At 46.5% G+C, this 129279-nt stretch overlaps 1 protein-coding gene across 21 annotated transcripts; it reads left to right on the top strand.

The window, feature by feature from the left end:
* The first annotated feature begins 11032 nt into the window (after nucleotides 1-11032).
* KTN1 (kinectin 1) lies at nucleotides 11033-88484 on the top strand. Of its 21 annotated transcripts, none has more exons than XM_031504899.3 (44): nucleotides 11033-11204; nucleotides 33962-34515; nucleotides 36124-36261; nucleotides 38609-38776; nucleotides 41040-41170; nucleotides 43527-43643; nucleotides 46713-46853; nucleotides 48728-48834; nucleotides 50529-50661; nucleotides 51679-51766; nucleotides 52069-52235; nucleotides 52831-52899; nucleotides 54555-54592; nucleotides 55177-55258; nucleotides 55524-55592; nucleotides 56318-56355; nucleotides 56471-56561; nucleotides 58821-58889; nucleotides 59949-59983; nucleotides 60111-60201; nucleotides 61540-61608; nucleotides 62906-62943; nucleotides 63591-63681; nucleotides 63843-63911; nucleotides 65432-65469; nucleotides 65934-66024; nucleotides 66128-66205; nucleotides 67057-67094; nucleotides 67784-67874; nucleotides 67965-68033; nucleotides 68384-68421; nucleotides 69345-69435; nucleotides 71330-71416; nucleotides 73225-73314; nucleotides 74323-74403; nucleotides 75006-75095; nucleotides 75179-75271; nucleotides 76734-76805; nucleotides 77243-77326; nucleotides 77527-77610; nucleotides 79880-79963; nucleotides 81301-81393; nucleotides 86792-86911; nucleotides 87977-88484. In XM_031504899.3, exons 2-43 carry the CDS (start codon nucleotides 33996-33998, stop codon nucleotides 86894-86896), a joined length of 4056 nt encoding a protein of 1351 aa, XP_031360759.2. In that variant the 5' UTR covers nucleotides 11033-11204; nucleotides 33962-33995; the 3' UTR covers nucleotides 86897-86911; nucleotides 87977-88484. The 21 variants fall into 21 exon arrangements, with proteins under 21 accessions (XP_031360759.2, XP_077640026.2, XP_077640025.2 ...); XM_085580995.1 differs by having other exon boundaries at nucleotides 11062-11204; nucleotides 33962-34410; nucleotides 38675-38776; XM_077783901.2 differs by having other exon boundaries at nucleotides 11062-11204; nucleotides 33962-34410.
* Nucleotides 88485-129279: the final 40795 nt, after the last annotated feature.

Raw genomic sequence — 129279 nt, 5'->3', positions numbered from 1 at the left:
CCTGAAGCCCCTGGGAATTGATTTGTCTGCATTTTGTGAACCTGAGATACAGATGGTCAAATTATGGCGTTCAAGTGAGTGAGGCTACATCAGAGAGGAACATAAAATACAAATCTCTTGATACTGGTGGTGTTTCTTGCCTCGAATAAGGACAAATGGCAGGGGCACAAGGAAGTGTTGAGATTTTGGGTGAGTCATGGAGTTTGGTGTCTCAGGTTAAATGGGTGAAAGATTGTTTACCCATTTGAAGAAGGGAAGATGTTTAGAAAGCTGAGAGAACCTCTGAGGATCCAAGAGTCAAATTGTGTGTGCAATTCCAACTTTCAGGGTTGCTTTGCTGTAGGGAAGGGTCTTCTGGGCACTGCCCAAAGGAGGGCAGGTATGGCTGTACCTCAGGAGGGCTCTGTGCTTGCAGCCTCCTCTTCCAAGCTGGGCAACTGCAGTGGGGGAGGCTCCACGACGGGGGTGTGCAGTGCTGGGCATCCCCAGGGAGTGAAGGCCCAGGGGGTGGGAGGTCCAGAGAGCAGTGTTCCAGTGAGCTGAATCCCTGGGCTGCTCCCTTCAGCCTCCCAACTTTTGTGTTTCTCCTTCTTAGTCGGCAGTGTGAGACTCCCACAGCATCCATCAGCCATGAGTTCCTTCCTGGGAATGTTCTGCCTCACACTCCATAGTCAGCAGAGGCATCATTCCCTCTCTGCTCCTTCCTTCTTCAGCAGGAGACTGAGCCCTGCCATGGGCTGGACAGATGTTAATGCAAAACGTACCAATTAGAACTCATGAGACCTACCTGCCTAATTTCTGATCATCCAAGTCAAATAATGTTAGAAAAGGCAGCTATTTTTCCCGTGCCACTTTTTAAAAAGACTATTTCTTTCTCAAACTGCCGGGGGTTCCACCCACCTACTTTTTTTTTTTTTTCCTCTCTCTCTTCTTTTCCTCCTATGCTCTTTCCCCCCACCTTTTAAATTCCTTTGGGAAGCAGCAGCCATCGAGATCCCAGCCTGAGTGAGTCTTGGCAGAGCTGCTCAGAGCAGGGAAGGAGCAGCTAGAGGAGCCCTTCCCCAGTTCAGTGACCAGCTGATGAATCACTGCAGTGCAGAGTTACTGTCATGACGAATTGTCATGAACCTTAATTAGCAAATTGGTTAATTTTACATAGAAAGTTGATGATGAGCTCAACAATAAGTACTTTGTGTGTCCTTTGTAAGAGTCATTCAATATCACTCTTCCTTGGGTAACCAATTGGGGAGGGCTGTTCCACAGAGCTCCTGCTAACACCCTCAATCAGCCTCTTAAACATTTCTGTAGCAGGCCCTGCTGCATCACCTGGGTGCTGAAATCTCGTTAGGGGATGGGACTAATCACAGGAGACTTCCAAAAACCTGGAAGGGACAAGGAGCAAGTCATTAAGAAACCTCTACCTGTTTAATTCATCAGTGCTCTGCACAGCTGCATTCTATTCTAGCATGCCCTAAATGCCTTGCTGCTTGCTTTGAAGTTGGTTAATCTGGTTTGGCTTTATCTTATCTTTTTTAGGAGCTAGTTTCAGAATGAAAAGCTTGTGACTGACAGTGTTCTGCTTTCTGCTCTCCTGAGCTTTATGCTAAACCTTTATAGCTGTAATTGTCTCAGAAGAGTGGAGCTTGCCTCAGGTGTAGCTTCCATCTCCTGATGCCCTCACTGCCTGCAGCGTTAAAGCTCTGCCTCTGGAGCACGTAGAAGAACAACTGATAGCTGGACCATGTTCCAAGGAAAAAATCAATATAATATGCACAAGATGTCTCCAAATTCAGCACTTTGTAATTAGTCCAGGAGCCAGCACTCCTCTGTCAACAGCAGGATCCAAATCTTGCTGTGGAGGTTGTTCCTTCCAGGTGGTTTAGCCTTGTTTTGGTCCCTGTGCCTTGATTGCCATCATGGCAGGGGTGTAAATAGAGTGAGGTGCTGAGGGGGAGCTTGGAGAGGGTCAAGGAGGGGAGCAGGTGAGCTGCAGTCAAGTCAGTGGGAACAAAGGATCTGCATGGAGCTGGAAAAGCTCTTGAGAGGTACCTGCAGCCCAAAAGGCAACTCAGAAAGGGATGCTGAAGTACCTTTGGTCTGACAAGGTGACCATCACCCTCATACTTACCTGTCCCATAATTCTCCATTCCAGACCTCATCAATGCCTGGCAGTATCAGCAGATACTGGATTTATTGCTGGAGAAGGAAAGAAGTTGCCATGACTACTAACCGAGTAATAGTGAGTAATTTGACTTTTAACTGTGTATTATTTAACAACATCATCAGGTTGTGCTGGTGTAAACATGAACAGAATCAGGTCCATTAGAGTTGATATCTGGGTCTAACTTTACCTGTGTAAATCAGGAGTAACCCTCTGGCAGAAGTGAGGTTACAATGGCTGGGAGTTGAGCCAGAATCAGGCTCAATTTCCCAGTTTGTTCATTTATCAGAATATAATTTCCCAGGTTTGCTGGGTGATGGGAAGGGCTGTAATTTCCCATTTACCCCCTAGTGCTGTGTGCCCCTCCCTGGATCAGATGATGCAGCCCAAATCACACAATGGTAAGGCTGCCTCTTTACCCTGCTTCAACTGTGGCTCTCTTATTCCCTGAGAAGGGCAATAATGGGGGAATTTGATCTTTTTTGCAAACATTTTGGACTCTGAGCATTTGTGTGCTGTGCCTGCCATACTCACTGGAGGAGACCAGGGTGTGTTGGCTTTTGGATCAGGGAAGAAAATCACTTCTGTAAGATGGGAAAGGGGTAGACTGGCTTGAAAAGAGCCAATTTTTTTTTCTGGCTTCTACAGCTCTATTATGTGCAATGGAGACACTAACTGTCCCCATGTCAGAGAATTGCTGAGAACCAGACCCAGAGAGGATTGCCAAATTTTCCACTGAATGCCAGAGGAAGAAGCACTGTAAGTAGAAGTCATCTGTCTCAACTGAAAGGCTGAATGGTGACTTGAAAGCTGTACAGTTAACTTCATTTAATTTTCCTATCTGTGTCAGGCAACAAACTGATTAAAAGAAGGCATTCTGTGTGTTTGCATAGAAATCCACTCATCCTGGCCCAGCCTCATGTGGGGCAGGACACAGTAGTCTATTTTTATTTTTTATTCTGTGTTGTATTTAAAATGTGGCTAGAAAAGGAGGTAATGGGATGAGGAGGGTTTGTTTTAAACATTGGCTGCCACCTTAATTGCAGCCTAGCAATGAATGGCTGCAGGCTTTCTTGGACAGCTCCTCCGTGAATGTCACACACAAATCCATCTGACACCTGGGGTCAGAAGTATTCTTCTGTGCTTTTTGTTAAGTCATCTTTCCCACTTTTGTGCCAAAGGGTCTGGCTAAATTGAATTGCATTTAAATGAGGTGAGTGTGTGATGGATCATCTGAATGCTGTTGTTTCCCTCCAAGTTTTGTGACAAATCTCTCTAATGCAAACACCGTGTCTCATACCTTGAACACACTGCTGCAATTAAATACTCATCCTTTAAGCCTTATCTGGAAAATATAGTAATAGCAGCCCTGTGTGTTTGCACAGAAAAGGAGAGGTGTGCACGCAGCAGATACTGGCAGAGCTCTGGTAATTCAGTTTGCAGGGGTCATAGTCACATTGGAGACACCAGCAGTGACATTAGCATGTGAAAAATTAGCACAAAATTCAGTTTGCAGGGGTCACAGTCACATTGGAGACACCAGCAGTGACATTAGCACGTCCAGACCTTCGGTGCAAGCTCTCCAGGAATTAGAGCATGTACTGTGATGCCTTCACTGCTGTGTCAGCTGAGCTGTGACACCACCACAGTTTTTATCAGCTTATTGTACAACTAAATGCAAATACAATGAGTCAAAGAAGGGTGCTGACCAATCCCTGAAATCCCCCTAAAACTGACTTTTGGCTGAGTGATCAGCAAGATATAATGTCTGACACTGGAATGAGTCTGCAGGGCACACAGCTCGGTGATTAGTCAGTTCTCATTACCTCTTCCTCCAATTTACCTCAGCAAATCAGTGCTCCTGAATCAATGAGGACCTCAGGAGAAGCTAAGCTTCCCCAAAACGCTGCCAGATGTCAGCAGAAGCTGCAATCCCCTCGCCTTGATGGCTCTGTACTTTTAACACACATAATGAACTGTTAGCACCGTCCTGTTTCTGTCACTCCAGACCTTCACCCGTGCTCTGCTGATAAATGCTGTTGGTTTAGCCGTGATGGAGGAGTCTGTGCCCAGCTCTGCTGCCTCATGCTCCTGCACTTCATCTCTTCATTTCCATGCTCATCCCAGCCAAGCCGAGCCCAGCCTGAAATCCCTTTTGTTACAGCTTCATCACTGCATTTGGCTCTTCCTCCCCCCTCCTTGCTGTCTTTGCAGTTTCCCTCCAACAGTATTTGGCTTTTATGGTCAATCTCTGGAAGTGGAATATGAGTTAATTTTCCCCATACTTTCCAAGATGCTATAGGGAATATTTTTATATCTTTTTGGTATCTACAGGCTGTGGAGGAAGCTCACTTGTCCCAGTGCCCTTCATTATAAAGGTGTTGTTTTTTCCTCTTTTATTTTTTCCCTGTGACTTGTCAGGAATAATTAAATGCTGTGATTGCTTTGGCCTCCCTTCAATGGGCATTTACCCAACTCATAAATACAAGAGTAGCTCCCCTGAAATCTGCTTCCACTCAGGCAGAATTGTGCAGGTTTGCTCCGTGATGCTCTGAGGAAAATGAGGAACCCAGATGGGCTTAAGTTTGGGAGTTGGTTGTTCTCTAAAACCCAAATAGTGTTGCTCAGATCAACTAAGATTTGCTTATTAGAATTAAAAATACATTAATCCCCAAGTATTTTCAAGTTCCCTTTGCTCCCAAATTAACATGGACAGTACTGCTGTCCAAAATAAATGAAGTGTGTGAAGACAGTTTAAAGGCATTGAGGAATTTCAGACCTTTTACATCTCACTCAGCTTTCACCTAATTTGTTAATGGGTATGTTTTTCCCTGTGGGAAAATAAAGCTTTTCTCTCTGACATTTTATAAACTTTCTTCTGTCTCTTTGGGTAAAATCAGTTGAATTGACTTTTCTGGTGCCTTTCTGTTTTCCCTAGAGAATCTGAGTTGGTTCTTAACCCTTTCTGCCCCCCAGGCCTTATGAACAGTGTGACAGAAACCCTTAGATACCTTAGAAGTCTAGGCACAATATGGGCAGCTGTAGGTTCACTAGGGAAAGGCTTATTGCTATACAAAAAAATTAGATATATAGGTGAAGAGAAGAACATTTGCTCATTTTAGTTGTGAGATAAAATAGAAGGTTGCAGAGGGATGCACGGTGAGTTTGTGACATTGCTGGGAATTTCTGGATGTCCTGAGGCACCAGAGAACAGGATGTGTCCTCAGACCTAAGGGTTTGTGAACATTTCCAAGTCTCCACACACCCTTGGGACACGGGTGTGTGTCACCACCAGGGATGGCAAACTGGGGACCTTGGTGTGACACTCATTGCTCCGGGGAGGTGGACGCATCCCTTGTGAAACCTCAGACAAAATACTTCCATATTAACCTACTCTGTGGTGGCAAGAGCAGCTGGGATGGCTCCTGGGTTGTTTGATTTATCCAGACAGGCTAGCAGGGTGTTTGCTCCACGCTTGCTTAGAAGTTTGTCACAGCCTGACACACGCTGTTCCCGTGATGCCTCGCAGAGCTCAATCAATGTCCTTCCCTGGCTGCAGAGGAAAACGTGCTGAGCCAGCCCTGCAGGCTGCTCCAGCCTGGGATACCTGATCCTCAGGCTGCAAGAGCCCTTGGAGCACCAGGTCTGTCTGACTCTCCATTTCTTGCTTTTCTCCCCATCTCTGACTTCATTTTCTGTTTGTTGTCCATCCTGTGATGTTTCAGGTTCTGAGGAGGGACACGTTGTGTTGGTGTTGCCAAGGTTTGTCTTTGCAAAGGAAAACATCTTCATTGCATAAGTATTGATGAAGAAGAGTATTAATTTAAAACCTGCCCTAGATTAATGTAGAACAGCATAAATAACAAGCTGGTGCTGTGAATGATGAATGGGAGAAAAGGATTTGGACTGTCACTGTTCTACCACACAGGGAGTGTTTTACAGGAGATAAGCTGTTTTCTGTGACATTTCTGCATTTGCTTTACTTAACAATAACCATTAACTGTCCACTCCCAAAAAATCATCCTCTGCTAGGATGCCACCAAGGAAGAAGAAGAAAATTTGGAACTTGCTTTGAAATAGCACTTTCATGGGAATTCAAAGCATGGTTATTCTTGTGCTGCTTGGAAAGCTGATTTTCTGTCCAGCTTCCCTGTGATCCCTTTAGCTCTATCTGATACCAAAGGCTTGAGATCTCTAGATTAGGAATTAAATTCCACCTCTGTGGCCCAGACCTGATGACCTGCTGCAGTCACAGCAAATAGGTTTTCCTTCCAGCTAAAACTGTTGCTTTTTGGCAAAAAAAAAAAAAAAAAAAAAAAGAAAGATAATTAAAGCCATGTGATGCAGGTGTAGGAATAATAATTGACTTGAAATTGAGTAGGGATTATTCAGAGTGATGGCAGGCCCTGATCTTGCAGGGATTTAGGTGCTTGTTTTGTTCTGCTGGCATGTGTGAGTACACAGGATGGTCCTGTCCTGGGGGATTTAGGGGAGGCTGTGACATGGCCAGGAGCAGCTGGGACAGCTGGGTGGGATTCACCACTTGCAGCATCAGGCAGCAATTCCTGCTGCTAAATTGGGTGTAAACCACAGCATTTCAGGGGTGGACAGGTCGGGTTTGGGCGTCTGGTACAGGAACAGCAGCCTGGGAGGGCAGGAGAGGAATTTTCCCATTGCAATTTCTGTTTTACTTTGCAAATGTGAAAACTGGGAGTGACTGGTGTCAGGCCTGTGCTGGGAGGTGGGGACCGAAGAGCCTCAAGGGAAACTGGCAGAAATCATGATTTAAGTGTCAACACCCTGAAGATGTCAGTCATTGGGTTGGGCACTCAGCTGTCTGTGTGTCTCTAATTGTGCTGCTCATATTTTGAATGTGGTAAAATTGAACAGTACAGTTTAAAACCCAATTTTGGGCTTTTCAGTGCTCTGTTACAATGATGAAATCCAGAAATGCAAGGTGACTAGTTTATAAATAAATATTTTTTTCCAGTGAACTCTGAAACAGTTTTGAACAATTCACTTGATTAGCTGGATTTCCAGCAGTACAAAATGTGACCATCTCAATTTAATTAACAGCATATCTACATTTTTTTAGTGTGGGGATTATGTGGAGACTGGTAGTAGCCCGATGGATTTTCATCCTGCACACATACGATGTCATGGTTTAGATTGTTATTCTCTTATTATGAGCTTTTACTCTTGCAAGAATTTCCAGTGTCATTTCTGCTGGCAGTATTTGCTTAGGACAGATTTATTTTTATTCCCTTAGAGACGAATTGGATCAAACATCTTTTTCCATATAGCTCAAGTTTCCACAATGGAGTTACTCCTAGTTGACTACTCTGAAAAGAAAATTGTAGTAATTTTTGTGATTAGCAGCAGTTGAAATGTTTTTTTTTGGCATGTGTGCATATAATCTATTAATTTCCACTTCCTGTCAATTGCAGTGATTCATGATTATAAATAGTATAAAATTTTTTAATGCAAATAGAGAGAGAAAATCTAGCATTGGTCTTTTTTTTTTTCCTAGCTGGATTCAGTGAGGTGTTGAAACATGCAGGGCGTTTGTTTCAGGCTTTGATAAGGATCTCTCACATTCTTATATAAAATGCTAAATTAACAATAATCAGCCCCCATGACTTACAGCCCTGCTCAGCACATAGCTTGCCTTTCTCTCGGGCTTCCTCTCAACCTGCAGATCTGAGGGCCTTTTCCCTGTGATCTGAGAAAGCAAAATTCCTGACAAAACTAACGACTTGGGGCTCCTGTAGAATTTAAAAACCTTTTCTTTTTCCCCATGAGTGGCTGCCTAATGTGAGTGGGATTTCAGTGGCTTTTTAAAAATCTGCATTATTTCCTCCCTGCGGTCAGGACATTCAGCACTGGCTGCTTGGCACAGTGGTGGCTCTCCGGTGAGGTTTTCCACCAGGTTTCTCAATCCACACAACTGAGATAATTTATTGCCTTACATTTTGGGTAATGGTATCTGACATGGGATTTTAAAGCATTTGCAGGTCCTTTATGCTGTGGTGTTGTGGCAAATCTGTAAGACGTGAAGGACCAGAGACATCTGAGCTGGTAGGAAGTGGAATATTCTCAGCTGAAATCCTTCAGAGCAAGCAGTGACCACCCAGCAAGGAAATCAACTCTGAATCCTGGAAGGAGGAAGAAGAGAAAATTCTCAGTCATAGAATCAGAGAGTATCCTGTGTTGGAAGGGACACACGAAGATCATGAGTCTGACTGCTGGTCCTGCACAGACACCCCAACAATTCCACTCTGTGCCTTAGAGTGTGTTCCAAACCTCCTGGAGCTCTGGCAGCCTTGGGGCTGTGCCCATTCCCTGGGGAGCCTGGGCAGTGCCCAGCACCTCTGGGGGAAGAACCTTCCCCTGATATCCAACCTAAACCTCACCTGGCACAGCTTCAGCTGTTCCCTCGGGTCCTGTCACTGGTCACAGAGAGCAGAGATCGGTGCCTGTCCCTTCTCTAGCTGTAGCAGCTGGATTTCCTCTCTGCTCTTCCATTGCAGCTCCACTCCTGGCAGGAGGGACAGCTCTCTCCCTCCAAAGCCCTTCCCAGGCTTGTGGCTCCCATCTTTATCTATTGGCAGGACCCTCACCCACTGTGAGGCAGCAAATCCCATTCCTGGGAGGTCATGGTTTGCTTCTGATGCCAGCTGGAACACTACTGTGGACAAAAGCAGTTAAACATCTGCAGAATCTGCTGCTGCTGAGCCCTGCCACCACTGCTGGAATGAATATTAATATTAGGAAGATTTGGCCTTACATTTCCACCTTGGAAGTGCAGGGTGGGGATGCTGCTTTTGCCTGGATCATGTGCTGCTCTCAGCAGCGGAGTGACCGGCCAGGATGTGCTGAGCCAGGGAAGCTCCGGGATGAAGCAGCAGAACGCTCCTGGCCACCTGATGACCGGTCACACATTCCAAGTGTCCGGCCACACACACCCCCGTGGCCACCCCTCCGGGCTCTCACCTCCCAGGCAAGGGCACAGCTTCCATCAATCAGCATCCACCTCATGCCGCTGCCTTTGTTTGCTCCGGAGAGTTTGGGAATGCGGCGGGATTGCAGCTGAGTGCCACGCGTGGCTGGCCAGGAGGGGATGCTGAGCTCTCCCGGCAGCTCCACGCAAATCCGGCTTTGATACCGAGTGCTGCGGAACAAACAAACAAATGGCTTGCTCTGAGCAACAGGGCCTGGAAGTCAAACCAGGCTCCTCATTGCCAGAGGTGAGAAGAAATGATGGGAGGGTGTGTGCAAAGCCCCGGGGTGATGCCAGCCTCCCTGCTGGGATAACTCCCTTCTGCCGGCTGCAGCCGGACCCTGGGGATACCCGAGCAGCACCAGAACTTCCCCACAACCACCGCTGGCTCAGCCGTCCTGCTGAGCCCAAAACTCTGCATTTTCTTGTGTTTTCCCCCAGTGTGTTTGGGATTCCGGGAAGCTGAGAGTTAATGTCAGTCCCCCAGCGCTGGAGCTGGACGGGTGCCCTCGATGGCTTCTTGGGCTGTTTCGCTGTCCCCAAGTAACCGACAGAGCAACATTTTCCATCCCCGTGGGTACCCACAGAGCCGTGGCCAGCTGCTGAGCTCCGGCAGGGGAAAGAAATCCGCCCTGTGAGCACTTTGAGAAGGATCCACGTCAGAGGGAAGAAGCATTTGGGGCTCTAAGAACTCAGAGCTGAAAAAAATCCAGTTAATCTCCCTCCCTGCAGACTCCACAGCTTGCTGGGATGTCACTGAATAAGCCCCTGGTATGTCTGTGCTGCAGGCAGGGCTGCCGGGCAGTTTAAAGACATTTAAGGGAAATTGAAGGACAAGCCCTATTCCTGGTCGTGAGGTGTCTGGTCTCTTTCATGTCCTGGAGGAGGCTTTGGGGTGTGCTCTGTCTGCTTGCCTTGGGCCCCTGGAATCCCACACATGTGCCAGCTCCGGGAAAGGGGGTGGTGGGAACTGGCTGGAACTGGGGGGCCGGATGGGCGATCCCTGTGCCCGGTGAGTCCGGGCAGTGGGATCCCTGCCTGGGGAGAATGGTCCCCACACATCCCTGGGGAGATCTGCGTGCGGGAGGTGATTCCCACGCTTGGGTGGGGTTTGCGTGGGTGGACCTGTGTTCCCTGCGAGTGGGAAACCTGGATGGGAGGATCCCTACCTCGGGGAGGTCTGGGTGGGGGATCCCTGTCCGTGGGTGAGGTATGGTGGGGAGATCCCTGGGCATCCCTGTCTGGGGGAACTGGGGGTGGGTGATCCCTGGGAATCCCTGTCTGGTGGAAATCTAGGTAGGTGATCCTCAGGAACAGGTGAGGGATTGCAGCATGGGGGAGCTGGGGGGTGCTGGGATCCCTGCGTGGGGAGAGCCTGGGTGGGGGATCCCTGGGAATCCTCGTGTGGGGAGAGTCTTGGTGAAGGATCCCTGGGAATCCTCGTGTGGGGAGAGTCTTGGTGAAGGATCCCTGGGAATCCTCATGTGGGGGGAGTCTCGGTGAGGGTTCCTGGGGATCTCTGTGTGAGGGAGTCTGGGTGGGTGATCCCCGGGGATCCCCACGTGGGGAGAATCTCGGTGGGTGATCCCCATGGATCTCCGTGTGAGGGAGCCTGGGTGGGTGCTCCCTGCGTGGGGAGAGTCTCGGTGGGTGATCCCCGGGGATCTCCGTGTGAGGGAGCCTGGGTGGGTGCTCCCTGCGTGGGGAGAGCCTGGTTGGGTGATTCCCGGGGATCCCCGCGTGGTGTGGGCGAACCTCAGGACGAGGTGAGGGATCCCCGCGTGGGGAGCTCGGGGGGCGATCCCCGAGCGCACGGGCGATGCACCCACACCCGCGGCACAGCCGGGCGGGCGCTCCCCGTGCCGGGCCGGGCCGGGCCGGGCGGTGCCGGTGCCTTTAACGCGCGGGGGGGCGGCCGCAGGCGCGGCGGACGTGCGGGGCCGCCTCCTCCCCTTCCTGCCGCCCGCGCCGCGCAGCACCGGCCGCTCCCGCTCCGTCCCCGCAGCCCCGGCCCGGCACGGCCCTGCCCTGCCCGCCGTCTCGGTGAGTCCCGCCCGGGCAGCGCCGCGGGCCGCCGCGGGGCCGGGCCCTCCGGCGAGGGGCGGCGGGCCCAGGCCGCGGCGGGCCCGGGGCTGCGGCCCGGCCGGGAGGTGGTCCGGGCGCGGCCCCGCGGCGGGAGAGGCCGCTGCCGTGGGGCCGGTGGGGTCTGGGGGCTCCGGTGCTTGCCGAGCGCATCTCCCCCGAGCCGGGTGGAGCGGGGCAAGCACGCCGCGTCCGCGGTGCTCCCGGAGCTGCCGCGTTAAGCCGCCCGCCGAGGGGCGGCTGGGCGAGAGCTGACGGCCGAAATGGGATCTCGGCGCGTTCCCCGCGGCTGTCCGAGCCCCGGGTGAGGTTTGGCGAGCGGCGGCTGCTGCAGCGCCCGGGTGGCCGTAGGAGCTTTAATGAGCATTGCGCTTCGTGACCGCGGTCTGGGCCGCCTTGGGTGCCCGTGCTGGGGTCCGATGCTCGCAAATGCTGCTTCCCCACCCTCGTAGGTGATGTTCTCGGTGCTGTTTCATTTGTACAGCACCGGTACCGGTTGTGTGCAGCTCTGTTAACCCTGGAATTGTTCATGCCCCTATCACCTCTACTCACGGCTGACTCCCTTCCTCCAGCCTGCAAGTTATGGAGAAGGAATGAGGGGTTAAGGTGGGAAAGCTACACCTTTTGTACCCGGCTGCCTTCAGTTGATGAAGTATTTTAATTGAGTAGGTGGTTATTAAGAATAACGTAGCTTCGCTTCTTTTCTGCATTAGACATGACAAGTTCTGCTCTCCAGTGATGTGCATCCACCCGTGTGCTTTAGATTTGTCATTTTATGACCTTTTTTCCCCCCACATCCTCGCTAAGACAGTGCTGTGTATTTTGAGGTCACTGATTGAAAACCTCAAACATATTTCTCACTTTGTGGAAGAGGGAGCTCACAGGAACTGAGCTGATACCCTGCTGTAGCTCTTTTCTGTTTAAAATTCTCCCCTTTTTCCCCCGAGTTCCTTTAATGTTTGTGTTACTGCCTCTGCCCACCAACACAAATGACATTTAGTTGACATGATTATTCTATTTAACATGTCTTTACCTATGACAAGGCAAAAATCTCTCGCTGGGCAGTCTGAACTGGTTGCTGCAAAAGTTGAGAAGGAATTCAGTTCTTATGTACCATCTCCTTTCAGATGTTTTTCCTTGCCTTTTCTCTCTGTGGATCACTATCATCCTCCTGTTTGGCTTGGGCTGGAAGTGTTTCTCTGCCTCGTGGACCTCTTGCCTGTAACTGTGCTGTAATTTCTGCCCTGGAACAGGCCATGCAACTCGCTTTACCACATATTTTTTCTCTTGCCTCATATGCTGATGCTGCTTTCTGCATACTGTGATTAAAATAACTTTTGTGTGTAACTGCAGCAGTGAAAGGTTGGGGATTGGAAAGAAACACTAATTCCCTGGTAGAGTTATTACCAAATACCTTTTTTGGTAGGTTTTTTTCTTACCACCCCCTTTTCTAGCTGCTCTCGGGAAGATGCTTTCTGCTCTCCGAAATAGCAGGATCTGAAGGGCACAGTGAGATTTTGATTTTATCCTTTATCCCCTGTCACAGACCTGATGACTACTTTGTTTCTGAAACTCCTTGAAGAAAAGGGAAGGACTTACTCAAGCCTGTGTAAAGCTGTGGCGTTGCTTGGTTAGCTCTGTAACAGCTTTCATTTGCGTCATCTGCTTTTGCTGTTGGAGATTTGGTGGTTATGGCTTGAAAATGTCTAATCATTCTTGACCCTGGGTGCTGTTAACCTAGGGCTAAAAAAAAAATCCCTTAGGAACTGGAATTCCCTGTGAATTTCAGAGGTGATGGCCAGGTCTGTGTGCCAGGCTACACCCGAGACCCTAAAGTGTGAGGACACAGGAGACAGGACATGTGTTTTATTTTAAGCATCGAACTTGGTTGCTCCTAATCCCTTCCTGTGCTGCTGCCAAGGCACCCACCTCTCACCATTGACTTTGTGAGCCTTCAGCTCCCAAGTTTAGTTCCCTGGTCATACCCCAATTATGTGCCTGAGTAAATAGTGTGAGTGCCCCCTGTGCTGTCCTGCAGGGATGGGGAGGAAGCGGAAGGCAGAGTGGCAGGAGGCAATAATTCTTCATCCTGCTCTTCACTCCAAAACTGTGCCAGCAACCCAAATCAAGTTTAGTTTCCCTGTTTTTAGCACCCATCCATGCTGTGAATGCCTTTCATAACACAAACGCTTCCAAGGTGAAACTTGATTGGTTTATTCTTTCTCCATCTCCACAGGAGAGCTGTTGGAGAACCTCCTTGAAGTCTCAAGCAGTTGCTGAGTTTCCATCCTCACAGTGCTCGTGGCCTGTTTGTGTAATTTGGTTTTGGTTCTAGTGTTTCCACTTGGTTTAAATGACTGTTTTACCTCCCTGATGTAATTAGAGCAGTCGGGTCCCCTCTTGACCCCTTGTTTCCATAGGTTAAACAAGTCGAAGTCTTTAAGTCTCCTTGAGTTGTTGTCTTATTGATGTTCTCAGGATTTCCTTGTCAGCGACAACCTTTTGCCTTTACCCATCAGAGCCTTTTTAATATAAAGGGAATTTTATGCGTGTGTGTTTAGCTCTTAAACTTCCTGCTCTGCACTGGCAAAGCAGCAGGATTGGGTTATTTTTAAAAATAGGAATATTTTGGAGGGGACTGATTGCTGCATGAAGCTCACAAACTTTTTGACATTCCTGGGGTGATTGTTTCAGGCTAATGAGACAAGGAGTTGCTGGGCTAAATCTGTCCCAGACAAATCACTTCTTGTTAATGACTGTGCATAAACTGTGGAGATGATAAATTGGAGAATTACCAGCCCATGACTCCTAGGAATCTGCTTCTCCTCTCATCGTTATACAAGATGTCCAAGCAAATAAAACACATGGGGACTTAAAAAAAAAAGTATTTATTTATGTTTTCAGAAATGTAAAAGCTTCTTCCTGTTCGCATGCCTGAACTACAGCTGGTGGCAGGAGAGAGGGTACTTGGGAGCTTTGAAAACCTCCTATTTCTTGCCAGAATGGAACCTTTAAAGCATTTTCTTACAGTGTGGACTCTGGCACTTTTTCCAGGCTGATGTCTGTGGTCTGCAGTTTGGGAATGCATCTGTGCCTGCTAGCATGGGCACTGCCTCAGAGTCTGATTCCTGCTTTTTTTTTTTTTTTTTGCCCCCATTTCCAGTGATTTCGGAGCAGGAGCAGCAGCCCTTTCATGGATAAGCACCATGCATTGATCTGTACTCTGCTGCTTCCAGCTGAGGAATTGTTTTTTACCTGGTGGACAGAAGAAGCAGAGTGGATCCAGGTGCTGCTCTGAGATAATGCCCAGGCATCTGTAATTCCTGCCATTCCTCTGCAAAGGGGTCTTTTTCCCCTCTTTGTGGGAGAGCACCTGGGATGGATTCCCTGTGTGTGAACTCGTCCTCTTCTGGTCACTGCCATGCCTGTGTACAGGACTGCTGCATCTAATTAGATTATATTAGAATGAATAAGTGAATCTCAATAAATGAGCTTACAGGGGCACTGTCGGGTCAGCTCAGTCCCTAAATATAGGTCCTGGGCAGAGGGCAGGCTTGGTGCAGGATATCTCCATAAAGCAAAATTAAGCAGAGATCTCCTGGGAGTGCATAAATTCTGCTGCCTTGGCCATCTTGTCAGCCTGGATTCTCCAGTGTCTCAGTATAAGAAATACCAAAGTCCACCCAAATACGAAGATTCTTTAATTGAAACTTGGGTGTGGAGTTGGAAGGGGAAGTCATAGCAGTGGAAACTCTAATAATCTGAGGTGCTAAAGAATGCAAATCTCATGATCCTTTTTAATGCTTCCAATTTAACTAGAGGTGAGGGGTTTTTTAAAAGTCTCTTAGATAGTGTAAAAAACAGGGAAAAAGAGGAATGGTGTCCAATACATGAAAACTCTGGAAACAATCTCTAGCTGTGCTAACACAAATAAAGAACATTATCTCCTTGTCACTCTGTGGTGCAGAGAAGTAGTTTGGGTGCTTCAAGCCTTGAGTTTTGCTGTGGAATGAGTGTGGGGTGGGAGGGAGAGGGACAGGAGCTGTAAGGTTTGTGGGGCAGTCAAGAGTTACTTCTTTGCAGCTCTCCTTCTCTGCAATGATCTGTTTTTGTCTGTGACCACCCTGCTTACCAAAATCCACAGCTGTAAATTGCTGTTACTGAAGAGAAGTAAAAGTAGTTTCTTCCCCTTTACTTCCCATGAAGGTTTATTTAGAGGAATAGCATTTTTTCTGTTTCAGATGAAAGCTCATCTTTGCTTGTGCATCACTGGGGCTGCATTGTGACTCGGAGAAAGTGTCTGTAAATCAGTCATGTAGACAAGCTACTCCTTTTGTTTTACTAATAATCCTTATTATAAATAGTGTTGACCTCTGTTTGCATTTACAGCTCTTTGCTCTCAGGTGTGCAGGATTTTCAGCGGTAATGAAACACAGGGAACAGCTCTTCTTGCAGATTTTTTTTTCCTCTTTTTCCATTGGACACTCCTCCTTCTGGCTGATCCCTCTGTCTGGCTTCCTTGTCTGGATCTGCTCACAGTGAGGCAATCCTGCAAATCACTGCTCTGTTGGAGCTGCTGCATCACAGCTCCCCTGCTGCAGGAAGCATCTTTAAACCCTTTTATGCTGTGAAATTGAGGAAATAAAGCAAAACTCCTGTTTTCCTTCAAGTTGCGGTTGAATGACTAATGGAGGAGCATCAGGGAAGGCTCTTTTTCTCTCAGAAGAGGTGTGTTGATGTTATCCAGCAAAACACAAACGTTGTGATTTTGGGATTGCACCTATTAGTTGAATAGGTGACCTTTTCAGCCCGCCTGTCTTGTGTCCAGCTCACCGAGCATGTGTTGAATGACCCAGGGAAAATCAAGCTGGAGTTCAGAATTACGTGGGTGTCAAAGGCTCTTAAAGCCTGGTATATTTATGCCTGTGATTCATGGTGCTTCCAAAAACAATCCAACTCTCATTCCTGCAGAGGGGAAGTACCTCCGTCCAGCGTTATCAACTTTTGCTTAGCTGCCAGGGCAATATAAACTCAGCCCGAGTTATTTTGGGCTCCTTATTCTTTGGCTTCCAAATCCCACCCTGCAAGTTCCTTGTAGAAGGAATGTTGGCTTAATTCTGTTTTACACTCTCCCTTATGGACTGAAATCAGTAAGCAGGGTATTTTATTTCAGGGTTTATATTTATTTCAGGGTTGAGACAAATTTTAGTACATCTCGTTCCTTTCTGTGGTGTGAAAAGGTGTCTTTTGTCCACTTGCTACTACACAGGAAGGAAGTTGTTGAGTCTGGGAGATAAAAGCTTTATCTCCTCCCTGCAAGGGACAAGCTGCCCACTTCTAGTCTGGTACCACTCTACTCTGTCCTGCCTGTAGTAGGGCAGAGAGGAAATTTTTCATGGGAAAATGTGAGTGGACTCAGAATCTGTAAGTGCGTAGCTGTCAAGGAAGATGATGACTAAGCTATTGCACAAGGTGCAGCTCTTCAGGGAACTTGCCAGGATTGGGCTGGGTCATGACTGACTCATAAAAGAGCCCATAATATCAGTCTGCTCCTAATTTCATTATTACTGGTTTGATCTGACCACTGAGCATGACTGCTTTTCTTTCCCAGCCAGTTTGCTGTGGGGTTTTAAGTTGGAAAGTCTACGCTTGATGACAACAAATTAAAAAGTCCAATTTCTTGGAGGAAGTGAATGGTTCCCAGGCCTTGGGTGAGAAGTGCTGTGTGGCAGGAGTGTTTAAGCTGATGTCTGGCATTTGGCTCACATGGGTGTTTCTCCATCAAGCACCTGCCCTGTGCCCTAGTTGCCAGGCTCTGGCATGACACTTACCTGCCCATTTTACAGAAGGGAAAGCACAAGCCAAGCAGCTGCAGCTGAAGATGCCAGGAGGTCACCAGCAGAGCTGCTGGTGGTGCCTTTTTCTTGGTCCCATCTGTGACTTGAACCCCTGGCAGTCAGCTGGTGGGTGAGCTGCATTGTCAGATAGTGACAGGACAAGGGGGAATGGATTTCAGCAAAGAGAGGAGATATTTAGGTTAGATATTAGGAAGGAATTGTTCCCTTTGAGGGTGGTGAAGCACTGGCATAGGTTCCCCAGAGCAGCTATGGCTGTCCCTGGATCCCTGGAAGTGTTCCAGGACAGGTTGGACAGAGCTTGGAGGAACCTGGGAGGGTTGCTCCATGGCAGGGGGTTGGAATGTGATGATCTTCAAGTTCCCTTCCAATCCAAACTATTCTGTGATAGGATATGAAAATGCTTTCCTGCAGTAACCAGGACTGTTCCCATGTGCCCCTTTCTTTAGGGTCTCTTCTCTGGTGTGGGTGGGAGGCCAGGGTTAGTGATGTTGCTTCTTGCCTCCCAAACTGGTTTGAAAGGCTGCCTTGGTGTTTAGTGCTGTTTTGCCCTCTAAGTCATCACCTAATGTTGCTAGTGGACATCCCAGCTTGGCATTGCCTTTAATTCTGTGTGAGGACCTAAAAACAGGTACATGGAACCAGTTGTGGCATCTCTGCTGCTCCTCTCTGCTTCAGCTCCAGGTGTACCTGAGAGCATCACCATGGCTACAGCAGCTCATAGCCACTGGAGCTTTTCCAGGGCATTTTCAGATCTGGAAAGTGAGGTTTAGGGTGCTGTGCCAGGAAGGGCCCCTTCCACCAAGACTGGGTGGGAACTCTTGCCTCCTTTGGCTTGCTGTTCTCTAGGGAGACTCTGTGTCCTGTCCTTGGAGCAGGCAGTGTCTGCACTTCTCAGGGGCTGTGGTGCTGGGAACTGGCAGAAAATGGACTTTACAAGTCAATTTTGTATCTCCTGTCACACCTGCTGACCTTTGCTTGGTTCAACACCTGTTGGCAGCACGTGTGGCTCCAGCTGTGATGGGAGGACAAAGGACTGAGCTGCTTTTTCTCTTCATGCTCCCTGGTTTTGTGTGGTGGAGCTCCATCAAGCTTTACTTTTCCAAGCTCATGGAGAATTGTGCTGTAAAGGTTCCTCCCAACCCTGTCCCCATCGTGGACAATGAGCAGCATGGTCCAGAAGAGAGGTGGAGGTGGTATCTCAAAGCCTTGGAAACCACCAAGCTGCCTGGAGGATTTATGGAGGTGTTGTTAGGATTTTATTGGGTTCTCTGGGCTTTCCCACAGCAGCTTAATGGGAGTACTGACAGTTTTTCCTTGTTACCTTCCAGCTAAGGTCACTTCCATATCTTCAGTGTGTGCTACACCACCACTAGGATTGGGTTGCATGCTAAATTTAGTGAACCTTTTTACAGCTTGGTTTGTGTGTGTAAAGCCAGAAGGTTTTTAGCAACTTTTAAGAGGTTTAGAGCCTTGTTCAAGATGCCCAGCAAGGCCAAGCTTTTTTTGCACAGGTGGCAGCACCCCAGGCCAGGTGTAGGAGGGTTCTTCTCTGCCTCAGTGTACTTCCACACAGGGATTTGCTGAGGTGCAGAGCCCGTGGGTGGGAGGGAGGGCTGTGGAGGCACAATTAGAACTTGCATAACATGGTATGCAGTCTGAGGCATGTGAGAAGTGCTGGCGAAGGGGTTGAGTTTCAGAAGTTTTAAAGGCTTGTGAAAATTCTTGATCAGTTGTTTCCATTACAATCCTGCCTTTTTTTGGCCCCCCACCCTCCACCTCCAAGTTTCTACCTCTCTTCCTATGATGTTTGTGTGCCAAAAGAAGAATTTTTTGGCTTCAGGTCTGGTGTACGTATTTCTCAGTAGATTTTTTAATCCCTGCTTGGCATTGCAGGCTACTGGAGTGATAGTTTGAGATGCAACTTAAGTTTGAGGCACATAGGTTTAGATCTGTGTGGTTGCAATGAAGTGTTTATTCAATTCTTGCACACCAAAGGAGGAGCAGATTGTGGGGCAGCAAAGCAAAGGGAGTGAGAACCCAGAGAAGCGTGAGAGAAATGACCTCAATTACTCTGCATTTCTCTTGCTGAGCATTTTTAGGCCTTTTTAACAACCTGGCATGTTCTTGAGTTCAGCTCCATGCTGGGCACATTGGGGCGGGTGTGTGTGCTTGTGTTAGGAGGCTGTTTTGGGGGCAGGACTCTGGGGTGTTGGCTTCTTGAACTCAAAAACTCTTCAAATATACATTTCACTGTTTCCAGTTTCTTTAGGAGACTCCTGCAGTTTTGGTCCTTGTGGTCACAAGTGGAAAGAAGCAGGAAAACTTTAGAGATGTACTTTGAACACGCCTTTTGCAGGGTTCTCATGTGGTGTTGCCCAGCTCTCAAAAACTGCACTGTGTGTGGAGTTATGCAGTGAACTGAACTGTGGAACTGGGACCAGTAAGGAGGGTTGCAGCATCCCCCGGGCTGCTGCTGCTCAGAGGAACATCAGCAATCCTCAGCATCACTCACCTGGGGGACCAACAGCTGCATGAGGAAGGTGGTAAAAGAAAGCTCCTTCACTATGTGGCTCAGGTGTGATTCAAGTGTTAAGCAAGTCTGTGGAGGAGCTTGAGCCTTTTCGCTGCTGCTGGAGGGAAGTTTAGTCCCCTCCTCTGGGTGTTTTAAGAGACAAATATTGCCTGGAGGTCTGCTGAAACACTGCACTGATTCGTGAGAACATGTGACCTTCTTAAGCTGCCTGCAGGAGCCTAAAGGATGTGGGTGATGACACTATGGGGTGACACCAGCTGTGTATCATTTCAGCTGTGAATGCCTTCAGCAGACTGGTCCATGAAGCACAGGGAGGTTAACAAGGTGAAAAGAAGCCTTGTACTGTTCAAAAACACATCTCCTTGTTGTGGAAGCTGTAAGGATGGCATCTCAACGGAGCTGTGGCCAGTGAAATTCTTGTAGTGCAGGAGGTGTTTTGGGTGGATGATGAGGTGAGCTCTTAGTGCTGCCCTTGATAAATGAGATATGTGCAGTTTCTCAAAGGAGAGCAGAGAAAGGCCTTAACCCTTCACCTGCCTCAGCAGGGAAATGACCACAGTTCAGCAGCAATTTAAAACTTCATGTTGTGCTTTTAAATAGAGCTAGAAGTTCCAGCTCATGATGCAGTTTATGCTTTGAAATGCACTGGTGTAACTTGTATGGTGACAGTGCTGCAGGGATTGCTTCTGAAGCCTCTTTTGTACCCTAAGCATTTTGAAACTTTGCTTCTAACAATATTAACAGCACCATATTCTACAATGTCAGGGATCCATCTTGGATATAGAAGTCCTGTCTTTATGCTTGCATGATACTGTGCTTTAGGATAAATGTTGAAGGACAGCTTTGCTATGGAGCAGCCAAACTAAGTCATATCTGCTGTGGAAGTTTGTTCAGCCTTCAGCTGGTGCAAAATTCTGGAGTAGAAAGTCAAAATATCAGTGCTGTAGGAAGCCCCATCACCAGCAGGACCTTCTGTGGTCCAAGTTCAGTCCTGAGCATACCTCTAAACATTCTCTGTGTTCAGGGGGTTTGTAAGTAGAGTGTGAGCAATGCTTTAATCTGGCAAATGATTTTAAATTTAATGCACGATTGAAATAAAATCTCACCCTCTTTGGAGGTGTCATTACTAATGTGACTATGGATTAAAACTCATTGATTGCTACCAGCAAAAGAATGAAATAAAACACAGTGCCCCTGCTCCATGCAGAGACTGCAGATTGACCATTACAGCACTGAGCACCTTCTTGGATTGAGGATTGAGAGCATTTTCCCAATGTGCAGCCAAAATGCAGCCATGGCCCATTGCTGCCCATTTGTTCCCACACCAGCATTGTCCTCTGGCTTCAGCCCCTCCCTCAAGGTGGGAGCAGAGGAAACTGGGCAGGGTCCTGTTCCTTGGGTGCAGCTCAGGGCAGCAGAGCTGTTCCTGCACAGAGGAAGGGAGGGTAGCAAGTAATGCCTGCTCAAGCCTGGCTGTTCAGATTTTCCAGTGTTTTTGTGTCTTTCTGACCCCGACTGTGGTATAGAGTATTAAAAGTAAAAATAGACCTGCTGATACAGTGCTTAGCAGGCTGCGTGGGCTGAAGAGGAGGCAATTCCAGCCTCGTAGTACTCCCTAAATTCTAGTTTGATAGTTGTGCATGTTGGTGATAATTTCATTTATGATGCCTCTGTCAGCTTACAGGAACTTTGACTTCTCTGTGTTTAGTCTCTGTTCCTCCAGTCACCCAACCTAAACTGAAGCTGCCCTTTTAAAATCTTGGGGTTGAGAAACTTACTGCATACCCCTGACTTCTAAACTCTTGGCACATTTGAAAATATATTATCACTCTGTGAACTTTGGTTGTTTAACTGGTGGATACTCCCCCCCCCCCCATTCTTTTATTGTACTGTGTGTGGTGACAAAGAAAGATCTTCCCTGTTGATTCTTTTCTGTTTGCAGCTGAAGAATTACCAAGGCTCAGTCTGATGATGGGTGCAGCAATCTTGTTTCACTTGCTGCCTTCTGATGCTCTCATTTAGCTACATCTGTGCCATATTGACAGTAGTTTTCTCTTTAGAGACAACTGAAATCACTCAACTGCTTAGACATAATGTGTGCAATAAATAATATCTTGAGACTCCAGGTAGTTAGAAGAAACCACATGAAAACATCTAGATCTGATATAATTCACAATCACTGAAATTTTGATTTCCCTCTGAGCTAACAACTCTCCTCTGCCTTGCAGCCTGTTCCCAGCACAGCTCAATTTCATTTTCCTCTAGGAATTCGGATAGATGAGAGCATCCATGTGCTGCTGGCTTCTCCTTTTGTCCATTGCTATTTGACAATAGGATTGTCGAGTCACTGAGAGGTTAACGAAGCTTTTTTTTTGTCAGTGGTCCAAGCTATTTGTATAGCTGTGTGGAACAGCACACTGAACAGAAATAATGGGAAAATCTTGTTGCTGGAATGACTGGGGCTGTCATTTTGTGATACCAGGGTAAAGACCTGCTTAAGCTTCAGGCTTGTGGCTGTGTTATGGGGTGGCTGAGCACAAATCTCTCTGTAAGAACATTAAATATTAGTTTCTCTTGCATCCAGCAGTGTTGGAGCAAGGGGAGGGAATCTGAACAATTACAGTTGCTTCCCATTTAGTATTTAGAATGGTTTTGTTAGGAGCCTTTTGGGGTTTGGCATTGGAAAAAGGGTGAATTGTAGCCCTTAATTATGAAGTGTGGGAACAATTGGAGCTGGACAGACAGGCAGCAGTCCAGCTCCTCTTCCTGAGTGAGCAAAGCTTTTGTGCTGTGCCATCCCACTGCACAAATGACCGTGCCGGGCTGTGGATTGATTGGTTTTGATCCCATTAGGGAAGGGGTTTGGAAGCTCTAATTTTGGGTTTATCACAGTAGTCAGGCTCCTGCCCTGTTGCTCTGAGCAAGCCTGTTACCTACCCCAAAGAACTTCCCATGGAGGGGGGAGCGTGGGGTTAAAACCCAGTTGTTAAATCCAGTTGAACTGGGACATCAGTGGCTTGGCTCGTGTGGGTTCAGTGACAAAATAATTGCAAGGAAAGATGTGCATGAAGGTGCTGTGCTTTGCTCCTGCAGGGAATGGAGAACTTTGAGGGGAAATAAGCTTGGGATGGTGTGGGATGGGTGGAGCTGTGGCTTGCTGGATGTCACCTGGGACACTTTCCTTGCCCTATCTCTTGCCAGCTTGTGGATGAGGGCACCCAGCAGAGCAGGCTGGCAATGGGATTTACAGGAGTGTTTGCTGGTGGCAGTGCTCCAAGAAACTCTCACCTTTTCCCTCCAGAGCACCTCCCCAGTCTGGGCTTTCCCTACATCAGGCAAAGTGCACCTGTTATCACTCAGCCCTTGCTGCTGACCCCAGCTGTGCCTCCTGTCCAGGCTCTTGTTCCAGCAGAGATCATGCTGAAAAATGAAAAATACAGACCTCCTCTTTAGGACACAACTTCACTTTTTTTATCTTTTATTTTATTTTATTTTCCCCTCCTGGGAGCTGCTGAGCCTCTGTGGCTGCTGGTGTATGCATGGCCCTGCATTCTCCTGTTGAGAATGTTAAAAATACCAGCTACAATTTTCCCTTTCCACATACCAAAATATATTAATGTGCTGCTGCTTTGATTAGTCATTTCCTCTTCTTTTGTTCCTTTCGCAACAGGGTAAAGGACAGCGTGTGCACACTTGAGTAAAATCTTGTCTGGTTAAGAAGTCTGAAGCTAAATAGATTCTCTTAGGTTAATACCTGTCTTTGTTGGCAGAAAAATTCTGTTCTTATCCCTTCAATATGCATTCAAAAATTAGTCTGGATAAAGTCACTTTTATAATGTACAGACTAAGAATATCTTTGTGTGATTTATTTTTGTAGTGGAAAGAAACTCTAATATGAACAAGATTAATATTCTTAGATGAGTTTAATATGTTCTTGCAGGAAGACCTTTGGTGATACATTTGCTATAGGAAATTTTCCAAATTCATTTATTTTGAGGTTTCTTGTCTCCCTCCTGTGCCATCACCTCGGTGCACACATCCCTCCTTCCCTGAGCTCCTGTGAGACCTCATTCAGTGTGGGTGGAAACGTGGTGAAAGCAGCAGTGTGACACTGTTGGGCTGTGCCTGTTTGGGGTAGTTCTGGCAGCCTCTGCACCCTCGGGGTGTGGGGGTACAAAGGTTAATAAATTCAACTTCCAGGGACCTGCTAAAGTTACTCTGAGCTACTTGCTTGCCCTTGAAGGCTGGATATTTTTTCCTTCTCTGTTGCCGTGACTGCCTTAGTCAGAAATTGGGGAGAAAAGCTTTAGCACCAGGTGGTGTGGAGAGCTGCAGAACAAGTGGTAGGTTTAAAACTTCCTTGGTGTGTGGAGGAATTCCAGTGAATAAGCTAAAAAGTTGCCTGGTGAGTATACTTAAAGGCAAAGTTGAGTAGAAATCTGGAGAACGGAGCAATAAATTAAGCCTGATCTCTTCTCAGTTATGTCCAAACTTTAGAAACACAACCCATAAACAACATGCCATCCTCTTTAGCAATCTGTCGTGGTTTTCCTGTCGCTGTGGCGCCGAGGGCGGCTGCTCTGCCCTGAATTCAGAGGCAGCACAGCTTGTGCCTGCCTGGGGAGGGAAAATTCTGCTGCTGGGGATGTGCAGGAAGAGGATTTTACCTCTCCTGGGATGCACAGCCAAGTAATGCAGTCGAGTTTTCTCCTTGACTCTTTGCAGCTCTGGTGTATAAAAATCTGGGTTGTTTTTTTGAATGAGCATTAGCCTCCCAGTACTCAGATGCCATTCATACTTTCACAGAATCTGCTAAGGGGAAAAAAAAAAAAAAGCTGGATCAAAGGCCTTTGCTTCTTTTGTTTCTGTCTCCTCTTCTTTTGCATTTATTTTTAAAAATATTAACAATAATTCATAATAGAGGAATGTATATTAATATAGTTATATTTGCTGTATACAGTGGGAAGGGGAAGATGTTTCATTCCAGCTGCTTTCTTTTTGCTGATTGCTGTGAAGGTATGAGAGGAATTTGAGTACTGAGAAGCTACTGCTCATACCTGCTTTCCTCTGTTACAGAATCATGGAGTGACTTGGGTTTGGAAGGGACTTTAAAAACCATCTGATTTCCACCCCATGCCGTGGGCAGGGACACCTTGCACTAGATCAGGCTGCTCTAAGCTCCATCCAAACTGTATTTGAACACTTCAGGAATGGGGCAGCCACAGCTTCTCTGGGTAACCTGTGCCAGGGCCTCACCACCCTCACAGCCAGGAATTTCCTTCCACACTTGGAGTTGGATGTAAGGAGATGAAAGGGATGTAGCAGCCCTAAATTTCTCAGGAGATGACCTTCATTTTTTTTTTGTTGTTTTACTTGGAATTTGGGGTTCTACCTCATTTATGACCAGGGGGTGGTCAAGTGCATCATTCCCAAGGGTGCTTCAGACCTTGTTTTAATTGAGTTAAAGTAATAAAGCATGGCAGGGGTAGGTGCAGAATGAACACACTTAGAGTAATGCAACTTCTTCCTGCGTCAGAAAGGGATTAAGCTGTGTTAGAGTGAGCAAACCCAGCTGGGCTCAGACTTGGATTGTACTTGCCCTGGCTTTTAAGGGACTGGTAGCTGCTCCCTGAGGCTTTCTGTGGGTCCAAGGTGAAGATTAACTTGTGAATGTCTGTTTATACACTCGACCACAACAGCTGTCTTAAGGCCTTTGTTGAGGTGCACAGCACTTTAAAGCTGTGTAAGTGGCTTTTGTATGTGGTAAAGCTGAGCTGCTGTGGAGTGTCACAGCAGCCTGGATTGTACAACCCCCTGAGAACTTCCCAGACAGCTAATTAGAATAAAAACAGGTGTGGCCTGGTCCCTCCCTTCTATCCAGGTGCTGGGCAGAAGCAGATTTCAGGTGTGGTTGTGTGTGTTTAATGGTTTTGCCTGTCTGACCCAAGAGTCCTGGCTCAAATCTGTACCAGCTTTGTGCTTTTGGATGGGCTCATGTTGCAGGAGATCCCTTGATGCTCAAATACTACATGACAGATGGAATTGCTGCTCAGACAGGGAACCTAAGCTCAGCTTTGGCCATAAGTCTGCTAGATTTGGCTCTTATTTGTAGTATTATTTTGAGAAAATTTTGTGATCTTTTTTTTGTGCCTTCCTATTTTGAGAAGTATCACTTCCCAGTTCCCTGTGCATGGAGGCGGGTGGTGATTGAAGAGCCAATGTCTGATCTGCTCCCTGCCTGCGTGGAGAGCAGGGAAAGGGGAAATGCTTACCCAAAAGCCTGAGCTGGCTGCTTGGGTGTTTAAAATGCCTCTCAAATAGTTCATGGTGGTGTGGGCAGAGCATGTCTGTACATGAATGTGTGAAGGAAGGAGCTGGGGGAGCCTCAGGGACTCCTTGGAAGTAGCAATGGGAAGATGCAGACTTGCTGAGTAATTCCTGCTGGAAGAAAGAAACCTTTGATTCTTTACAAGCACTTTGGAAAAAGGTAGTGTAAAGATAATTTGTTATCTTCTGACTCTGGAGATAATAGGGGTGTGTTGGCTGCTAGTGATTTAAAGGGGAAACTTGCAGTTTCTGGAGTCTGGTGGAGCCAAGGACATTTTTTGCTGGTCCTGACGCACGCTGGCTTTTATCCCAAGTGACATCCCCTCACAAATACTGCAAGAAATGTTTTGGTTTCCAAAGACTTTCCTGTGCTGAGCAATATAGACTCATTTAGGTTGGAAGAGCCCTGTAAGATCAAGTCTAACCATTCCCTTAGCACTGCCACCACTAACCCATGTCCCCACGTGCCACATCCACATGATTTTTAAATCTCTCCAGAGATGGGGACTCCACTCCTGCCCTTGGCAGCCTGTGCCAGTACCTGATCACCCTTTCAATGAAGAAATTTCCCCTAATATCCAATCTAAACTTTCTCTGGTGCAATGTGAGGCTGTTTCCTCTTGTCCTGTTCCTTGTTCTGTTGGAGCAGAGCCTGAGGACCCCTGGCTGCACCCTCCTGTCAGCAGGGACTTGTGGAGAGTGAGAAGGTTCCCACTGAGCTTCCTTTCTCCCTCAGCTGTCCCTGGTGCTCCAAACCTTTCCCTAGCTCTCTTCCCTTTTCTGGACAAGCTCCATCTCCTCAACATCTTTATTTTCACGAGAGACCCAAAACTGCCGCTGTGACTGAAGGTGCTGCAGCACTGAGGACACTCCCTGCCCTGGTCCTGCTGCCACACAATTGCTGCTATCAGTGTATTTGTGCCCATGCTTGGTGAGCCCAGTGGGGTGCTGCTGCTGTGCCAGGCTCTGTGCAGTTTGGGATACCCGTGTGAGGAATGTGGAGCGTGGTTTTCTGTGCCCGCAGCAGGTGCGTGTGCGTTTATCCCTGGCTCAACGCGAGGTTGCTCGCTCCACTTTCACTGGTGCTAATTCCACTTCTGGGCTTTGTCCTCCAGCCCAGGTGCTTTCAGGGCGTCAGCTGCCTCCTGGTGAATCCCTGCCCTGCCTTATCTTGTAGGAACTTGCCCGAGCAGCCGGGCTGTGGTGGAAACCTCTTGTGGGAGGTACCTGGGTGCTCCCCGCTGCCGGCACTGGGACAAGATCAAGGACATCTGCTGGTGCTGGTGGCGAGGGGGTGCAGCCGTATTGCGCTCCCGGCTTCCTCTCGGCACTGCTGCTGCTGCTGCATTTTGGCAGGTGTTGGCTCTGAAGCTGTATTAAAAAAAAAAACCCCTGTGAAAGTAAAGGCTTTTGTTGAAGCAAAGCTACTCTTTCTGGAATTTAATAAAGAGCTTGTCTGTGTTAACTAACATCAAGCGACTGGGAGCAGACAGAGCCCAACAGATGGTACAAACAGCGGCATGTTTGGAATGGAAAATATTTACCTAGAGGGTATTTGAAGCACTGAGCTTGTGCTCTGCAAATGGCTTAATTGTATCAGTGAAATAAAGTGGAGAGCAGGATTTATTGACAAGTTTTGCTCTTGCTGTCAGCACCTTGGAGGGGTTGTCAAGCACTGTTGAGCTTCCCTTGAACAGGTCTCCTTCCTGGGAAGAGTAGTTTTAACACCTGAAATGGCTCAGTTGGTGTTTTTGAGTGTCTACAGCTTTCTCCAGTGGCTGCACAAATCATGCTGTCAGGGCAAGTGTTGAAATGAAAAATTCAGAGCTTGAAATGCTGTTTATAATGCTTCTCCCCCAGTCTTGGGTTTGGGAGGATTGGTGTAAATAGATCATGGAAATAAGAGATATAAAACTATATTATTTAAAAAGTATACAAATATGTAAGTTAAATTTTACCCTCAGTAATGTGGATGCCACAATATAAGGTTAGAAAGGTACTGGAGAGTACCCAAGGGCCATGGAAGTGGTGAAGGGTCTAGAGGGGAAGCCATGAGAGGAGTGGCTGAGGTCACTTGGCTTGTTCAGCCTGGAGGGGATGAACTTGAGGACAGACTTGATCCTGGCGTGCAGCTTCCTCACAAGGGGAAGTGGAGGGGCAGATGCTGATCTCTTCTTCCTGAGCAGCAATAGGACCTGAGGGAATGGCTGGAGCTGTGCCAGGGGAGGTTTAGGTTGGATATAAGGAAATTTTCTTCCCCCAGAGGGTGCTGAGCACTGCCCAGGCTCCCCAGGGAATGGGCACAGCCCCAAGGCTCCCAGAGCTCCAGGAGTGTTTGGAACACACTCTCAGGCACAGAATGGAATTGTTGGGGTGTCTGTGCAGGGCCAGGATTTAAACTCTGATCCTTGTGGGTCCAACTTCCAACTCAGGATATTCTATGACTCTGTTCTGTAATTTTCTGATTTGCCACTGGGATCAAAACTTTCTGGTGGCTGAGTGCCTCGTGCATGACTTTAAACTGTGCCATTTTAAAAGTGACCTGTGAGAAGACTGTGTGTGATCTTACTGAAAGCTCTGCCTTTTCTTTACATGGGTGCCAGGTGAGGTTTAGGTGCAATACCTTAATTCTCCTGTTTAAAAACTGCTCGGGTGCAGTCAGCTCCTTGCTGGTGTTCTCTGCACTGGGTGTTTTTGGGAGTGCTGAGGACTGCAGGGGCTCCTTCCTTCCCAGTGTGGCTCACCTGCTGAAGTTAGCCTGGTGTTAATGCACTCAAGCAAGTTTGATGGGTTAAAATCCCTGCCTGCTCCAACAGCTCTGTATCACATCACAGCAGCTCTGCTGTCTTTTTTTGTCTTGTCTTGAGGCATGAAAAACCCATCTTGTTTTTTCAGTAACACACAGAGCTGCTTAAAAAACCCAAAACTAAATCAACCTAAGCTGTAATTCTGCAGTTTTCCCATATGCAGTACCAACACTGATGTTAAATTAACTACCCTGAGGATTTTCTGGCAGGCCCCCTTCCTAGAGCTTGAGCCCAGCAGTGCTTTAGTCAGGTAGTGCAAACAAGTCACACAGAGCTGGTTGCTCTTGCTGTACGAATGTGGAATAGGCATGGAGTGTCAGAACTTCTTGTTTAATTTCATACCTTGCCTGTGGCAGATCTGGGTTTAGTTGCCCAAGTTGCTGGGCATCATCTCTGGAAGAGCTCTGGGGGAGGATGAGCTTGGGAATAAAGCTGTTTTCAAGAGGATCCTCTTTGCAGCTGGCTGATATGGAACGTGTTCCAAACTGCGTGCAGATTAGGGAGAACAAAAATAATGTTATCTGTTTGAGGAATTTATTGAATCCAGATACAGCTCTGAGACTTCTTGCTGTGTTCCTAGTGACTGTTGGATGTGAGTCTGCTTGCCAGCTTGAGAAAATCCCAGGAAAATATCCCAATTAAAGGAGCTGTTGCCTTGGCTAAATCATACATGGTATCTGTTAAACTGCTTAGTATTTTAAAAAAGGCACCTTGGTACCTCTATTTCCCCTCTTTAATGTTAGTTTTTCAAAGAGGCACAAATCCCTGAAGATTATGTGCATTTTGGGACCCAAGCATTTATAGAAGCTGCACTTCTCATGTGCTGGGGCTAAGCTATGAGTGACTCATTAGCCAGATGGAGCTATAATTTATTTCTATCTTCTCAAGTAAGTTAATTCTCTGGACCTAAACTGAATGAATATCCTGTGAAATGTGGTATCTGCAGAGGGTGAAACTTGATATTTAAATTCAAAAAGGCAGGGGGTAGGTCAGAAAATCCAGGGCAGCATGAACTGGCAGGAGAAGTCAGGTGCAGGCAGTAATAGCACAGTGGAGTTCAGAAATAGTTATTTTTCTGTGGCACGGGCTCTGTTTGGGGAACAAAAGTGCAATTCTTTTGTTAAAGGCAGGATGGGAACAGTAACTGGGTCTGTGCACGGCCTGGGACAGATGCAGCTTGTTCCCCTTTCACAGAATGACTAAAGGGATGTTGTGAGGTCTGGAATTTACGGGTGAGATGGGAGCATGTCTGCAAGGGGGGAGCCTGGCACGGGTGCTGCACTCTGAGAAACGTGATCAAGAGCAGGCTGAATATCAAATGCAGATGAAAGGTGAGTATTTAACCAAATACATTGAAATTTAAGTGTAGCTAAAGTCGCTGTGCCTCTGTAGGCAGTAGGGAGGGATTGCTACTGGGAGTGCCTTACTTGGGATTGTGGGTTTGGGTGGGTGGGGAGCTGGTGCAGCTGCCCTGGAGACTTTAAAGCTGCAAGTGATAAAAGTCCCATTGCAGCACTTCTTGGGGAGAAATGCTTTTTTTTTTTTTTTTTTGTGAGACTGTATCCTAACCAGGATGGTAAGACTAAATGGAGCAGTTAAGGTGGTAGGTGAAGGTGTGTCAATGCAGCATTTGCTTTTTTTCTGCTTTAATAGAATGAGTTTCTTCATCCTGTTTCTTTCTGCATGGCATAGAATTCTCCCCCCCTCCCCACCCCGAGATTGGTTCTGTTTTTTACTAGATGGCTTTTCAGTGAAATACAAATATAGAAATATAAATGGAAATGATGGAACTGTTGTAGTAATTGTAGATTGTCAGAGGACAACTGGAAACTGTGTGTGAGCCAAAACACTGCCAATTTACCCCATGGCAAGGATGCCACTTTATAAAGACAATTTGACAGGGGGTGGTGTGATGGATGTTGTTTTGTCATTCTGCATAGAGCCAGCAGCAGTGGGATCCTCCTGGAATGAGTTTTAAATACCCTTGCTGGGCTGAGATGAGAAATTAGTGTATGGCCTTCAGAGCAGAGCTTTTGCTTGCTATTCCTGTGTGCTTAATCAATTCTAGTTACACCCTGAGACTTTTATTTAGATTTAGTTTTTTTTTTTTTTTTAACTGTGCTTCTGTATGAAAAACTGGATTTTTGTATGGAATTCATAGGTCAGGTCTACCTTCCTCTGATCAGTGTTTGGGGTGGCTCATGTTTGACTTTGCCCTGATGAACAGGATGGAGACAGGAGCAGGAATGGAGCCTGGAGAGATTCTGGACTCTGCAGTGTCACGCTCCAGATCTGGGAGGTGATCCTGTTTTTGGGGAAGTGAAGGGAGCAGGAGGGGGACAGGAGCAGGAATGGAGCCTGGGGATGCTCTGGACCTCATCATTGCAGTGTCATGTTCCAGATCTGGGAGGTGATCCTGTTTTTGGGGAAGTGAAGGGAGCAGGAGGGGGACAGGAGCAGGAATGGAGCCTGGGGATGCTCTGGACCTCATCATTGCAGTGTCATGCTCCAGATCTGGGAGGTGATCCTGTTTTTGGGGAAGTGAAGGGAGCAGGAGGGGGACAGGAGCAGGAATGGAGCCTGGGGATGCTCTGGACCTCATCATTGCAGTGTCATGTTCCAGATCTGGGAGGTGATCCTGTTTTTGGGGAAGTGAAGGGAGCAGGAGGGGGACAGGAGCAGGAATGGAGCCTGGGGATGCTCTGGACCTCATCATTGCAGTGTCACGTTCCAGATCTGGGAGGTGATCCTGTTTTTGGGGATGTGCAGGGAGGAGGGAGCAGGGTGGGGGACAGAGGCTCCACAGAGCTTGTCCAGCTCTGAGATCAGAGCTCAGCTGGTCCAGCACACGTTCCCCACCCGGACTAGCTGTTGTCATGATGTATTTATGGCTCCTCTGGAAGCAGCTGTAGCTTTTCAGTGTGTCTCTCCTCTCTGGTCTCGGAACAACCATCACTTTGTGGAGCATGTCCTGTCTCGATGGCCATCGTGCCCTCCTGACCCTCTTTGGGAGCCTTGAACCTCTTTAGCAGCACGTGAGGCTGTGCTCTGCCCTGAGCATCTGGTGTCAGCTGCTGGGAAATGTGTAGGGTGTGACTGTCCATGCCATGAGGCTGGCTGTGTGCTGGTGCCATGAGCTGGGCTCTGCTGGGCTCCTTGTGCTCAGCTATTGTAGCTGGTGCAATAATGTATTGTAATGATCAACTTAATTACACTTGTGAAAAATCTGCTTAATTACATATTTACTTTGGGGATTAGCTTTTCCCCGTAAGCATTCAATATTGACTTTGGCTGAGACAAATTTTCAAGATCTGTTTCCTTCAAGAGATGACTAATATTAGATCACTTAGTGCAGGGAGCTGGGTTTATCAAGTAGCTGTAATTAATCATTTTGAAAGCTCCAGCTTAGTTTTGAGCATCTGTGCTTTTTTTCTCCCCAAAAGAGAAACTTTTCTTCCCATCCCTCTCAACCCTTCCAAAACTTTCTGTGCTGGATGTAATTTTAGACCCTGTAATTTTCAGTGAGCTGCGTGTATGCAGAAAATAAATAAAACTGGGAGGAGACTTAATGTTAAGACAACTGATGAATAATTAGTGTATTGAAGTGTTAAGTCTTTTATTTGGATAACTTAATAGCCAAATTAGAGTTCCCAAGCCTTGCTTTCTGTGCTGCTCAATGCACTGTACAAATATATTATCACAGGAACTCATCTCTGTCCAGAAATTATTCTATATAAGAACTATTCCCTCTTGAGCCAGAGCCAGACTCCACACCAAGCTCTCTGCAGTGTGGCAGGATGGCAGAAGCCAGTTTGTGATTGTAGCTCACAAAACAGTCAGGAATTGAGGTAAAACAACTTGAAATGAGTAAATCTTCTGCCCAGAGGCAAGGAGAGCCTGCCCTCTCCCTGCACCACGCAACTTCTCCGTGGATTTTATTCCCTGTGCCCTCTGTAGGAACATCTGTTTTCATTTTTCAAGCAGCAGTGGAAATATTCTGAGCAGCCTGGGTTAAATCCCTTGACTTTCATTCCCAAGAGGATGGGTGTCCCAAGGGACACTCGAGTTGAAGAGTCATTTTTTCTTGTGTAGAGGAAAATGGAGTTGTGGCATGTGCTTCCCATGGTGGGTTTCAAACTGAGTTGGTGGATTGGGAATTGCACTTGCCTAATTAGTTTGGATTATGTGTGGATTTTTTTTTTTTCAATATTAAGTGGTGTTGGGGTTTTTTTTTGGGTTTTATTTTCCTTCTTGGAGCAAACAGTCTGGAGAAGATTTGGATCCTTCATGCAAAAATCCAGGTCTGTTTATAGCAATCAGTTGTGAAATGGGAAAATCTGGCTTGTTTTGACTCCAAAATGAGGTTTTTTTAACCTTGTTCTGACTTTTTTAAACTCCGTGGTTCCTGCTTTTTTAAAGGAAATAAATATCATGTTTGGGACAAAAATATTGTTTTCAGCAAATTTTCCTGGAGGAATCATCTGGTCTGTATAAGTGCCCTGGAAGTTTTATACCATCACATGTTCAAAATAAGTAACAGATCTTCCTGTTTCCCCATAAATGTAGGGAATTTTTGTGAGTGTAAAGATGGGTTTTAGACTTCAAAAAACAGTCTTGAAAATACCTGATTCTGTATGGCTGACTAAAATTCAGGGCTCTTTCCTGTCTTCTCCTCATTCCACTTCTGAAGCTGTCATAAATCTGGGAACAAAAGGAAGGTGAAATTTAACTCCCACTTGCCAGGATAAGAATCTTAATTCATTATGTTTGATTTATGAAAGAAAAAAAAAAGAAAAAAAAGGAGTTCTGCATATACTTTACTGGTCTTTACTTCATAGCCTCTGAAAGTGCTGCCTCATGTATTTCTGAAATAAAAAGCTTTGTGAATATCACGTGGGAATGAAGAGTGAGGAGGATGAAGAAAAGCAAGGGGAGGGAATTATTCTCTCCCCAGATTAGCAGTCTGGCAAACTGCACTTCTTCTTCTCCAGGCCAACAACTTTGAAGCAAGTGCTAAATGATTCCAGAAGCTGTTCTATGGCTGATGTAGTTTGGTAATTTTATTAAAGCTACTTTGAGGCTACTCTATAACAAGGAGAAATCTTCTTTTATTATTGTAATTGGTGGAGGAAATACCACTGAGGGGAAATGTGTTCAAAACCTAATTTTTATTTTTTTTCTTTTCTCCTATAGGTTTTTTAAGAAATCATAGCTAAGAAAAAGCACAATGGAGTTTTACGAATCTACCTACTTCATCATCCTCATTCCTTCTGTGGTTATTACAGTCATCTTCCTCTTCTTCTGGCTTTTCATGAAAGAGACTTTATACGATGAAGTCCTCGCCAAACAGAAACGGGACCTCAAGTTCCCACCCAGCAAGGCCGACAAGAAGAAAACAGAGAAGAAGAAGAAGAAGAAAGAGGCTCAGAACGGGAACATCCATGAGTCAGATTCTGAGAGTGCCCCTCGGGACTTTAAGCTGTCTGATGCCCTGAGCACGGATGAAGAGCCTGTCCCCCCTGTCCCCTCGGGTGGCACCGAGGCCCCCGCCGGCCTCAGGGAGAGGAAGAAGAAGGAGAAGAAGCACAAGGCCAACCAAGATGATCATGTAACTAAGGACTCGGAAGGATCCAAGTCTTCAGGCAAGAAAGTAGATCCAGTCCCTGTTACAAAACAGCCCACTCCACCATCTGAACCAACAGCAGCTAAGAAGAAGCCTGGGCAGAAGAAGCAGAAAAATGGAATGGGTATCTGATGTTGCATATGCTTCTTGCACAGAACGCCAAAACAGTGTTCTGCTTTTTGCAAGGCCACAGAGTCTCTCTCACAACTGTTCTGCCTGATCTCTACGGGGCAAAGCTCCCTTCTAACCTCCTTTTTTTATGAGCTATTGCTTTTTTCCCCCCTGTTTTTCATCTGGCAGCAGTGCTCTGATTTTCCTCCTCCCATCCTTGCTTTCTTCTACTAAAGATGAGGTGAAACAGAGTAGCTCGTTCCTCTGCTTTGCTCTGTGGTTTGGCTGCTTTGCTCTCAATCAAAATTTTGATTACCTGAGAGAAGTCAGTAGATATTTTTGCTGTGTGCATTCTGAGCCAGACTGTGAAAAAGCTGAGTCCTAAGAGTGCTTGCTGTGATAAGGGAGGGCATCTCAAGAAACCTCATAGCAGTCTGCAAAATAAATCACTGTTTAAGTGCAGGTTTAATGCACAGAGAGGTGTTTGGTGGCTGATTCATGGATTGGTGGTTGATTCATTGCTGCCCATGTGCTACACCTCTTTAACTGAATGGAACTGATGCTAAAACTGGTCTGGCTGTTGTGACTGAAATATCCAACCTGGAAAAGACCAAAAACTCGTCAGAATCACTTCTGACTGTCTTGACCATATCCTCAGCAGGATATGTCTCTGTGTGGTTGTCTTGACTAGGAATAGAAGTGAAAAAGAATTAAAATCCCCAGTTATAGGAATAAATGAAACCCAAGATATTTGCAGATCCCCTTGTGAGATGCAGGCATAGCAGGTCTGCACAGGGAGTGAGGAAAAAGAATGACATTGCTGCTTGATGTGGTAGATTTTTTTTCTTTTTCTGGGAAAAAATCCCCCAAAAATGGAGAAAAAAGACCCACCCACTACCAACAGAGAAAGTATCCAATCTTGTTTGTGGGTGTTCTCTGGAAATCTCTGTGGCACAGTTAAAATGTGGTCTGCAAGCACAGTTCTGAGGGCAGCCACAACGAGCTCTTATCCTTGATTACAGGAGCTGACACCAGAGCCCTGTGCTGTGCATGTCAGCTCTGACAAGAATCTTAATATAGCACAGGCTGTCCAAAATGATAAAAAAATTTCTCACTAGAAACTGCTTTTAAAAAGAACAGTTCCCTAATGGGAAACACTTATTTTCTGCTTCTCACAGTCCCAGTAGCTATTGGGGGTGTGTGTTTAAAGTGCTCAAGTGGGTTCATGAAGGGGAAAAGTACACTTCTAAATAAGAAACTGATATGGGTAATATGTGCTGTCTGCTCTGTCACAGTGAAATCTGGATTGGAGTTGTTAAACTGTTCCTTGCACTGCCGTGTGTTCTGTTTGCACATGAGATCCCTGTTTTAAAAATCACTGGGTGCTGTGGCTCTTGACTCTGCTAAACCTTCTTGTGGCTTTGGGGTCTCACCTGATCTGGGAATGCTGTGTGTGTGAGTCTGTGTGTGTATGTATATGTGGATAAATTTGTGTTCTGATTTAAAAGATGTGAGATTGTTTTCCTGGGATTGGAGAGTTTGGTTATTACAGATCTGCTGGTTGAAAGGTAATGCTGAGAATGTACAGAAGAGCATATATTGTCTTAATTGTCTGTTGCAGATGATCAAGATAGTAAGACTGATTCTGTTGTATCTCCTGCCAAAAAGCAAGAGCCAGTGCTGCTCCACCAGGAGATAAAGCAAGAAAATGTGTCAGGGAAGAAGAAGGTCTCTGCAAAGAAGCAGAAAGTTGATAATGGTAAGAAATCAGTCTGTGACATTGCTTAGATAAACCTGACTGTTAATTTTTTGGAAAAGGAACTTGTAGAATAGTAACTCTTGATTTGAAAAAGCAGGAATTCCAGGTAGGAGAGATTTGCTGAGTTTTAGATCCTGTTAAATTTTATGAACATCTGGTACCACTGAGCACAGGATAATGAATGTTGTGAACCTTTCTGAGCTCTCTTGGATCCAAACACCCACACTTGATGAGGAGTAATGTGCAGCCTTAGAGTATAAGCTGAGCAGGCTCCAAGCTGCTCTGAGCAAGGCATGTCTGGAACTGCTGTCTTGCCCCAGACAAGATTGCAGTTTTTTCAGCCAGTTGCTTTGACCACATTCCTCTCTTATTGTCCTTTTGTTGGCTGGCTCTTGCTCCAACAGAAACTGTTCATCTTTGCTGTCAAGGCCTTCACTGTTGTCATCCCTTGTTCTCTGCCAAGATGCTGCTTCTTGTGTCCTCTTGGCTCACTGTGCCTCTGTGTCTGTGTGTTTTTTCTCTTTTTTTTTTTTAATTTTTTACAATGGCTGCTGTTGTGTCTGGCTTGTGGACACAGGGTGACCATGAAGTTTTGTGAGGTCACCTTGTTAGCTTCTCAAGACTATTCTCTGCTGGGGCAGCTATGAATTTGGAAGGTGATGGGCTGCTCCTGGAGGAGACACTGTTGCCCACTGTTCCCTTTATACTTCGGTCAGGTTATCAGGGTGCAGATCTTTCGTGGGCCCTTTTTAGTCCAGGATGGAGTTCCAAGCACTGTAGGGCTCCTGTATAACTGAAAAACTCCTAAATGATTCCTGGGAAAAGCCTGCTGATGGGGAACTCAGGATATGATCAGCTTTTATGGATGTTCTTGTGCTTTTCCTGATGGAAATGGGTGCATTGCTTTTTTTTAGGGGCCACAGACTTGTCTGTACATGGCAGGAAAGGTCAGTACCAGCTCAGCAGTAGCAAAGCTGAGCTGTCAGTGCTACAGGGCAATAGCTCATGCATTACTTGAATGCAAACTGTTTTCTTTTCAAGCTGCCTCTCCAAAATAACAGAGTGAAAATTATCTGTGGTGGACACCAGGATTAGCCAAGACATGACTGTGGGGTTTTCATACTGCAAAATGTTTCATTGGTATGAAATAGGTGTTGAAAGGAAAGGAAGTTCATAAGGAGAGGAAGGGAAAATATGAGGAGAGCAACTGGAGTAGCTGGTGGTTGTTTCTGCTAGAGGAGAGCTCTCTTCTCTTCTGAGCTTGCAGTGTACCTGCAGGTGTTTGCTGGCTGCTTAAGTGGAGAGACACCAGTGACACAAAAAGGTCCATCTGGCCTATTCTCCTCCTTTTACAGAGCCAGAATTTAAGAGTGTTTCATAATTGGCTCTCTGGCAGCCAGGAGTGTGTACTTGTTTTGCACTGATGCCCAAAACCCTGCATCCCACCCAGTTCCTCCTCTCTCTGTGCTGCTGCCTGGCATCTGTTGTCCATCAGCCCTGCAGTCTGGGCTGGCTGGGGCAGTGATTTGCCTGCTGGCCCATGCACAGCCTCTGGCATGCTGCAGGCAGTGTGGAGCAGGAGCTGGGCAAGCAGCAGCTGCAGCTCTGGCTGTGCCTCTTGCCCCAGGTCTGTCACTCCTGCTGTCCCCTCGCCTGCTTTTGTATCTCTGAAGAGCTCTTTGGACAGAGGCTGCTCCTCACCACGGTGATCCAGTGGTGTGGGAGTGGAGGGCTGGGGTCAGGCAGTACCTCTGAGCCCCTCTCTGCATGTTAATGATGCCCAAAGCCTGCTCTGACAGATGAGAGAGCTTCATTAAATGCAGTGGAGTCTGCATGCAAAATGAGCTCTATTGCTGCCTCTGCTGCATGTCCTGCCTGAGTGGCTGAGTTCACAGGTGATGTAATCCATGAAAATGCTGGCAGTGAAGTACCAGCTTTTAACAGAATAGGGACAAAAGGCTTTACTCATATTTTAGGGATGCTGAATGATTTCCTGTACTGCTAACCAGTAAAATCATTCATGCCATGTGCAACTTTCTTACAAAAGTGAAATGAAAGTCAAATGTAAAGCTTCTTCCCTTCTTGTTAAAATGCTAAAAGACAACTTTGGAAGTAGAAATTTAATTGAAGCTATTAAATTACTATGCATTAGAGACCTTTCTGTAATGGACTTACCTGAAGAGCTTTAATGAGTTAAACTGTGGAGGATAATAAAAATGGAGAGTATAATTAACTATTGAGGTTAGAGATGCTTTACTTCAAGTCTTAATGTTATGGCACCTCTTCTAAAAATGTTGGTGTCAATTATTACGAAGCTTTAACCCATCCTGTGGACTTATGATTACAGTTTTGGTGGATGAACCTCTTATTCAAGCAACTACTTATATTCCTTTGATGGATAATTCTGACTCAGGCACTTTGGAAAAGCGTGAGCCGGTTGAAGTTGTAAAACACAATGTGAATGAGGGCATCCAGAAGAGCAGTGGCAAGAAACTGAAGAATGAAACAGATAAAGGTAAGAAACTGATAATTCAGTCTCTTTCTGGCATAGCCTGCTTGCAACCTTCAACAGGGAAGATGTGTGGGGAGGGAGATCCTCTCTGATGTAATGTGAGGAAGAGATTGAGGAAAATGTTTTTGCAGGATGCTCTTCTTGTGTGTGCTCGCTTCTGCCTTGTCTTTGGCACTGTGGAAAGGGCTCTGTGCCATCTGAATCCTTTCAGCTCTGACTGGGCTTTTGTGTCCCCAGTGAGCAAAGGGGTGATCACAGACCACACAGATGCAGCGAGGGAATTCAGAGTGGAGAGTTCAGACATTGCTCACAGGGATGGACTCCAAAGCCAGGGCGTCCAGCACAAGCCCTTGGAGGCTGCTGGAGGCTGGAAGGGCAGCCTGCATGCTCTAGGGCTGTTCATGGAGCTATCTGAGGCTGACCCAGCGCAATACAGAGTGACCTGGAGCAGATTGTCAGTGGAGAGAGTCTGGCAATTTCCAGGGAGACTCCAAATTTTCCCTTCAGTGCAGTTGGAATTGGTTGGGACAGGGGAACTTCCTTCATACTCTCCCACAAATGCCTGGAGTGATTAATGAACGTTGTGTTCTACCCTGAAGCTTTAAATAGGCCTTTGACCATCTCAAAGCCTGACAAACTAGTAAGTTTGAGCCATGAGGTGAGACCTCAAATTTGTAAGCAGCCAGAGAGAAGCCAGGCAGCTGAGCTCAGGATTGGGCAGAAGGCTGATTCTTCAGCACTGTCTGGTCACTCACTTCACTCTTTGGAACCTCTCTTTTTAGTCTTGTCATCTAAAGTACCCCCTCAAAAGCTTCCTGGAAGTTCTTTAATTGGATTCCCACATTCCTGAGGCTTCCCTTGTGCTTCTGGCTCAGTGGCTGGCACGTTACTGTCCTGCAGCATCAGAGCCCCTCACGTGCTCCTGTCCCTTCTCATTTCCTCGGCACGCTGTGACCTTCTCCATGAACTCCTAATTCTCCTGTGTCAGCTGGGATTTGCCCTCCCAATATAGAAATCTTGCCCTGCTCTAATTGTAAGCTCCTTGGATGCAAGGGCAAGGTCTCTGTGCCTTCAGGGAGCACAGGGCTTGGGCTGGTCCTGACCCAGCTGGGATCAGTTCCTGGCTCACTGGGCTGTGGTCTCAGCATCTTGGCATATTCCTGGTAGCAGCATCACTGATGATGTCAATGCAACACTGATGTGAGCTGAACTGAAGACTAAGTTGGATATAGGACTAGGAGACAGTGTGCTAGAATTCCTCAGCACTCCCTCCCCATGCTCTGTCATTCAGTGATTTTATGCTTGGTAATTTCTTTAGGGCATAGAGTCACTGCTGCTTTTTTGTTCTTTATTTATTTCTCAGACAGATCTTTGGGTTTGATGTGTACTTTGATTTCAGGGCATGTTTAGCACCTGTGGTGAGAAACCCAGACCTGTCTCCACTATCTATGGGACAATTTCTGACCAAACATCACTTCTAAGCTTGTGCTTTTTTTAATTCTTCCCATCCCTTCACACACTTTTGGGCACTGGTGAATATTTGACAGGGATATGGGGTGCCTTGATCTTGTGCTCCCATTTCCTGGAGTCAGAGGGCCACCTAATGACCTGTCTATGAGCAGCCTGTTTGTGAGCAGTGGTTTCTGTTAGAGAATAGTTCAGTTGAATTGTCTTTCCTTGTGTGTGTCTCTTTAAACACTTGGCCAGCCATTAAGAGGGATTGTACTGATTTATCTTCCTGCTGCTGAACTTTTCTTGCAGCAGTTCCCTCAATCTAAATTTGGAAGTTAATATTTTTGTCTTCCATATATTGTAATCAAAAATGTGCCAGTTTTTTAATTAATTAACTTTTCATGTGCATATTGCTTGTGCAGCCAGGCTGTCCTCCAAATTGAGAGCTCAGTTTAAATTACTGTCATGATACACTGGAAAGGACTCTTCAATTTTTCACATTTATGCTATTTTTCTCCTGCAGAATCTGCGTTATGCTTTGTCTTCTTGCTAGCAGCACTATAAATGTTACCAACTGTGCAAACAGAGTGGTGGGATTTTCTCTTTTCCCAAAACAATCAGCTGGCAGATTGTTATCGGGTTTAAATTGGAGAGATGTTATTTTTGCTCAATGTTCATGACCTCTCGCTTCTTGGCATTTCAGACTGGAATTAAATATAATGCATAATGATACCCCATCACATGCTGTTTCAAGGCAAAATAAATAATTCTGTATGGACTCCAAAGTAAATAAATCCTCCCTTCTGTGTTGCAGAGAATGCTGAAGTAAAATTCAAGGATTTTGTAACATCCATGAAGAATATGATTTTCTCTGAAGACGAGGCCCGTTGTGTAGTGGAGGTGTTAAAGGAAAAATCTGGTGCAATTCATGATTTCTTGCAAAAGGTGAATGACTGTGGAGTGGGAGGGGGGTAACACAAAACTTATTAAACAAACAGGAACTGGAGGAGGTGCTGTCAGATCAGCTCTGTCAGTGTGATCTGTCTTTGGGAGACTCTATCCAGCTGCTCTGTGCTTGCCTGGCATGCAGCAGTGAACTGTCAGATGCCTTTGTGTTGCCATCTTCCATGCCAGGGGTGGCTCTGGTCACTTGGGAAGAGCAGGCATGGCCATGGAGAGCAAGGAATAAAGCAGGAATGCTGCTGCTGGCATGTGTGTGTTGGCACAGGGAAGGATGGCTGGTGACTTTTGGGAGTGATCTTTCCCAAATGTGTAAATAGGATAAGCTATGGGAGGAATTCAGAGCAAGCTGCTGTGGCTGAGCACTTGATCAGTCAGTTCTGTGCTTTGCAAGTCTATGCAATGTAATTTAACTTCTTTGGGTATTTTTTATAGGTCAGTGCAGGTTTGGAAGGGACCTCAAGGAGTGGTTCAGCCTCCTGGTTGAAGCAGGACCAGCTCTGAGGTCAGCCCACACTGCTCAGGCCTTTATCCAGCCTGGATATCCTAAAGCCTTCAGGGAATGGCTGCAAAACCCCTCTGGGCAGCGTGTGCCAGTGTTTGGCAGTTCTTTTTAATTCCTGTAGTCAAGACAGAAGAGAATGGTGTCCACCAATATCTTATCAATACAGAATCACACAATCCTTGGGGTGGAAGGGAGCTCTGAAAGCCATCCAGTCCAAGCCCCTGGCCAAGGCAGGGCCACCTGAACAGGTGACACAGGAATGTGTCCATGTGGATTTGGAATGTCTCCAGAGAAGGAAACTTCCCTGGGCAGCTGCTCCAGGTCTCTGCCATCCTCCAGGGAAAGCAGCTCTTCCTCAGGTTGAGGTGCAACTTGTATTTTAGTTTGTGGCCATTGCTCCTCGTCCTGTTGCTGGGCACACACCTACTCCTCCCTGCCATGACTCACTGTGGGTGTCACTTTGTGCTTGTCACATCCTGTATGTCACACTTGAGCTCTTGCAATCCTGTGTTCCTCTGCAGACACGGTACCAGAGCAGAAATGCAGAACTGGCTACGTGTCAGTCCAGTATATATGCAGTATATCAGCATAACAACACAACTTGGACTGGGAGGGGCTTCAGGAGGCTGTGTAGTCCAGCTGCCTGCTCAGAACAGGTCCAGCACTGAATTCTGAGCAAGTTGCTGAGAGATTTGTCCAGTTAAATCTTTAAAACCTCCAAAGACAACCCAGTAGTGCTACCCTTGGAATGATGTTGCCTGTTTGAGCAGCCACTCTGCTTGCTGTGGTTTTTTTTCTTTTAAAGGAAGGTTTGGTGTTAAAGCTGAACCTTTAGGGTGAAAATGAGTTCCTGGGTTTGTAGACAACAAAAATAAACGTAGGTTTCTGTAGGTGGAAGTGTGAATTGTGTTCTCTCTGTAGCTCATATAAGTCACTGACAGTGTGTTTGTATTGCAGGCATGCACATTACCACTAAAGGAGAATTTCCAAAGAAATTCAGGGTCCGTTTATGGGACTGACACTTCTTTCCTTCTTCAGTTTTCAGACTTCAATAAGTGAAGTCCAAGTTGTCCAACCTCCTCAAAGCATCACGAGCTCTGAGGTCAGCTCAGGCTGCTCAGGGCTTTGTCCAGTCTGGGCTTGAACCCTTCAAGGGCTGAGACTGCACAACCATCACACTTCACTGAGTCAAATCTGAGCACAAGCACATAGAATTGTGCTCTTTATTACATTTATTTCATTTGTAGGACCAGTATGCAAGTAGCAGGACCATGGGGATTGTTCCTCTAGGTCTATTCCCTGGAGTATCTCTGAAACTTTTTGTGTCAGTGTGCTGGCAGAAATGTAACTACATCAGCTGGAGGCTCTCCTGGGAAGTGGAAGGAGGCACCAGATCAGTGTTTCCTTTTCCCTTTGTGGTGAGATATTTCAAGCAATTACATTTGTTGGATTATACCTGCTCTGAGTGTGGGCTGGACCAGCTGATCTTGGAAGTCCTTCCAGCCACAGTTATTGACTGATTCAGCATCTCTGCATCTTTTCCCATTATTTCTCTTAATGGCTGTTCTTTGTTTTCCCCACTGCAGCTCTCTTCCAATGGGGAAGCACCTTAAGAGCCCATTTACCCTCTTAATTGCTTTCCATGCTTTGAAAAATGCATTTCTTTGCCTGGTGAATCCATTAGTGGCAGAACTGAGTACCAGTGGTGGCCACGTGCATTGTGCAGATGGAAAATTTGGGAGCAGGAGGGAGTGTTTCCTCCTCTCAGTTTTGCCCTGCTGCCTTTTAGTGTGCTGTGCCACTGCTTGTGCTTATTTTTATGTCATCCTGCTGCAGGCCAGCAAGGCTGAGACAGCTGCAGCTCTGCACCAGCTCCAGGACAAGGAGAAGATGCTCACAGCCATGAAGGAGGAGGCAGCTGTTGCAAAGGAGAAGTGCAAGCAGCTCTCCCAGGTAAATACTGAGGTGTTCATGGCTTTAGAGAGGAGCAGGGCTTTGGAGGACTAGCAGCCAGCAAATGCTAGTTCACTGAGCTAAGCCAAAAGGTGCAATATTTTTACTGAAAAAGTTTGCCAAGATGCTATGTTTGGCTTTACAATGTATTTATGCAGTTGCTTTCCAGTAGTTTTTCCAGGGAGTTCAATTTACTGAGACTTTTAAGCTGAGCCTGTTTTTATTTTCAAATGGTCACTTTTAAAAGCTCTTTATTCACCACTGTGAGACTGCTCTATGGATGCAAATATGAAATGTCTTTCCTGCATCACAGTTTTAATTTGGTCCATAGTGCAGCATTCACATGCCTGTGTGCTTCTAGGCACAGTAATCATTGGTTTCCTTCAAGAAGGAAAATACAGACAGTGCAGACTGCCTGCTTAGCCCCCTGGAGGTGCAGCTCTGATTGCTTTGGACTTAGAGACATGATGCTGATGCATCACTGTCAAAACTAGTTTATTAAAATTTACTCTTTTATGCATGTTTTAGAGGAAAACAGTCACAGTAGACCAAATAATGAGGCAGATATGAGAATTTTGGAGTCTTGGGAGAAAGATTTATGTGTTTTGGCTGGTCTGGAAGCACATGAGCATTAGACTCAGGAAGCCACATTGTGGGACATAATTTGGGCACAGAAAGCTGGGTGGCCAAAGGTGGGAGCAGAGTGGCCAGAGGATGCAGGAGTTGGGAGAAGAGAGAGGAAGAAGGGAGTGGGTGTTGTGTGAGCTCCTGGCAGGACACAGGTGTTTACAGGTGGGATCAAGAGGTTTGGGATAGTCAGTGTCTAACTAGAGAGAGAAGAGCTTGTGATGTGTTTGGAGGGAAAAAAGAAACTGGCTCAGGACTGCAGAATGAAATTGGAGAGAGTGATCTGCTGCTGAAGGAGCAGAGGGAATGGATGAAGGAATCTGAGTGTGGGAAATGCAGATGTGTTTGGGGAAAAAACAACTGCAAGGTGGTGCTTGTAAAGGAGAGGCAGGAGCTGTAGAGAGGTAGGGAGTCATTGGGGGATGGGTTCCCATCTGAACTGGGGAAGGGAAAAACTGGGAGAAAATGGATAAAAGCAAAGTTGCTGCAATGCTGAAGTATCAGGACAAACAAGGGATAAAGCTCAGCTTGACTGATAAAAGCTCTTATCTTCCAGTTAATGTGTTTCTCTGAAAGCACTGTCAAAAGCTAAAGGTGCTTTAAGGTGCAGAATGATTCCTGCAGGGATCTTGATAAAGATGATACCTGGGGAGGATAAATCAGAGCAAGAGCTGAGTACCTCAAGACTCAGAGCTATTTGGCAAAACACAAACTAGGAAAAAGTTAAATCTTCCCAGGATCTCTGGTTCTACCCTGACAGGGTAGCTGGGTTACTGAGGACTGCAAGTGAATTGTGGGATTGGTGTAGGGATAAAGGAGGCTGCAGTGTGTCCTGGTGCCCTTCTTTTAGTTGCATCTTAGTTAAAAAAGTGGAGGAAGATTTGTTTCAAGCTGTCTGTATTGTATTTGCAGAAGCGACATAAAATTTGGAGTTTGATCTACAAGAGAGTATAGCTTTTATTTAAACTAAAAGGTGAAAAAGACTATAATTACTCCAAAGAGATGGAGGGTGTTCAGGCTAATAATTTAGAGCATTTAAATTGTGTCAGGACTCCCTGGCAGTGTTAGGAGTTTTGTGGCTGAAAACACCTGAAGCTGGGGTGGTACAAATTGCTATTTGTGTGATGAGAGCTGCTGAAAGCTGCACTTAATGGTTTTGCTTACTACAGCAAGTGCATTTATATTGCAGAGAAGCAGCTCTGTGGATTTCTCAGGTGTCTGGGTTGAATTACTGGCTAATAAAAGATTAAAAAGCAATGTGTATTTTCATCTGAAAGCTATACTATGGCATCATGCTGGTGGGATTCAGGGCTTCTCTGGCCTTTGTAGTGCACTAATAGCCCATCTCCTGTGGCAAAGCTCCTGGCTTTGCAACCTGCTACAATGCAATTATTTTGCTCTAAAGTGCTCTATTTTGCCATGGTGCTTTACCTGTGTTCTTCATTTTGCTAAACTTGGGATGAAAGTCTAAGCTTTGTCTTCTGTGATATCTGTGATTTTAGTTGTTAGGACTCTGTGATTTGGCCAGACTAATAATAAGACTAATAAGACTCCCATCTCTTGTGAGACAGCACAAGATCAGTGTTTAAATTGGCAGACTTTTTAATAAACATGAGATTTATGACGGTACAGGATCAGTGTAAGGTTTTGAATGCTGGTCTGATTCTGTAGATTTGCTGAACAAAGATTTAATGCTGACTTTGTGGAGGTTGTGAGTTCGATCTTCACACCATTAAATGTTGGTTTTTGGCTTCTTTTTTCTCTTGTTGAGGCTAGGATTGAAGGTACTTCAGATGATAGTTTGCATTCAGATTTAGGTGTTTATTATTTCTTATTTATGTTACCATTTCACAGGTAGTGAATTCTACAGTTCTTCACTAACTAGGTATAAAATGGTTATCAATCAACCTTTTGCTATAAGGTTTTTGAAGGCTAAACTGTCTAATTAAGAAATGACACTTAAATTATTTTCACTTTTAATCTAATAACTAATCATTCAAAGTCCACAAAGTCCGCAGACTTTTCTGTCCAATTACAAAATACCACTCAAACCCCTGAAGAAGGAAGAAGGTAAGGAAGGAGGACTAGCTTCTGCCTTAAAACTTCTATTTTGCTCTGTGTATATATTACTATATTCTAAAACTCTAAACTCTTAAATTTTCCACCCTTTGGCATTACACACTTCTAATCAACTACATACATACAACTACATAATCCCAGTGCTATCAATCAATTTTGGAAGCCTCAGGTGAAATTTTGAAATGTTCTCCTGGGAGTCAGCGTCTGTCAGCTCAGAAAGTCTAAAATTCTCAGCATCCATAACTCCAACAACTTCGGTTTGATGCACACTTGCTGCATTTTTAGTGATCTTAAAGACTCTTAGCCTTTAGAAAGCAGCAGTGGGTGAGTTGTTTTCCCTTTTCCTGTCACTTCCCACCCCAGGAGCTGGTGGCAGAGAAGGAGAGGAATGGTTTGCTCACGGCCAAGATGCGCGAGCGAATCAACGCGCTGGAGAAGGAGCACGGCACCTTCCAGAGCAAAATCCACGTCAGCTACCAAGAGTCTCAGCAGATGAAGATCAAGGTAAATGCTTTGCCAAAACTGCTGGAGTTGATGCACAACTGCTGAGAAATCACTGCAAAACTTTGTGGGAGCTTCCTGGTTTGAAAGAAAAGGAGTTCTCACAGCTGGCCTTTGAGATGTGTAAAGCCCAGTGCTGGCCAAGCAGCTGGTCCCTGATCTAGTTCCTTTTCCTTCCTGGTGTTCTGCTGAAATGTTATTCAATTAAAGTGTAAAGTCTAATTGAAATACTCAGCTTAAGGGAGCCACTAACGCTGATGATCATTTACCAGCAGATAAATGTCTCTAAGATTATAGTACAGAGTGACAGCATAGCATAATACACATGAAATATCAATGCCTGAGGGAGTGCTTTGCTGGAAATATTTCAGGAGCAGCCATTTGTATTTTTTTAAGACCCTTGTTACTTTCTATTTTAGTTGCTTAATGGAGTGACTTTAGAAAGGTTTGTTTAATCCGATTTAAAAGTTTAACTTAGATTTTTCTAAGGAAAATGGCCTATCTTATATTTAGATTTCATTTTAGTCATTCTTTCCTGTATGTATGGATGTCATAGCATTAAGCCCAACACGTGAACTTCCCAACTTCAAAATTGTATCTTCTGTCATGGCCCTTTGGAGAACAGCATCTCTACAGTTTTGGAGCTGAGGAAACTTCCTTGAAACCTGTGTAGATAACTGGACAAGGAGAGGGTCTTGCTGCTGGCTGGGGAAAGGGGAAGGAGACCTGGGCACACCAGGGAGACTTTAGCAAGTGCTGCTGTCCCAGGCTGTGCTGGAGAAAGGAAATGCAAAAGGTCCAGTCCTCTGGTCCTGCTCCCTCTGCTGATGTGCTGCAGCATGGCAGAGGAGCTGAAAATAGTCACAGCTTCCAGCTGGGTGGGATTTGTGACCCTGCTTCTTTGGGATTTTGTTGGCATTAAAAAACAAAACAGGCAAGGAAAAGAACTACCCAATAAATGACCAAGGTCCAGCTTGTGTTGTTTGGGGCAGAACTGGAGGTGGCAGCCCTGCAAGGGACTGCTCGCTGCTGCTGAGTTGTCATGCAAACATTTATTTGGATTTTCTAGTGTGAGAAAGGCTCACTGATGAATCATCCACTTGATGAAACTGGGTTTTGGAATGGTGTCAGCCATATCTACAGACTGGCACTGATAAAGGAAGAGTATTGTGTGTGCTCAAGGATTTTCAGAGCAGACTTTTGGGCTCCAAGACCAGCTTTGCTGTATTTGCATATGCAGAGTCCATTTTTTCTCTTTAAATCCTGTCTTTTGACTTTGTTCACACCATTCTGAACCTTGGGTTATCAGAGTTTATTTCTGCCTCAGCTTTGGAACCTTGCTGAAAATCAGAATATTAGATGAGGACTAGCCTTTTGGCAGCTTGCATGCTGTAATCTGTGTATTGTTATTTTTTTGTTACTTTTCCTGGTTTGTTGAAAGGAACAGCAAACAAGGATTGTCTAATGATAATTCACAGCACACTTGTTTTATTTCCCTTTGGAAAAGTAATATATTGGTATCCAGTTATTGATAAATATCTCAGGTTATGTAGCTGAGCAATTGGTATTCTGAGTAGCACTTATGTAGCCTTTTAAACCATAAAAAAGGTTGCCTTGATAAATAGGTTGATGCACTGATATAAAAGGAAACCTGTGCTTTGATTTGAGCACAAGGGTCTCAGTAGCACAGTTTAATTTAAAAACTGGTGTGTGAGGCAGAAACAAAGCTCCCCCCTCTCCCAAAAAATCCACTTAGTTTGATTTACTGAAATTATTGTTATATCTTACCTACTCCTACAAGCTGTTTTTTTTTTATTTTTATTTTTATTGCTCCTTAGCCTAATCTTTTACAGAATTGATCTTTCTTTCCCCATCAGTTCCAGCAGCTCCGTGAGCAGATGGAGGCAGAAATAAGCCACCTGAAGCAGGAAAATGGTATCCTGAGAGATGCTGTCAGCACTTCCACCAATCAAATGGAGAGCAAGTATGTTGGCAGCTATTTGGAACTCTGTGTGTTTTTGAGCCTCCCCTGAAGAGTTGTTCTGGCTTCTGCTTCTTTTGTTTCCAAGTCCTTGGCTGTCTCTGAATTAGTAGTTAAGTTGGGAACACAAATATTTTGGGCTGGACAGGTAGCTGGTGGTGTTTGCATTGGGCCAGAGCTTTCAGAATAAATAATTGCCTTTTTTCAACTTGAAGCCTGAGCTTTTAGGCTGTGCTGCTGAGGCTTTAAGAGAAAGAAGTGCAGCAGTGCTCAGGCGCCTCTGGTGTTTTTGGCAGGGTGTGTATCCTTCCCCTGGGGCTTTAGGAGAGCTGCTGGTTGTGGCCTCTTGGGAGAACAGCAGCTCTAAACTTACATATCAATACCCTGCAGTTACTGATGCTGCTGGGGTGGCACTTGGATTTATTTGCTGGTGTTGCAAATGTTTGGAGAAACAAAAATTATATTTTAGGAATTATAACTTGGGCTGCCCCTGAGCTGGCAGGGAGGATTTTGTGTATTGTGCAGGTAAAAGCTGAGCACCCTGGTTAAGGGGTGTAGAAGACAAAACTGACACAATATCCTGTCTCAGATATTTATTACTGAATGTCAAGTGCTTAGAGAAGAGTGTGGAACCTTCATTTTATGGGTCCTGTTCATTTAAACAAAGCATTATTATCTTTCAGACAGTTATCCTGAAAAGGCTTTAATTCAAGCAGACTTGAGTTAAAAATGAAATGCTTTTTACTTGCTTAGGCACAAAGGGCAGCCTCAAAATTCTTCCCTTGGGCTGAACAAATGCATCTTCTCTCCCAGCTGAGAAAGTGCATCAGATACCTCCATAAGTTAATAGTCAGGTCAAGGCCAAGAGGCAACAAATATTCTGAAGAAATGTGTGCAGTTAGTAGTCCAGGAGGAATAGTCCTCAGCAGGCCTGGGATCAATAATCCTTTATGGGAAGAGGAAAATAATGTGAATTTCCATGTGAGACCTTTCCTTACTGAGCCTCTTTAGTTGACATCAGCGTGCCCAAATCTTGCCAGTCTGCTTCCAGACCTCTTCCAGGAGCTGCTGCTTGTGGCTTGTTGCTGACCTTTAGTTCCTGACCCTGGCTTGTGGCTACTGACTTGTGCTGATGACCAGGAGAGATGGTTCTGCTGCTGTGGCCAGGACTACCTGACCTTCATCCCATTCCTGGCATAAAACAGTTTTAGAGAGGGGAAAACACCCCAAACCCACCCTTTGGTTGCAAATACAGGATTTGGTGTTGACATTTGAATAGCAAACCCCTACAGTAAAAATGTGGTGACCCCGGATGGGGGAAGAAATGATGATGTCAGGCTCCAAATCATAAGGATTTGCTTTATTAAAACTATACTATATCACATTAATATACTATTTAAAGAGATACTATACTATTTTATATACTTCTTACTTCCCTAACAAACTTGTGACTCTCTGCTGAGAGCCTGAGCCACAGCTGGATCCCATTGGTCACTGACCCCAAACAACCTTCACTAGAATCCAACCCAGCCATCACTGCAGGTAAACAATCTCCACACCACATTCCACATGGGGAAAACAAAGGAGCAGAGATAAAGATTGCTTCCTCTTCTTCTCTCTGCGCTTCTCTAGAAATCCTGAGAGACAGAATGATGTGAATGTCACAAACCCCCGTGGCAATGTTTGTTTGTTTGCAGGCAGTCGGCAGAGCTGAACAAGCTGCGCCAGGACTACGCCAGGCTGATGAACGAGCTGGGGGAGAAGAGCAGCAAACTGCAGCAAGAGGAGCTCCAGAAGAAGAATGCAGAGCAGGCAGTGGCTCAGCTCAAGGTGCCTGGGGTTTGCCCTGCCTGGCAGGTTGTGCTCAGGGTTTTATCTGAGCTGGGATGTGAGGCGGCTGGGAATTGCTTGAGCTGCTCGTTTCAGATGGGCTCAGCCAGCCTAGGGGTTTATTTAATGGTTTTGTTCAGTGCACTGGGTTTTGAGTGATTATAGACTTCCTGTGAAGTGAAACTTACCTTCCAGGTAAATATATTTTCAACATCACCAGTTAAGCTTTTTATTTTGCTTTCTGTAAGAGTACAATTCCAACAAGAGTTGGTACTGCAGAGCCATTCATCTAGATGGCACTGTCCTTGTGTGGTTTTTATTTGAAGCTGCATGCTTTTGCTTAAATGTATTCTAAAATAAATATACTTTTTAAAGAGTTAAATTAATTTGACTCTTAATTTTAATATAAATAAAAGAAAAAATTATAATAAATATACTTTTTAAAGAGTTAAAATGTAAGTGGGCAGGCTTATGGATAAATCTGTTTCTTTGGAAGAAAAATTATTTTGCCTTTTTTTTAATAGGAGAAAGTGTTTTCAGAATGTCAATCCAGAGCTCATGATTTCTTTAATATTTGCAATTAAATCTTATGTACCAGAAGCTCTCCCTGCCTTTTGCCCTGGCAGGTGGAGAATTGGTATCCAGAGTTGAGATGTTTTAATTACTGAATGCAGATTTATGTGATGCTTGGTTGGTCTGGCTTCTGGTGTTAATTCTGAACTATCAGGCCAAAGATGCTACATTTTCATATTACAGAAACCATTCTTTTAAGAGCCTATAATGAAATCCTGTTCACAATTTGCCTTTCAAATTAATAGGCTAAACTAGTCTAGGAGGAGGATTACAGAACACTCTGTCTCTCTGATGTGCCCTAATGGAAACAAGAAACAATTTCACTTCATTGCCATATGTTTTGGGACTAGCACTGAGGAGATGCACTCTGAGTGCTTCAAAAAGAAATTAAGGGTAAAGAAATTAATTAAAGTTCTTCTCATCAACTCTTTCTTCAATGTGAAGGTCCAGCAGCAGGAAGCAGAGAGAAGATGGGAAGAAATCCAGGCTTATCTCAGGAAAAGAACAGCAGAACATGAAGCAGCACAGCAAGGCACGTATCACAAAATTCACAAATAATGTTTAGTGCAATGAACTGGCTGTTGCCATTTGTGAAAAAAAAAAAAAAGGGGCATTATTGAGTAAATGTCTTAAGTAAAGCTCAGGTGAAGTCAGCCCTGCTTCAGCACCCCTGGGGGAAAGTGTTTTGGGATCCCAGGTAGCCTGAATGCTGGTGGGGGAGCTGAACCTTGTTGGACTGAGGCTCCTGATCAGCCTCCTCATTTACAGTGAAAATTATTTCCCTCAAAGTTAAATATTGACTTCTGAATTAAAATCCTGACATTTCTGCTACAGATATGCAGAATAAGCTTGTGGCCAAAGACAATGAAATCCAGAGCTTGCACAGTAAACTTACTGATACAATGGTGTCAAAACAGCAGCTGGAGCAGAGGATGCTGCAGTTATTGGAGGCTGAGCAAAAGAGAGCTACTGAGGAGGACTCCATGCAAATGCAGGTGCAGGTAGTATTCCTCAAGTGTTTTAAGGGTTTGGGGTTTTCCCTTTCACTTTGTGTCTGTGGAAGCACAGAAATATCCCTGAAATGCTGCTTTAATGAAGCTTTCCCACTGAATAAAGGATGAAAAAAACCCTGCTTATGGAGTGAGACCTTGTGTGTGGGACCACCTCACACCTTGAGAAGCACTTGGGGCAAGTCAGGAAATGGTGCTGACCCCATTTGCCAAGCTGTGAAATGATCCCTGGTGTGGGGAGCACCCTGGGAGAGCAGCCATGAACCTTTGGTGTTTGTGTGATCTCCTTCCTCCTGGTATCAGGTGGTGAGAGGCAGCATGGACATAACCTTTGAGGGCTTCAGGGAAACCAAATGGATTATGGTGCAGCAGGGAATGTTTTTCCTTGATACAGAACAGTTCTGGTGCTTCCACTCCCAACTGGCTGGTTGTAGTGGGGAGAAAAAAACAGCATCTTTTTCTAAAGTGTCTGATATGTAAATGCTGAACTGTTCTTACTAACATAATCATGGCTAAAAGCTAATCCTAGCAAAAGTGGAATAGCTGCAGATCTCAGCCTGCTTTTCTTTCTGTGCTCTCTTACAAGGAGCTGATAGAGCAGAATGATGCTTTGAATGCTCAGCTTCAGAAGTTTCATTCACAAATGGCAGCCCAGGTACAGCATGTTCTCAGACCTTCTTTTATAGTCATGACTTGTGAACTTTCATTAAAAGTAAGGCTTTTTGTAGCTGGGTGTTGGATGTAATGCTGAAAGCAGAGATTTGTTAGCATCCTCTTTTCTAATGTTCCTTAAACTGTTTTAAAACTTAAAGCTTAGTTTTTAGAGGGGAAAAAATCCACTTATTTCCTTCCATAGTGGCTTTCATTTAGAACTAAAGGGTGTAGTACCTTTTTCAGTGTTTTTTGTCCAGTAGCTTTGCATGTCTACAATTCTGTCTTGTGGTTCTTTTGGTCTTTTTGTAGTCCTCCTGTGAACCACCTGATTGTGCTTTTTCCCTTGTGATAGCTCCTGTATCAAGCTGTCTGTTCATTTTAGTGCTGATTTCTGTGCAGAAGCAAAAGAAAAAAAAAAAATCACACCAAAACCCCACCAAACCTGCACAATGCCTTTCTGTTATTTTAATCTCTAAAATTTTGGTTTGACTAGTTTATTTGAGACATTATTTCTGTTGTAAACACTGTGTAAAGCCTCAGGATAAATGGAGTTGCCTCCACATAGAGGAAGGTCACAGAAATCAGCTCAGAAAAGCTTTGGGGGCACAAGTGGAGGCTGTTCCTATGCAGTTGGATGCTGCCTTCTTTTAATCATGGATGTGCTTGATGGAATTTGATTAAATTCAACATCAGGCTGAAAATCTGGCTTTCCTTGAAGTGCTTTAACCCATTGGGTGGGGAGAGTAGTGAGGGAAGAGCCACTGTAGATTTCCAGCATCTTCATGGCCTGCTCCTCTCATCCCTTTAAGGGCTTTGGCAATACATTCTTAGGGAGATTTGACTTTTTAGCTCTTGAGTTACACAGGGAGGGTTCTGGAGGTGTGTGCTTTCCCCAGGTAGCCTCACCTGGCCATGAAAATTCAGGGGTGTTTTCCCACCATGGACAGTGGGGGTGAAAATAACACTTTGGAGAAGGGAGTTGGGGCTGTACCCTGCTCTGGATATCAGGGGTGATGAAACTCCTTTAGCTGTTAAGAGGGACTGGAATTGTGAACATGGAAGTTCTGCCACAGTCTGCAGAGGTCCCTTGAGGCCTTCAAGACCAGTGTGGTAGGTCTCTCTTGCCCTGTTGTGTGTGACAACCTAGGGACAGGATTTTTCCAGAGGGAAAGATGCCACTTGCTGAATTTTTGGTGCTGTTTCTGCTCATAACACAACTCCTGATTCACTTTGCAGGTTTTTTTTTTAAAGAATTCTTCATTTGTGAGGGTTTTTTTTTGTAGTTGTTTGGTTGGTTTTTTGTTTATTTGTTCGATTTTTTTTTTTTTTAATTTGAGTGGTTTGTCAGCAGACTATCCCATAAAGCACTCAGTTCCTGGAAGGGAAGTGCTAGTGAGCCCCATGGCTTGTTTGAATCTAGTGAAGGACAAATAATAGGGGTCTTTTTTCCCTTCATGTTGCATCAGGCCAGAGGGGAAGGGCCATTGCTATGTGCTGGTATTCCTTCAATGTTCCTCAGCCAGGAAATAGTTGGAAGCATCCTGTGCCAGTTGAAAATAACCAGACAAATGCTATTCCTGGCTCAGTGTAGATGGGGATTCTTTGACTTGCTTTACTTCCAGTTATTTGTTTTTATTTTTTTTTTTCCTCTTGCAGACCTCTGCTTCAGTCCTGGCAGAAGAACTTCACAAAGTGTGAGCATCCACTTCCTCTGGGATTTGGGAGGTGTTGCTGGCTTTCAGTGCCTGCCACCTTCCCTCCACTCACGTGCAGAGCGTATGGGAGGGACTGCTGAAGGAGATGTTGCTGTCTGTGCTTTTAACTCCTCATGAGATCAGCTTGGGAGCTGGGAAGCAGATTTCCCTTCCATGTCTGGCCTCAGGTTTGGAGTTTTACTGTAGTTCTGAGCTCCAGAGAAAGCAGCATCTCCTCTGTTGTTTATCCCTGCCTGTGTGCAGGGTCAGTGCAGCGTGCAGGAATGTGCGTGACCGTGAGAATTGTTATTATTTGGGTTGTGGGGCTGTGCCAGGAGGCTTCTCCCTCTGGGAGATGGGGTGCTGGTTGTGTTTCAGAGCTAGGGAATGTCTCATAAAATTTTTGGCAAGCAGACAGCATTTAAAATGGAAAAGCTTTTGGACCCAAAGTGTACAGTCAGCAGGATTTGGAGTAGGAGCTGGACTAAAGGGCTAGGGTGTATTTTGGGTTTAGCCTGATGCTTCCTGCACCACTTCCATCCACATCTTCTGTGCTGATCTGTCACTGTTTCCCCCTTGTGCAGGATTGCAGAGAAGGACAAACAGATCAAGCAGATGGAGGACTCATTAGGCAGTGAACGTGCCAGCAAGGAGGAAGAGCTCAAGGTACAATAAAATCTTGTGCAAATGCCAGCTGATCTGGCTGCATGTACAAAATGAAGCCCCCAAGGCTGCTGTCTTTGGGTCTAGAAACAGCCTTTTCAGCTACAGGTCTGCTCTGCTAGGCAAGGCCAATGCTAGATGCTGGGAAAGCTGTTGATAAGGAAACTTGAGGATTTTCCTTCAAAAAATTCCCTGAAACTTCATCCTGGAGAGTAAAAGACTATCTGTGTATGAACTGCAAATACATTTATTTTATTCCTTCCTTCAGGTCTTACAGAATATGAACCTCTCCCTGAAATCAGAAGTACAGAAGTTACAGGCTCTGACAAATGAACAGGTGAAACAGTTGTTTTGGTTTTCCTTCCTTCCCACTACCTGTTCTGTCATAAATGCAAATGCAGATTTGTTGGCTTTAAGCAAGCTCTGCTTAAGCACATTAATGGTGTGAGGCTTCCGGATTGGGCTAATATCTGATTCCCTGGAGTTCTTAGAGCTAGTGGGAGGCCTAATTCTTCCCCCTCCTTCACCAGCAAAGTCTTGTATTTGGATATCCAAGTTACTGAAGCATTTTGCTTGGTTGGTTTAGATTTTCAGGCATACAGAGTGCAGGACTCAACTTCACAGGAGTTGAGCAGAGCTCTCTGTGAAGATGCAGGCCTGGCATTTGAATACAAAATTCATAACATTCCCCCCAAAAAAAACCCCAAACCCCACAGCTCCGCCTGCCTCACCAAAGAGATGTTTTTAGAGCTAAACAAAGTGCTGTCCCTGTGTAGCTGTTGTGTGGCCTGTTCATTACAGAAGTGGAAATGAAGTGTTTAATTAGAGATAATCCCAGTTGTCAAATGAATCTGTTGAGATAGTCTTCCCTTTGTATAATTGCATGCTTGTAGATTGGTGTTGTAAAAGTGCATGAAGACAAGCTTACCCCTTCCACTCTTGATTTCAGTCATGTGCTGGAAGGCCAAATGACTTGGTCTAGCTTTTTAATATTGTGGAATGAAAGGTTGATTGAATCATGTGATGTATCCTAAGTCTGTGTTAATCCTCTTTATAATCTAGGCTGCTGCTGCACATGAGCTGGAAAGGATGCAGAAAAGGTAAATAGCTCTGGGATTTGATAAACAATGTTTATCAGTCTTTTATGTTCTTTTCAGTCATGCTTTTGTAAGACTTGGGTGGGGAAATGCATTTAACTGTTCTGCTGTGTCTCAGCATTCACATAAAAGATGACAAAATAAGAACTCTTGAAGATCAGCTTCGAGAAGAACTCGCTCAGATTTCAAGCACAAAAGAAGAATTCAAGGTAAGATACAGAACAGATGTTTTTGTGCTTGTTTTCAGTAAGTTTTCCAGTCTCCAGAGGTTGTGGAGCAACTGTAGAACAGTGAAATTAAACTGACCTTTGGGTTCTCAGGTGAATTACAATATTGTGTTTGTAAGACAGGAGCAATGTGGGATATCACAGTAGTAGCAGCAGAGTGAGAGGTGGGACAGCACAAGTTAAATGCAGTGTCTGAGTTGTGGAGAGAGAGGGCTTTGAATTCTGGAAGAGGAGGTTGGACAGTAAAAACTGTTGTGATTTCCCTGCATTCCACCTGCAAATGTGCCTTTCAAATCCTCAGTGCTTTTCTTTGGAACCTTTGTTGCTTGGATATCATGGCAAGCCTCTGTTTTCTGTCAGGGAGATGTAAAAATGCTTATTTTAACTCTGTCTCTTTCCACGTTTTCTCATAAGGCTGCAGCTCAACTGCAGAAGCTTTTGTTCTGACATCTGGGGTCTGCACAGCAAAGCTGCTGCTTGTTTCTGGGTGGTGTGTGCAGAGAGCAGCTTAATTCCTCCTTGCCCTCTGCCACCTTGACCTCTTTCTTCTGAACCTGGGCTGTTGGAAGCAGCCCTGCTTCCCCAGAGAAGTGCTGACTCCATCCCTTTAACTCCTTTAAAGCCTGTGCTGGGTGCTGCTGCTCCTCTGATGTTTCTGGTGTGAGGTCAGTCCCTCTGAAGCTGCACTGTCACCTTGGTGAGTTTGCTAGTGAGGAACAGAGCGAGTGGGCAGTGGCAGAGGCAGGATGCTTTTGTAGGAGAAGCCTCTGGAGTCTCCTGGAGCTCTTTGAAGCAGGTAGTAAACTTGATTCTTGTATTAAAGTGCCACTTTCAAAGAGGTTCTGTTGAGAGTCGCTTGCCAAGGCTCTGTAGTTTCTCTAAGCTGTCAGAGGATAAGAGAGAAGAAGTTTGTTCAATTAGTGAAATAGGAAACAAAGTACAATTTCAGTTGATTTTTGATATAAAGCTGTTGACTGAATCTTCAGTGAGGTGTGTGCTGGGTCACAGGTACATAACCAGTGTGGAAAAGGGAGTGAAGAGGTGGCAGGCTGGGAGAAGTGGGCAAGTCACAAATTAGTGACACTCTCAGGGCTTTGTGTGGTTGAACATTATAGAATGGTAGGTGAGGTGAAAATGAATGTGGGAAGGAATGTGAGCATCCTTTTAGTGTGGTGGTTTCTGTAGTAACTGTTCCCAGGAAAAAGGCCTTAGAGGTGTTGTGAATGGTTATGTGCTGTAATCAGTTCAGTGCTAAGTAATGGTAAAAATCACCTGCAGGCAGTTCTTGGGGAGTGAATAGAGAGCTGAATGCAGATCATCAGCATGGTGATGGTGCAGAAATCCACAGTGTGCTCTCAGCATGAATATTATGTGCACTGCTGCTCTCTCTTTCCTCCTTTCTTTGATCCCAAACAGAAACCAGACCAGTGCTGTTCTAAATGCTTCCACCTAAGGAAGTGCTGCTTTTTTCCCAGGTACATGAAAGAGAGAAAAGCCAGGTTCAAACCAGAGCAATGCATTTAATCCTCACTGTTGCTGTCCTTTCCTGCTTGTGTTTTCCCTGTAAGACTTTGGGGTTGGAGTGCAGAGCACGTGTCCTGCTTTTCACTTTTGTAAAGCACTAAGCAAGTCTTCAAAAAGACAAAAAGCAATAATAGAGGAGGATTTTAAAATACTGTCTGTTAAGGGCTGCTGTGACCACTGTGTGAAGCAGGAATGCAGGAGGAGAGGCAAAGTCTGTTTGTTCTCCCCATCCACCTCTTCCCAGCCTTCAGTGGGACTAGGTGTGGGAGCTGTGCAAACCTCTCTGCTGCTGGACTGCCTAAATTCCTTGCTGTGCAGTGAGGCAGCTGAAGGGAACTCAAAAAAGGGATATTGGATGATTTCCTTCACCAGATTAGTGTTTTGTAAGAGGCAGTTATTAAATCTTGACACGATGCTGGTGCTGCTTTAGGAGGAAAATGTGTTTTTTCTGAGCTTCTCACATTTGGTACTGTCTGATTCTCTGCCAGGGAATAAAGATGGTAACAGCTGAATTTCTCATGGGACATAAGGACAATACTTTTGTCCTTAATACAGAAAAGCAAGACAGAGAAGGAAAGGACTCTTTGTAGTCTTGAAGCTTCCAAAGAACTCTCAGTAATGACTTCTGTGCTATTTAATTGCCTCTTTGCCATTATGGAAAAGGTGTATTTAGGCTCTGCAGTTCTGAACTGATAAAATGCCTCGATTTTATTCCAGGTTCTGAAGGATCAAAACACAGCTCTGCAAGCTGAAGTTCAGAAGCTGCAGACTCTCCTGTCTGAGCAGGTACAGCCAGTGTTTGCTGAGCTTTTATCAAATATCTTCTGTGCTTTTAATTTCTTCAGTATTTTTTCTTAACCTGGCAGTAGGCTGAGCTGGTTGATGTCAAAACCTGATACTTTTTTAGGTATTTTCTCTTCTGTGGAGGGTCAAGTAAGGCAGTTGTGGCTGTCTTGGAGATGTAGGAGGATTGTCCAAACAAAATATGGATTTTTTTTTCCCACTCCTGAAGACTCATATAGCTTAACACAAGCAAGAACTTATTTCTGCAACCACTCTGACCCTTGGAAGCAGAAAAGTCTTTACATTGTGGTGTCTTTTGCCTCCTGTTCTGTATTTGTGCCCATGGCTCACCTGCTGCAGCCAGACTGGTGCTCGCAGGATGCTGCAGGTTCAAACCTGTTGTGTTGTTCAGTTCCATCTCCTTTGGGATGTTCTCAGGGAGAGCCCATATGAACATCCCTGACTTTGCACCATTGTGGAATGAGAAAAATTCCTGAAACACTGGAAGACATCTGGCAGGACAGGGAGCTTTTTCTTTACTCCTGTTAGTCAGGATCTCCCTTCTGGAACTGCTCCCTTTCCCCTGGTGGAGAACCAGATCTGCAGGCACTGCTCCCCTGGCTCTGGCTGATCTGGTGTCCTGTCTGAAGTGCTGAAGGGGATTTTGCTTGGAAGCTGGTTGATGTTTCCCATCTGGTCTCTCACAATGTGGTGGTGTTGAGAAATCATAAATGTTATAATGAGTGAGCCTCAGGTGGAGCTTCTGGTTCTAATAAATGCCCAGAAGAGGCAGATTTTTCAGGTACTGGGCTGGTTGCAAGTCCAGCAGTGTAAAGCCATCAAGGCATTTGGGCTGGATCTTTCCCTGCCCCGAAAGATTTTTTCCAGCATCAGTATTAGACACATATACCATGAGGCCTTTCTCTCCTTACTTTGTTTTCTTTTCTGGATTAGTGTAACCAAGCTTCTGGTTAAGTTGGTGCTTTCCAGTTATTTGGTTTTTAAATCCCAAACCATTATTGATCCAATTAATGATGACCCTATTTTTTTTTTTCTTCATAGACAAACAAAGACTTGATAGAGCAGATGGAAAAAAGGTAAGAAATTTTGTTTTGAATCAGAAGCTAAAATAAAGATTTTGGTGGCAGTAAGGTTACCGTTGATAGTTAACAGCCTTCAAAGTTAAACTGTCTTTTTCCTTAATTTTCACTCTTGCTTTTTCAGCATGAGAGAGAGGGATGATAAAATCAAGACAGTTGAAGAGCTGCTTGAGGCAGGACTCATCCAGGTGGCTACTAAAGAGGAAGAGCTGAAGGTAAAATCCCTCTTATTATCTTTTGATGGGGAAATAGAGATTAAGTGCTCTTGTGCAAAGTGTGTATTGGAGTGCTCATAGTTCAGTCTGAATTCCTTGTGAATAGGAAAAGCACCTCGTGGAGATGAGGTTAAAACCTTTCCTGTAAGATAGACTAAGCATGAGCATCAGTGGGGTAGAATAAATGCTTCTCTCTGTTTAAGCTAGGGCAGATTTTGTTAAAATGCCCTTTGGAATAATGGGAATATATTTCTAGAGCTGTACATTTGATTTAATCTCCAACAAATCTTCCTTTAGGAAAAGGTGTTTTGTAAAAACTTGGCTATTATAATACTCCAGGGGTTTTGGCTAGGTTGATAAATCTGAAGGGTTAAGTGCATTATAAACTGGTGATATTTCTGGGATGGTGATAAAGTTATTTCCTTCTGTTTATTTATAAAGAAGGCAGTGATGAGAAGCCTGGAGAGGCAGTACAGAAATCCCTGTCTGTTTTGAGCTGGCTCTTGCTGGAAAGCTGTGTCCACCTGGCATAGCCAAGACAATGTTCCCTTTCTTAGGGTGCCTAAATCCCAGGGGCATTGCTGACAGCCCTGTGCTGGGGAGGGGATGTAAACCCTGGGGTTACTGAGCAGCCAAAGCTCTGAGCACACCATAGACTCTTTTAGGCTGAAAAACCCTCTGAGATCAAGTCCAGCCCTCCCCAGCACTGCCAAATCATATCCCCAAGTGCCATACCCACATGGATTTTAAATCCCACCAGGGATGGTGGTATTTTGCATGTTACTTGTTTGAAATAATATTTTACAATTTTTTAATAATGCTGACAGTGATATTAAGATGATGTGATTTTTATTCTTGTAGTGCTGTTCTGTGCAAAGGCATCTTTGAATTTTTATATATTTTGTATGTTATTATTGACTCTAGACTAGGATTTAGACTGTTAAAGCCCGTGGTGTTATATAATTTTTATTTATATTCCTAGAGTGGTGAGAAGCTTGTCTGTGGGAGAATCCCAATATTATGTAAATAGATATAAATGAATGAGCTGTACAAAAGATGGGCTGTAACATCATTAGTTACATTTGTTTTTCTGACCTCTCTGCTCAGTTACAGCATTCCCACCTTGCCTTAATTTCCTATAAATTAGTGTCCACTCCAGGTTATCCATGGTGAATAATTAGTCTGTTGAATGCTTTGGCTCCAACAGCTGCAGAGGGGGGTCTCTTTTAGACTTTCAAAGTCTTTCACTTATTCTAAAAGAAATTACTTTTTTGTCAAGCTTAACACTTTTTTCCCCCACAAATGAGGCTTTCATTATCTCTGTGTCTGCTTTCAAAGGCCCTGCGAACAGAAAATTCATCTCTGAGAAAAGAACTTCAAAGCCTGCAAATTCAGCAATCGGAGCAGGTAGTACTTTTCATCTAAAACTTTTATTACACCTAAACTAAATCTGAAAGAATCTTGCTGTGGTTGCAAAAGTCAAGGGAAGAAGGTGGAGATACCTTTGAAGCCTGTTGGCAAAGCATCCTGTTTTCTTTTAGCATTGGTCTGGGAGCTGATAACTTCTGTCAAATATTTCCTTTGCAGAAGTGTCAGAAGCAGGGCAGATCTTCAGGATCCAGTCAGTGCTGCCTGGGGGTTGGTTTGAGTTTGAGGGCAACGAGGCTGGAGAGGGGCTGGGAACACAAACCCTGTGAGGAACAGCTGAGGGAGCTGGGGGTGCTCAGCCTGGAGAAAAGGAGACTCAGGGGTGACCTCATCACTCTACAGCTCCTGAAAGGTGGCTGTGGCCAGGTGGAGCTGGGCTCTTCCTCCAGGCAGCACTGACAGAACCAGAGCACACAGCCTCAAGGTGTGCCAAGGGAAATATAAGTTGGATATTAGGAAGAAGTTTTTTACAGAAAGAGTGATAAAGTTCTGGAATGGCTGCCCAGGGAGGAGGTGGAGTCCCCATCCCTGGGTGTGTTTAACAAAGCCTGGATGTGGCACTGGGTGCCAGGATTTAGGTGAAGTGCTGGGGCTGGGTTGGATTGCATGATCCTGAAGGTCTCTTCCAACCTGGTCATTCTGTGAATTCTGTGAGTTTGCCATGCTCTGAAATGGCTGTGGATCTCCTTTTCCAGAAGCCTGGAGCAGCAGGCATTGCTGGCAGGCAGCTTGTACTGCCTCACCTTCATGATGAATATTTGAGCTTCCCAGTGTCAATCCACCCTCTGCAGGTGTCACTTGTCCCCTTCTCCTTGTGTCTGGTCAATGACACTGTCACAGTGTTGTCACTTTTGATGTGCCGGTCAGGAAGTGCCTTTCCCTGACATCCAGCTCTGCTTGGACGCCTCAGGAGGGCCATTAGTTCCCAGAAAATCATTTGTGGAAGAGGGGAGGCACAGTGACCCTGTAGAGATGTACAGTAGTGTCAGCATTAAAGGGCAGCTGATGAAATGATGGTCTTGAACCTCACCCTCTCCTGGTAAAGGTGGTGTGGGTTTGCTTTTGTTTTCCTGGAACTTGCAGCAAGCTTAGTATTACTGGTTTGCCAGGAACTGGAGACTAATTTTCTCAGGAGCAGTCAGATAAATAAAATATTAGGCTGCTACATAGTTCATCCAGTGTCAGAGAGCTCCAGTTTTCTATCCTCACCCTTCAACATTCACAGATTGTTTTGCTCTGTTCTGTTTTTCCTAAGATGAAGCTCTGTTTTTAACAGGTTTCCTTCCAATCACTGGTGGAGGAACTGCAGAAAGTGTAAGTTACTGCACAGATTTAGTTTCTGATTAATTCTCTCTGTCTTTATTCCATGACTGTGAGTGTATTGCTTCCCTGAAATGATTGGCTTTTGGCTGGGTGAAGTGTGTGTGTGTTGCAGGAAGCATTTTCATTTTTGAAACATGTCACACCAGATCAATACCAGCTAAAAATCCAGTTGCTGCTCAGCTAAGCAGTTAATTTCATAAACCTGACTTTGACTAGGTGAGGAATTGCTCTGATTTGTCAGATAATATTTTTTTTTTTTCAATAGGCACTTTAAAAGAAGTGGGATTGTCCCCTGTGTGTGTGTTTTAAGTTGGCAATTACTTTGCTTGATTGTCCAGTGAAAGCTGATTTTAACTGTATGTCATTCCAGGCACTTGATATCACTCTTGATATCTTAATTTGCATTTTTTGACTGTAATAGTATTGATTTAGCATGTGAACCACTGGTTATATAAAGCCAGCTGATTCTGCACTAGTCCCAGTCTTATTCTTCCTGTTTATTCCTCCTGCCTGGTCCCACTATGGATCCCTGAGGCTGGTGGTGGGATGTGATGTGATAGCAGAACCAAATGTTGTGTATTTGCTTGAGTAGCACATTTTTTTCATCCAACTTTTGTTGTTTCTCTGCTCTTTTTAAGGATCCACGAGAAGGATGGAAAAATAAAATCAGTGGAAGAACTCCTACAAGCTGAAATCCTAAAAGTAGCAAGCAAGGAGAAGACTGTTCAGGTACCCTTGTGCAATCCCTACAATTCCTTTGTGTGTTGATGCCACAACCACATTTGTCTGTTACTGCATGGCATTCTACAGTGATCAATTTGTAGCATCCATTCTTGTGGCGTTTTTTGTGTTTCCATTGTCCAACCCTGTCTTGTTTTGTCATTGAAAAGGCTTTGACACAGGAAATAGAGGCTCTGAAAGAAGAAGTAGGAAATTCCCAGCTTGAGATGGAAAAACAGGTAAAATACTTTAGTGGCAGCAGTGTGAACCAGCCTTGCCTTAGATGTGCTGCTCACTCGTTTCTGTTCTAGTGTGTTCTGTTTCACTAGTGAATGTCCTGGGGTAAGGAACTTTTTCATGCTGGAGCTACACTGTTCTTGGATATAAAGCCATAAAAATGTAGGATAACGAGTGCTGTTCCTCAGAAACCACACACCTCTGGAAGCCTGAGCTTTTTGGGCCGTTAGCATGAAATTTGGCAAGAATTGCTGTAGCTTAATGCATTGCAACATTAGCTCTGCCTGGGCACAATGTCCCTGTAGTAAACATGGAACCCTGGGGCGTCCTTGGGGGCTGGCAACTTGGAAATTTCAAATGCTGAAGTTTCTGCTCCTGTTCTGGCTTTTCTGTGTTGCTGGAGCAATACTACAGGCCCAGATCTGGTTTCCAGGTAAACCCAAGCCTCTTTTCCCCCAGTGCCCAAAAAGAGTTTAGTCTTGGCACAGTCAGTTTTACTTTAGCTGTCAGGAATGCAGGGATGGAGGAGTATGGGCTTTTTTGGCATGATTGCTGCCTGGCATCCAAAGCAAGGGAAGCCCACGTTTCCTTGGGGAGCCCATTCTGCAGGCAGCTTCATCCATTGTGCTGTCAGGAAGTGTGCTTGTGTGGCTTGTGTTATTGGTCTGCACTCTTTTCAGTCCCTTTAGCTACATTCCAACGTGTCACCCCCTTCTCAGTTGTTAGAGTTTTGTCCTTTTTAGGCAAAGCTTCACAGAATGTGTTTCCGTTTTGGGCTTTTCCTCCAAAGCAAATTTCCAGGAACTGAGGGAGTTATTTGTGTGTATTTCCTTCCCTGGAACTGTCAGAGCCCAGAAAAAAAAAAATAAAGCAGTTTAGGTTTGTTGTTTCTGGAATGCTCTGTGAGGGATGCTTGCTCCAAAGGTGATGCATCTGTGCACCTTTTGGCCTCCTGCAAGCAGAAGAGAGATTTTTGGGAATGTCTGGAACTCCTACCATGTTGTGGTAGAGGACTGACAGATAACCACTGTCAGGCTTTCACACAGCATTCAAAAGTAACATTCCCCCTAAATCTTATGTCTCCAATCCATATTCAGCCTTGAATAGGAATTTAAGGGAGTGCAGACTTTTCAGAGAGCACCCAAAAATCACTTCCTTATGCAAAGAGAGTCTCAATGGCCAGGGTTGATCTCTGTGGTTGGAGCTGCAGTTGCCAGTGAGGTGGTGGTCACATTCACTCTCTGCTTCTTCCTCTGTGTCTCCTGTGGGCCTGCTTGTTGTTCCCATTTGCACTGTTTCCTTTGCTGCTCTGGAAGTCACATTTTAAATATTGGGGAATGTAAATAGTTGGAGATACTTGGTGCCTTGTAATTAAAAAAGTGCATTTATGCTTACTGCAATAAATGGTGCCTCTTTTGAAAATGTCTGATAATTTTCCCCTTTGTTTCTTCATAGAGCAATTTTTAGCATTTGTGTGCCTTTTCCATGTGCATTGAACTGAAGTGCTGATTATTTTCTTTAGGTGACAATAACATCACAAGTCAAAGAACTTCAGACTCTGTAAGTGCAGTTGTTAATTGTGGTCTGCCCTGTGCACCCCTTACTGACCCCTTAAATTCAAGTCAGGATGGAGCGATGTAGGCAAGGCATAGTGGAAAACCTGCTTTGGTAACACCTGAGCTGTAGGGGTGGGGAAATGAGCAGTCAGTCCCTTGTATTCCCAGCTGGGGAGGGGCAGGGAGGTGTTTTTGGATGAGGAGAGCACACATTTGTGAAACCCCTGCAATGTGTCAGCACAGAGTTTGCTTTCACCTAATGAGCAGTGCCATTGATCAAGGGCATCTCCTGCTAACCCAGGCTGAAGTGGAAGTGTTCACACACTGGTTTTTGGTAGGTGAACTGTGCATGTGCCTTTGATCACAGATGCTGCTTTTGTTAGGTGCTGCAAACGTGGGATGTTTTATTTTCAGATGGATGAAAGAGCAGGGGGTTTATGCTGTGTTTGTCTGTGTTCAATTGCACAGGTTGAAGGGGAAGGAAAAGCAGGTGAAAACCATGGAGGCCTTATTGGAAGAGAAGGAGAAAGAGATTGTTAAGAAAGGAGAATGTCTGCAGGTAAGCTGCTTTAATATTCTGAAGGGAAATAAGTTCTCTTGCAGCATGTCTGGCTGGGAAAAACGAAGTCACACTTCTAACCTTGCTTTTTATCTATCCAAAGGGTCAGAAGGATACAATTGCACAGTTAACCAGTAAAGTTCAGGAGCTGGAACAACAGAACCTGCAACAACTCCAACAGGTACAGCCTGCAGGGTGGATGTGGTTTGGGAGTGCTGTTTGGTTGAACAGGAAGCTATTTTTTTCTCCTCTGCCTCACACAGAGGATTTGCATTGGCTTCAACTTAGAGATGTTTTAGATCCAACTTGACTCCCACTAGTTCAGCTGTGTCATCCAAAACAGGTTTTACATGGATGGCAATTTCTGGAAGGCTTTAACTGGGATGATACTGTGCATAAAGAGGAGCTTTGGTGGTCTGAAAGCCTTGGAGCTCACAGGCAGTCCCAGCTGTGTCCCAGCCACCTCCTTGCCAGGCTGAAGCAGCATCCTGCAGGGTTTTGGTCATGCAGGAGCTTTGGCTGTAACTGAATTTTAACAGCATCTCTTGAAATGGTCAGGCTGTGCTGTGTTTCCTTCCTGCCTTTCCCTGGGGCTGGAATATTTTGGCTTTTGATTTCCTGCACTGGACTTGAGAGCAGACAACTGGACAACCTCGAAGCCAGGTGTTACTTAATGGAAGAATTTTTCCAATAAGGTGGTATTCTGGCTCAGTTTGGATTTTTGTTGATGGCAAAAGGAGGAGACTGAGTTGAACTTTTATTTTGGATGGATGTCTAGACACAGGCATTTATCCCAGGGGAAAGATGGAATGGAGAGCAATTGGCTGGTGTGAAGTTTGGGATGCTTGGTGTAAGCTCTGTTTCTGAAACCCATTATGTGTTTAGATATTCTTGGAGCAATGCCTGATGCAAAATTCCTGGTATTTCTTTGGCAAGTGTCTCGCAAGCTGTGTGTTGCCCCTTCTCGTGCAAAGAGCTGCTGTTAATTTGAAAACTGTGCCATCAAAATGAAAATGGGAATTACTTTTTCAGGTACCTGCTGCATCCCAAATCCAGGACGTGGAGAACCTGTGAGTATGCAGAGTAGCAGTTCCTCAAATGCCTGCTGGGAATATGCATTGAGTTTATCTTCAGTTGGAATGTTTGAATTGCTGTCAGGAATTTCATGGGCTTTGCTGAAATAAGCTGTTAGTGCCAGTGGCTGCTGCCATGCCTGGCGTCGCTGCCCTGAGCTGTGCTGTTCACACACTGGGAATGTGCACCCAGGGCTCTGTTAAGCAGTGGAACTGCTGCTGCTTCTCGTGTCTAGTGCTAATTCCTCCTGCTGTTCAGTGTGTTTGGGGGTTGCAGTGCCTGTGGCTCAGTCGGTGGCAGCAGCTAACAGATCTGGTTTGTGCCATTTTCAGGCTGAGATGCAATAGCCAATTCTCCAGCTCCTGTTTTATGGAGAAATGCTGCCAGGCTTTCCTCTCTTTTGACTCTGCTTTGTCTGGCTGCTCCCCAGTCAGAGGAAGGTTGTATGAGACTGTGCCAGAAAGGGCTCTGTCTTCAAAGCAGCTCCTGGGATGTGCTGCTCTCCCAGCAGAGCTCCGGTACAGCCACTGTGGTACCTGAGGCAGCCTCAGCACACAAAATGCATTTATCTTCTGCTGCACAAAATGCCCCAGCTTGAGTGGCTGTCCCTTTTTAGCATAAATTCTTCAGCATTTTTTTCTCCTACTTTAACCCTTTCTCCTTACTTTCTAAATCATCTCTGCAGGTTGAAAGAGGAAAAAGAACAAATGAAGAAGTTGAAAGCTATGGTGGAAGAAAAAGAGAGAGAAATTGCAAACCAAGTGAAACAGTTACAGGTAAACTTTAATAGAAACACCTTGTCTTAAGGAGTGTATATATTGTGGGTGTATATCTATTTATGCATATTGCCTTTTTTCTTTCAACAGGATGTACAAAAAGAAAATGAATCTTTCAAAGCTCAGATACAGGAATTAAAGCAGGAGAACTGCAAACAGGTACAGCTCCCAGTTGCTGAGAGAAGTCAAAAGTGGGTGGTGGCTTGCATGCATGGCATGGAAAACCAGGAGTTCTACTGCCCATGGAAATCCAGGGGCACCTGTGGGGTTGGGTTGTACTGAGACAGCTTTTCTGGCTGTTGCATGTCTGTTCCTGATTTCTTTTGTCATATGGATCTTCAGCCTTGTGCTCCTTCTTATGCCTGCTGTGTTCCTGGCCAGAGGAGGCTGCACAGGATCCCCTCAAAGGCCCAAAGTGCTTTCTGGTCTTGCAGCAGTGCCTGGTGAACAAGGCAGACCCTGGTCATTGCTGCTGCTCCTCTCCTAACACATTTCTGATCTCTTTGTAGGCATCTCTGGCTGTCCAAAGCGAGGAGCTTCTGCAAGTGTGAGTACTGCCAGGTTGTTGAATGCATTAGAGAATTGATTCAGTTCACTTAATTGCTTAGGAAATGTAGAAATAAATGCCAAATGTACAATATCAGAATATGTGAAGTGGCCAGTAAAAAATAAATAAATTAAATTACTGTCTAATAGAAGTTGAGCATGGGAGATTCTGCTCACACTGCTAATCCTCAGGTGTAATCTCCTGCAGACAGACAGTGCTGGCAATGTGTTGTGCCTACCATAGAAGCAAGCCTTGATTGATGTTATTTTGAATGCATGCCAGCTCAGCTTATGGCTGAAGAGTTAAATGTTGGTGTTTCAAGCAAAAGTGACAGGCTTTTTTCTTGGAACTTCAGCTTAGCAGAGGGTTGTTCCTATTACAGAATCATCTGGAAATCTCTTCCAGGGAAAACCTCAGGGGTAAAAGGGTGTTATAATGTGGGGCTGAAGCACATTAAATAACTATGTGAAAGCTAATGCTATATTGTGCTAAGCAAATTGCCACTGTCATGTGTTTTTGGCTGGCTGAATTATTTGTCTTTCAAGTTAAATGACTTACAAATTGTGGATTAGGTTCTTGAAAGGGAATTCTCATCCAGCAGGCAGTGCCTGTTCTGTGGTGTTGTACTGGCGTGGGCTGGCTGACTCTACCCTCAGCTAATGTGTTGCCTTTCCATGGCCTTGTTAAATGTGTGCAGATGCCTGTTGTAGGCAAACAACAGCTTTACAATGGGTTTGCTCAGGCTGAGTGGTTCAGGGAGCAGTGGGAAGCAGGTGATACTGCCAAGTCAGTGAAAACAGCTTTTCAGAGAGAGCTGAAAAGGGAAGGGAAGGCAAGTTAGTGTGTGGGAAAGGGTGTCAATGCTTCACTGGGAATTTCTTCAATGTCTACTGACTTGTTTGTGGTTCCCTTTGTTAATTCAGGGTTGCAGGCAAAGAGAAGGAAATTGCCAATCTCCAGAGTGAGCTCGCCTCTCAGAGAAATGCTTTTGAGCAGCAGAGGAAAAAGAACAACGTAAGGAAATTCTTCCCCCACCACTCCAGAAAACCCCCCCAAAACAGCCAAACCTGTGTTTCCAGCACTCCTAGGGGCCTGGGGCACTTTGCAGAGAGTGTTTCTGACAGCTGTATGGTGTCCCTGGGTGCTCCTTTCCTCTTGGGAGTGACTCAGCACACCTGACTTCACTGCTCAGAGCTGTGCCAGCTCCTGGACAAATTGTTGATTGGATGAGAGGAAGGAGACTTGCTAGGGGGGACATCCCACAGCAAGTTCTTGGATTTGGATTCCTACCTGGTTAACAGGGAGGGGGGGAGGAGGAAAGGTGCTGTGCTCTGACAGAGTTCTGGTCCTTGTGTGGGGACATGGGGGGAGGCATTACCTTCAGGGTGCTCGGATATGGCTCTTCCCATTCCTCAGAGTCATTAATCCTGATCTTCCCAAGGAAGTGAAGGGCTGAGCCTTCCTTCACAACAGCTGCTGATGGTGCAGTCTGGGTTGTTTGTAGATGGAATTAAAGATTGTATTTTCCATCACAGAGCTGTAGAGTTACTTCCTTGTAATGCATTACCTGTGCAGGGCAGGGGAGTGTCTTTTAAGTTATATGGAGGAAAGTTAAAATACAGGGTGTTTATCTCACTGTCTCTCCTTGATACCCTGTAAAATCCAATGAATATCAGGCAATAAGCTTTATTTCTTAATAGTCAGACAATCTAAGGAAAATGCAGAAGGAAAATATTGAGAACTTTTGAGCAAGAAGTGCTGTTTAAGAGCTGAAATAAAGCAGAGAGAAAGAGGCTGAGTAGTCTCAGCAGACAGATGAGCTGGAAAGGTAGAACAGAAGGTTTGTTTCCTGCAGATTCACAAGGGCTGAATACCTTTTGTGCTGCAGGCAGAAGTCTGGCTGCTGCTAAAGGCAGACCAGGCCTGTAGGTGCCAGCTTTTTCTCAGTTTTATCCAGTGTTGTGTTTATATCCTGTGAACAGCCTTTAGGATTGTGAGCTAATAGAAATGGTAAAGTAAAACTAGTGTAGGTGCTTGCTAGGCCTTTGATGAATTTAAAATGCAACCTTTCCAAAATAACCCTTTGCTAAAGGAGATTTGCTCTGAGGGTTGGAAAAAATGAAATCTAAATCCCAAGATGGTAAGCTCCTCGCTGCAAGGCCCCACCATCCTTCCTAGAGAAGAGCTGTGAGGCTGCTCTTAGGAAGCTCTCAGGCTCTCTCTGAGTTGTGTTGACATCTTGTGGAGTACACGTTTGATGACCTCGCCAAGAAAGACACAGGAGGGTGGCACCGTGGCCTTCCCACGTGGATCTGGGATGTGCTGAAATCCCAGAGCCTCCCAGGAGGGCTGCTGAGCATCAAACCAGTTTTCTGTGGGTGCAGTGGAGAGAGCTGCAAACCCTGAGCTGTGTGTTCCCGAAATCAGCGCCGGGGTTTGGGCTGAGGTCTGGTTGCAGGATCAGGGGCATAAATGTGCACACCTCCATGTCTCCTGGGTCCATGCTGGGTTCTGCACTGCCACGTGCCTAACACTCTGTTGTGTAATCTGTGGTTTGATGTCTGTGTTCCTCACTACTTTTGAAAACTTCCCTCTTTCTTCTTACAAGTGCAGTCAAAGTGTGGGGTCGCTGTAGTGATAAGGCTCTGCAGTAGCACTTGCATCAGTTTTGGACACTGGGGCAGGTTGGGCAGAAATTGGCATTTTTTTCCCCCACTTTTCAATCAGACTCTTCAAACATCACACCTGTTTTTGCTAGTGTATGTCATACTCCCCAGCAAAATCACCTTGCAGTAACCAGCATTTAAATGCAAATGGTGGAATGTAATGCGAAATATTTCTCTGAAGTAAAAGTGAAAACAGTTTGAATATTGGCTGAACTGAAATCGTTCTTTCTAAAAATGATTAGGACCTTCGGGAGAAAAACTGGGAAGCAATGGAAGCATTGGCATCAACTGAAAAATTGCTGCAGGACAAAGTGAACAAGACTGCCAAGGTTGTAATGTTGACTGCTAGAAATGATGCGTTAAGCTAGAAGCAGATCTGCAGCTGGTTCTTTAAGTGAAATGGAGACATTTAACTTTTACTGCAGTTTAAGTATAATCTCTCCTGAGTGATCATTCATATACTTTCACCTCTGCTTCTTCCTGTTGTCTTTAGGTTGTTTGCTTTTTTATTTTAAAGGTTAGTTTGTGGGCATGCTGACTTTTGATTTCTGTTTGCATAATTGTTAGAGCTGTCGTGAATTGTTTTTGATTTGTGGGGAGCTCCAGATGAAAAGCTGTGCTAGTGAGCAACCTGCTTTCTTCTACTGGGCTTTGGCTGTGCTTAAACAAATCTGTTGGACCTGGGAAGAACCAGGACTAAATTATTATTATTTAAAAATCTGGGAACTTCTCAGAAAAATGGTGTGACCACAGCTGTGAATTTCATCCTTGAAGGCACTTGCAGCTCGACAGGGATTATTGGACCAATGTTCAAAATGATCTGGGATGTGAATTCCTCTAAAAGGAGCTTGTGTTTGCCGTGGGCCTGATTGAGTGTTCATTGCCACTGTGCAGAACTCAAATAGAAAAAGCATCCAACTAACCCTGAGAGCAGGAGTCAGGCAGCCAGGGGCAGAGGAGCTCTGGTTTGGGGTTGTGTGTCTGTTTTGGAGCTGTCTCTGCTCTGTGCTGGCAGGAGCTGTCCCTGCTCTCGCTGTGTGCTAACGCTTGCCTGCTTTCTCTTGCAGCTGGAAACTTCAGCAAACAGCCTTCTGCCCCTTCATGGTGGCTCCTAAATTGCTGCCAACTAACACACAGCACAGCCTCACCACCTAATGTCTCCTGTCTGTTTCTGTCTCTGAATCTCAACCTGCTCACACCACCGATCCCTTGCAGCAGAGGAACTCAGAGCAGCCAGGCAGTAGCACTGATGCCAAAGGGAAAAACAATCCCAAATATCAGTGGAGGATTTTGGCTGAAAGCTGCCCTTCTGTGCAGTGTTTCAGGCTTTCTACATTTAACTTTAAATGAGAGCCTGAATGTTGTGTAACTAAACTAACCCAATCTGCCACAAGCACAGCAAGCACATGTCCTGTGGCTGCTCTGCTTTTAATATTAAATACACAGAAGGACAGATCTGTGGTGCCTTTGGCTCTGGGTGTTTATATTTGCAAAGCATTAACAAAAAAAAATCCTGGAAATTGTCACACAGCTCTAATAATTATCTCCCATTGCATCCAGGGTTGGGAAAAGAGGATGTAAGTGGCTTCCTCTTAAATGTTTGAAAGTCTTACTTTCTTGGCCTGGTTCAAATGTGCATTAACACAAAGTTTCCTTTTGATTTTAATTCTCTGTTTTTGAAGTGATGACGTTACCTTACAGTGATTTTTTTCACACCTAAAATTATTTTAAAAGCACAGATTAAAAAATAAAAATAGTTGATTGACCAAAGTATTTGATTTTGAGCTCACTTAACTGGAGTGGCAGGGCTGGTGTGATCTGTGGATGCAGTTACTCAGCTCAGTGCAGTTTGTGTTGTGGATAAGTGAACAATGGTGTAATTTCTGTACAAACAGGCTAGATTGGAGGAGAACTTCAGAAAATAAAAGCTTAAGCGAGAACAAATGCAAAGGCCAAATTCTGAAGCAATTTGGTGCCCATTTCTGAAGTAATTTACTGCAATTTCAGAGACTATAGTGCCTTTCTCACTTAGAAAAAGACTTCCTGGGTTAAGTAAATTGCTGTAGGCAGAGGAGAGGCTGTTGCCAGGCCGGTGAGTGTGGTGCCCAATGTCACCTGTGCCCTCCTCTTGCTTTAGGAGAAGCAGCAGCACTTGGAAGCTGCCGAGGTGGAGACGCGCCAGCTCCTCCAGAAGCTCTTCCCCAAAGTGTCTCTTCCTTCCAACATGGTAAGAGAAGTGGCTCTTGTTAACCTCCTGCTGGGAGTCAGGGAGCTCTGCTCCTGCTGTGCTGGGCAGTCCTGGAGTGTTTCCTCACAGCCCCTCTGTCCCAAGGTTTTTGCACTGGGGTGGGAGTGTCTCTGGCTGGTGATACCTGTCCTTGCACAGGGAAGCAAAGCTGTGGATAGGTTACTTCAAGAAGTGTTAAAAGAGCAAAATAAAAGTTATTATCTTGTGGGTTTTATGCCCCAGCATTTGATCTACCTGTGTTATCTTGTGTCTCACTGAGATAGTCAATTTTCCAGGGTGGATAATGCCTGCTGTGTTTGTTCACTGCCTGGCACGACGGGGATCCATATATTTCCAATTTTCCAGAGGAGCTGCAGTGCCTCAGTGACAGTTAATACAATTTAGGGGGTTTTGTTTTGTTCCCAAGCACCAATCTCCAGTTTTATATTTATTTTATATTTTTGGTGGCTTTCAGTGGTTTGCAGGTTTGCCCTGGGTTCATAGGGTTCAGATGGGGTGAATAACATCAAGTGAATCTGGAAACATAGGTGCATTTCATTCATAACCTCTGGAGATTTTGAATAATCATATTTAAAATTGTTCCCAAATGTGCTAAAGTGTCCTGATAAAAGAACTTTCTGTAAGGTTATAAAACAACCTTCTTAGAGTTATAGAGCATCTGCTTGAAGTGCTCAGGGATTTGGGGAAAGATTCCTTTGAATCTTCAAGTGCTTATGTGGAGCCCTGACACTTGCAGGGAGTCCTCTGTCACCCAGCTGCATTTCAGCTCCTCCAGACCCCCCTGAACTGTGTGTCTCATCACCTCGTGCTCCTGGGTTGCTGCCAGCTCTGTGTGGCACTGGCTGAACAACAACCATGGGGCTGTGTGTGAGCTCCAGGGACTTGAGAGACACTGAGGCACTGCTCCCTCAGCAGTGGGGAGGCAAATGTCCTGAGGAAAGCTCTCCTGAGGTTATTCTCAGCCTTAACTGAATGATTTCCCAACAGAGCCACAGTGAGTGGATATGTGGGTTTGAAAAGATGGCTAAAGAATACCTAAGAGAGGCTTCAGGATCTGAAGATGTCAAGGTAGGCACAAAAGATGGACAGCTGGTGTGTGGCATGATGGATTTGTCCAGTATAAATCTTAAAACTTGTGCTGTGGGTTGGGAAGTTCAGGTTCTCAGGCAACTCACAAGAAAATTGTTTTGTATTAATTCTAGAATGGTTTGGGTTAAAGATCATCCAATTCCAGCCCCCCTGCCTTGGCCAGGGGTGCCAGTCACTAGACCAGGCTGTTCCAAACCTCATCCAGCCTGGCCTTGAACGCTTCCAGAGATGAGTCAGCCACAGCTTCTCTGGGCAACCTGCTGTTCAGATACTCACAGAAATGTATTTGCAGCTTTGATAAGTACCTTGTGGAATTGTGAATTGATGAAATTGAAAATCACCATTCTCTTTTTTAAGTAATATTTTTTTTAATATAGTAACTCAAAGTTTGTGACTGAGTATTGAGAGTTGTAGGTGAACACTGCACTTGCTGTTATATTTTCATGGGTTGGAAAGACAAATCTGCCCAGGAGTGATGAATAGTTGCTTGTTGCAGGAGTTTGCTTGCTGAAATAAGATGAATAGAACTGAAATCCATCCACTGGGATGTGACTCTTGTGCTCCCTTTCCTCCTTTGCCAGGCTATGGAGCAGAAGTTGAAGGAGGCTGAGGAAATGCACATCCTGCTGCAGCTGGAGTGTGAGAAATACAAATCTGTTCTGGCAGAGACAGTAAGTGGCATGCCTGGTCACCTCTGTGATGTTCCAGCTGCCTTTCTTGTGCTCTGAGCTTTCAAATCCCTCTCTCTTCTTAGGAGGGGATTTTACAAAGGCTACAGAGGAGTGTGGAAGAGGAAGAAAGCAAATGGAAGATAAAAGTTGAAGAATCACAGAAGGAACTTAAACAGGTATTTCTGAAGTTGTTTTTTTTATCCCTCAGCAGCCAGGCAGGTTCTGCTTGAAGTCACAGAGGGTGTCTGAGCTCAGTGAAGGCAGGTGTGGAACAGCCCTGGCTGCCTGGTTTGATGTATGCATGACCAGGGGATGAAAAAGGTGAACCTTGCAACAAGTATAATAGGAATGATTTCCTCATATCAATGGTGTTCTGGTGCTCTGATACTTAGCTTCATGTAAAGGCTGGGTTCTCATTTTTGAAGGAGTGTATTTCCACTAAAGAGACTGAAGAATGGAGGATTTGCTGTTACCTTTAGATTTATGTCACTATTTCTATTGCCATTTTTACAGAAGCAGGAAAGGTAGCACAGCACAGGTATAAAGTCTTTGACCATTATGATAAATCTGTGTCACAGTCACAGAATCCCAGAATGGTTTGGGTTGGAAGGGACCTTAAAGCTCATCCAGTTCCCCACCCTGCCATGGGCAGGGACACCTTCCACTATCCCAGTTTGCTCCAAGCCCTGTCCAGCCTGGCCTTGGACAATTCCAGGGATGGGGAGTCCTTTGCAGATGCTGCAGGAAGCAGCCAAGTAATAAATAATAATATTGATGCTGATGGGATAGGAAATCAAAGATTGACTGTACAAGTGTCCCATTAATGTGCCCAGAAATATATATTTTTCTGATCCTGGTAACTTGGACTCTGCTTTTATTGAGCACATAGGTTTTTTCTGAGTATATTGTGAGCAGATACGGACTCTTTGTGCTAAAATTGAAGTATCATAGAATCATAACAGTTTTCTGAAAGCTGTTAAAGTGCTGCTCAATCCATTATGATCAACTAATTACACTTGAAATTGCCTGCAAATCTTTCCTTTTAGGAAGGCTCTGTTGATAGCAAAAGTGGGAAGAAAAAGATCTTTTATGTTTATTTTCTAATCTAGAATTAAAGTAGGTCAAACAGCTTTTTAAAAAAAGTAATTTCTAAAGTATCTCTGCTTAGTAAATTTGAGTGCCACTGTGTGAGCCTGGCAGCAAACATATGATTTATAAACATTTTGTTTGAGGGGCTTATAAAGGCTGTCAGATCTGGAACTATAGATGTGCTGCCATCTGCTGCACTTACACAGCCCCAGATATGGCTAAAAATGCTGGTTTGGGTACGTGGATGGTGAGTATTCCCAGTCTGGGAAGGATATTTTCCTTACCATGGCTAATGGACAACTGGATTAGTGCTTATATTCCAAATCTTTAGCCATGTGGGCTCTCAATACGTCAAAGAACTTGGGCTGGGAATAGGTAGGCATGGTGTAGACTCAGTAAATAGAATTATTTGAGTGAGCACCTTATTTTATTCAACCACTTTGATTTCATCCTTAATATTCTTAGATAATTTTTACAATCTTGTGTATTTATGCAGAGTTTGTCTCAGACCAACCCAGCTAAATATCTTTATTTTTCCCCAAACTGCAGATACGTTCCGTGGTCACTTCTTTGCAGCACGAGGTGGAGAGGTTAAAGGAAGAAAACAAAGAAGTTGAAACTGTACGTGCAGGTGGTTTTTTCTTCTTGTCATTGAAGCTTTTTGTTGTTGAAACACAACAAAATCTGTAAATCTGAATTTCTCTCCTGCCAGTGGCACAGCTTGTGCCTTTGAGCCTTTGGGGCAGTGTTTTTAAAAGGCAGAGAAGCTGGAAAGTTGTTCTGGTTTTTACTTCTGTACTCACCCACCGGGGCTCTTTCTTGGGAGACTGAGCAGTTCACTCCTTGTTGACAATAATGGGCTTGATTCTTTCTCATTTTATCTTATTTTTGATGTTTAAATCTGCAATCTGATGTTTAAATCTGTGCAATCGCTGGGCTTGAAATGCTCTCTAAACATCACGGAATATTTGGTAGAAATTTACAGCCAATTATAAATCAAATGATACTGCAAGAAAGCACTGAAAACATCTGTTTTAACTCTGTTTTTCTGTTTCTAGCTTAAAAAAGAGAGAGAACATTTGGAAAGTGAACTAGAAAAGGCAGAAATAGAACGATCTACTTATGTTTCAGAAGTCAGAGAGGTAAACATAATTGTCCAAGCTGTACTTTTTTTTTTTTCTTTTGGTTACCATTTGGCTGGCAAACTAACCTAGTGCTTAGCCCCTGTGGCTGAGGAGTTTGTATGTTTGTGACCTTAGAGTAGAGCAGCAAACTAATAACTGAGCAGAAGAGAATGGGCATACTAAGGAGACAAATCCTAAAACTCTAAACTTCATTTCAGCTCAAAGATCTCTTGACTGAATTGCAGAAAAAACTTGATGATTCATATTCTGAAGCAGTAAGACAGAATGAAGAGTTAAATTTGGTAAGAAGCTTGTTGGGCACAAACGAGGCTCCCAGCATACGTCTGAAGCGGAGACTTATTTCAAATCCTGTCTGTTCTGCTAACCTCTTCAGCTTGATATTTTTGTCCATTGAAATCATTTATGTAGTCTGACTTTTACAATTTGTCTCTTTTCTCTGCTCCTAACCATAGCGTGTCTGGTTCTTAAGACTTTTTCCCCCAAGTCTGTAAGACTTTCACTCCTTAAACTTCTTGAGAAGATTTGCAGTGTAGGCATATGCAGCAGCCAGTGTAATGTCCTTGGAGCAACAAAAGTGGTGCTCTCATCAGTTTAACTGGAGGATTATTCTCCTCTGGTGGTTTTTTTTTTTTTTTCCCCAAAGCTTTTGAGGATGCAGCAGTGCCATCCGTGCTCTGACTGTGCAGAGCCTTTTCCATCCTGCACTGTATGGACAGAAATTGGCCAGACCCAAAGTTGGATTAATTCAGAGTATTTAGCCATTCAGCTGCTGACACCCTGCTGTGGCTGAATGGCTGTGCTGGCTTGGTACTTGCATGTGTTACAGCCTGTTTGGCTAGAAATGCTTCCAGCAATAATGCTCCTATAGCAGCTTTCTCAAGAAGGACTTGGATTAGGACAGACCTAAGGGATGCATGGTTTTCCATTTTGAGCCCTTTCCCTTCTCACTTGTTTCAGTGACCTGCTTTTTAAGGCTGCAGGAGCAGTCAGAGCCTTCCTCTGCTTGTGTTTGGCCAGTGCTTTCCTGCTTTTGAGGCAGAATTAGGGAGGGTTGTCCCTGTCACCATGTCTGTGGGATGATGGGACAGCCAGGCTACTGCCACTGATGTAACTGGGCTGAAATAGTTGATTTAGAAAAATAACCACCACCACAGTAACAATGTGCTTAAGTTAATAGTACACCAGCCTCAGCAAGCAAAGCCTCTCATTCTGAAAGCAAGGCAAATGGGTATTGAATGCATATCTTGGAGTTAATCAGTAAACACCAACCTCTTTGAGGCAATAATTTATTATGTCTGTGCACAACAAAAGCTTAAAAAGCTGAGCTCCCTGCTAGGGCAGCTTGAGTGCAATGTGATGGTAAATCTGAACTTCTGTGCTGGTGAGAGTGTGAGGGTGTGTTAAACAACCACCTCCATGCAGCTGGCTCAGGAATGCTCTCCTGAGTGTGTATGAGTGCCTTCTGCAGGAGGCTGAGGAGTAGAAATTGTGGCATTTCAGAGTGGGTTCCCCACTATTTGAAAGGGAAGCAAGCAGAAGCTGAAACTGCAGAGGAGCTTCCCCAAAAATGTGTAAGCCCAGCATTCACCAGCCCAGGTGCTCCCAAAGGGGGGAGCCTTCCAAGGGTGAGACAAGCACAATGTGTAGGTTTGGAGTCAGTAAAAATTCAGGGCTCTCAGTAGCCCATTGTTCCCTCCTTTAATCTCCTGCTGGCTTCCAGGAAGATTGACAGCAGGAATAGTGAAAATTAGCACAGCACACTTCAGAGGCACAAATCCAACAAAATTGGCACTCGAGCTCCTTGTTAGCACTTCTGTTTGAGGCTCAAGCCTCAAGTGCTCTGGCTGGTTCTGTGTGCTGTGTTGAAGAGCAATCAAAATATCCTTTAAAAAAACTGTGTATCCTTTGGAAAGGCTGCAGTTTAAGTACTGACTGCAGCCAGTATGAAGTATTCATCCCTCTTGACTGAAATAGTTTCACTATTTTGGATTGAATCTAAACACAATCGACAAGTTAATATCCCCCTGTCAGTGATTCATGCCTTGATGTGCCATTAACAGACTGGTTAAGTCAACATAGTTGTAGTAAGTGGTGCTTTATTAAGAAGATAAGTAGAGCTTTTTAGTTTATTCAGCAGTAGAGAGAGACTGTTTAGCCTGCTCTAGCAAGATGACAATCTTCATTTTTGCATATTTGCCATGAATTAAGTTGGAGTCTGGGCTGACTCCCTTGATAAGGATGCTGGAGAGGCTGATGCTCCTCCTGGAATGGAGTTGCAAATTTGAAACCACTCATAAGGAAGCCAATGCCAACCTCGTTTTTGTCTTCTGTAGTTTCCATTCTTTACCTTTATCTTTACAGATGGAGTCTCTCTTCCTTGACTGTCCTGGTAAACCTCATCATACATGTCCACTAATCCACTGTGTGCAGTAATTGTTAGTAAATCTTACTCCTTTTGCAGTCCATGTGCACTGGGTTAATCCCTGGGACAGACAGAGGAGATCTGTGTGTGTAAGTGAAAAACTGATTTGCTTGGTTACTGTTTTGCAGCTGAAAACACAGCTAAATGAAACACTATCAAAACTCAAAGTTGATCAAAACGAGAGAGAAAAAGTAGCTGGTGACTTGCCTAAGGTAAGCAGGGATTCTCAGCAGTTGCACATAAAATTTTAGCAAAATCCCTCAATGTCTGTATTTTGCTGTGGTGGAAATGATGATTTGAAGGAACTTGATTAGAGCTGGTGGGGTGTCTTGCTCCACTGGCTGGAACTGTAGAAGCTCTATCTGCCTGTCAGAAATGCATGAAACTGCAGCTAAAATGATAATGATAAAATGAAATTATAAAACTGCAGCTAAAAGCTTTTTTTAATCATCCTTCTTGAAAAGACTCCCCTGTTCATGATAATTTTATGCCAATAGAAACAAGTGGTGATTTGGGACTAACAAATAATTCTTTATTTAAAAGAGACTCCAGCCTAACAAAAAGCCTATCCCACAGCACTCCACCCACACTACAGCCTGAGGCTTTTAAATCCAGCCTCAAATGGCAGAGGGTTGCAAGCTGGTTTACAAAGCATCTGCCCTTTTGCACATGGTGACATATCCCCTATAAACCAGGAGACTGCAAATCCTAAAAGTTAGATCTGTGCAAGTGTGATGGGACAAACAGGTGGGTTTCCTGTGCTTTTCCTCAGTGACTGCTCTTACAGGATGGGTTGGAGTGGAAAATCTTGAAGCATGAGAGGTCTGTCCCTCCAGAAATAATGGGAGAGTTGGTAAATAGAGTCAGAAATAGCCTGTGGAGTGGCTGGACTCTGGCTCCAGACTCTGCAGCACCTTGTTCCTTCAGCATAGGATCAAACTGGGCTGAGTTCTTCCAGGATTGGAGTGGGAAATGCTGCTGGGGGAGCATATCTTGTCCTGGACAGGGATAGATGATCACAAAAACACTGGAGGAGGTGAGAAGATACAGGAAACCTACTGTAATAAGGAATTTAAAACATCTTGCTCTGGACAGTTAGGTTGGGTGTTGGCATGCAAAGCCAGCTGTGCTGATGTCCATGGTTCATGGTATATTCCACATAAATACAGAGCTGGGGTTAGGATTTTGGAGACCTGCACTCCTCCTTTTATAAAATTTACTGCATGATTTTTACCTAGTAACTTGATGTGAGACTATTAAAGCTTCCCTGTAGGATTGCTCTCAGATGCAGACAGGCTGACATGCAACATGCTGATTGTGAGGAGACATGTCAGTCTTGGCAAATGGATTGATCCCTGGAGCAAATCTGGCATAAAACAGATTTCCTCCTGAACAGTGATTTCCTGTGTCTCTGGTGCTCTCAGGGAGATGGGGCTTTGCTAATTGTTGTGCCTTCCCTGTTTCTTCCTTTCTTTTTTGTTTTATATGTTTTTTGGGTTTTTTATTATTTATTTATTTATTTATTTTTAATCCTGTCTTCCCCTTACAGGCCCAGGAGTCTTTGGCAGCTCTCGAGAGAGAAATTGGGAAGGTTTTTGGGGATGCCAATGTTATTGAAAACAGCGACGTTTGCACAGACACGGTGAGTGATTCCTGGAGCTCAGGGGCCACACAAATCTCACAGTGGCAACTTTGGGAAGTGAGGTCCAGCAGAGGAACAGGATGTTTGGGTGACTGGGGCTTTAAGTGCTACAGCTTGCCAGGGTGTCAAGGGTTCACTGGGAATTTTGCTGCTGTCTGGATCGTGACCTCCTTCCTGTGGCTCAGATTTGCAAGCAGGGAGGGGAGGGATTCTGGGCTTTTGCTGGGTTTTTGGTTTGGTTTGGGCAAAAGTAGGGAGATCCCCGGACTTGTCCCTTCAGGAAGGGAAAAAGGAAGCCAAAAATAACTCTGCTGATGACTAAGTGGGCTGAAAACACTGTTGGGTTTGCCCTTCTGACATCAGTAATGCCAGAGAAAGGCAGTCTTGCACAACCTGTAACACTGAGACAGATTCTTTTGCCAGAATGGGATTCCTTCTGCTCCTCTGCAGCTTGTGACCAAGAGCCAGAACTTGATTTCAGCTGGTCCTGGCTGCTGGGAATTTGTGTTGACCTTGATGTGGCCCAGCAGCAAAATGTTGCTAAGATGAGCTTCAGCAGGGAGCAGCCCTGAGTGCTGTGGCTGGCTGACTCTGCAGACTGCTGGTGTTCCTGTAGCCTCCAGCAATGGCATTCCAGCTTTAGGGTCTGGAATTGGGTGGGCAGGTGGGTTGCTGTCAGCATGGCTGGGTGTGGAGCTGGTGCTCAGAGTGTTGCCCTAAAGACACCACCTGCACAGGGGGCTGGGCTGGGGCTTTGTCACTGGCTTTTTCCATCTCTGACAAAAAGAGCTTTCACACCAGCCCTGGAATAACTTTCCAGAGGGCAGCTGGGAGGGCTGAAAGAGATTCTCTCCCAGCTCAGAGGTGTCAATGGAGCTCATTCCCCATTTTCTTCCGAGGGACAGAGTGGAAGGACCCGCTGTCGTCTGAGAGGGAGAGGAGCACTTGCAGACAGCACAAATAATTTATATCAACTCCTTTTAACTGCTGAACCTAAGTGGCTTCATCAGCTGTGAGAGGAAGCTCTCCTCTGAGGAGAGCTGCAGGAAAGCCTTTGTGGTCATTAGCAGGAATGAAATGGCTTTTCCAGGCTCATCACTCATGGATGCTGATGGAGCCCTGCGCTGGGCTCGCCGTGGCCGAGCCAGAGATGCAGCTGGGTCTGTGAGACTGCAGATGTGCCAGCCCTGGGAGCTGGTTCTGGAGGATGGGAGAGCTGCTGAGCCTTCCCTGTGTTTCCATGGGAGGCCAGGGCTTTCTGGTGCTGATGCCTTGTGCAGGCTGACCTAGAACAGAGACTAGACAGAGTTACAGAATAAAGCAGGGATTTATTCAAAGGATCTCCTCCATGGATCCACCTTGGGCAGCACAAAACCCAGCCAGGGCTGCACCCAAGATGAATCAAAATGGTCACAAAATGCGTGACTGGTCACTGAATCTCTCACTTTTTTATGTTCTGCTCCATTGGCACCTTGGAGTTCATTGTCCCATTCCAGCTCCAGCCCATCAGTCCCACCCTGCTTGTTTTTCTCTCTCCAGCCCACGCTGTTTATGCTCCTGGGGCTGAGATTTGGATCATTTGTCCTTGGTGCCCAGCTGGAGCAGGAATTGTTTTGTCTCCTTTGTGAAGGAAATTCACCATCCCCTGATCTGGAGCCCAGACCCACACAATAAAGCAGCAGAGAATGGGAAAAATAGAAAAGCTCAAACCTGAGGTGTCAGTGCCAGTCAGGGGCTGTGTCCCTTTCTGCAGCAGGGTGGAGAAGAGCCCCCCTCGAGCCAATGCCCAGCTCCTCTGCTGTGCCTTCATGGCTTATCCACGTGGTGCTTGGGGACAGCAGTGCCATCAGCCATGGCATTTTTGGCTGGTGGCTCTGGGCAGCCCTCCTGTCATTGGCTGTGCCCTGTGGTGGCCCAAATGGGCTTCTTTGGTTTAATTGCCTTAACTCACAAAACCCCTCTGGCTCTGGCATTGCTCTGCTCTTGCTGCACATGGTGGAGCCCAGGTTTCTGCCAGAATATCCATGTCTTTTTTCTAAAAAGGAGTGTGGAAAAACAATCCTAATAAACCTGCAATTAAGCCTTCATTAGTAAAAATACATTAATTGTTCAAGCAGCATTCTTGACAGGTAGCCATTGGCAGAGGCTGGAATTAGAACGTTATCTTTTCTCCAAGCCTTTTCTGCTGCCTTTTTTTTCCTCTTTTTGAGGGGAGAAAAGGAAACTGTCTCCCCAGAAGCCTAAAAACCCAGCTGAAAATAGCTCTGAGATCAAAAAAGAAAGTCTTCCAGCCACTTCCACCTAGCAACAGTGCCTCTTTTTTTTTAACTAAGGACCTGAAAACACATGCTTGAAAATGAACATATTTGTTCCTTCTGGGTGCTGGAACCAACCCACAAAATTGAGAAATGATAAACCTTCAAACACACTCAGAGTGTTTTCTTTAGACTCCTTTTCTTTCTATTTAAAAATAGACCATTTGGGGTTTCTAATCAGCTGCTTTGTCACTTATGGGACCAGCTGATGACTGAAGGGGGCTTTTAGTGTGCTTTAAGGAAGTCATTTATATTCAGCAGCTTGCTTAGGCACTGAGCTTATTTTGAGGCTTATGTGCAATCTAATGTGCTTTCCCCCACCAAATCTCAGTGCAGAGCAGTCCATCACTGGAAACTGGGAATGCCATGTGTGTGAAACAGCCAGGGGGAATCTGTCCAGACACTTCAGCTCCTCTTTTAGCTGCTGGGTCTGAAATCACAGGGACTTCCCCACTACCCTCCTCGTCCTCTCTTCATCCTCATCTCCCAAAGAAGTGGGGTCACAGAATCCCAGAGTGGTTTGGGTTGGAAGGGGCCTTAAGGACCATCCAGTCCCACCTCTGCCATGGCAGGGACACCTTCCACCATCCCAGTTTGCTCCAAGCCCTGTCCAGGCTGGCCTTGGGCACTTCCAGGGATCCAGAGGCAGCCACAGCTGCTCTGGGCACCCTCACAGCCAGGATTTATTCTGTTTATCTGACCTAAATTTCCCCTCTTTCCCCTGAGTCATGGAGAGCACAGGGCTGGGGCTCAGCAGTGTGAGGCAGCTGTGCACTCCTGGGTTAGCAGGAGCTGCAGGAGGACTGTGCTGAGCCCAAATCCATTGGGATCTAGTCAGGATTGGCCCCAGGAGGATTGGGGCTGTGTCTATAATTCATGAGTGAACGCTGCCTGACATTAGTGAGGTCACAGAACAGAAGGGGATGCAGTAAATGAGGGAGGGAGGGAGGAGCTGTTCCCAGAGCTGGGAATGCACTGGGGGCTCCTTCCTTGCTCCTGCTGCTTCTGTGCTGCTGCCCAGGCAGCCTCACTGCTGGTCAGTGCTGGATTAATTCATCTGCTGGCTGCTAATTGCCTTTGCCTAATTGCCTTTGCCACTTCCATCAGTCTGTATGAGACTGCTTAGCCAGGTCTCAGCCTTGACAGACCTGATTTTCTGCTTTAATAAGGGTAAAACAGGTTAAGGCTACTCTAATACAGATCCCAATGATTTTTTTTTTACAGTGGAGAAATGTTTACCAGTTGCACAGGAGTAAGAGCTTTGCTGCAGATTGTTTTGTTCTCTTGTCTGAGCCCGGAGTCGTTTCTGTAATGGTGCAGGTGCTTGAGTTTGATTTACTGCTCGTTTTGCATTTCCAGCCAAATGGGAGCAGGGAAATGGCCCTCTCTGAACTCCCTCTTAATTTCCCTGGAGCTCTGGGGAGAGATTTGCACCCACATTATGCATCAGTCTCATTCTGTGGGTAACAGCAGAGCGGGGCTGAGGGATGCTGAGAGCCTGCAAACACCTCTGTGCTCCTGTGGAGAGCTGGGAGCTTCTGCATCGCTGACACCGTGGCAGAGTTGCTTCTTTTTAGCTGTTAAATTTCAAGGAAAAGCTCTCCTGCAGGTGATCTGCATGTCTGTGTTCTGAGCTCAATAAGGAGCAGTAAGGTGTGTGTGTGTTAGATGTGAAGTGCTCTCTGTGTCTCTGGAGGAGTTAATCAATAAATATAATAAAACAGGGATTAATTAATCAATAAATGTAAAACAAAACAAGGATTACACAGCACTGTTAGCCCAGCAAGACTGACAGGCAGGGAGGCAGGAAGGGGAGAGTCCATCTTCAGCTGAAGTGACACTTCCTGATTAAGAAACTCTGGAAATCTTAGTTTTTTTAAAAAAAAAAAAAAAAAAGGCTTTTATTTTTGTTTCAAAACACAAGCTCAGCATTTTCATTTCAGCACAGGAAACTTTCTAGCTCATGGTAGCTTTCATTTTTCCCTTTCTTCATGTTTTCTGCTGCTTGGACTGTTATGTGAAGCCTTCATTTAAGTCCAGATGTTGCTGGCAAGTGGGAATTTCCCAGGGGTTTGGAGCAGAGGGTGAATCCATGGCATGGCTGTGGGTGGGGAAGGGTGTGGATCTCCAGGCAGCTGTTCCAAATGCTGTTTCCAGCTGGAGCTGCCTTGGGCTGGGGTGTTGGGTACTGCTGAGGACACCATCCCACAGCTCCTCAGTCACAGCCAGTCCTTGTTCTGCTGTTCCAGCTGTGGGGTCAGGAGTTGTGCCTGTGATGCCTTGTAAAGGCTGGACTAGAACAGAGGCTGGACAGAGTTAAAGAATAAAGCAGGGATTTATTAAAGGATCTCCTCAATGGATCCACCTTGGGCAGCAGCAGAGCCCAGCCAGGGCTGCACCCAAGATGAACCAAAATGGTCCCAAAAAATGGATGATCAGTTATAAAATGATCAGTTCTGCTCCATTGGCACCTTGGAGTTCATTGTCCCATTCCAGCTCCAGCCCAGGCAGTCCCACCCTGCTTGTTTTTCTCTCTCCAGCCCACGGTGTTTGTGCTCCTGGGCTGAGGTTTGGATCATTTGTCCTTGGTGCCCAGCTGGAGCAGGAATTGTTTTGTCTCCCTGCTCTGTGCACAGAGCTCAGCATCCCCTGATATGAAGCCCAGACCCACACACTGAAGCAGCACAGAATCTGAAAAATAGAAAAGCTAAAACCTGAGGCATCACCTGTGCACCCTGACCTGTGTTATAAACAACATCTGTGGGGAGTTCAGCCATGGGGAAATAACCTTTGAGGCTGGATCAGCTGTGGATACCAGCACAATTCTGGAAGCAGGGAGTGCTGGAGTCCCAGGCAGGGAGGGTAGGAGCTGGATGTGCAGGTGATTCCCTGGAGCAGGAAAGGGCTCCTTGACTTTGAACCATGTTCTCCTTAAATGTGGACATAACCCTCTGACTGACAAGAATCGTTCCAATCTGCACCATGAGTTGTAATTTTATACAGAGGATCTAATTCTAGGCTTTCTTGGTAATGAGATTGTAAATGAGTTTTTAATGATTTCCTTTCTTTTTCCCTTCTTCCAGGAATTGAGTGATAAAAGGCGAAATGTGGTGGTGAATCTTACCCAGGATGTGGGTCACCTCAAGAAGCTGCTCGTGTCAATAAGCCAAATGCTGTCAAAGGGATGAGGACACTACAGCCAGGTGGGTGGGGACAGTGACCCCCCAGGTCAGCTGTTGGGAAGGCCATGGCTGTGTTATGGTGGGACTTCGTTCAAATTAACAACTCTCGTGTCAAAATATGAGACTTTTAGAATCAGTGAATTATTAAAGTTGGAAAAACCTTCTGAGTTTGTGAGTCCAGCCTTTCCCCCAGTTCTCCCACTGACCATGTCCCCAAGTGCCACATGCAGGGATGGAGATTCCATCACTGCCCTGTTCTGATGCCTGACCCTGCTAACACTTTCAGTGAAGAATCTTTTCCTAATACTCATCCAAATTCCACATGCAAATGATAAAAAGCTCCTGGCAGGCACTGCATTTGTTCCTCCCTGGATGCATTTGTCAATTAGCTGAGACTAATCTGCAGTCCCCATGTCCCTGTGTAGACATGTAAATCCACCCTCCCTGCTACTTCCTGCAGCAGGTTGCCCCAAGTTTTGTTCTCCCAGAGCTTTTTTTCCTCTTTATTTGCTCCACCAGCAAACTGCTGTGATTGCTTTGGGATGGAGGATATAAAATAACCCACAGCAATGGCTGGCTGGGAGTGCCTCAACACCAGCCATGAGCTCTTCATCCAGTTCCAGACACGTGGACAAAGCTTTAATTTTAATACTCAGCCAGCTTGGAAAGCTGGAGCTTTGTGCTGATCAAGTTAAATGACCCAGAATTAGCTGAAGGTTGGATAAGCTCAAGACACTGAACCTTTTAAGGAAGCTGATGCAGGTTTGGGTCTGAACTGGGGACTGTTTGAACAAGGAGTGTCAGAGCTCCCTTTTATCTGCTGAGGATGGGACTTGTACTCCTGATTCAGGTGCTTTTTATGCCCCAGCCTTTGTAGGAGAGCTGCAGAGGGTCCCTGGGTGTCCAGGTGGGAGGGAGGTGCTGCTGCACCTCGGCCTCTGCTCTGGAGGCTGTTCCTGCTCAGCCTCCAGCACCCAGGCTCCTTCCCCTGGCCTTCCTGGTGCCTGGCACGAGGAAATGCAGGTGCTGGGATGATGGAATTGTTATAACCCTCCTCTGACCTGGTGATTTGTGCTTCTCTTGCAGGGTGAATCACGGGGGAATCGTTCATTTGAGGATAGCAGAAGGCATTGTATTATATTTTGCCAAATTAAAGCCTTATTTATGTTTTCACCCTTTCTACTTCGTCAGAAACACTGAACAGTTTTGTCTTTTCTAATCCTTGTTAGACTACTGATTTAAAGAAAAAACCCCAACTCTGTAGACACCTCCAGAGTTTAGTTTTATAATAAAAACAAACCTGTTTGGATAATTAGACCTTTACATTCCTGGAGAGACAGTAAACACATAATCTTTTATCTTATTTTGCTCAATAAAACTTGTTCAGAAAACTCCAACGTGGTAAAGTCACCAATGGGAAATGACATTTTAATACTGATGTTGTACACTGTTTTACTTAATTACATTTTTGGGATTAGCTGCCTCTGACTTCAACCTCAAGTAAACACTCCTTTTTTTTTTTTTTTTTTTTTTTTTTTGGTTGCTAATGTAATCAGTTTTTGTAATGGTGTCAGCAAATAAAGGGATGCTATTATTCAAGGTGTTCCTGCTCTCTTCTTCCAAGTCAGTTTGGATGACTCAGGTGAGGTTTCCACCTCTCCCCTCCCCAAAATGAGCATCAGGCTGCACCCACTGTCCTTGTTTTTGGGCAGAGGAGGAGGCACCAGCTTGAGAAGAGACAAACTGGGGAGTGAGTTTTTGTTCTAAAGAAAAGGTTTTTAAAAAAGACAAGAAATCCCCACCAAAATACTATGCAAAATGTGGTTCTGGGCCATGTGTTGTCTTTGGGGAAGATCAGGGGAGGAAGAGCTGGGAACACTGGATGTGGCAAGGCCAGTTGGGAGCAGAGTGTGTCCATCTGCCCCAGATCCACCCCTGGGGGGGTCTGGGCTGGAAGCAGTTCTGGGAGAGGGTTTGGATGCTGTTACCTTGTGCTTTGTTGGGAACAAGTGTGGGGAGGGTCTTTGGTGGGACAGGCATTCTCCTGGAGGCGTGGGAGATCAGGGGGGCCCTCCTCTGTATCTTGGAGGAACCTCCCAGTCCTGTGGGATTCTGCAATGGGCAAAGGGTGATTTGGTTTTCTAGAACACCTGAGGATGTGATTATCTCAGGGAAGGTGATAAAACAGGGGTCAGTCATTAATTGGGGGTTAATTGCAGAGGTGAAACAGATCAAACTGCTCACCCTCAGCTGTTCACACTCCCCTCTGTGCTGTTTCTTAGTTAATATTTGGCCTTCACCAGGCAGGAGGTAAAAAAGCCTCTTCCTTACATGGTTCCAGTGATCTGGATCATGCTAAATCCTGCTGAGAGCTGTGAAATTGCTCAGAAGAGGGTGAAAAAAAACCTGAAAAATGTTTCCTCACAGCAGGAGCTACCCCTGCTCTCCAGCTGTGGCCACTGAAGTGTTGTGTTCCATGGAGACGTTATTCCATGGAGTTAAAACTCAAATGCCATTAGCCTGACTTGTGTAGGTGTTTGATGTGGACTGCAGATCCAAGGAAAACCTGAACCCTGGAGGGTCTCCACACTTGCCCTGGTTAGGGTCAGAGCCTTTGGCAGGTGTCTAAACACCAGTTTGGGGTGCAAGTGCCAATTTAATGGATGCCTGCAAGTTTGACTGGTTTAAAATGATTTAAGAACATAACCCAGGAGCTTCAGTGGTGGTGGTTTGGGCTGGGGGTGTCCCTGTGACTCTGATTCCTTCCTGTCCCTCAGGGGAGTCCCCTTGGCCACCCGTGCTGGGAAGCTCCTCTGAAGCATCATCCCAGTGGGAGCTGGGCTCTGCAGGGAAGGTGATGTCCTCTTTTCCTTGAAAAGGTGGGTTTGAAATGCTGCAGGTGCCTCACTCAAGAAAGAAATGCTTTTGGAAGGGACAGCAGTGCCTGGAGAGCCTCTGGATCATTCCTGTGTCTCCAGGCTCTTGCAGAGCAGGGGTTGAAGGTGCTGCAGTGCTCAGTTGAAAAGGGGAGAGATTTGCAGCATCATTCCCTTTCTGTCTGGGCAGGAATTCTCCCTGGAGAGGACGGGAGATCTTTTTAGTTTTGAAATTTAAGCTCAGGTTTTTATTTCGCTTTAGGGGGATGTACAGAGGTGTTAGAGGCAGCTGTGGAAAGATCCCCTGGAAAGCTCAGCTGAGCAAAGCCTGATCCCCTCTCTGAAGGGTGAGGAGAGGTCAGGCTGGCTCCCCAGGAGCACTGGGAAGAGGGAAGGATGCTGTTCCACCTCACTGTCCTCTCCAGCCGTGCATAAAACACTGCTCATCTCCAATTTGGTCACTGAGAAATCCAGCCCTGAGCATCTGCTGGGAAAAAACAGGGGGAGAAAAAAAAAAAAGAAGTGTGGGAAGCTGATTGATCAGTGCAAAGGTAGAGCTGGAGCCTGGTGTGTTCCCAGGGCTGGGATCTCTGCAGAGCTCCAGCCCTGGTGCCCAGGCAGGATGGTATCTGCCTGCACTAGAGGGAGACAATAGCTAATGGATACAGGGATGCTTTTCTTGGAAAAAAGCCCAAAGTGGGATGCTCAGATGTTGGCAAATGGATTTTTTTCTGGTATTTATTTATCTCTTGGAGGTGGTTTGCACCAGGAGAGCCTGAGCCAGGCGATGTGGGGCTGAGTGCTGCCTGTGAGGTGCTGCCTGTGGAGCCTGGCTCCTGTACAAACCTGGCTCCTGCTGCTTTCAGTTCAGCCTCATCCCTCAAAATGGGAATGCTGATGCCTCAGGTTTGAGCTTTTCTGTTTTGCACATCCTGTGCTGCCTTCGTGTGTAGTTCTGAGTTTCATATCAGGGGATGCTGAGCTCTGTGCACAGAGCAGGGACACAAACCAATTCCTGCTCCAGCTGGGCACCAAGGACAAATGATCCAAATCTCAGCCCCAGGAGCACAAACAGCATGGGCTGGAGAGAGAAAAACAAGCAGGGTGGGACTGCCTGGGCTAAAACTGGAATTGGACAATGAACTCCAAGGTGCCAATGGAGCAGAACTTAGAAAAGTGAGAGATTCAGTGACCAGTTGTCCATTTTGTGACTATTTTGATTCATCTTGAGTGCAACCGTGGCTGGGCTCTTGTGCTGCCCAAGGTGGATCCATTGAGGCTTTTAAATAAATCCCTACTTTATTCTTTGACTCTGCCCAGCCTCTGTTCCAGGGCAGTCTTCACAAGGCATCACTGGGAGGTGCAGGGGAAGGCTCTGAGCTCTCTCCCTGAAGTTGTGCTGCCTCTCCTGAGTCCCTCCCACCCTTTTCCCTGGCTGTATCCAGCACTGGGGAGCAGCAGGTTGTTTACCCAGGAGCTGCTGCTGCCTTTTCTCAGGCACTGACTCACTCAGCTATTTATTCCTGTGATTAAAAAAAGCTCGTGCAGCTTTAATTCGACCCCAAATAATTCGGCTGATTTTGCCATAAAAGCCCTCTGCAATGGCCCAGCTGTGTGTTCTCCTGGGGGTCCCCATGTCCCCCTTGCTCCCTGTGTGACCTTGGCTTTCTCCTGCAGCTCTCTCAGGGATGTTTGCACTTTGGTGGTCACCAAGGGTCTTGCCAGGCTGGTTTTGGCAGAGGGGTTGTACCGAGGGGGCTCTTTTTGGGTCTTGGAGGAAGCTGAGTGGAGGGAGCTTCTGCTGGCTGAGTGAGAAATCCAGAAGGTGAAAACCACCATATTTCTGCCAGACTTCAAGGTTAAACATCATCTTCCAGCAAAAACCCCTCCATGGGCCCAGACTGTGCCTGTGCCCTGGCTGGAGAGGAAAGGTTTTGGGGAGAAAGCCTCTGGTGGTGCTATGGGATGTAAAGTCTCCAGAGGCTTTAAAACAAACTGGAGATCACTGCTACTTTTCCAGCATTCCAGCTTTCCCTCACGTCCTGTTGGAGCTCTCACAAATCCCTGTGGATCCCCTGTGAGCCCTGGCTGGGCAGTGGCTGTGGGGGGGAGCAATGGGCAAGGGATGCTCCTTGGAGGGAGATTGAACTAAAGATCTTTACAGAGGTTGTCTCCTCTCCCAGATTTGCTTCAAATCACTCTGGACTCATTCCTGAAGGCACAGATTTTGCTGGGAGCTCTGCCTGCCACCGGGGCAGGATTAGGAGCTGAGAGGTGGTCTCCCCTGGAGCTTCATCTGGGTGTCCTGCTCTGCGAGGCTGCCCCAGCAAACGGGTCAGCAGAAGTCTGGAGGAGTTTCCTCAGTCTGCAGGAATGAGCAGAAGTACAGGAGAACCCGTGGGAATGCCAAGACTTGCACAGGACTCACTGTGGGGGTCACCTGTGGTGTGTCCCTAAACCCCTCCCCGTCTGTGACACGGGGGTGTGCAAAACATTTCATTTCTGTTGGAATTTCTGTTTATTTTTCCCCAAGGGCGTGTCTGGGAGGGTGCTGAGGTGGCTGCTGGAAGTGTCCCTGTTCTGATGTCCCCTGTGCTGGGGATGGGTGCAAGTTCTGCTCTCAGCATCCCCAGCAGAACCCGCACGTGGCTCCTTGGTGGCTGCTTGCAGCTTCCTGTGGGGATGCTTCTATTTCTGGAGTGCTTGCACCTAAAAATACATCTTCAGGCTCCTGGGGAAGCTGCTCTGCATCACTGAGGAGCTAATTAAACTGAGGGAAACGCAGGCCCTCCAGCAGGGCTTGTTCCATGCTGCTGAAAATGTCCTGGGTTTGTTTTATTCCCATTTTTGCAGCGATCCATGTTATGCATGGGCAAGGTCCAGGGGTTTCTCCTTCCTCTGTGGGAAGGGCAGGTTTGCACCTGGGTGTTTGGGCATCAATGCTTTTTTTTTTTTTTTTGTGCAGCTGTGACCCCCCCAGACCCTGAATTTCAGCTTCAGCCCCACTGTGACCATGGCAGGACCCCCTGAGCAGCCCCTCAGCAGTGGAGGAGGGATGGGGGCCTGGCAAGCAGCTCTGAGTTTCACCCTGTACATTCCTGGAGATCTGGGGTTAAAATCCAGCTCAGGTGTGCTGGGGGGTCCCAGTGGGTTCTAGACCTCCAGTCTGGCCATCAGCAATTCTTTATCTTAACAAAACCACTGCCAGATGTGTCTGTGGGTCTTGTTTGTGTCACTATGGGACCCAAATCCAGGAGAGGATGGAGACTCTGAAGGTTCATGGCCTTTGTGATGTTCTCACAGGATTTATTTGGGTAAAACACCCCTCACCACCTCAACCAGGCTTAAAGCAGAGAAAATAAAGACCCCAAGGCCATTTCAAAGCTCATATTCAGAGCCAGAGTGTTCCTGCAGCACATCAGTGCTGCCCAGGGCCATCCTGGGAGAACCTGATCTCTTCCTTCAGCAAATGGGCTCATCCTCATCCAACCCAATAGAAAACAACCTGAGCTGCACCAGGCTGGGGATGGAATTCTTTAAAATCAATAAATATTTCAGGAGCAGGGAGAGCTGGTCTGTATCAGCAGTGCTGGTCCTGGCTGGTCATTATTAATTCAATGGATGCAGTGGTGAATTGGCTGAGGAAGCACAACAGCAGAAATTTTAAGTGCTGCTTCCCCCCACGTGGCTGAGATGATTTGCTGGATCTTCAGCGACTCAGAGTGGGGGTCCCAGCCTTCACCCAGGTGTTAAATACAGCCAAAAATGTTGTTTTGCACATGCCTCAGTCTGTGTGAAGCTGTGACAGCAGGACTTGCACCCCCAAACAGTCAGCTGTGCTTTCTAGGATGTCTGTCCTAAAAATCCTGCTTTTGGGGCCCTGTGATGGGGTGAAAATCTTGGGCTGAGGAGACTCCAAGATGCTGGCTGCCCTGGCAGAGTGGGATCAGCCCCTGTTCCCAACCCAAGGAGGCATTTTGTTACCCAGTGAAACAAAGAGAAACTGATCCCTCTATCCCAAAAAAAGGGCTTCTGAAACCTGATGGGGAAAACCAGCAAAGGAACCTGTTTATTGGTGTGTGTGAGAGCACAGCTGATCTCTTGGGAGTGTTTGTAGGGAAAAAAACTGAAAATGGGACACTCAGGGAGCAGGAGCTTCTCAATATCATGGAACACAGAATGGTTTGGGTTAGAAGGGACCTTAAATATTGTCCAGTTCCACCCCCTGCCATGGCAGGGACACCTTCCACCATCCCAGGGTGCTCCAAGCCCTGTCCAGCCTGGCCTTGGACACTGCCAGGGATCCAGGGGCAGCCACAGCTGCTCTGGGCACCCTGTGCCACCTCCCCACCCTCACAGCCAGGAATTCCTTCCCAATATCTGTTATCTTATATTATATATTATCTATATCTTATATATATTATATATATTGTGTATTTTTATACATATAATAGAATGTGTCACCTCCCCTCTCCCCTTACCCCGAAGGGGCAGCTGGGCTCTGTGCTGGTTTTGGGGGATGTGGGGTTGCTCTGTGGCCCTGTAGCTGTGTCCCCACGTGGCAGAGTGCCCTTGGGCTGCCCCCCTGCCCCCTTGGGCAGTGCCTTTTGAAGAGCTCTGCAGGACAGTGGATTTATTTTAAATGCACTTATAGGTGTTGCTGCTGGGCTGGGGGGCTGTACAGGCAGAAACACAAACTCTGCCCATGTTTTCTTTGCCCTGGGACTGCTGTCCTTGCTGGTGAAGGTGAATTTATTGCACATCTTGTGGTATCTGACAGGTGAATCTGTCTCTATGTGGATCCTTCTGGAAGCTGAGGCAACTTTACCCCCTGTAGGTGGTAAAGGGAGAATCCTGTGGGACAAAGAGCAGGAGAGGATCCCCCAGCAGTGTGTGTTTAACATGTCTTGTGCCAACAATGGGGCTCTGATCCCATACGAGCATCCTGTCCATATGTCACATATACATCTCTATGTGGTGTTTCACCAATATGGGAGGAGTTCCATGGTCCAAGGCCAGGCTGGACAGGGCTTGGAGCAACCTGGCATGGTTTAAGTTGTCTCTGCCCATGGCAGGGAGTGAAATGAGATGATCTTTAACCAACCCAAGCCATTCTGTTTCTCTCTAAGCCCAACTTTGCAGTTAAATCTTGCCTGAGGATGGCTAAATCCCAGCATAATTTTTTCCCCTCACCTTTTGCTTAAAATCCATGTCCCAGGCTCATCTTTTCCTAACTAAATCCACCTTTCAGCAATAGCCTTTGCCATCACCCTGGTTCCCCAGGCCCTGCAGCTGACAATAAGCTGCTGTAACAGCAACCAGCATTAACACAAGGGCTACTCTTAATTACAGGAGCTGCTGTTTATCTCCCCAGCTCTGTTTGCTGCTGACAAAAGCCTGCTGAGGAGGGGGGGGTCTCTTGCTAATAAGCTGTGTGTGCACCCCAGCAGCGATATATTGATGTATTTTTAATAAATATTCTCCTTTAAAGGGCCACATACGTATTCTGGGCTAATCCTCTCATTACAAGATCGCGGGGCGGCTCCGAGGTGGGTGAGAGTGTGCCTGGCAAAGCTGGATTCCCTATTCATGGCTGGTGCCTTAGATCTTGTACTTCCTGAAGGGGAGAGATGATGAGAGCAATAACGACTCGCTGTGCTAATTATTGTCATCCTTGAAGTTTAGAGGACGGAGGTGCAGCGCCTCAATTAAGAAAAACTGGGAGCGATAGCCCGATAATAGAGAAGCCTTTCATTAATCAGTCCCCCTGGAAATGGGAGGCTCTGCCGAGGCTTCTCCCTGTCCACCTTCACCAAACACTTTCCTTGGGATGGGATAATAGGGAGGGAAATGGGGATTGAAGGTTGGGATGGTGGCAAAGGTTTGTCCTTGGCAGAACCCTTCTAGCGAGGGCTCTGCTCTGTGCTGCCGGGTGCAGGGGCCACATCCTTTTGCTGCCTAAGCTGGAGCAAACCTGGAGTTAAGTGGGATGGAAAAGCACATTTAAGCCTTCCTCTCTGCTGTTTACCTTGCTGTCCCACTCGGGTTGCAGGGGCTTTAATTTAGTTCAAATCCGATTAAAATATTCCGTTAGCATTTGCTCAGCGGCTCTGTGTACACCGGGCGTCTCAGAAAGGGAGAAAGGGCTCAGACTAAAGACTAAAGCTAAGCCTGCACAGGCCAGCAACCACACACATCTGCAGCCTCACTTTAGTCAGTGTTTTCCACTCATATTTTCCCTACTTTCATCCTTTTCCTCCCATGAAAAAGCCTTTTTTAATGTGAAACCTCCGAGTCTTCTCTTCTGCTGACTGGGGAGAATGAGGCATCGAGACTTTTAAATCAGGCTGGTACTTTGCAGGATGAAGCATTCCTGGCTCTGTAGCAGTGCTTTCCCTTTCTTTGGTGGCTCTGGATGGATCCCATGTGCAGGTTGATAAAACAGAACCACAAATGCACAATTTTTTTTTTTTACCTCTGTCTCCCCAAACCGGAGTGCAGACACTTAGTGAAGAGCATCCTATTTAATTTCCTGAAATATTTACACATTGCATGGAGCAATGGTAGGGCTGGTGTGAATCCCCTGATGATTTTAAGAGGATTTGGATGGTTCACATCTCTTCCTACTTGGGTTTAAACTCCTTGGCTACCAGACACGGGAGAGAGTGGCAAAGGCAGCCTTGGCTTTGCAGGAGCTTTCTACCTGCAGGGAGTTGCAAGATGGGACAAACATCAGCCTGGAAGGGAATTTAGGGAGGTGTGAGCTGTGTCTCACCACTCTCCCAAGGCAGGAATGAGGAGTAGAACCTCTGGGAGAGGTGTGATGCTGCCTTTTGCCTTTTCCCACTTGGTTTAGTTGGTTTTCCTCATCATCAGCTGGAGATGCATCACACGGGGAGCCTGTGCTGGGGGATGCTGCAGCATCCACGCCCCCATGGAGCTCGTTTTGGGGATGGGGACAGGCTGCCACTCGTGAGCAGGGTGGTCCCCACCATCCTCTTGGCTTGGGATCCTGTAGGGTGGGAAATTGGGATCCTGTTGGGGATCCTCTTGGCTTGGGATCCTGTTGGGTGGGAAATTGGGATCCTGTTGGGGATCCTCTTGGCTTGGGATCCTGTTGAGGGGGAAACCATGGGCGAGGAAAACACATCTGTGGCTGCTGTCTGCACCCAAGGGTGCCACTGGTGCTCTGAGAGCATTTTCTCCACCACTGTTGAGTCTGAGGGTCACACACATCCTGCAGGGATGGGGTTTGGGCAGAACTCCTGGTTTTATGGGTTTTTTTTCCCCTTCTTCTTGCTGGTAACAAGGGAGCCTGGAGGGGAAGGATTGAGGGAGTTTGGAGGGGAAGGATTGAGGGAGGCTGGAGGGGAAGGATTGAGGGAGCTTGGAGGGGAAGGATTGAGGGAGACTGGAGGGGAAGGATTGAGGGAAGCTGGAGGGGAAGGATTAAGGGAGTTTGGAGGGGAAGGATTGAGGGAGTTTGGAGGGGAAGGATTGAGGGAGGCTGGAGGGGAAGGATTGCCTGCTGTTCTTTGCTGAGGACGCTCAGCACTGGGGGAGGAGGTGGCGATGGAAATGACTCATCTGTCTAGCGGGTCCCTTCTCCTCAGCGCTGCTCCCACGCGGGAAGGTGATGGTTCTCCTCCTTCCTCCTCAGGGGAACAATGAAGCTGTCGGAGCTGTTCCCCCTGCAGCCAGCTGCTTTCAGAGATGCCTTCAGGGGTGGCACCGTGGCCCTCCAGTGCCATCATGCAACTCTCAGCCCCGGGGGATTTGTGGTTTTGTGTGTCACCTAAGGGAAAATAAAAGGGTTTTTGAGCAGGGTAAGGACAAAAGCTCTCCAAGCCCTCTCCAGCAGCCTCCAGCCCAGAGGCTGGGCAGGGTGTAGTGATGCTCTCCCAGCTGCTGGTGGTCTGCAGCATGGAATAACCTGAGCCACGTGTGCTTTCCATGGATTTAAGAACCATCCATGAGCTTATCCTATCCCTGCTGGAGCTCCCTTAACCGCCGTGTCCCCAGGCAAGGAGACCCACTGGTTAAACACCCGCAGTCATAGGGATCACTGTTAAATCCTGCTGGCCCTGTGCTTGCAACCCCAAACGTGAACAAAGCTCTTAAAGCCTGCAGGATTTGTTCCAGAAATTCCTGGCGCATTTCAGCAGCTCCTGGGGACTGATTTCATATTTTGTACGAATGTTTCCCTGGCCCCTGCGAGCAGAAGGCGAGCGAGCGGTTCGTGCAGCAGCTGTTGGTGTCACAGCTGATTTTAGCCCAAATTTGGCAGCTCTAAGCTCAGAGCCTGCCCAAAGGCTTCAGCTTCTCCATCCCTCCCAGCAGCAGGGTTTGGTTTCTCCTTGGGTTCACACACCAGAATGAATCCCAGGAGTTTGGAGCAAGTTGCCACTTGAGAAATCAGCTTCAGCTTCACCTCCTGTGTGCTGCTCCAGTGAGCTGCCCCAGAGGTTACAGCTGCTGGGTGAAGCAGCAAAGCCTCCCATAAGCTGTGGGAGAGCCCTCCAAAGGTCAGGGTGTGCGGAGAGGTGCAATGGGACAGGCGATCACAGCAGAGCCAGTGGTGCTTGGCCCTGGGAGAACCTCTTTCTCCATGTTCCTCCATATCTGAATTCCCAGCCAGTGCCAGTGGTGGCTCCTGCTCTCCTCCTGTGCCTGCTCATGCCTTGGCAAAATCCAGGAGCTTTTTAGCTCTGGGACTTTACCAGAGACATTTCTGGATTAGAGGGAAATTCCTGCCTTTGAACACATGGCTGAACTCCAGCAACACTGTGAGAGCCACAGTGATCTGCTTCCCACATCCATCCGTGCACCCAAACAGATCCATCCATCCATCCATCATCCATCCATCCATCCATCCATCCATCCATCCATCCATCCATCCCTCATCCATCCATCCATCCATCCATCCATCCATCCATCCATCCCTCACCCATCCATCCATCCATCCATCCATCATCCATCCATGCATCCATGCATCCATCCATCCATCCATCCATCCATCCATCCATCCATCCATCATCCATCCATGCATCCATGCATCCATCCATCCATCCATCCATCCATCATCCATCCATGCATCCATGCATCCATCCATCCATCCATTGTCCATCCATCCATCCATCCATCCATGCATCCATCCATCATCCATCCATGCATCCATGCATCCATGCATCCATGCATCCATCCATTGTCCATCCATCCATCCATCCATCGTCCATCCATCCATCCATCCATCATCCATCCATCATCCATCCATCCATCCATCCATCCATCCATCCATCCATCATCCATCCATCATCCATCCATCCATCCATCCATCCATCCATCCATCCATCGTCCATCCATCCATCCATCCATCCATCCATCCATCCATCCCTCATCCCTCATCCATCCATCCATCCATCATCCATCCATCCATCCATCCATCCATCCATCCATCCATCCATCATCCATCCATCATTCATCCATCCATCCATCCATCCATCCATCCATCCATCCATCATCCATCCATCCATCCATCCATCCATCCATCCATCCATCCATGCTCTCTCAGCTCTTCCCACAGCCCCGGAGCCCTCTGCCCTTTTGGCCATGTTGTTCTGGGAGAGGTGCACTCCGATATAATTCCCCAGATAATTTTTGGGATTATTTACAAAGCATGGCTCCAACTCCAAAGCCTTTTGTGGCGAGTAGCCGGCTGCTTGTGTGGCACCCCGAGCAGGAGGGGTTATCCCATCCCCATGACCACCAGCATTTGAATTAAGAGCTGTCTCTCAGAACAATATTTCACATAGTTTGGAGGAAACACTTTGAAACCCTTGGAGTTCTCTTCAATAGGCTTGATTGTTTGTCCCAAACTTAATCATTAACAGGGCTCTGTGGCAGATAATTACTGTGCTTTGCATTTTTCTGCCCCACACTCGTCCCTGCTCGCCCTGAGCTCTTTCTCCTTGTGGAGGATGTTGGATGAGGGAATTGTTGGAGGTTGGATGAGGGAAGTGAGTGATGGATTTTTGGCTGGCCTGAAGAATTTGGGCAGCTGGTGTAGGGAGCTCTGGGCTCCAGGATGGTTTGGGTGGATGGAGACAGAGATGTCTGCAGGCTGCTCTTGGGATATCAGGTTTATTGGGGATGGAGAAAGGTCCTGCCTCGAGCTGCCAGATGCAGCACGTGGTGAGGCTTGAGAGGATGGAGGAGGGGAGAGACAGGGGGATGCTCTAGGAGAGGGTGGAGGTCCTAAGAGGGGGAAGATCCAAGAGAGGGGAAGTTCCAAGAGGCCGTCCGGCCCCTCAGAGCCCCTTATCAGGGGCTTCAAGGTGGGCTGGAACAAGGCTGGGGCCAATGGGGTCACAGCACTTGATGTTTTAGGGGAGGGATACAGGTGTGGGGTGAACTGTACATTTTGGGGTGAGATGGAACAGTCCACTCGACCCCTGGACCCATCCGTAGGCAGGGGCATTGTCCAGCTAGCAGGGAGGACTGTTCTCATCCTGGCTGTGTTATTTATGGATAATTATATTTATCCATCCTTCCCAACAAGCTGGGGCAGCGGCTGCAGCACTTGGGGTTGGATGGTTTGGAGGGGGAGAGGTTGAGCTCTGCTCTGAGGTGATGCCCCTGGAGTGACCACGGGATTTTTGGGACTTTCTCTCCTTCCCTGGAAATATCCAACCCCCTTCCACCTTTCTTTGTCCATGCAGACACATGAAAAAGGGGGTTATGACAGATCCTGGTGCTTTGCCTAATTGTAGAGTTTGGTGAAGCACAGCTGGGTGCTGCCTGTGCCGCTCAGTGCCTGGAGGAGCCAGCCCTGGTGGCTCCGACATCAGCAGGAGAAATACAAATTAAATATATAAACCACAAATATGTCCTTTTGGGGGTTTTGTTTTAATTTTGGGGTGGCTTTGGGAGTTTTTTTTTTTTTTTGCTCCTCAGTTTGTATTATCCAGATGAGGAGGAGATTCATTTAGCATCCCACGGCAGGATGTGGGATGCTCCCAGCATCCCTGAGTGTGGTGCTCTTCCCCCAGTCACGGTGGCGAACTGGGAGCACTGGTGTGGTGCTGGCTCAGCCGAGGGGCTCCCGGCAGCAGCTCCTTGTCCCGAATGAATGGGATTTGCACTGTGCAGGAGCAGGTGGCAAGAGCCTCATTTGCAATTTCTGTGCCTGCCACATGTCCCTGCAGCGGCAGGTTTTAACAGCAGGATGAAAGAGATGGGGTCTGGCAGGCAGGACAAAACGGAACAGGCTTGAAAGGGGCTCCTACACCTTCAAAATTCACTTGGGTGGATACAACACCCCCTTCCTGTCCTTCCCTTGGCCAGTGGGAGCGAAGCAACTCGGACTCAGCAGGTCAATAAAGCAATTTGCACCCTCCTACAGGGCCATCCATCAAGTGACACGATTGCATCTCCACTGGTTCCAGGGTTAATGTAAATTTTGTCACAGTGATAGGAGTATCTGAGGATTCATTTCTTCTGCCTCGGGAAATACCTTGCCCCTCCCTGCATTTTTAGGGACTCGAGGGTAGCATTATCCCATGCCAATAAGATTTATCTTTGACGTTATTGTTTGATTAAGGAATATTTGTGGCTTGTTTTGCCTTTAGAAGGGAAACCCTGATGGTTTTTTGGCTGGATGAGCGATGTGTGGAGGCAGTGCTGGGCTGTGTGTCAGCAGGGTGAGCATCCTGTCCTGTGCCAGAACTGCCACATCCTGTCCCTGCCTGCAACTGCTGTGATATTTCCCTGGGTTAGTTTTGGGTTGGAAGGGGCCATTAAAGTCCAAACCCCACGACAAAAAACAGCTCTAGAGCAGATCTAGTGTCTGGCAGAAGAGCTCGCAAGGAATTTGGTCCCTGCTGATTTAGAGAGGTTTTTCCTTGCTGGAAAGGTGTTGGTGACTTCTCTCTGCTCTTTCTTGACCTCAGTTTCCAGAAAAGCTGCTCCTGGGTTATATCCCACCCTCACACCTCGGTATCTCACCCTGCCAGGATCAAGGAATTCACAGAAATTCCCTTCCCAGAAAGGTCCTGATGCCCTGACAGGTCTGTGTGTTTCTCCTTCCCAGGACCCAGATTATTTCAGTGTATTGGCTTGTAGGGCATTGGTGGGGTGATTCTTTGCTTCCATCAGGCCTGGAGAAATCACAAGTATCATTTTCTTGGCTCATTTCATAGAATTATCAAATGGTTTGTGTTGGAAGGAGCATTAAAGACCATCCAGGTCCACCCCTGCCATGGCCAGGACACCTTCCAATATCCCAGGTTTTTTCAAGACCTGTCCAGCCCGGCCTGGAACACTTCCAGGGATCCAGGGGCAGCCACAGATTCTCTGACCAATTTTTAATCTTCTTCAGCCTGTACTTTCCTCCCCAGCTGAGGAAGGCACTCAAAACCACGTGGCAAAAGATTTGGGGATGGGACATCCGTGGCTTTTTTTGGCTGATCAGGTTGGGGTCCCCATGCCCTGGGAAGGGGGTGGACCTGGGATGACCCTGCTGGTACCCAGGGAGTGGTTCTGGGTGTGCCCAGTGCTCCCAGTCTCCTGCAGGAGAATCCTCATGGTCCTGTCTCTTCCAGCCCTGCTGATGGGGAGGAGTGCTGCCAGATGAGCCAACCCCTCCTCTTCCTCTGTGTGTATTTTGGGGTGAGAAGGAGCAGAGGAAGTTTCTTCCCCCTCCCCAGAGCAACGTGTGGGGCTGGAAGGAGATTGTTTCAGACCACTGGGAGCAGTCAGGCCTGCAAATCCTTCCATGGTTTCACCTCCAGTGGGGACTGGAGATGGTTTGGCTGCAGGAGAGGGGTCAGGACCTTGGCTCTGTGTTCATCTCCGTGTAGGAACTGCCTCCTGTGCTGTCCTGAGCTCTCCAGCAGGGATGGGATGGAGTTCCAGGCAGCAGGAACAGGAGCAGCCCTCCCTGCAGCCCAGCCCCTGGCCCCATGGCTGCTATGCAATTAAAAGATTTTGCCAGTGAGAGGCTTAATTAACTCTGGATTTCCAGGGCTGTTCCCACACGTGTGCTGCAGCCAGGCCTTTCTGTTGGATGAGTGAAATATTTTAGGGACTTTAAAATCCCAAACCACCAGTGATGGTGATCCCACCACCCCCTGGACAGCCTGAACCAGTGGCTGTGATGGCTCAGGTTTTAGATTTTTCTATTTTTCACATTCTCTGCTGCTTTAGTGTGTAGGTTCATATGAAGGGATGCTGAGCTCTGTGCACAGAGCAGGGAGAAAAAACAATTCCTGCTCCAGCTGGGCACCAAGGACAAATGATCCAAACCTCAGCCCAGGAGCACAAACAGCGTGGGCTGGAGAGAGAAAAACCAGCAGGGTGGGACTGATGGGCTGGAGCTGGAATGGGACAATGAACTCCAAGGTGCCAATGGAGCAGAACTGATCCCAGGGAGAGCCCCGGGAGCGCTCGTGCATTTTGGGACCATTTTGGGTCATTTGGGTGCAGCCCTGGCTGGGCTCTGGTGCTGCCCAAGGTGGATCCATGGAGGAGATCCTTGAATAAATCTCTGATTTATTCTGTAACTCTGTCCAGTCTCTGTTCTAGGCATCAGCTGTCATAAAGGAAGGTCTCGGGTTGAGCCCTGGCTGTCCCACCCATCTCCTGTCAAGCCTTTACTAAATATCTCCTTTTCTCATGGTCCTTCATGATTTTAGATGGCCAACCCCAGCCCTGCACTATCCAGGGTGTTTGAAGGAGTCTGGTGGAAGGAAATGGATGTTGGCTTGGCTGTGGCAGCCTCACAGGAAAAAACTGGTGGGAAGACTTGGGGTGATTAAAACATTTCTCTCCTTTTCACTCAAGAGGCACTGAGAGGGCTTTTCCTTGCCCGTCCTGCTCTCCAGGCTGGTTAGGAGACCAGCTGCAGGAAGATTTTAGCCTCTTCAACCTGAGCCAATTTTGAGTTATTAGGGCCACAATGCTGCTTCTGGAAACACAAAGCTCTCACTTGCATAGCACCAAATATTTTTAACAGGCTCAGCTGAAGACAAACCCCCTTTTCCCCTCCAGGGTTGTTTTGTGGCACTGTGGGATGTTTTTTTTTATTATTTTTTTATTTTTTGTTTTTGTTTGTTTGTTTGTTTGTTTTTTGTTGCTTTTCGGTGTTGGGTTTTTTTTTTTGTTTGTTTCTTTTTGGGTTTTTTGGGGGGTTGAAACAGATATCCTTGGGAAGAGCTGTAACCCACTGACCTAGAGGAGATGCAGTAACATCCATGGTTGGGAAGGAGTTAACTGGGGTCAGCAGCTTGGCATTCCCTCCCCCCCTGCAGCTGATAAGGAAAAGGAAGTTGATATTTGTGCCCCTGGGACAGCCTGGTTAAACAGGAAAATAACAAATGGAAAAAGAACACGTTTCCAATGGTACCCCACTTTCCTGAAGTGACAAATCACCAGCTTGGGCTGCCTCTCCTGCCATGCAAGAGTGAGTTCTGCTCATCTGTTCTGTAGGTATGTGGGTTTTTTGTGAACACCTCAGTCTTGAGCTAAATGCACGTAAATCTATTTTTTGTTGGCTTTTTGTGGTACCAGCTATAAGTTTTAATGAGATTCATGGGGTTCCCAGCCTGTTCTCTCTTCCCTCCATCCCCCAAGCCTTGAGCAGCTCCTCCAGCTCCTTCCTGAACCAGTGATGCCAAATTCTGTCATCAGCTGCAAGAGTGCTGCTCATGAGGGATGGTGTGTGCTTCAGTCACTCTGGATTTACCCTACACTGACTGAAAATCCACACTGAACTCTGGCCCCTGCAGCTGAAGAAACTTCCTTTGCTCTTAAAAATCACAGAATTTCAGAATGGTTTGGATTGGAAGGAACCTTAAAGCTCATCCTGTTCCAGCCCCTGCCATGGGAAGGGACACCTTCCAACATCCCAGATCACTCCAAGCCCCATCCAGCCTGGCCTTGGACACTTCCAGGGATCCAGAGGCACACACAGCTGCTCTGGGCACCCTGTGCCAGGGCCTCACCACCCTCCCAGTCAGGAATTCTTTCCCAAAATCCCATCTAACCCTGACCCCTGGCAGTGGAAGCCATTCTCTCTTGTCCTGACCCTCCATCCTTTGTCCCCAGTCCCTCTCCAGCTCTCCTGGAGCCCCTTCAGGCACTGGGCGAGGCTCTGAGCTCTCCCTTCAGCAGGGAGGATGCTTGGGTGAGGGTCACTGGCTCTGAGTGCCCAAATTCCCCTAAAACAAACCCTGGGAGCTGCTTTGCTTCCTGCCCCTGTGAGCTCTGGCAAGGAATGGCTTGTGGCTGCCCTTTCCCAGGCAGCACAAGCCACCAGGGCTCTGGGGTTGTTAACATCCCCCAGGATTTATTTCAGCCACCTGGACTCTCATTATTAGCTGCAGGTACACAGATAAATGAGCATTTCCACGTCGTCACAGCAGGTATTGATTAGGGCTGATCAATGGGATGCTGTTTTCCCTGGCTGGAGCCTGTCCCAGCCCCTGGGGACTTTGCCCATCATTAACACTCGTGAGCACTCAGACAGCAAGGGCCTCTTCTATTATCCTAATGGCAATCTGGGAATTAATCGGGAGATTTGGAAGCACCTGAACTGCCTGTGCTGATACCCGGCCATGAGTTTCCCTCCCTAATCTCCCCCGGGCAGCCGGGATCTCCCCCGGGTCCCGGCTGGATAATGTGCCTAAGCTGGTTACAGTGAATTTACATGAATAAACAGGTGATTCTGCCCGGCCTGGAAGCAAATTCATCAACACCAAGCCACAATTTAAGCTCGTTTATTGCCTGTCCTTTGAACCCTAAAAAGAGAAGATTTTGAGCAACAATTGACTTTGTGTTTGGGGTCACAGGGCCCATCCAGCTCCCCCAGGCAGGATTTGCCTCTCCAGAAATGTCTTTTCCTTTTTGCTTTCCTCCACAATGCCTCTGCCAAGGTGAATAATTGTCCTGGAATGTTTCATTTGTGGAAAAAAAGGTTAACTGTGCTCAGGGATAACAAAGTGCTGGCTGGCTGAAAGGGGGCACGCAATGATTTATTCACTGTCGGAACCCCGGCCTGGTTCAGGGGTGGCTCCGTGTGGTGGAAAAGTCTCTCCTCCAACCAGAGCTTCCAAAGAAAACTCTGCAGCCTCTTGTTGTCTGGTCTCAAGTCAGTTTAGTGCAAGTTATCTAGAAGATTTTCTTCTGGGGCTGCTGTGGTTTGCTCACAGCTCAGGCAGAGGCACACACACACCCTGACATCCTCTCTGACTCTGACTGCTTCTTCTCTCCCCGCCCAGGGCTGCTGCTCTCTTTTATATGGTACATTACGTGTGACATGGTTACAGTTTTTCCCCAATGCCTATTACCTATATTAAATGGTGCTTTTCTACTCTAAACCAATCTGTGAGTGCCAACATCACCAAAAACATGGAGGTAAGGAAGAAGAAAGAGGAGGAACAGGACCGGCCTACATTCCTCCATCTTAAAACCTCTGACCCCCATGTACAAACTAAAAACCCCCCTGTACAGGTGCTAAAACAATACTAAAAAATTCTCCCCTCTACTTTGCAACTACTTCTACTCTAATATCTAAACTTTTGTGACTGCTTGTTCCACCTTCAAAGTTGGTAAATCATTCCATTTTCAAACTCAAAATCACAGCTGTTTCCAGCTGCCTGCCAGGGTCTCAAATGCCTCCGACCAGGGCCTGGAACCTCCAAAAATGTCTGAGGGACATTTTGAATTCCAACAATTTACTTCTCAGCACAAGGTCTCTGCCCAGCCAAACCCATGCCTGGAAACCCAAACGGAGCCAGGATGGGGAGATTGCTGCAGGGAAAATGGTCAGATTGGGGTGGTCGGGGATGCAAGAGGTGGAAATGAGCCTGGGAATATTGGGAGGAAGGGGGATGAGCATCCATGGCTGGGTGGGAGGTGAAGGGGAGCGAGCAGGACAGGGATGTGCCTGGGAAAGCTTCCTCACCTTGCATGGTGCAAATGTGAAAATGAGCTGTGCCACCACAGAAAACAAGAGGCAATTTGGGGAGTGGAAGAGGAGGGGCAGGAGAGGGTGGGGACCCCCGAGGGATGGAGGAGGGAAAACCAGGTTTGGGGTGGAGCTGGCTGCGTGTTGTTATAAATGCAAATTTGTCCATCCAAATTTAAAATGAAAAAATAAAATATTTATTTGCAATCAAATTTTATTTAGCTAGTTATAAGGAAGAATAGAGCTGAGCCTGGGGTCGGCCCTGGGTGTGCAACAAGGAGTCAGCCTCAGCAGAGGTTTTCGTCTATGCCCCCACACCCCCACACCTCCATCCTGGCACAAGAGGTTTTTATAGGGAAAATTCTGCCTGAGGCCAAGATTTCAGCAGCCAGTCTTTTCTTCCATTCAGAGTCCATAGGTGTGGAGTTGCGTTATCTAGCCGGGGCTGAGATCAGGGATCTGGGGCGGGAGCGCGGCACATAGGTTAATAAGATTTTCTTTTTTGGTGATGAAGAAGAACAATTCAGTGTCAGGAGCTGTTGAATCTATTTATGAAATTTATGGGAACGCTGCATTCACATGGATCTGCCCAAGGATTTCCATGGTATCCATCTCAGGTCCATGGTATCCATCCCGGGTCCATGATATCCATCTCGGGTCCATGGTATCCATCTCAGGTCCGTGATATCCATCTCAGGTCTGTGATATCCATCTCAGGTCCATGATGTCCATCTCAGGTCCATGATATCCATCTCAGGTCCATGATGTCCATCTCAGGTCCATGATATCCATCTCAGGTCCATGATATCCATCTCAGGTCCGTGATATCCATCTCCGGTCCATGATATCCATCTCAGGTCCATGGTATCCATCCTGGGTCCATGATATCCATCCTCTCAGGTCCATGATGTCCATCTCAGGTCCATGGTATCCATCCCGGGTCCATGATATCCATCATCTCAGGTCCCTGGTATCTATCTCGGGTCTATGGTATCCATCATCTCAGGTCCATGATGTCCATCTCAGGTCCATGGTGTCCATCTCGGGTCGTTCACGACCCAATGATCAGTGCCTGGGATCCCCTTATATCTCCAGACATGGCCCATCTCCCATCTCCTGGCCAGCCACATCCTTTTACGTGTAAATCGGGTTTCAACATACACCAGGTTTCGCCTGCGAAGGTGGGGGGGAGTCCTAATACAAACGTGTACACTAACAAATATTCAATATCACACATATCATACTGGAAACGGTGTGAATTCTATCTACTACACATACCAGTGTCTTTGTTGCGGGGCTGCCCAGCAGAGCAGGGGAGCCGGGAGGGGGAGGAAGAGGAGGAGGAGGAGGAGGATGGCTGGGCTGTGCCGGGAGCCCAGCTCCCATCTGGCTCCCTTATCACGCCCGGCACAGCCTCGCGTGTCACATTGGGATGTAAATCGCATTAATTGAATTCACTTCGGCTGCGCTTTTGGGAGCAGACAATGACTGAGTCAAAATCTCATTTGCATACTGATAAGACACAGTTGAAAAACGATGCCTTCTAATGAATAAAATGTGTGTAACTGGTCCAGCTTGATATTAGCATTAAAGTGTTAATCACTTTGGCATACAAGTTTATAGTGCTGAGTAAATTTGTCTTCAAAGGGTCCTGAAACAGAAATCTATGTTTCTGGACTGCCATAGCAACATATAGACATCTTCATTGTATTTCTTGGTCAGAAAGCAGATGCCAGCTTCTAATTAAAGCCTAATTTGCAATTTGTGTCCTATTCAGTGTTTTCATGGGAACTTTGATGGCTGATACAGTGGTAAGCAAAAACCAGCAGCACGACTTGAAAGCAGCCATGGAAATTCGTCCTCCCCCGGGGCTGCAGGGCTGAGCCAGGAGCAGGTTGGTGTGTCCCTGGTCCAAGAGGCTGCTTGCAGAGAGGGAAGATGGAACTCATTCCACGAGCCAGCCTCGCAGGGCCTGGTGGCCACCCTCCTCCAGGCAGCTCTGGCCCTCCTTCTCTGAAGACAGATGGAAAAGGCTCCTTCCAAACTCCCAATTAGAGGCTCCAGATTAATGATGCTGATGAAGGTCTCTTGTTGCACATGTTCTCCAGCCCACCCGCTGACCTGGAGCAGCTCGTGCTTCCCACTCTTCCCCCTGCCACCTATCCATCTCCTCCTTTTGCTTTAATAACAGGATTAGGAGGTCCTGACAGCATTAATATCAAGGGTAATTAGCAGCAGCAGGTCTGTGGGTGCCTGGAGCTGTGGTGGAAAGGTGTCCCTTGGATCTGGCTGCCCTGGCAGCAGTGGTTTGAGGTGCCAGCTCCTGATAAATGCTGTGTTTGCTTCTGCCCCAAGGGAAAAGGGCTCAGATCCCAGTGAAACCCAATCCTCCTTCAGATTCCTTTCCCTATTGCAGCCTTGGGCACTGGCTGAGGAGCTGAGCCTCCCAAAAACAGAGCCAGAGGCAGGAGCTTTCCTGGAGGTGTTGCCCAGCTGCTGGTGCCTGCAGACCCTGGCTGTGCTGGGCTTTTCACTGTCCAGCCCACAGCACCCCTGAAAGTGGGGTGGAAGTCCCTTGGTGTGTTTTGGCCACTCCTCAGCTCCTCGCAGGGTTTGTTACTGATAATAATTCATGTGGCAGCAGATTCAGGGGTCAATGGTTGCAGGAGGGGTGGCTGAAGGACCACAGGGGACTCTGCCTTGACAAGGGGACAGCTGACGTGGTTTGGTGTGACATGTGCCAACGTGCTGAGTGTCCCCCCACCATCCTGGGACAGCTGGGGACAAGCCAGCAGGGAAAAAGTGACAAAGGTGTCCTTCAAGAGCAAACCACACACCCCAGATCAGGAATCACAGCAGTGCTGGCTTGGGGCGTGTCTGGGGATCTGTGATCCCCTGCTCTGTGAAACGGGATTTTCCTGGTTCCTGTTGACTAAATGAGTCCTGGAAACCCCTGCAGACAGAGATGCCACGCTGGGCCCATGGTCCAAAGCTGCACCAGCCTCCAGCAGGGAAGTCTGTCCATGCCTCTCTGCTGGCTGCTCCTTCCCACCTTGGCTCAGCTTTTCAGTGGCAATAAATCAGCACGGTTCCACCAAAGCCAATTTCATGTCAGTCACTGCTCTGACTCCTGGTACTCAACCTTCCCACTGAATTTATTCCCTCCATAGGGTCCATGTGCTTGTTTAAGTCCTATAATCCATCATGGAGTGTTCCTGCTTTTATAGCAGACAAAAAAAAAAAAAAAAAAGAATAAAAAAAGAAAAGGAGTCAGTGGCTCAGCCCAGGCTTCAGTGTGTGCTGCTCCTGGAGAGGCTGATCCAAGTGCACACACATGGCTGAACAGGACAGCAAATATTGCAATTTTCTGTCCTCAGCCCTGTAATTCCCCCTGCAGAACTCAGGTACCTCTTGGGTTGTTCAGCCTGAAGAACAGAAGGCTCCAGAGAGAGCTCAGAGCCTCCTCCAGGGCCTAAAGGGGTCCAGTAGAGCTGGAAAAGGACTTGGGACAAGGACAGGACACAGGAAATGGCTTCCACTTCCAGAGGGATGGGATGGATGGGAGATCGGGAAGGAATTCCTGGCTGTGAGGATGGGCACACCCTGGCACAGGGCGCCCAGAGAAGCTGTGGCTGCCCCTGGATCCCTGGAAGTGTCCAAGACCAGGCTGGACAGGGCTGGGAGCAACCTGGGATGGTGGAAGGTGTCCCTGCCATGGAATGAAACAGGCTTTGAGGCTCCTTCTGACCATTTTATGATTCTGTGATTCTAAAAAGTGAAAATTAAAATTTTCGACGAAGTTGACAACGACATCGACGCTGATGTCAAAGAACTCAATGACGACATCGCACTTGATGACGTTGAAGAACTCAGTGTCGACAACAATGACATCGTCGCAGAACACGACGTTGATGATGACAAAGAACTCACAGAACTCTGCGTCAAAGGAGACATCGAAGAAGTCAACGTTGATGACGACATTGAAGAACTCAAAGACAATGATGTCAAGCTCCATGATGATGAAGAACTTGACAATGATATCGATGACGTTGAAGAATTCGATGACGATGACAACGATGATGACAGCGAAGAACTTGACGATGACGACGTCGAAGAATAAGGCTGAACATTACCGCTGCATGTCATGACACTCGTCCATCATGCATCCTGTGTCTTTTGGACACCTGGTGCCACACATCTTTTGCCTTAGCCCTTGAGGGGGTTTATGAGAAACCCATGTGTCCATCTGTGCATCGCTGATCTCTGCGTTCCTCAGCCCAGTGCCGATTCCGCCGGAGCTTTGACTCGGGAGCTTGGACAGGCATTGCAATCCCACTGTAGAAGCATCCAGTCAGATGTCTTTTGAGGTCTTGTTTTGAGCTGTTCTCCACAGCTGTGCACTGCAGTGATCCATCATAACAGATCAGGACTTGCACAGATGTGAAGCTAGGTAGAAGGTTCTGATGGTAGGATTGTCAGGCATCCACCTTTGTGGTGCTTGGAATAAGTCTCCAGTTGGCATCTTGTTCCTGCAGGGTTCTCTGAGCCTCATTGGCTCGCTGTCAGTCTCACCTCTGTCATCTCTTTCTGCATTCTCCCAGTCCTTGCTGGCATTCTTGTTGCCCAGAGCTTTCTCTTGTGTGTCCCCCCGTTTGTCACGCCCTGTGTCACGGGTGCTGTCTGTGAATTTGGCCTGGAGCTGCTCTGCCCTGCTGCATAGCCTGGTGCAGGAGTAACAGGGCAAGTCCCAGGGACTTGTAATTTGTCCTGTAGGGTGTAGGTGGACACAAGGTGTCTGGATCTGTGAAGTTATCCTGCAGCATTCTGACTTTTGTCCTAACATTCTCTCAGACACAGCCAGATGGGATCCGTGGAATCCTCAGCCCCATCCTGGCTGAGGAGGCTCCCCTCAGAAGGTCAGACACTGTATGTCCTTGCAGGGGAAGTTTAAATGGTGACTCTTTGTTACAGCATTGTTCTTTGTCTTTATTTTTAGGGACTAAAGCCAGATATCAGCAGCCAAGGTAAGTGGGCAAGGTGAGCAGTGGCCAGCTGATGGAGCAGTTGCTATTGCACAGTTGGCAATTCCTGGTGCAGTTCTAAGCTGGGCTATTTTATCAGCTGTCAATCTCCTTCCTGGGGGATTTGGGTCCCCCAGGGCAGGCTTCAACCACTGAATCCTTGGAGAGTGAGCATGTCCTGAGAAGCACCTTCTCCTGTGGCCTCCCAGCTCCCCTGCTCCTGCACAGGCTCCTGGGCAGTGCAGTGTGCTTCAAGGTTGGAGCCCTGCATGCTGAGAATTTCAGAATTCCTGTGCTGACAGACTCTGACCCCCAGGAAAACTCTCCATTTGACCTGAGGCTGTGGAGAAGCTTCCAAATTTGATTGACAGCACTGGGATTGTAGAGTTTGAATAGAAGTGTGTGATATCACAGCGTGGAAAACTTAGAGCTTAAGGTTTTACATATATAAAGCAAGATGGAGGTTTTAGGGCAGAGCCTGCTCCTTCTTCACCTTCTCTATGGATTTGGGTGGTTTTATGTAATTGGATAAAAAAGTCCACATTGCAGGGCACAGGTGTTTGGTTAAAAGTGAAAATAATTGAGGTGTCATTTCTTAATTGGTAATTTATCTTTGAAAGGCCTTGTAGAGAGAGAGAGATGGGGCTCCATTTTTAGTTTGTTGGAGTGCTGCAGAACTCAGGGTTTGTGAGACTGTGACAGAGATGAGAACTAACAAATATTTGAGTCCCAACAAGAAATACTATCTCTACATTTAATCCTGACCCTGGCAAAGAAGCAAAGAATCCATTAGTTCAACTGCTCCAGCCCCTCACTGGTATTTCCTCCACCATGTGGGCCTATTCTGATATTTTTGATGGGAATACTTTCCAAACACTTTTACACTTTTCAGGCAGTGTAAAAATCACCCTGGGCCAATGCACGTGTGCAAGCAGACATAACAACATCACATATCCTGAAGCCAGGGTGAAAACCCCAATAAATTGGTGTGGCACAGTCAGATGTTCGACTAAATCAACAAAATAAATCCGGAATGTCCGAGATAGATAGAAAAAAGAAAAAAAGAAATGAGTAACCCACCTAAAACTTTGCTCACATAACAGGAAAAGCACAGCTGGGGCCCTGTCCACCTATTTCTACCAGTGAGTGGAAAATACCCTGCTCCAGGAATCCACCTCTTTCCTGTTGCTGGGGGATGTGAATTTTCCCTGCGGGGAATATCCTGTTTACCTAAAGCCCTGTTTCCCACCATTCCTACAGGCACCACACAGGAGTGACATCCCCTAGGGAGCTGAAAGCACCCTCTTCATAAGGAGATTATTAATATAAGGCTTTTTTTGCAAGGTGCTGGATAAGAGGTCCTCAGGGTCCGGAGCAGGGGCTTGGTGAGTGGGGTGGTGGAATCCAGGACTGTGATGGCCTCTCTGAACACAACACCTCCTCTCCATCCCCCTCAGTCCCTTCTCCAGGTGATGCTCCAGCAGCTGTTGAATCTTTTTCTGCTGTGTAATTCTTTGGGGCTCTGCTTAAACCCAAAGGGGAGCACTTGCTGGAATTACTGTGAAACATCTGGCTCTAAGCCTCCTTGGCTTTGTGTGGCATTATGTGCCTAAGTCACCGAGGCAATTAAAAATATTTTCCCCAAGGTTTTCGTGCTGCTTCCCACCCCTGGGGCCAGCCTGGGAAGGGTGTGAGTGAGAGCCATCAGCTCACAGCCCAGAGCCAGGAGCTATTTGGTTCCTGGGGTTTCTGCCAGCTGGAATTATGGCTTATTCCAGCCCAAGCACCCCTAACCACATGATAAACATTATCAGGGTTATTAAAATGTTTTACCAGAGCCAGAAATGTTTGAAAAACCTGTTGCAACACTAAGCTCAGCGTTTTAATGCGGCCTGAGGAACAGGCTTTGCACAAACTGGGGGATTTTTGTTATTCCTTAAAGCAATCTGCCACGGGTGGGGGACGTGCTGGTGCTCAGTGGGGCTGGGCCAACCCTGCCAGAGGGTCTGTGATGGCAGCACACCCTGCCTGGGTCTTTCCCCAGCTTCTCCTTGTTGATATTTTGGGTTGGGGGCACTTTGCAGACCTGAACATTCCCGGGAAGGAAAGGAGAGCTCTGATTTTTCAGGTGTGGAGGGGTCAGGCTGTTTGTGAAGGGAGAGTGTGGCACCTTGGCATGAGAGCACAGCATCCAGCCTCTCCCATGGAGCCAGGATCTGATCCAGCCAGGAATTGTGGCTTCAGCTCATCCTCCTGAAACCTCCAGGCTGGGAGCTCCTGGTGTCATGGAGCAGTTGCTTTCCCAAGGCTTTGGTGCCTAAACCAGGGGCTGACAAGGGATCTCAGAATGGTTTGGTGTTGAGTTTTGTCTTCTTTTCTGTCAAGATTTGGATTAAATGGCCAGACAGTATTTCTTGTTGGGACTGAGATGTTTATTAGTTCTTTGTTACAGTCTCACAAACCCTGAGTTCTGCAGCACTTCACTCCAACAAACTAAAAATGGAGCCCCATCTCTCTCTCTCTACAAGGCCTTTTAAGGATAAACTGTCCCATTAAGAAATGACACCTCAATTATTTGCAATTATTATTATTTTAACCCAATAACCACCCACTCGTGCCCTGCAATGTGGACTTTTTTATCCAGTTACACAAAACCACCCAAACCAATGGAGAAGAAGGTAGAGAAGAAGGTGAATAAGAAGGACCAACCTCTGCCCTAAAACCTCCATCTTGCTTTATATATGTTACTGTATTGTAAAACCTTAAACTCCAAGTTTTCCACCCTGTGATATCACACACTTCTATTCAAACTCCACACCCACAATCCCAGTGCTGTCAATCAATTTTGGAAGTTTCTCCATGGCCTCAGGTCAATGCAGAGTTCTCCTGGGGGTCAGAGTCTGTCAGCACAGAAAATCTGAAATTCTCAGCATCCAGGGTTCCAACAGTTTGGGTTGGAAGGGACCTTAAGGATCCCCTGAGCAGGGAATCTTGGGGTTCTTGGGGCCTTGGATCTCAACATTTTGGGATCCATGTCTGGAATATGCTGGGGGCTCATGACATCAATCCACAATTGGATCTGATGCAGGTGGAGTCTCCCTCTCCTCCTTTCTGCTGCCAGAACAGAGCTGGGGGCACCAAGGCTGCAGAGCCACGAGCAGGGAACCCACCTGATGGAAACCTGAGCTGGCAGGAGGGCTCCAGAGGGAGAGTGGCATCTCTCTGGAGTTTTGCTGGCTGGGGGTTCGTGCCAGGATTCAGTGCCTGATTTGTGAGCTGCAGCAGCACATCCTGGACCATTTTACCCGTGCAGTCACTCCCTGAGCTCTTCTGTATCCCCCAGATTAACACCACGGCCTTGCACACACACAGACACTGCTCTGTGGGCAAAACAGAAGTTTTTATGGTGTTTCCCCACAGCAAATATTTGCAAAATAGAGAAAAAAAAAGACTCTGATGGAGCTGTGACTCCCTCAGTTCCTCTTTGGGCTCAGAAGGAATCATTTCTGTGTGGTGCTGAGTGTGCAGCTCAGCAGCAGATGACTCAGGTTTTACTGAAGAGAGCATTTGGGAGTGTCTCAATACCCTTTTAGTTCATATGGGAAATTTTTTGGCCTGTTTTTTCTGCTATGTGGCCATAGAAATAAATATAGTATCTCCTTCTGTCTGCTAAAGCAATAATGGGGCATTTCCCACTGCCTGGGAAAGGTTGTCTTAATCCTGCTGTGGAGCAAGGACCTTTAAACACCAGTTGTCACAGGCAGCATCTTTTAAACACAGGTGAGTGGCTGTCTCTGGCAGCTTTATCTGTGTCAGATCAGAGATGATGTTTCACCCAGAATCTGCAAAACCAGCTCCAGGACCAGCTCCTGTCATTGCAGCCATGACCCAGCTCTGTTTTCCTTCCCTGGGGCCAGGGGTTGCTCCTGTTTGCTCCCCTGTATCATTCCAGGGTTCCCACTGCATGGCCATAAATCACATTTTCCACCATCAGTGCTGAGCAGTGCTCAGGCTGACCCCTTACTTTGGTCATTCCCAAACTTTCCAAACTTTGCTGCTCCAAATCCAAGTCCTTCTTTAATGAGAACCCCCAGATGTGCAATCCCAGATCTAAACATGGACTGAAGTGAGGGCTGGAGCCTGCGGAACTCACCTGGAGAGCACAAATGTGCCCAAGAGGTAGAGAGCTGGGGGTGACAGATTTTTGGCAGAAATCAGTGAAGGTGGAAGGCAGAGCCTGCATAGCTGGGCTTTGTCAAATACCAAGGATATGCCAGTTTCTCCCCTGGGTCTGTGAGAAAGGGAATTTCAGTTTGGTTTTGGTTTCAGCCTGGGCTATTTGGTGTGTTTGGAGAGGGATGGCCAGGGGAGCAATGCAGGGAAATGGAATTCATTGTCCCTCTGCAAAGGCCAGGTGAGGGTGGTTTGAATTTGGTTTTGTCTAGCAAGGGTGGTCCTAACTTATATCTGCAAGCTGTCCCTAAAATCCAGGTGAGTTTGCTCCAGAGTTTATACTCAGATCTATCCCTGCTTTAATTAACTTCAGGTTTTAGTAACTGGGTTCAGACTAAGCTTATTCTAAAATATGGGCAAATATCTCTGGGTTTGGCCTATTTCCAGTTCTAATGCTGGTTTTAGCTGGATAACAATTAAGTCTGACCCAATGCCCACTGAGATCTGATGGAGATTTAAATTCTCCCCATACCAGCCTGGCCTGTGGATGGAGAGATTTCCAGCAGATCCCAGCTCAGTTCTCCTTTACCCCTCTGTGAAGCCAACATTGAGCCAAGGGAAGAACAGAGCTGTGGGCACAGAGCCTTCCCCGGGGGCAGGATTTGGCAAGCTGTAAATGAGCAGCACTTCCAAACCCCTCCTGGGAGGGTGAGGGATGATCCAGCCACACTCCATAGACTCCAGCTGCAGCCACAATTCTTTTAAACACCTTTTAGACACTCATTCCATCATCTTGGTGTCTTATTCAGCATTAAGAAACAAAATTCCAGCTTTCCAAGCCATGAAGGAGGCTTAAACTGAAGGGCTACTTGAGTCCATTGGAGAAAGACATTTTAATGGCACATTTTCCTTGTTATAAAACCAATCTAAAATAATGAGGCTCGTGAAAGGATACGACCAGAGCTATAAAATGCACTTATTAAAGTTGTATGGTAAATCAGAGAGAGACATTTTTGCCTCCTCCTAAGGAACTGGGACATTTCAGACAAGAAATGGAGGAAAGGCAGATTGATTTCTGGTGCAAGGCTCTCTCCCAGCTGGGGGTAAAGGATTAGCACAGGTCAAATTGCTCACAAACCTCTGTCAAGGATTATATATGTCTAACCTGAATGTCAGGCTGGAATAAAGAAAATCTGGTCGCTGTGAGCTCTACATCCCAGTGTGGGTGATTCCATCAGTTATAGCCCTCTTTGCTCCTTTGGATGCTGAATTTTTATCCCTTTTTTTTCCCCCCTAGACCAATGATTTATCTCCAGCAGGATGCTCTGCTGTCATGTTAGTGACAGGGCAAGGGGGAATTGTTTTAAACTAAAAGAGGAGAAATTTAGGTGAGTATTCAGGAAGAAATTCTTGGCTGTGAGGGTGGAGAGGCCCTGGCACAGGGTGCCCAGAGAAGCTGTGACTGCCCCTGGATCCCTGGAAGTGTCCAAGGTCAGGCTGGATGGATCTTAGAGCAACTTTGTCTAGTGGGAAATGTCAACAGCCTTCCCTCTGAGTAAATAACTGTACCAACAGAAAGGAGGAAGAAAAAAAAAAGAGGTTTTTTTTGGATTTTTTTTTGATTGTTGCAGCTAAAAATATGGCCTCATTCTTCAAATGCTTGGGAATCTTTTTTATCCCACTCAGATGATTTATTCTGCTGCAAAAGGTCTGGCTGGAGGGGATTGCAGCAAGCTGCAACAGGGAGCAGAGCAAGGAATGCCTCTGAGGAGCTGTGGGATGCTGCAGCACCTGTACAGCGAAGGCTTGGAAGAGTGAGAAGGTGAAGTGGTTTGTTTGCCAAACTTTTGGGTATGGGTGGATCAGGTTTTTCTCAAATCCCAGTTCCCAGAGGACTGAACGAGCACTGAAATGATCTCACAGCTTGCAAGGGATGGGGCTGAGCCCTCCTGAGCACTCAGGGCTCATTTCAGGGCCAGTTGAGGGGCAGGAGCTCCTCTCCTCCCTCCAATTCCTCGTGGCACCAAGATGCCTCAGTGCTCCTTAGCTGCCAAGTAATTTTCTTTTGGGTAATGCAATAGTGCATGGAAGAGCCTATTATTTGCCAGTAGCAAGAGACTCAGCAAGCACTAATTGGACAAATGAGGCTCCAGGGATTTACAAACTAAGCAGATGAATATGCAGCTGGGGGAAAAAAAAGCAAATAAGGCTCTGAGCCTCCCTGAAGGGCACTTGGGAGGGTGCTTTGCTCCTGGAAGCAGAGGCACAAAGTGCTGTGTGTGCTGTGAGGAGCCATCCTGTCCAGAGAGGTCCTTCCTGCCCCATAAAGCATCTCCCAGAGCTGTTTTCCTGGGAGCATCTCTGATGAGCAGATTTGTTTTTTCCCCAGGGATGCATTGACTGCACTCCTTGGCAGGTATTTGGAAATATTTCCCAGGCTCTTGGCATCCTTCCCAGCCCACAGTGCCCACAGGGACAGGCTGCCATCAGCTCTCTGTGTTGGGACTGGGCTGGGGTGAAGACTTTATAGCTCTTCACCTGTTCCCAGCCTCAAATCTTCCCTCTAAAAAAAAAAAAGGAAAGGAAGGAAAGAGAAGGAAAACAAAATTCTTTATGGGGAAATTAAAAAAAAACAAAAAATTGTCCTCAAATATTTGCTTTGAAAGAATATCCTGAGCTGTGCCACTCTCCAGGATATCTTTTGGAAGCTCTTTCTTCCTGTGTCTCCTCATCCTTTGGGGTCACAGCTTCATCTCTGGCCCCCTTGGGTGCTGTGTCCCCACTTTGGTGTCCAATACACAACCAAAGGCAGTGAAAACATTGAAAACATTGCTTTTTAACTGCTCCCAGACATAATTCATGACCAGGTCACTTTTCCTTCTGTTACTGCTGCCCTTTTCAGCAACCCCTCTGTAGACAGAAGTGTTTGTCACCATCAAACCACAGAATATCCTCAAACCACAAAGTTTCTGGGTGTAAGATCTGCTGTTCTCCATATCTGGGTCTTGCTCCACGAGTGGGGCACCAAGCTGCTGCCAAAAAATGAGGAATAAAGTGTTGTGTTCAGTCAGTGTCTGGGGCTGAAGGCTCCTGGTCCTGGAGTAACACCGGGAATGTCCCCAAGAGGACAGCCAGGAGATGACTGATGGTGTGGAGTAAGTTATTGCAAGCTTTTTTTCCAGGAAAAAAGTAGTCCTGGCTGGGGTTTGGCTGACAGATCCCTGCCTTTTTCAGTAGTGCATTAGCACTTGATCTCAGAGGTGGAGGCAGAAATCAACCCTCTCCCTCTAATTAACCTGCAAAGCTGCTGCTGTGTATTAACTTGGATTGGGGCTGAACGCTGAGCCCTGGTGCTGAGATCAGAAAAGTGGAGAGTGGGAAATCTGCAATCAATTGTTTGGATGTTTTTAGGCTTTCAGACATGACATGTTTAGTTTAAAAAATAAATTAAAAACAAAAAAAATAAAAAGGCAGTCCATAGGATGGCTTGGCTTTCTGACAGTGGTCAGGGGCAAAATGTCCCCAGCCCAATGTGGTGGGAGCAGGAAATTGTCACGGCTTCAAGCACCTGGAGAGTTTTCCAGGGTGGAACCGTGGATGTCCTCTGTGTTTTCATGGCTTTACAGATGAATGGCTTGGTTCCACTGTGAGGACCATCAGTGAGGAGGGGAAATGCAGAGGCTGGAGTTGCACGGGGTGGTGAACGGGGCACCCCAACAATCTTCACCTTCTGGTGGTCAAAGAGCAGAAACTGGCCAGGTGAGGCACTGCTTTAAAAGCCTGAGGAAAGCAGCAATGAAGGGGATGTTTTTCTCCCATTTGACCCCTTTTGCATCCAGTCAATGCTTTCATGCTTCCTCTGCAGTCCTGATGGCCAGCAATGTGTTGGGAAGATATCTTCTATATAACCCTACAAAAAAAACTATGAGAGTTGCTGTGGGACTGGGGGTACAGACACTCAGTTTTGGGGATCATAATGATTTTTGTGGTATCCAAACCTGGGAGACCTGCTATCAGTGACATCTCCTGCACTGGGGTTTCACTTGAAACAGGACCTGTCAGCTAACCCAAAGTGCAAAACTTCTTGCTAAAGGTGAAGTGGCAATGCAGAGTGTAAAAAAAAAAAAAAAAAAAAGATGTTAACACACTTTTCCTTTAGTCTGCCTTCAGAATTACCAAGTCTTATAAAGAAAAATCTTCCAGACCTTCTCTGTGCTGTCTGGCTTCATGTTTGCATGTCTGAAGGAGCTCCCCATTGCATCCTCCAGAAATAATGAGAGAAGCTGAAATGAGAAAAACATGATGAAAAGGGCTGCTGTAAACAGAGCTGCATCTTCCTCCTGGTCTCTTTAGTTAGAGGCTCTCATTAACCATCGTGTATCCAAGGGCTTATGAATTCCAATTATCATTTTCTCTGTGTACTGTTCTTGCAAGGAGGACAACGATTAATTAAGTGGTCCTGGGCTTCGTTAACTCCCGGGTCTGGCAGGACTCAGCAAGGGGCCCGTGGCCAGGCTGAGGGTGGGCAGGGGGTGCTCTTGTGATGGGAGGGGAGAGGCCTTTCCCCTCTGGGCTGGGGCTTGAACCAGGAATCTGGGAGTTTTTCCCCTTTTAGGAATATTCTGGAGCTGATCTGGAGGCGTGGATGTCATGGGTCCCCCTTTATCCTGCAGAGAAGCCCTTTCCATCCAGAGACATCTGTGCACGTCCAAGACCTGAAGTGTGGCTCTTTGCTTGACCTGTTTTTAAATTTATGACCTATTTTGCTATTTTTCTCAGCTGGGTGCCACTCAGATCACCGTGGGTGTGAGGAACAGGGTGAGCACAGCTGGGAGTGCCCCACACTGCAAACAGCCCCATCCCTCCCAGTGCTTCCTCCTCCCTTCCCCTTTTCCAAAGCGAGCACAAAGCCTGGCTCCTGTTGGCAAACAAGGCTGCTCAAGCAGCTTTTCCCAACAGGCTGGATGAAAGCAGCCTGGATCAATCTGTGCAGCATGGGGAGTGCAGTTCAGGTGTCTCCAGCTCTGCTACAGCAGGCACATCACCAGCCTGATTAATAGTAATAATAATGAGTAGAATAGCAACAACAACAACAACAATACCTATTAAAATTATTATAACAGCAACAACAATGCCTATTAAAATTATTACAACAATAATTACTACCACCACCATTATTATTATTATTACACTTTTATTTTTATTTTTATTTTATTATTTTTATTTTAGTTTTAGTTTATTTTTATTTATTTTTATTTTTATTTATTTTTATTTTTATTTTTATTTTTATTTTTATTTTTACTTTTATTTTTATTTTTATTATACCACCTTTCCTGAGCCCAGGATGAGCTGCAGCCAGTTCAGGCCTGAGCCCAGAGCAGAACCAGGCTGCTGCAGCAATGAGCAGATGCCAGGGCTGGCAGAGGATGTGTCAGGCTGCACCTTCAATTCTGAATCCTGGGATGGTTCCATGTCCTGCTGCCTGTGGTTGATGAGCCCTGACTCCAGGGCAGCCAAGCAGCGTGGGGTGAACCCCAACTCAGTCTCAAGGGATGCCTGGCCTTGGAAGAAGCCCCAAAGGTTCACTTTTTGGGGTGGCTCCTGCAGGTTCTGCTGCCCTCTGGAGCTCCCAGGTTCTCCTGGGTGAGGGTCAGGGGGTGCAGCTGGGCTGGATGTGGGTTCAGGAGCTGATGTGCATTGATTGTCACTCAGGGTGGGCAACTCAGATGATGAATTGGCTCACGTGGGAATCCAGGGCTTCCCTCTGGCTGCCCTGGCAGGTCTGGGACCCTGGCAGGGGTCAGGAACCCCCCTGGACAGAGCCCCCAGAGACACTGGCTGTGATCTCCGGCCATGGAAAACAGTTTTCAATCTTACAGGATCAATTACCAGCTCTGAGTGTTTGATATAAGTAATAATTAAGTGTGGCACGGGTGCAAAAGTAAAATTTTAGGATTCTAGATGAGGGGTCCAAAGGGGACAAGCTGGAGGAAATTGGGTGTGCCTTGTCCTTTTTCTCCTTCTTCATGCCCTCCATGTCTCACTGTGGTGTTGGCATTTTTCTGTTGGTTCAGGCTGGGGACACACTGTCCAACGTAGGTGACAGATATTGGCACGTTCTTGTAAATCCAGCCCAGGGAGTTTCTGGTATTGAATGTTTGTCACATCCCACTGAGGGCAGAGCCCCACACGCTGCCCTGCAGGACAGAGCTGGGCAGGGCAGCAGAACATGTGAGAGATAAACAGAATAAACAACCTGGAAACCAGCACAGACCAATTATGGCTTCTGCTTTGGCAGGGGGCTGAGAGACAGAGACTTTTACAATCTCAGAATCATCAATAGCACAGATTCTCTCAGGCTCACGTTGCAAGGAGTTCACACTCAACCCCAGTAAATCAGGATTTTATCCACTATCCATTTGCCATCTCGCTCTGACCAGCTGAGCCTGAATTGAGACATTTTTATAAATTTGTGCCAATTTAGGCAGTTGTGTAAGTGGGCAGTGGGCAGGCAACTCTCCCCATGTTCACACTGCAGCCTTGCTCTCACCCACATCTCGTTTTTCAAGGTGATGCCACGGCAAAATAATTCCTGTAGGTGTTCCTCAATCTCTGCCAACATCTGCTGCTTCCACCCCCAAACTGGGTAAATTTTTTGATCTGAACTTCCAGGCTGAGGTGAATTTGCACACTGAGTTCCTGTGGTTGTCTGACTTGCTCAAGGAACAAGGATTCCACCGTTTTCCCTGTGTGAATCCTGCTGGGACATGACAGAGCGTTTTAGAAGATGCTGTTTAATTAAAACACTAACAACAGGAATTTCTGGAAAAACATCAGAGGTTCTCATAAATTATCCCTGTCTCCTGTGTTTCACACTCCCAATCTTCTATCTTTTTTTCACTCTATATTATTTTGGACTGTGTTTCAGGAGAATATTTATGGGTGAAGCATGTTCCTGGCTATGACTGGCTTACTTACAAATTACCCTTTAATCAACAGATTTTATATTAATTAATAATTCATAGTCTGCTCTTAGGATAAAATTGCATAATAATGTCTTTGATGCAGCCCAAAATGTCCATTGTAGATGGCATAAAATGTTAATTAGCAACAAAACGCAGTTAGGAGAAAACACTTTTAATTATGTAATAGGCCTCATTACAATGGGTAATCAACAGTGCTTCCAAATTAGCCCACTGACAGCATTTATCTATACATAGCAAATAAACTTTTGTTTGCAGAAAATGCATTTGAATAGTCAGCCTAGGAATTGCTTCCAGGCAGTTTTTTAAGTCACTGCAGTCTCCAGAAGCATTTTAACAAGAACCACACTTCTCTCAGCTGGGCAGGCCACACGTAAAGCGTAGAGCATAATGGGGGAAATTGTTCCCAAATATTTGCTCAGATATGCAAGCGAATTTCAGTTTGACCTTTTGCAGGACCCTCATCTGAATACTGGAGCGTTTTGCTGGCGGCGGCGCCCAGAGAAAAATGTAAAACATCAGAGCATGAAAATGCCCTGAATTTCACATTGTGCCCGAGGTCGTGTGGCCCTCACTGGCTGCTCTGTTGGTGAGAGGCATAAATCACCCAGTCCAAGCCCTGCAAACGTGTGGTGTGCACAAAGACCTGCTTGGAAGCCACTCATAAATCCAGCTTTTCCTTGGAAGCAAAACAGGAGGGAGCTCTGCAAGCATCTCTGTCCCAGCTGACTTGTCTAAGCCAGAGTGAAATGAAGGGTTTGGCTGGAACGAGCTAATTGACCCAAAGGCAATGACACAAGGGTTTTTTGCAGTTTTTTTTTTGCACCCTGAAGCATTTTGCTGTTTCTGCCTGGATTTTTAAAGTTATCCAGGCTGCTTCAATCCGGATTTCTCTTCCAACTCAGCCAAACCTTTATGAGGCTCCATGCAGAGATGTGGTCCAGTTCAGACATTTTTGGGGCAGGGATAATGGATTTGTCACGTCCTCTGTCCAGCCCAAGAAACCTTCCTGTCTCACTCCAAGTCACTAGTGGTGCTAACAGCACCCTGCCAAGCAGTGCTAAAGGCTGCTGCTCTTCCCCAAAGGGACAGCATGAACCCTTGGGATATCGAGACCTTTACACGTTGTCTGCTTGTAATTGTCCTTTTAATACTGTACAACCCTGATAACCCAAGTTTATCCATACTGTGGAACAGACAGACTCTCTGTTATTAGATTTGCTCTTGCAGACACCTCGCTGGATTGTCTGAATGTGATTTGGAGTCTCTAAAATCTGTGGGCACAGATCTCTGCCTCCTTCACTGTCTGGTCATTTCTATTCATTTCATCTCTGGAATCTAATGTAATAAAATTATAAAAGGCTCTAAGTCCTCAGCATTTAATCAGCTTAGTATGAGAGAATTACATCAGCAGCCCTTAGGTGTACTTTACCCAGCAAAGGAAATCTCACATTGGGAGGCAATCACGTTATTCTCACTACTAAGGATTGCAGGAATTCCCAAAGACTTGCCAGGAGTACAGAAGACAGAGCTAGGCTGTGTCTTTATTTACAGCAGGTAAAGAGCAGGAGGGTTTTGCTCTGCCAGCAAGGCCAGCCAGAGCTGGGCCCTGCACCCAGAGCCTCTTGGATCCTTCACTAAGATCCAGAGTTCTGGGTCAGATAGGATTTAGGGATAGGTAGAAACTTGGTAGGCTCTGTTCAAGACAGTTTCCATGTTCACAAGATCATCTGTAGATCAAACTTTTGTTCAGCAGAGGAGCCGGCAGAGAATTTAGTGCCTACTAATTTAGAGAGCCTTTTTTCTTTGCTAAAAGGATGATGGTGCCTCCTCTCTGCTCTGTTTCTTGACCTCAGTTTCCAGAAAAGCTGCTCCTACTCTCACACCTCGGTATCTCACCCTGACAGGATCAAGGAATTCACAGAAATTCCCTTCCCAGAAAGGTCCTGATGCCCTGACAGGTCTGTGTGTTTCTCCTTCCCAGGACCCAGATTATTTCAGTGTATTGGCTTGTAGGGCATTGGTGGGGTGATTCTTTGCTTCCATCAGGTCTGGAGAAATCACAAGTTTTATTTTCTTGGCTCATTTCATAGAATTATCAAATGGTTTGTGTTGGAAGGAGCATTAAAGATTCCACCCCTGCCATGGGCAGGGACACCTCTCACTGTCCCAGGTTGCTCCAAACCCCATCCAACCTGGTCTTGGACACTTCCAGGGATCCAGGGGCAGCCACAGCTTCTCTGGGCACCCTGTGCCAGGGCCTCACCATCTTCACAGCCAGGAATTCCTTCCCAATATGCCATCCATCCCTGCCCTCTGGCAGTGGAAGCCATTCCCCCTTACCCTGTCTCTCCATTCCTTGTCCTAAGTCCCTCTCCAGCTCTCCTGGGACTCCTTTAGGCCCTGGAAGGAGCACTAAGCTCTCCCTGGAGCCATCTCCAGGTGAACCCCCCCAGCTCTCCCAGCCTGGCTCCAGAGCAGAGGAAATCCAGCTCTCACAACATCTCTGTGGCCTCTTCTGAAGCTGCTCCAGCAGCTCCACGTCCTTCTGGCATTGGAGTTCTCAGAGCTGGATGCAGGACTGCAGGTGGGGTCTCACCAGAGCAGAATATCAATTTGATTTATTTCAACCTGATAATTGCCAGCAACTGGTGTGATAAGGTGAATAAAGAGATGGTGTGAGGAAAGAGAAGCTCTGAAGGATGATGTGTCCCACTCTCCTGCCTGGGGTTGCACAGAATCTCTGTGAGGTGAAGCAGGACACTAAACCCACATCTTCTCTGGCTTGTGTCACTGCAAAGCCACTGTGTCCCACCTCTGCTCCCCAGCCCTGCCCATGGGTGGATGAAGTTGGGCCAAGACAAGATTTCCAAGGTCATTTTTGGTGCATCCCGATGTAGGCTTGGCTGAGAGGCAAAGAGAAAGGAGGAGGCAGACAGGGAGAGAAAGGAGCTGTTTAATGTAGCACAAGGATTGCACTTCTCTGGGGCTGTCCTTGTCTCCTGCCTCATGGATCCATGCTCTCCTGGCCCCATGAGATGGCATCTCTGCCTCTCTGGGCACCAGTGTTATTTTAAAGGAAAACAGCTTGCTTGTTTTCCAGCCCAAGCTGGCTCAGCTGAGCTCAGCCCCTCTAACCACAGTCTGGGCATTTATTTTTGTCCTCCAGACTTTCCAAGCCATTTCTTGGGGTTGTTTGTCTGGTTCTTGCTGGGAGTGATGGAACATGACAAAAATAGAGAGGAGTCCAAGACCTGGGTTCTTTCTCCTGAAAAATTGACAGCAAAGTTTCAGACAAAGCTCAGGAAACCCAGGCAGGGTCTCAGTGCCAGAGCAGGACATTTGATGTGTATTGGAGCCATCCATGGGGTCTGGGTGATTGAATGCAGCTCATTAGGGTGGCTTCCAGCCTGCCCCTGGGCCTGTCTTCAAAATGTGGACTTGCTAAAATATTCAAGGAGCTCTGTCGCCAGCTTCAGTGAAGGCATTGGGGCTAAAATTGGTCGAAATACAAAGAGTGGAGCCACCTCCATGTCCATGTTGACTTCAGAACTTGTGACTTTAATTAAAATATCAACTGTGCACCTCAGCTGGAGCGTGGGCAGCACTGGGGCCTGTCCCCACAACACCTTTGGTGATGTCAGCATCCAGGGAAAGCCATGGGAATCCAGAGCTTCCCTCTGGCTGCCCTGGCAGGTCTGGGACCCTGGCAGGGGTCAGGAACCCCCCTGGACAGAGCCCCCAGAGACACTGGCTATGATCTCTGTCCATGGAAAAGAGTTTTCAATCTTACAGGATGAATTACCAGCTCTGAGTGTTTGATATAAGTAATAATTAAGTGTGGCACGGGTGCAAAAGTAAAATTTTAGGATTCTAGATGAGGGGTCCAAAGGGGACAAGATGGAGGAAATTGGGTGTGCCTTGTCCTTTTTCTCCTCCTTCATGCCCTCCATGTCTCACTGTGGTGTTGGCATTTTTCTGCTGGTTCAGGCTGGGGACACACTGTCCAACGTAGGTGACAGATATTGGCACGTTCTTGTAAATGCAGCCCAGGGAGTTTCTGGTATTGAATGTTTGTCACATCCCACTGAGGGCAGAGCCCCACACGCTGCCCTGCAGGACAGAGCTGGGCAGGGCAGCAGAACATGTGAGAGATAAACAGAATAAACAACCTGGAAACCAGCACAGACCAATTATGGCTTCTGCTTTGGCAGGGGACAGAAAGACAGAGACTTTCTACAATCTTGGGATCATTTAAATATCACAGATTCTGACAGTTTTCCAGTCAGGATCTGGGTGAGATGCAGACAAATTGCTCAGACAAATATTGAACAAACCAAAGCTGCCCTGCTGGGTCAGGGCCCTGTGGCACAACCACAGCTCTCAGTCCTCCTCACAGATTAATCCCTGCTTGGAAAGACTCACCTGTTAGCCTGGAAGTTGCCCTTTAGGCCAGTAAGGATTCCCAGAGTGTAGATGGCCTGGCTTCTGCCTGGAGTCAATGGAAAATCCTCTGGACTCCAATGGATGTGGATCAAGCACCCCCCAATGCTGATGCTCACACTTTAAATCCCCTTTTATCTCCCTCTCATTCCCAAAGGAGTCAGTGGTGAAGAGTTTGTAGACATAAGTCTTTACCAGGTGGATCTCAGGTGTGTCTCTCTCACCAAGAATGTTTCCAACAGGGATAATTCTTTCTCAAGATGAAATTGTTGACTTAAACCCAAGGCCTGGCTTGTCTAAGTATCTCACTATCAGAAATTATTCTGGTGTTGCTGGTGGCAATCTAAGCTGTTGGCTCCTGTTTGTCCCATTGGCTCTGGAAGCATTCCTGGAGCATCCTGGCTGCTCAGTGATGCCTCAGGTTTCAGCTTTTCTATTTTTCACATGCTTTAGTGTGTAGTTCTGAGCTTCATAGGAGGGGATGCTGAGCTCTCTGCACAGAGCAGGGAGACAAAACCATTCCTTCTCCAGCTGGGCACCAAGGACAAATGATCCAAATCTCAGCCCAGGAGCACAAACACCATGGGCTGGAGAGAGAAAAACAAGCAGGATGGGACTGCCTGGGCTGAAGCTGGAATTGGACAATGAACTCCAAGGTGCCAATGGAGCAGAACTTATAAAAGTGAGAGATTCAGTGACCAGTCATGCATTTTGTCACCATTTTGGTTTATCTTGGGTGCAGCCCTGGCTGGGCTCTTGTGCTGCCCAAGATGGATCCATTGAGGCTTTTAAATAAATCCCTACTTTATTCTTTAACTCTGCCCAGCCTCTGTTCCAGGGCAGCCTTCACAGGGCACCACCAGGAAGGATCATTTCTTCCTGACAGCCCAGGAGGGAACAGGAGTGGGGACGGGGCAGAGCCATGGGAAGGGATCTGCCATCTACGACCTGCTTCAGAGGAAGAATTTTATTTATTTCCAAGTTTCTACCCATCCATATGAGGCTGCCCAGGTTTTGCCTCTGAGACCTGCATGTAAGGACGAGAGGTTTGCTCTTGTCTTGGAGCAACAAATCCAGGGAAAGGGCAGGAGGAGAGGAGAGATGATCTTTGATGTCTCTGCATCCTGCAAAGACAATAATTCACAGCTGCCCTTGTTACCTGGGAATCTGTAAGACATTCAGGTGATTAATTTTAGATTTGCTCACATAAGCCTTTTTTCATCCAGGCTGTGAAAGGCAAAGCAAAGGAGTGAGAGCCCTTTTTGGAGATGCATTAATGATCAGGGATGTATCATTTTGCTTTTACAGCCTGGCTTTTAAACTATGCAATGACAAGAGTTTCATCCTGCTGCTGCACTAAGAAAATCTCTAATAAAAGGCCGTTTTATTTTAAGACAACATCATGAAACTTTACCAAACGATGAGGGCTCTGCTATAAAGTGACTGAGGTCACCTTTTATTTTCTGGCCCCTCTGGTTTCCCTCTGGGGAATGGAGGTTACAGTCCTTTCATCCTCCCTGCAGCAAGGTCTTCAATCCAGGGGCCAATCTTATCCACCGTGGCTGGACACCAATTTTTGAGTCTCTGAATAATTCTGTGGTGTGAAAACACGCAAGGAGCAGCTCAGATATTCTGGTTTATATCAGATGTTGCAGATGTTGTGCTGCGGATGTTTTTGCAATAGGTGTTGTGAGGGCTTTGAATTTCACACATTTGCCCTGATTTTCTCAGCTCCACCAGCAGAGATGTGTATGGGAGGAAGGGGAGAAAATGGGGTGGACAATCCTGGGACTTCTGCCTTAAAATTTAGAGTGGACCAGGCACCAAAGGCTCTTAATCCTCAGCAATGCACGAGATGGTTTCTTTTCCAGCCAGCTGGCTGTGAGGACAGTTTGGAGATCACTGTGGGGCTCTCCTTGGATAAGTCCTT

Source organism: Lonchura striata, chromosome 5 (genome assembly GCF_050655825.1).
Source record: "Lonchura striata isolate lonStrDom1 chromosome 5, ASM5065582v1, whole genome shotgun sequence".
Taxonomy (NCBI): Eukaryota; Metazoa; Chordata; class Aves; order Passeriformes; family Estrildidae; genus Lonchura; species Lonchura striata.
The sequence above is the reverse complement of the archived record's forward strand: the minus strand, read 5'-3'. Positions and strand labels throughout refer to the sequence as shown.

Bases quoted from the DNA above. Each gene is read 5' to 3' on its own strand.
- KTN1 (XM_031504899.3), top strand. From the start codon at position 33,996: ATGGAGTTTTACGAATCTACCTACTTCATCATCCTCATTCCTTCTGTG. The intron at 34,516-36,123 runs GTATCTGATGTT...TGTCTGTTGCAG, and splicing joins GAAGCAGAAAAATGGAATGG to ATGATCAAGATAGTAAGACT. The intron at 56,562-58,820 runs GTAAGATACAGA...ATTTTATTCCAG, and splicing joins GCACAAAAGAAGAATTCAAG to GTTCTGAAGGATCAAAACAC.